The 141,210-nt window shown below is 49.2% G+C and overlaps 1 protein-coding gene across 1 annotated transcript; it reads right to left on the bottom strand.

The window, feature by feature from the left end:
- Positions 1-50,456: 50,456 nt before the first annotated feature.
- LOC119974274 (ly6/PLAUR domain-containing protein 8-like) lies at positions 50,457-128,509 on the bottom strand. The gene is made up of 7 exons (XM_038813044.1): positions 128,409-128,509; positions 126,027-126,104; positions 125,184-125,327; positions 122,516-122,656; positions 122,319-122,423; positions 115,103-115,240; positions 50,457-50,707 (listed from the first exon to the last, which is right to left on the bottom strand). Exons 1-7 carry the CDS (start codon positions 128,458-128,460, stop codon positions 50,457-50,459), a joined length of 909 nt encoding a protein of 302 aa, XP_038668972.1. The 5' UTR covers positions 128,461-128,509.
- Positions 128,510-141,210: the final 12,701 nt, after the last annotated feature.

The following is a 141,210-nucleotide window of genomic DNA, read 5'->3' as shown; positions in this document are numbered from 1 at the left end:
AGTAGAGATTTTGGACTCTTTGGTCGGGTCGAAAAAGGCCAACACTGGGGCCGTGGAAAGCTGGTCCTTCAGCTCCTGCCATTCACGCTCGTGAACGGAGCCATTGGAAATCTGGGGTTTTGCAAATCAGGTCTCTGAGGGCCGTGGTGTGTGAGGCAAGATTCGGAATGAACTTCCCGATGAAATTCATCATACCCAGGAACCGGAGGACCGTTTTCTTGTCCTCGGACGTCTTCATAGACGTGATTGCTGCAATCTTGTCCTCGTCCGGATGCACCCCCTGGTGGGAGATGTGATCCCCAGAAACTTGATACTTGACTGGCCGAAGGAGCATTTGGCCCTATTGAGGCGGAGGCCGTGTTCATGGATGTGCCTGAAAACACGCTTAAGGCGGGCAATGTGTTCCTGCAGGGTGGTTGACCAGATAATAATGTCGTAGACATATACCCGGACGCCGTCGATTCCCTCCATCATCTGCTCCATGATCCGGTGGAAAACATCAGACGCAGAAATGATGCTGAATGGCATCTGGCTGTAGCAGAACCTGCCAAAGGTGAGTTGAACATGCACAGCTTTCTGCTTGACTCATCTAGTTGGGTCTGCCCGAAACCTTTCAAGGCATCCAGTTTTGAGAATAGTTTGGCTTGGGCCATCTCAGACGTGAGCTCCTCACGTTTCGGAATCGGGTAGTACTCCCGCATAATATTCTGATTCAGGTCTTTAGGATCAAAATTGATCCGCAGCTCGCCGGACGGTTTCTTGATGCAGACCATGGAGCTTACCCAGTCTGTGGGTTCCGTGGCCCTAGAAATTAGTCCTTGGTCCTGGAGCTGTTGCTTGAGGCGGTCCCTGAGGGGCTCTGCGACTCTGCGAGGTGCGTGAACGACAGGCGTTGGACTTGAGTAAGATTTTATACGTGTACGGGTACGTGCCCATGCCTTCGAAAACATCCTGGTATTGCTGGATGATGGAGTCGAGTTGCGCCCTGAAGTCTGTGTCAGAGGATGCAGACACATCGCTTGACGAGAGAGAGTCTTCTCTCTGCACTAAGTGGAGCAGCTTGCATGCCTGAGCACCAAGCAAGGAGGCTTTTGAGGCAGCAACAATCTCGAATGGGAGAATGACTGTGTGAGCACAATGTGTCATCTCAAGGCAGCAGGAGTCGCTGGCGGTGATGGCATTGCCTTTGTAGTCCAGCAATTTGCAGGCAGATGGCAGGACAGCAGGCTGTGCGCAGAGCTGGCGAAATCAGACAGCGCAATGAGATTGGCAGAAGCGTCAGAGTCCAGGTGGAACCTGACAGGGAACCGGTTGACCATATGGGTGGCACACCACTCATCATCCTGTCTGACGCTGTGGACGTGGACGGGTTCAGTGCCACGCTTGGGGGACATCCTGTTCGTAGTAACGACTCTGATTTGGAACGGGACCTGTGAGTCATTGCAGGCACAGTCGGAATCAAGGTGTAGAGTAGGTTCATTGATGGCAGGCTGGATAGCCCTGACATCTCTGTGGGGCTGGGTGGACCTCCTAAAAACAGCAGGCATGGAAGATCTGCACATTGCAGCGTAGTGGCCTCGTTTGCCACACTGCAGGCAGCGTCGGGACTTTGTGGGACATTGCCACTTTAAGTGGGCGGAGCAGCAGTTGCCACACGCCGGAGCGTCGGGACGTTCATCGTGCTGCCGCGCATGCGCGGGGCAATCCAGCGTAGCGTGCACCTGCGCGAAACGTTTGATGACATCAGCACGCTCACTGCGTGGAAGCGCGGGGCTCCGCGAAAAGCGTGCAAAATGGCCGCCATCGTTCAGATCCAGAGCCTGAAAAGATTTAATCATTTGGACCCGTTCTACCTCATAAAGGGCTTGCCACGTCGTTTCAGCAGCCTGGATGCAGGAGTAGCTCGTGGAGGCATGTTCATGAAGTACACAGGTCTCAATGGCCGTAGAGAGGGTGGGCTGCTTTACTTTTAGTAGCTGCTGGCGCAGGGGCTCAGATTGAACACCAAAAACAATCTGGTCACGGAGCATGGAGTCAGAGGTGGACCCGTAGTTCCAGGACTGCGCAAGGACGCTGAGGTGGGTAATAATGGACTGGAAAGGCTCGTCCTTGCCTTGAATTCGCTGCTGAAACATGAATCTCTCAAAGCTCTCATTGACCTCGACCACGCAATGGCTGTCGAACTTCAGAATTATGGTCTTGAACTTTGATTTGTCCTCCCCCTCATCGAAGGTGAGCGAGTTGTAAATGTGCAGAGCGTGGTCACCGGCTATAAAGAGGAAGAGAGAAATCTTCCGTGCATCCGAGGCAGCTTCCAGGTCTCTGGCTTCGAGGTACAGCTGGAAGCGCTGTTTGAAAAGTTTCCAGTTCGAGCCCAGATTCCCTGCAATGCGGAGAGGCGGCTGCGGGTGAACGGAGTCCATTCTGTAGGATGGTGCGAGACTTGTGGAAGGCAGATCACTGAAAGGTAGGTCTCAGAAGTGCGAGCATCCCTCAGCTCCTGGTACAATGAAGTGTTGGCTAGTGTAGACTTGAGAGATGAACAGACACTTCCAACACTGATGAAGGTTCAACTCAATTTTATTAACTATTTCTAACTAACTAACACACGATGACTGTGGGTCTAAATGATGATAAATTAAACTAGAGACCTAAGCCTTATCCGAACCAGTTGATTCTCTCAGCACGTGGTGTGAGTCTGTGCTGGGCTGAATAAGTTCCTGTTACACTCAGAGGCAGCACCCAAAATGAGCGGGAACCGTGGTGCCCTCTGCCTTTATAGTGTGTGTATTCTAACTAGTGATTGGCTGTAATGTTTGTACCTGTTGATTGCTCCCTATGTGTGTCCATCAGTGTGTTTCTGCACCATGATATACTGGTGTATATTATAACAGTAATTTCATTGCAGTGTTAATGTGAGCTTACTTTTGACAATAAAGAATATTATTAAAAGATTATTATTATTATTAGATGATGTAATGCTGGATTCAGTACAGCACCCGGGACCCTACCTGGCACACCCACCATTCCACTCCCAGGGATTTGAATTTATATTCACCCTGATATGTTCTGTTATTATGTGCCAGTGGTATACTCATCAGAAATGTTATTGCGGCTCCCATAACTCCTACAACAGGCCATGCAACTATTGATTCCTGCTGTTCTACCTGTAAATTGATAAGACTTAATTACTCCACAACCTGATATGAATTGAGGGGCAGCGCCAAATCCTACATCTTCACTATCTAATCTGACATTATCTATCAAATCCTCAGCCAAGGTGTCACTTGCCCTCCTCTGAGACTGAGTCAGTCGTATTAACAATTTTTAACTCCTCCAGTATACCTTCCCCGGATCTTGTGTAGCTGCAATTTTATTCAACGCCTTGTGCTGTGAATCACTGTCCTCTTGTGGTCTCTTTTGCTCCTCAGGACACATAAACTCTGTCACTTTTATTTTGTCCAAACAGCCAATAAGGTCGGGATGAGGTTGGTCAAATTGTAGGCCACCTCTAGCATACCCATTGTAACATCATGTAATATCACTTTGGGTTTCCCATTTCTAATATTCTCATCAGGGAACGGTGATATGGTGGCTGGACACTTAGTGGGTTTCTGATACCCACACGTTGACAAATTAAAATACCGCATATCGCTAAAACAATGATCACCATTTATACATTGCTCTTGACAATGTTGTTCCTCCAATTCGCGATCCCAGACAAATGGGGGCAGATTATGTCCCCATTTCCAGCCGTGTCACTGGTATAAAAGGTCGGGACAATGCTACCTGAGTCAAATTGTCTCCTTTTGAGATTTAAAAAAATAAATAAATTTAGAGTACCCAATTATTTTTTCCAATTAAGGGGCAATTTAGCGTGGCCAATCCACCTAGCCTGCACATCTTTTTGGTTGTGGGGGTGAAACCCACGCAGACACGGGGAGAATGTGCAAACTCCACACGGACAGTGACCCAGGGCGGGGATTCGAACCCGGGTCCTCAGCGCCGTAGGCAACAATGCTAACCACTGTGCCACCGTGCTGCCCTTGCTTTTGAGATATAACATGAATAGCACAATGAGAAATTCCAATGCTTGATTTTGTTAACAATTCTCCACTCCCTACTTTAAGGAGCTGAATGTACTGTCCTAGATCCAGGGAGGTCGCTTTATTGGTGTTCACGGAAGGTGCCACCCATGCTACTGTTATTGTTAAGGGTGTGATTACTGCTGATGCTGTCTCCCAGATTGCCATTGCCCTGAGGATTTGTTTGAAGCAAAATAGTTCAGCTCACTGCTAGTTGTTTTCCTGTTGCTAGAAACAGACTGTGAGATATAAGGTTTCACTTGTAACCAATGCTTCCAAAGGTAGGTCACTCGTAATTGTTATCTGGTGAGGTCCTTACCATCAAGGGTAGATCCTGATCATTCTGGTGTATCCTTAACCATTGTCTTATCTCTTCCTTCTGGCATGTCCTGCAGGAGCTGTTTTCTCTTCACATTTTCCTCGGTCCGCTACTTCCTGTTACTGTCTCACCTCGGATCTCAATTCCTAAGGCTGTCCACACAACTCTACAATGTGCCTATCTTTCAATGATCAATATCTTCTCTTCCGGTGATGGTTCCAAGCTCTGCCTGTCATCATGGCATTAATCCTCTGGTTCTAGTTGTTGCAGCTCACAAATGCATTAATGCGATCAGCAATGGATCCCTTTTCCAAATCTCCATTTGCCTGAATCCATCTTGTGGGGGATTTTTATTCAGTATCATTTCTCCTTAACCTTCAATTGTCTCAACCAAATATTCCTTCTACTCTCACTTTAATTATTGTAAGAAGTCTTACAACTCCAGGTTAAAGTCCAACAGTTTGTTTCAAATCACAGGCTTTTGGAGCACTGCTCCTTCCTCAGGTGAATGAAGAGGTAAGTTCCAGAAACATATATATAGACAAAGTCAAAGATGCAAGGCAATGCTTTGAATGCGAGTATTTGCAGGTGATTAAGTCTTTACAGATCCAGAGAGACGGGTAATCCCAGGTGAAAGAGGTGTGAATTGTCTCAAGACAGGGCAGTTGGTAGGACTTTGCAAGCCCAGTCCAGATGGTGGGGGATTAATGTAATGCAACATGAATCCAAGGTCCCGGTTGAGGCCGTACTCGTGTGTGCGGAACCACAGTTATTAGTGGCATCTGAGACCAGTCTGTGTGGAGTAAAATAACCTTTACAAAATGGTGACCACGCAGGCCTCCTGGACTGGCATATGTGACTTGATTGATTGATTGATTTGATTTATTGTCACATGTACCGAAGTACAGTGAAAGGTATTTTTCTGCGGCCGAGGGAATGTACACAGTACGAACATAGTAGCCAAAAAGAATAATCAATAGAGAACATTGACAAATGAAAATGAAATGAAATGAAAATCGCTTATTGTCACAAGTAGGCTTCAGTGAAGTTACTGTGAAAAGCCCCTAGTCGCCACATTCCGGTGCCTGTTCGGGGTGATACATCAACAAACGCGATTGGTTACAATGCAGAACAAGGGGCCAAATAAAGCAAATACATGAGTATACATGATTTACCAGACGGAGTGAGGGAGAGATCCAGAATGGAGGAGAAGATTTTCTCTTATTTATTCAAGAAAATAAACTTAACCAAACGATGGGTTTTAGCGCTTACTGGAGCTGAGCAGCCAGCAGTAGATTCAGCTGAGTGCACAGAAAGCAAGAATAACGATAAGAACCAAGAAAAAGCAATCTGGTTAGTTTGTTCATCCTAGCAAGCAGCAAAAATGGAGAAAAGAATTAATAAGTTGGAGAGCCAGCTCAGGGAAGCAGAGAGTGGTTCTGTAGCCAGAGCGAGGAATGAGGAAAGGCTTTATGAAGAGTTAACTGAAGCCAGGCAGCTTATGCAACAGATAAATAAATCTAAGAGAAACACACAAGAATACCTCCAGTGCCAGGTAAGAGAGGCAAAGGAGAGGGACAGGACCTTTCAGAGGCGTCACTCCCGGGGGACCCAGATGTGGAAAGAATTGGATGGGAAATTCAAAGACATACAGGTAGCTTACCGGGTGGCGTGTAGTGAGTTGGGTGGTAGTGACCACAGACCCTGCCAGTTGAATATTTATGTGCTAGAGGAAGCTCTGTCCCAGGTGAAGGGATGGATCTGCCTGATCAGGCCGGGAGAGCCTGCAGGAGAGAAAGGGCTTCAGAGAGCAGATGATAATCCAGGGGCAAGAGGGTTTCGACCACCACCTGAGGCACCAGTAATATGTCCGCATCAGCAGGTGGGGTATGGAATGTCCAGGAAGGACTGATTCAGGGAGGGTCAGGAGAGCACCCTCGGTACGGAATGTCCAGGAAGTACAGGCTCGGAGAGGATCAGGAGAGTATCCTCGGAATGGAATGTCCGGGGAAGGACTGGATATGGGGGGTTGGGTTAGTGCGACCTCCGCCCTGTGACGCACTCCCACAGATGGGGTTACCTATCATGGTAGGGAAGCCGGAGTCAGGAGAGTTAGGGGGGCAGCAACCTCAAATGGAACGCATGTGCCCAGTGAGACAGCACAAATATAGTGCCCCGGTGGTACAGGCAGATAGGGGGTCACTGAAGAATGATATTATAATTCCCATCGTACACACACAGGGAATGATGACCCACATACCCAAGTTAAGAACAGGGGACCCATCATTGCATTTCATGGAAGTTCAGCAAGCCGCAGATATAAATGACTGCGATGACACAGAAAGGATAAAACTGTTGCTAATAACACTAGATACCCACCTGTGTAAGGCGGTAACCTCATGGGATGAGGGGAGACATGCAACAGTGGCTGCAACTCAAACAGCTGTACTGGAAGCCATGGGTCTCAACCAAGGCAGTCCGTGCCTGAGGGTAGGGGAAATGAAACAGCAGGTGGGAGAGTCCCCACATACGTTTGCCGACCGACTTTGGACAGTGCACGAGGGAGCCAGTGGCACCATCCTTAATAGGAATTTAGATGCTGGGTGAACAGCCCGCTGGCTGAAAACGCTTATAGCCAACTGGTTGCCCAGGATTTACATGGGAGCCAAAAACTGGTTCGATCCCCAAGACCCGAACCTTAGAAAGGACAATGTAATGATGAAACTGATCCTGGATTATAGGAACAGAGAGAGGGAGGTAGAAAAGCCTGTCAGATGGAGAGTGCATGAGGCCGGGCCAGCACACCTCAGGAGGAATGAATGGAAGCAAGAGGACAGCCGTGTCCCTGAGAGGAAAGCGGTGTGCGATGGGTGTGGGAAACCTGGTCACTATAAGAGAGATTTCAGGAGCCCGAACACATAGTTTGAGGAGAAGGCTCCTGCAGTAATAACCCCAAATGGAGAGTGGGTGACCATTTTGCTCAGTCACCAAGCCTGACACCGGCTTGCCCATCAAGTGACATTTTATTTCACCGTCTCACTCTGACCTCGATGTCCTCAGCTTGCAGCAATATTCGAATGAAGCGTAATGTAAGCTCAGGGAACAGCACCTCATCTTGGGGCAGCACGGTAGCATTGTGGATAGCACAATCGCTTCACAGCTCCAGGGTCCCAGGTTCGATTCCGGCTTGGGTCACTGTCTGTGCGGAGTCTGCACATCCTCCCCGTGTCTGGGTGGGTTTCCTCCGGGTGCTCCGGTTTCCTCCCACAGTCCAAAGATGTGCAGGTTAGGTGGATTGGCCATGATAAATTGTCCTTAGTGTCCAAAATTGCCCTTAGTGTTGGGTGGGGTTACTGGGGATAGGATGGAGGTGTTAACCTTGTGTAGGGTGCTCTTGCCAGGAGCCGGTGCAGACTCAATGGGCTGAAAGGCCTCCTTCTGCACTGTAAATTCTATGTAATCTTCCCATTACTTTCCAACCTTCCAACCTCAACTGACAGCGTAATGTTGCTATATTTACTCGCTATAAACATGGCAGCTAATAAGGTCGCCTTTCTTAATCCTAATTATGAGTATGCTTTCAGAGTCGCCAGGTATCTCTTGATACTGCCACAAGTTCAACCCGAATACCGATCAAAGAGCCAATATACCAGTTAGTTAGTTCAAAGTCAATGCTACTTTATTTGCACACGGTATGATTTACCCATGCACTATAACACTACAGGCTAAACTATATCTTTCACTAACACCTATACTTAACTTCGGGTGCCCACTTAGTCAGAGGAACAGTGGCCGTTGTTCCGATCTGAGGCTGTTGGGTTCAAAGAGGTAACAGGAGAACAGCTAAGGTCGGCCGTCTGGTAGCGAGCGTTGACCTTGAACTTACTTGCTGCTGGTGGAAGGGTCTCTCCGCTTGAGAGCCAAATCCAAGAGGCTGAATCTTTGGCGGGGGTTCCTTCTTATACTTGGAGGGTCTTTGCGCGCCTTTGGGCAGGCCTTAAACTTGGTCCCAATTAATTGGGCAGCTTCTCGATCACTGCCATCGATCTGAGCCAATAAAGAGGTGGGTGCCTTGATGGCTGGACGTGCCGTAAGTGGCCGTTGGCTTTGCTTTATTTGTGTCTTCTTGTTGGGATCGTGGCGCCGGAATGTCTGAGACAGTATCGGCTACCTGAGTTCTTTATTCTTCGGAGATGGGCCACCAATATGTAAATTGACCCAGAGTTTCGGTTCCGTCTGCAGACTGCCTTCCAAATACACATTCAGGCTCTGTGCCTGCTTGTTACTTTGCATTGTCCATTTTTCCCTATATGCTCTGCGAATGTCCATTTGATATCCTGAAAGTGGCCATCCCAGATGGCTAAGTAAACATAGGGTAAACTTATGCTTCATCAGTGAACTTTCAGCATAAGGTCAGATGTTGGCTAATGATTGCACAATGTTCAGCACCATTCATGACTCCTCAGATACTGAAGCAATCCATGTACATATTCATCAAGACCTGGACAAAAATCAGGCTTGGGCTTGTAAGTGCCAAGTAACACTCATGTGGCACAAGTGTGAGGCAATGACCACCTCCAACAAGAGAGAATCCAACCATCACCACTTTATATTTAATGGCATCAGCCTTGTTGAATCCTCCACTGTGAACATCCTGGGGATTATCATTGACAAAAACCTGAAATGCACTCACTATGTTAAAACTGTGGCTACAAGAGCATGTCAGAGTCTAGGAATCCTGCGATGAGTAACTCACCTCCTGGCTCCCCAAAGCCTGTCCACCATCAACAAGGCACAAGTCAGGAGTGCAATGGAATACTCTCTACCTGCCTGGATGAATGCAGTGCTAACAACACTCTAGAAGCTTGACATTAAGAACAATGCAGCCTGCTTGGTTGGCACTTTGTCCACCAACTTAAACATTCACTCCCCCCACCACTGTCGCACAGTGGCAGCAGTGTGTGCCAACTACAAGATTTCTTTCAACAGCCCCTTACAAATCCATGACCTCTCCTACTTCGAAGGACAAGTGCAGCAGATATTTGGGAATATTACCAGCTACAAGTTCCCCTTCAAGCTGCACACAATCCTGACTTGGAACTGCATCATCATTCTTTCACTGTCACTGGGTTAAAATCCTAGAACTCTCTTCCTAACAGCACTCTGTGTGTTCCTAAAACACTTGTACTGCAGCAATTCTAGAAGGCAGTTCGCAATCACCTTCTCAAGCGAAATTAGGATTGTACAACAAAACGCCCATATTTCCAGAAAATATATTTTTAAAATGTCAGTTTTATTAAGTTTCGTTTTACTGGTTTTGTTTCTCCAGAAACAGATCAGTGGAATGATTAAACTAACATGACAACAGCTACAACTAGCTGAACAGGAACTATAGTCAAAGGAGGACATTGCAATAGTGGGAGTAACTGAATATACGCAGCTCACAATGCGGGTTATTTTACTTTGGGGAGATCAAATGCAGGCTGGCAAATCAGTTTGTGGAACGTCTCTGCCCAGTCCGATAGCAGGAACCTGAATTTCCAGTCAGCTGTCCCTCTAATTCTCCACCTCAATCTCACTCTGAGTTCCCTATCCTTGGCCTGCTGCAGTGTTCCAATGAAGGTCAACATACCCTCGAGGAACAGAATAACATCTTCCTCTTACTTTATAGTCTTCCAGGCTCAACTGACAGAGTAAACATAGTTCAGAATTTGAAGTTGCTCAGTGCCTGAAACCGTGCGATATTTCAGTGGGCAGGCAAGCGCAGGAGTTGGAAGCGCACATGCCGACAATCAAGCAGGCAGTTTAGTCCATTAACATGCCAACTTAATGCAATTCTATGTGACACTTCCACTTTTTAGGTTGGTATATCGGTTGATTGGCCAGGTGGCCATTACATTTTAGCTGTAACCTTGATCCAAGGTGGGATGAACTGTCAGGGCTGAAATAAAATTTAAACTGTGTCTGGGGACTGACGATTGAATGTGCTACCTAGACACTCTTTGCAACGTTTTCCCATCTCAATTCATTTTTCCCATCCTAACTCTCTGAGACAAGCTCTGTAGTGGCTTTGCGCATGAGCAGTGGGAGCGACCACATCTGGAGAGGGGCACAGTCAGAGCAACTGGGGTTATTGGGAATTTGAACAGAGTGGGAATTCAATGCAGAGCGGGAAGAGGTACTTTTCGCATTTTCTCCTTGCTTTATTACTTTTTAAATCTTCAGTGTGTGGTCTTGCTCTGCTGCAACAGTTGAGGCTACAAGGGAGGTAGCTGATTGGCAAGTAATGGGAAAGGTGAGTAAGTCTTTACTACTTTTATCACTTATCACGCAGAGATTTAAAAAGAGCGGGAGCTGAGAGGGATACATCCGGGCAGCAGGCTGAGTTCAAAATATAATCCAGGCAAGACATCATCGGAAAATGGTAAGTTTATTGGCTGGTAAGTAACTGCTAATTTGCATTACCTATTCTAAATTGCTTCAAAAGAGAAACATTTTACAGATTAGAAAGGCTATAAACCAGCTGTAAATTTAAAACAAAACAAATTAAAAACTAATTAAATAAAATAGTGATGCAGGGCCAGGTGGTGTGTTGTACCTGCATGATGTAGGAGCTAATGGACCCCATTGTGGTTCCCAGTGAACACATCTGTAGCAAGTGTTGGTTGGTTGAGGAACTTCGCCTCAGAGCTGATGAGCTGGAGTCTGAGCTTCGGACACTGCAACACATCTGGGAGGGGAGAGTGACCTGGGCACTGTTTCAAGAGGCAGTCACTACCCTTAGATTAACTACCTTGAATTCAGCCAATGTTCAGGGACATGAGGGTGTGCCTATGGGTGACGAAGGTGGGAGGATCCAAGAGATAAGGTTGCAGGAGCCTCAACCTTTGTCCTTGTCCAACAGGTAGCTTCCTGTATGTGTGACAGAGTGGGGACTGTGGGGAGGTTTTGAAAACTGACCACAGCACCGCGATACAGGGAGCCATTCAAGTGGAGGGATAAAAAAAGAAATGTAGCCACAATTGAGAATAGTATAGTTCGGGGCACAGACACTGTTCTCTGTGACCAGGATTGAGATTCCCGAAGGTTGAGTTGCCTGCCTGGTGCTCGGGTTCGGAATATCTCATTTGGACTGCAGAGGAAATTGGAGTGGGAAGGTAAAGATCCAGATGCCATGGTCCACGTAGGTACCAACAACATAGGGATAACAAGGATAGAGGTTCTGCTGAAGGAATATGAGCAGCTATGGGCTAAATTAAATAGCAGAAGCTAAAAGGTAATAATCTCTGTATTACTACCTGAGCTACGAGCTAATTGGCACAGGGTCAATAGGTTTACACAGGTAAATGCGTGGCTCAAAGGTTGGTGTGGGAGAAATGGGTTTGAATTCGTGGGACATTGGCATCAGTACAGGTGAAGAGAGGATCTGTTCTGATGGGATGGTCTTCATCTGAACACAGGTTGAGAAGGTGGGAGTGCAGGTTAACGATGAAGCCTTTAAACAAGTTAAAGGGACCGAGGACTCAGGAGAGATTAGTAAAGTTTCCAGAACAAGTAATACAACAGACAGTATTGAAAGTGGCAGGACTCTAACTTCAGACACAACGGAAATGGGACAAATATGCAAAAGGAGGCAGTCAACACAGGACTAAGGGTGTTGTAACTAAATGTGCATAAAACAAAGTAAATGAGCTTGTAGCGCACATTGAAATTGGCCGGTACGATGTTGTGTGCGTCACAGAGTCGTGGTTGCAAGGGGATCAGGGCTTTGATCTAAATATCCAAGGATATGTGCCCTATCAAAAGAGCAGACAGGTGCGCGGAGGTTTGTCTTATTAATAAGAAATTAAATTAAATTGATAACAAGAAGCGATATAGCGATATAGGGTCAGAAGGTATAGAATCTGTGTGGGTAGAGTTTTAAAATCGCGAAGGAAAAAAAGACCCTGATGGGAGTTATGTACAGGCCCCTAGCAGTAGTCAGGATGTGGGACAGAAAATAAATCAGGAAATAGAAAAGGAATGTAAAAAAGGCAATATTACAACAATCATGGGGGACTTCAATGTGCAGGTCGACTGGGAAAATCAGGTTGGAAGTGGATCGCATGGAAAGAAACTTGTGGAATATCTCAGAGATGGTTTTTTTCTAGCAGCTTGTGGTAGAACCCATCAGGGAACAGACAATTCTGGATTTGATGATGGAATGAGGCAGACTTGTTTTGGAAAACCGAAGTGAAGGAATCTGTCTTAATATCCACTCATGTATATAATGAGGTGCAGACAGGCAGTGACTGACACACAGGATAACCAATGAACACACCACGGCACAGAAGAACCAATCACCAGACAGGACAATAACACTAGAAAACACATAAGGCATCAAGACTCTCCCTCTTCTCATGGGACACAGCTACAGAGATAGTTAGAGTGCACAAGGCATTGAGCACCGTCTCCATGAGACAAAGAGCTAGTCTGATCAAGCCAGTCAGAGGTTATCAGTTTAGATTAATAGAGTCTCAACCCACAGCAGATTATGTTCAGCAATCAGCAAGTTCAATAAAACAGTGTTGGACCATCTCCTGTGTCGGAAGCCTGTTTCTAGTCTCACTGCATCCAGTTGCAGTCAATGTTAAACCAACTCATTTAACACATCAGAAGCCTTAGAGGTTGTGTTATAATTCCAATGGAATGCAAGGAATAAAAATGATTCGATTCCCTATGTCCTCCACCGAATAGTAACAGGGATGGGGCTTCCCCTTAACATGGAGAACGATCACTATATAAAAACCCTGACCTGGGTGCGGGTGGTAGAGTTAGACCCTTCAGGGAGTGGAGAGTTGGTTGTTTGGCCAATAAACCTTGTTCATTGTTTTCTACCTGCTATTTTATGTGAGCTGCTTTGGCAGATTCAACACTGGCGACAAGGCTAAAATGGATCTCCTGAGGGCACCAAGTGCTACGCGCTAGATCTACTTTGCCACGGCCTCAGGAGGCCTCCAATCCAGTAGCCGACATGCCGCACAGTGGGAAATGCGGGTACCAATGGCTGGGCGCAATATGTTGCGCTTTCAAGTATGTTTTTTCACACTATAGGATCATCGCTGCTGAAAGACAGACAATGATATTGCTAACAGCCTGCGGGGGGGCCACCTAAAGCCTCACCAAAAGCCCAACCCACCCAGATGTGCCGAATTTGCGACCATTCACCGCTTTCGTGACACTGGTAGGGAAACATTTTCACCCCAAGCCACCATTGATTGTTCGGTTCCAAATGGCTACTCAGGTCCAGGCCGAATCAACTAACAATTTCCTTGCCTGCTTAAAGGAGTTGGCCGAAACCTGTGAGTTCGCTGCTACCCTCAATGAGTCCTTACGCGTATGTGGAACTTGCGACATGGCTACACGGCAAAACCTTTTAGCTGAAACTAATCTGGAGCTACAGATGCAGTAGAGATAGCTATTTACCGTGAGAGCGCTGAGCAAGGGATCCAGGAATGCCAAGGGATAGTGGTGCTGAGCCTGGGCCACCAAAACGTATACCGTTCGAATCTCACCCGGCTGGAGGAAATGAGACCCTGACAGTGGGGCAGCTAACGCAGAGACATTGGCCACCGCCACTGGGGCCTGGAGGGCCACCACACATTTCCCCCCGACCTAGAGGACCCGGAGTATGGGAACCGGCTGACAGCCACTAGGCACAGAGAATTCAAGGGCCAATGACACCGCAAGGGACCAACCTATCCACCATGACATCAGGTGCCACTGCCTTTCCCACAACCAGACTCACGATGTGGAGGACGACGACAGCTCCTCCAAACAATTGCACTGTGTGGCATCATCGTGGGTCGCCCCGATTAAGGTGTCACTGCACATAAATGGTTATTTGATAGGGATGGCGCTCGATACCAGAGGGGCGGTATCTGTGGTCAGCTAGACAGGATCAGGCCCGGCCTCCAAGCATTGACCCTTAAGAACACCAACGCCTGCCTAGCCACTTATACGGGGGAGTCCCTGGCGATCGTGGGCACCTCATCCATCCTGGTCGAGTATGGGCAGCAGTTGGCAAACCTGCCATTGGTAGTGGCGCATAGCAGCAGGCCATGTTTGTTGGGACTGAGTGGTTGAGCCACCAATGTTTGGATAGGTAGCAAGCCTGCTGAGTGTCCCCGCATGGCCCAGAAGGGGTTCTAATGAAGTCTCCGCCCGTTTTCTAAGGTGGTTTGGGCACCATAAAAGGGGCCGTGGCCTACATTAGCATATACGTTTTCACACTCGGTCAGTTCCATATTCATTACGGCCTAAAATGGATGCTGAGTTAGGCTGCCTTGAGGGCCAGAGAATCATACTTCCGGCCAATTCAATGACTGGGCAGTGCCGGTCGTGCCCATCATGAAACCTGACGGCTCCGTCCGCTTATGTGGCGACTATAAAATGACGGTGAGCCACGTACCTCGGCTGAACCGCAACCCGTCTCTCGAATATGAGACTTATACGCTAAGTTTTTAGTTTTCAGTAGTTGGGAAGTTAGTTCAGTGGGAATGGAGGTTAGGGAAGTTGAATGTTCCTCCTGCAGAATGTGGGAGGAAAGGGTCACCTCGAGTGTCCCTGCTGACTACATCTGCGGGAAGTGCACCCAACTCCAGCTCCTCGAGAACCGCGTTAGGGAGCTGGAGCTGGATGAACTTCGGATCATTCGGGAGGCAGAGGGGGTTATTGAGAGGAGTTATAGGGAGGTAGTCACACCTCAGGTAAAAGAAGAAGGTAGATGGGTTACCGTCAGGGGAGGGAGAGGGAACCGGCAGGCACTGCAGGGATCCCCTGTGGTCATTCCCCTTTATAAAAAGTATACAGTTTTGGAAACTGTTGCAGGGGACGACTTACCAGGGGTAAGCAATGGTGCAAAGATCTCTGGCACAGAGTCTGTCCCTGTTGCTCAGAAGGGAAGGGAGAAGAGGAACAGAGCACTTGTCATTGGGGACTCCATAGTTAGAGGAACACACAGGAGGTTCTGTGGGAATGAAAGAGACTCACGGTTGGTGTGTTGCCTCCCAGGTGCCAGGGTTCGTGATGTCTCTGATCGTGTTTTTGGGATCCTTAAGGGGGAGGGGGAGCAGCCCCAAGTCGTGGTCCACATAGGTACCAATGACATAGGTAGGAAGAGAAATGGGGATTTGAGACAGAAATTCAGGGAGCTAGGGTGGAAGCTGAGAGCTAGAACAAACAGAGTTGTTATCTCTGGGTTGTTACCTGTGCCACGTGCTAGTGAAGTGAGAAATAAGGAGAGAGAGGAGTTGAACACGTGGCTACAGGGATGGTGCAGGAGGGAGGGTTTTGGTTTCCTGGATAATTGGGGCTCATTCTGGGGTAGGTGGGACCTCTACAAACAGGATGGTCTTCACCTGAACCAGAAGGGTACCAATATCCTGGGGGGGAGATTTGTTAGTGCTCTTCGGGGGGGGGGGGGTTTAAATTAATTCAGCAGGGGGATGGGAACCTAAATTATAGTCCCAGTGTACAGGATGTTGAGAGTAGTGAGGTCAGGGATAGGGTTAAATGTTCGAAAGAGGGCACCGGCAAGCAAGACGCTGGTTTGAAGTGTGTCTACTTCAACGCTAGGAACATCCGGAATAAGGTGGGTGAGCTTGCAGCATGGGTTGGTACCTGGGATCTCGATGTTGTGGCAATTTCGGAGACATGGGTAGAGCTGGGACAGGAATGGTTGTTGCAGGTTCCAGGATTTAGATGTTTCTGTAAGGACAGAGAAGATGGTAAAAGAGGGGGGGGGGGGGGGGGGGGTGTGGCATTGTTGATCAAGGAAAGTATTACGGCGGTAGAAAGAACGTTTGAGGACTCGTCTACTGAGGTAGTATGGGCCGAAGTTAGGAACAGGAGAGGAGAGGTCACCCTGTTGGGAATTGTCTATAGACCTCCGAATAGTTCCAGAGATGTAGAGGAAAGGATTGCAAAGATGATTCTCGACAGGAGCGAGAGTAACAGGGTAGTTGTTATGCGGGACTTTAACTTTCCAAATATTGACGGGGAATACTATAGTTCGAGTACTATAGATGGGTCAGTTTTTGTGCAGTGTGTGCAGGAGGGTTTTCTGACACAGTATATAGACAGGCCAACAAGGGGCGAGGCCACATTGGCTTTGGTACTGGGTAATGAACCTGGCCAGGTGTTAGATTTAGATGTAGGTGAGCACTTTGGTGATAGTGATCACAATTCGGTTATGTTTACCGAAAGGCAATTATGATGCTATTCGGCAAGATTTAGAATGTATAGGATGGGGAAGGGAACTGCAGGGGATGGGTACAATCGAAATGTGGAGCTTTTTCAAGGAACAGCTACTGCGTGTCCTTGATAAGTATGTACCTGTCAGGCAGGGAGGAAGTTGTCGAGCAAGGGAACCGTGGTTTACTAAGGAAGTTGAAGCACTTGTCAAGAGGAAGAAGAAGGCTTATGTTAGGATGAGACATGAAGGCTCAGTTACGGCACTTGAGAGTTATAAGTTAGCCAGGAAGGACCTAAAGGGAGAGTTAAGAAGAGCGAGGCGAAGACACGAAAAGTCATTAGTGGATAGGATCAAGGAAAACCCTAAGGCTTTCTATAGGTATATCAGGAACAAAAGAATGACTAGAGTAAGATTAGGGCCAATCAAGGATAGTAGTGGAAAGTTGTATATGGAATCAGAGGAGATATGGGAAGCGTTAAATGGATATTTTTTGTCAGTGTTTACACTGGAGAAAGACAATGTTGTTGAGAAGAATACTCGGGTTCAATCGACCAGGCTAGATGGAATTGAGGTTCACAAGGAGGAGGTGTTAGCAATTTTGGAAAATGTAAAAATAGATAAGTCCCCTGGGCCAGATGGGATTTATCCCAGGATTCTCTGGAAAGCCAGGGAGGAGATTGCAGAGCCTTTGTCCTTGATCTTTATGTCGTCTTTGTCGACCGGAATAGTGCCGGAAGACTGGAGGATAGCAAATGTTGTCCCCTTGTTCAAGAAGGGGAGTAGAGACAACCCTGGTAATTATAGACCTGTGAGCCTTAATTGGCTGGATTGGATTTCTCCTGCTTTTTGTTTACAGTCCTGTGAAATGCACTGGGACATTTTACTATTTTAAAGCTGCTATGTAAATGCAAGAAGTTGTGGTGTCATATCTCATCAATCTTTTATGGAGTTACAAAGAGGGACTTCAGGGAAAGCGGGTGATAGGACAGAGGATAAATAGTTCGGAGCGCAGCTGTCAATCAGTCCTCATTTTGAATTTGCATTATCTGTCCTTTTTCTATTTCTAATTATAAATTCATACTTTTATCATGGAAAATGCCTGTGTAAGTATTTTATGTTCCCCGAACCCACCATTGGTAATTACAATACACTTGCAATTGCAAAAATGTAATTACAATAAATCCCCAGTTATATTTTGGAGTTTAGGGAGGAGAAGGGATAAAAATGTTATGCTGGGCATAGGGCAAGATGAAATTGGCTGGGTATAGGCTTGGATAGAGCAGAAATACCAGCATTGACCTGATGTAAATTCCATGTATGTGAGTGAATGAAATAGAATTGGAATTGTTTCGCTACTGAGGTTTACATATGCAAAGAACCATTGTTAGGTTTAAATAATCCAACATTTTATTGGGCAAATAAACAAAAAGATGAACTGGAGCATGTCGTACACATTTCAGTCTTTGCACATGATAGATTTTGCATTGGTTTTCCTGTTTGATCCACCCAACCACTGTTTTTTTGTTTTTATTTACGCTTTTCCTTCCCTTCAACGGCAAAATGTTTTCAACGAGTGGTTGCATAACGCGTTGAGTCATTTTTAAGCAGATAAATCACCCTAATTAGCAGCAATTCTACATTTGCCAAATTGGTACGGGCTGCACAGGCAGTTATTGCAAGAGCTTGTAGGAGATCATGATGCGCTCTGCATTGGATTTACTTCATAGCTTGGCATATTTTCGTACAGCTCAAAAATATTCTACTCCATTCCAAGAATCCTCTGCCTGAAGGCAGCTCCTTGGCCCATTGTCTGTTTCTGTTCCATCCTGAGCCAGTATTTTCTTGGCAGGTTTTGTCAGTTGCAGGTTGCCATTACCTTCCACTCTCAAGGGCAGGAGGAAGAAATAGGTTCCCAAGTCTATCTCATGCCAGAACAGGAATAGAAACGGCTCTGTTGACATTATTCTGAGCTACACACCAGCCAACTGAGCTGACCAGCCCAATTAAAAAGATGCAAATATTCAAATTAAACCACATGATGGTAGTGGAATTATGCACATTTATAAATACTGCCAATGGGAAGTAATGTCTTTACAGAATTTACAGTGCAGAAGGAGGCCATTCGGCCCATCGAGTCTGCACCAGCCCTCTGAAAGAGCACCCCACCCAAGCCCACACCTCCACCCTATCCCCATAATCCAGAAACCCGACCCAACACTAAGGGCAATTTTGGACACTAAGGGCAATTTAGCATGACCAATCCACCTAACCTGCACATCTTTGGATTGTGGGAGGAAACCGGAGAACCCGGAGGAAACCCACGCACACACGGGGAGAACGTGCAGACTCCGCATAGGCAGTGACCCAGCCGGGAATCGAACCTGGGACCCTGGAGCTGTGAAGCAATTGTGTTAACCACCATGCTACCGTGCTATCCGATAAAGTTATCTGGTTCAAATGACGCTTAACTGTAAATTACTACGAAGTGCTTTTTTATTTTTCCGGAAATAAAATCGGAGTATCAGGTGCAGCTCATTCAGCCTCAGGGACTTGAGGTTGTTTTCGTTAGAGAGGAGAAGGTTAAGAGGTGACTTAATTGAGGCATACAAGATGATCAGAGGATTAGATAGAGTGGACAGTGAGAGTCTCTTTCCTCGGATGGTGATGACCAACACGAGGGGACATAGCTTTAAATTGAGGGGTGGTAGATATAGGACAGATGTCAGAGGCAGTTTCTTTACTCAGAGAGTAGTAGGGGTGTGGAACGCCCTGCCTGCAACAGTAGTAGAGTCGCCAACGTTAAGGGCATTTAAGTGGTCAGTGGATAGACATATGGATGAAAATGGAATAGTGTAGGTCAGATAGGCTTCAGATGGTTTCACGGGTCGGCGCAACATCGAGGGCCGAAGGGCCTGTACTGTGCTGTAATGTTCTATGTTCTATGCTCTAAGGCTGTTCCTTTATCAAGCTCAACGTGACCAATGCCTACCTCCAGCTAATTTTGGGCCCAGAGACCGGAGGTTTGTGACCATAAATATGCACTGCGGCCAATCTGAATATGCCTTTGGGATTTCCTCAACGTGTGCCATCTTCCAGAGGGTGATGGAAAACATCCTGCGGTGTACCTGGACAATGTCTTGGTCACGGGCTGTTCTGACCAGAATCGTTTGGAGAATTTAGCCGAAGTAGTGTGTCAATTTGAGGAGACTGGATTCTAACTCCGGAGGGATAAGTGCGTTTTCAACATGGACTACCACGCTGACTGCCATAGCTTGCATCCCTTGGAGAAGATACAGGCGATCTGTCAGGCCTCCATACCTAAGGGACCGACAGGACTTCACTCATTTGTAGGCCTTGTGAAGAACTATCATGGGAGGTTTATCCTGAACCTGGCGAGGATAAGCACCCCCCCCCCCCCCGCCCCCCACCACCATCTGTTAAAAATGGGGCAGCTGTGGGAATGGGCCCAGGCACAGGGAACCACTCTCACAAGGTAAAGCAGCAACCATCATCCTCAAAACAGCTGACCCATTTTAACCCATCCAAATCTTTTCTCGTGACGTGCAATGCTGCACCCCACTGGTTGGGCTGTCCTCACCCACCAAATGGATGATGGATCAGACCGCCCCATTGCAACACTGACGCTCGCCGGTGCTGAGGAGAACTATACACAGGTTGAAAAGGAAGGGTTGGCTGTGGTCCTTGGGGTGAAAAAGTCTACTGGCATCCGGTAACTGTTTTCATGGGCCACACACTTTTACTCAGTTTGTTTGAGGAAGATCGGGCAATTCCCCCCCAGACACTCTGCTGGGATTCAGCTTCGTTATTAGCTGCATACGAGTATGTGCTGGAGCATCGTTCTGGGGCCAAGATTCCCCACGCTGCTGCATTAAGCCGTCTTCTCCCCAGGCCCACTAGGCTGCCTGCGCAGACATTGGCCTATGAGGTTATTGCCACTCTTCATTTTATGGACTCCATTTCATTAGGGGCTGGTTTAGCTCACTGGGCTAAATTGCTGGCTTTTAGAGCAGACCAAGCAGGCCAGCAGCATGGTTCAAATCCCGTACCAGCCTCCCTGGACAGGCGCCGGAATGTGGCGACTAGGGGCTTTTCACAGTAACTTCATTGAAGCCTACTCGTGACAATAAGCAATTTTCATTTCATTCATTTCATTTTATGGACTCTCTGCAGTTGTCCCATGTCAAAAACATCATGCTGAATGGTGCCCAACACCATGCCTTGCCAGGCGATTTGAAGACATGCACTTCCAAGATACAGGAGTTAAGCATCAAAAACAGAGTTAACCTGTGGAGAACACGTGTGGTGCTTCCAGAGTGAGGACACAGTCCCACACAACGGACACATTTGGGGTGCCAAAAACGAAGATGTTGGCCCACAGCTATGTGTGGTGACATGGGATTGGTGCCAACATCGAAAGATTGGCCCAACGTTGCGCACCATGCCAGATTGGGAATGGCCAGGTCGACAGTGGTATTGCCTCCTCATAGACTTCGTGAGACATTTTCAGAGGGCAATATTCCTCATCGCCATGAACACTCACTTGAAGTGGATGGAGGTCCACAGGATGCAGATGACAACCGCTCGAGACACCGTCGAGCGGTTACGACAAACATTCAGCAGAGCTGAGATGCTAGATTCCAACAATGGGGTGGCATTCGCTAATACGGCATTTGGGTCATTTATGTCCGTGAACCACCCGGCCTCAAATCAACTCGCGGAGGGCGTGGTTCAAATGTTTAAACGCGGGATAAAGAAGCAGACCTCAAGATTCCCGGGGGTCTCGCTTGGCACATTTCTTGTCTTGTTATGGCACAACGCCACACACCATGATGAGTGTTTCTGATGGGTGGCCACCTGTGAACCCGGTTGAGTTTGGCCATCCCAGACATTGACAGGAAGGTTTGCCGTGGGCAGGACAGAACCGAGACAGACGCAGGCCAGTGTAAGCTTTTGAGCACGCTTGTCCCTAGTGATCTCGAACACATCCGGAATTTTTGCGAAAGGGCATGGATCCCGGGTGTTGTGCTGGCACAGACTGGGATGGTCTCTGAAAGGGTACGGGCATAGGGCCGTGAATCCAATCGGCACATGGCCCATCTCTGCAGCTGCATTCCTGACGTGCCAGATACTATTCGAGAGGCCCGATCCAGAACAGTCTGCTGCCTTTGCTGCCACCACAGCCGCTGCTGCTCCCAGTTATGCAAGCGGTCCGAAGTCTGAACACCAAGGTCGAAGATGCTGAGATACTGGATGAAGTCCCGCCCAGCTCTGATTCCAAGTCAGACATGAACATCTTGCCGCCGCCGGAGTCTTTCATGCGAGGTCCCACAGCTGAGCCGGCCTTGCCAGCGCCGCCCAGGCGTTCCTCACAAAAGTGCCACTCCCCAGTCAGGTATATACCTCCAGATGCCAAGTGGACGATACCCGAAAAAGTTTCCCAGGCAAAGAAGATGAGAGTCCCTTGGTGCCAGTACACTGACATGGACGTCACTCCTGACTTGCGGGGGGGAGGAGTGTTATAACCCACATAGGTCAAAGAATAAGGACAATCCAAATCTCCATGATCTCTACGGCATATGAACTTCCCTGAGAACGGGGGTGGGGCTTCCCCTTAACAAGGGAGCCCTCACTCATATAAAAACCTGAGAGAGAGACCGTTCGGGGTGTGATGAATTGATTGTATTGCCAATGAACCTTTTTCATTGTTTTTTTACCTGCCATTTCATGCATGCTGCTTTGGCGGATTCAACAGGCAGTGACCACAATATGATAGAATTCATGGTGCAGTTTGAGAGGGAGAAGCTGGAACCAGATTTAACGGTTTTACAATTGAATAAAGGTAACTACAAAGACATGAGGGAGGAGCTGACCCAGAGTTGATTGGAAGGTGAGCCTAGCAGGGTAGACAGTAGAACAGCAAAGACAGGATATTTTGAGGTGATTCGGGAGGCACAACAAAGATTCATCCCAAGGAAGAGGAAACATTCTGAGGGGAGGACAAGGTAACCTTGGCTGACGAGGTCAACCAGTGACAGCATAAAAGCAAAAGAAAAAGCAAACAAAGTGGCGAGGATTAGTGGGAAGCCAAATGATTGGGAAGCCTTTAAAAGTGAGCAGGGGATAACTAAAAGCAATTGGGGGGGGGGGGGGGGTGAGGGGGAAGAGATTATATATAAGTGTAAGAGAGCTAGTAATATAAAAGAAGATTGTAAGAGTTTTTGTCAGAAATATAAAAGGTAAGAGAGAGACAAGAATGGACATTGGACCATTGGAAAATGAGGCTGGAGAAATAGTAATGGGGAACAAAGAAATGGCAGATGAACTGAATAGTTACTTTGCATCAGTCTTCACGGTGGAAGACACCAGTGGGATGCCAGAGCTCCAGTAGAATCAGGGGGCAGAGGTGAGTGCAGTGACCATCACTACCGTGGGGCAGCATGGTAGCACAAGTGGTTAGCACTGTGGCTTCACAGCGTCAGGGTCCCAGGTTCGATTCCCCGTTGGGTCACTGTCTGTGCGGAATCTCCACGTTCTCCCCGTGACTGCGTGGGGTTCCTCCGGGTGCTCCGGTTTCCTCCCACAGTCCAAAGACGTGCAGGTTAGGTGGATTCGCCCTTAGTGACTAAAAAGGTTGGGAGGGGTTATTTGGTTACGGGGATAGGGTGCAAGTGAGGGCTTAACTGGGTCGGTGCAGACTTGATGGGCCGAATGGCCTCCCTCTGCACTGTATGTTCTAAGGAGAAGGTTCTAGGGAAACTGAAAGGTCTGAAGGTGGATAAGTCACCTGGACCGGATTGACTACACCCCAGGGTTCTAAAAGAGATAGCTGAGGAGATTGTGGAGGCATTGGTGGTGATCTTTCAGGAATCACTGAAGGCAGGAAGGGACCCGGAAAACTGGAAAATGGCGAATGTAACACCACTGTTTAAGAAGGGAGGGAAGCAGAAGACAGAAAATTAAAGGCCAGTTAGCTTAACTTTGGTCATTGGTAAGATTTTAGAATCCATTATTAAAGATGAGAACGCGGAATACTTGGAAGTGCATCATAAAATATTGCTGAGTCTGCACGGCTTTGTCAAAGGGAGGTCATGCTTGACAAATCTGTTAGAATCCTTTGACGAGGTAACATGGATGTTAGACAAAGGAGAACCAGTTGACGTGTTTGATTTAGATTTCCAGAAGGCCATTGACAAGGTGCCGTACAGGAGGCTACTAAATAATACAAAAGCTCATGGTGTTAGGGGAAAAGTACTGGCATGGATAGAAGAAATGAAATGAAATGAATGAAAGATAGGCTGACTCTGGCAGAAGGCAGAGACTGGGGATAAAGGGGTCTTTTTCAGGATGGCAGCCAGTGACTACTGGTGTTCTGCAGGGGTCAGTGATGGGACCACAACTATTTACTGTATCCATTCCCAATCTGGAAGAAGGAACTAAGGGCATTGTTGCTAAGTTTGCAGACAATACAAAGGGACAGGTAGTATTGAGGAAGTGGGGAGGCTGCAGAAGGACTTGGGCAGGATAGGAGATGTGAAAATGTGTTAGGTTATGCACTTTGGTAGGTAGAAGAGGCATAGACTATTTTCTCAATGGGGAAAGGGTTCGGAACTCTGAAGCACAAAGGGACTTGGGAATGTTAGTTCAGGGTTCTTTTAAGGTTAACATGCAGGTTCAGTTGGCAGTTCGGAAGGCAAATGGAATGTTTGCATTCATTTCAAGGGAGTTGGAATACAAGAGCAAGATGCTGAGGCTGTATAAGGCTCTAGACAGACCCCATTTGGAATAGTGGGCGTGATTCTCCTGAATGATTTCAAAGTGTGGTAGGGAGCGAGAACTGCTGCGAGCTTCCCGGCACTCGGCTCAGCGAGGCCGGCAACACAATTCAATGTTAATAGTTCTACTCTACGAGGGCCCATGGGCTTCTTACCGCAAAAGCGCCACCAGCCAATTCACCACACCGTGCTCACCACCCCCGGCTAACATGGTCGAGCAGCACTTAAACAGCTCTTACACAGCAACCCCAACCAGCTCGCAACAATGGTGCCCAGGAGACTGGCCACAAGATCCAGGAATGCAGATCTGGCCAGGCTCGCAGACGCAGTGGAGGACAGGAGGGATGTCCTATTCCTCCGAGGGTCCCGGCGTGTCAGTCACAGGGTACCCCATGCTGTTTGGGATGAGGTGGCGGCAGCCTTGATCGGCGGGAGTGTGACCAGATCTGGCCCCCAGTGGCTGTGAAAAGATCAACGACCTACACTGGACAGCATGAGTGAGTAGACACCAATTCGCCACCTCGCTCCCCGGCACGGACTTTCTTTTCGCCCCACCCCCAGGTGAGCATCCACCCCCAAATTCTCCATGTGACCCCCAACTCTCCCTCCACCCCCTTCTCCCTTCAACCCATCCCCCAACCCTTCCATCACACACCTCCCCCCACCACAGTGAACCATGTGTGTGGCTAACAACGCCCTCTCTGTGCCTCCACAGGAAATGGCTTCTCACAATCGGTGGGAGAGGGCCCAGACTGGAAAGGTCTGCCAGACATAAGAATCCCTACCATTTGTGATGAGCGTGTCCTGGAGGTGACTTGGTTGGCCAAGGTCAGGGTGGTCACCAACACGGAGGAGAGGACCTGCCAAATGTGAGTTGATATTGCCATACTGACTGACCCATCCCTCCCACTGAACATATATCCATTTTCCCGTAGGTCCTCCAGCTGACAGCACCAGTCCATTCCAGGTGGCCTCCTCTCCAGCTTCCCATGAGAACACCTCGGAAGAGAGCTCCGAGGATGCCACCACAATAGTCACGGCACAGCTGCCATCCCCACCTCCACCAGAGCAGATACACGCAGCTCCGTGGGACATGTTAGTGGTCAGGCTTCTGGAACCTAATCTGGTGAGCACCAACAGTTGCTGATGCATGTTAGATTGAGGCAGGAACCCCCAGGCGAGACAGCAGTTGGAGGTCTGCTGGATTCCTGGACCCAGCTGATTCCCAGCCTGATGCTGAGCCTGTGGAAGAGGACATTCCAGAGCTGATGGAGACATTAGGGTGCGTTCATGGCATTTAGAGGGAGATGTCAGCAACACTCCAGCAGGCCCATAGCCGCTTGGATGTGTCCCTGAGGCTACGGGTGCAGGAGATGTTGCCAGCAATGCGTGGCACTAAGGCCAACACAGCTGGGGTGGCGACCACTGTGGAGAGCCTGGTGCATGACAGCGGCATCAGTGGAAGGCATTGTGTAGTCCATGACGGCCATGGCTGAGGATCTCGATATAATGGCCGCCTCGCTTGGGAATGTTAGCCATTACCAGGCTGACCTTGATAAGGTTCTGTGTGCCTTTCCCGCTCTCAGATGGAAATGGCCGAGGCACTAAGGAGTATGTCACAGTTGCAGGTGGGAATTGCCGAAGCACTGCAGTGTTTGTCCCAGTCATTGAGGAGCATTGCCAAGGATGTCGACACGATGGTGCGGACCATGGGGAGTTGCCAAGGCTGGCAGAGCCCTATGATGCAGAAGCAGCCAGGGCTCAAACAAGCTGCTCCTGTGTCCCAAGGCGAGCCCCAAGGTGAACCCAAGGACCCAATGGGCACCAAGCAGGAGGAGGGGGTGCTGAGTGCCAACCCGAACCATCCCGTGGAGTGGCGATGGTGGCCACCAGCTCCCCAGAGTTCCACTTCTCTGATGAGGCCACGCCTCATAGCCAGCACATGGGACAGGGTGGCATAGCTGTGAATGTGCCACCAACAAGTGAGCCGGGGCCCTCTGGCCCAGAGGCCGCTGAGGTCGCCCACCAGGGACATCAAAGACCATGGGACAAGGTAAGCAGCTGGTTGCTTCCACCTCTGATGTGCATCCTGGGGACACATCTCAATGTAGTGGTAGAGCGAGGAAGGCAAAGCACATCGAGGATTACTGAGTGCACCGGTGGACAGGGGTGCAAGTGGGGGTAAGGGGTGGGTAGGAAGGGAGGGGGTGAGGGGCGTAGGTAGTGGGTGAGGTGGGAGGGCACCATCGGGAGAGTGGGGAATTGTAAAACACACATCTCGATGTTGTGGTAGAACATAAGAACATAAGAACTAGGAGCAGGAGTAGGCCATCTGGCCCCTCGAGCCTGCTCCGCCATTCAATTAGATCATGGCTGATCTTTTGTGGACTCAGCTCCACTTTCCGGCCCGAACACCATAACCCTTAATCCCTTTATTCTTCAAAAAACTATCTATCTTTACCTTAAAAACATGTAATGAAGGAGCCTCAACTGCTTCACTGGGCAAGGAATTCCATAGATTCACAACCCTTTGGGTGAAGAAGTTCCTCCTAAACTCAGTCTTAAATCTACTTCCCCTTATTTTGAGGCTATGCCTCCTAGTTCTGCTGTCACCCGCCAGTGGAAACAACCTGCCCGCATCTATCCTATCTATTCCCTTCATAATTTTAACGAGTACAGTCCCAGTCTACTCAACCTCGCCTCATAATCCAACCCCTTCAGCTCTGGGATTAACCTAGTGAATCTCCTCTGCACACCCTCCAGCGCCAGTACGTCCTTTCTCAAGTAAGGAGACCAAAACTGAACACAATACTCCAGGTGTGGCCGCACTAACACCTTATACAATTGCAACATAACCTCCCTAGTCTTAAACTCCATCCCTCTAGCAATGAAGGACAAAATTCCATTTTCCTTCTTAATCACCTGTTGCACTTGTAAACCAACCTTCTGTGACTCATGCACTAGCACACCCAAGTCTCTCTGAACAGCGGCATGCTTTAATATTTTATCGAAAGAACGAGGAAGGCAAAGCACATCGAGGATCACTGAGTGCACCGGTGGACGGGGGTGCAGGTGGGGGTAAGGGGTGGGTAGGAAGGGAGGGGATGAGGGGCCGTAAACAGTCTTGAGCACAACCTGTATGTCGACCTCCGAACCCTTGGCCCATCTCTCCAGTCATCACCCCCTCCGCGTGCACACCACATGCAGGTGATGGGTGTGAGCGAGCACTCAGCAGATAGCAGCGGCCAGACTATGGCATAGGTTGAGGAGTACTGCCACTCTGCTCTCTGGGGGTTATCATCACCCCCCTGCCCTCGACAGTGACCCGCTGATGTTGCCGACACCGTCCCAGCACCCTGGAGTGATTTTACACAGACCCTGGGAGACTGGGAAATGGGAGTGGGGGATGATGGACCAGGTTGTGTCTGAAGTGAATTGGGCAAGTATGTGGGTCTTCCTGGCCCTCCAGGCTTGCCTGACCGTCGCCGCTGCCACCTGTCCTGCAGCCTCCGGCTGAGACTCCGGTTCCTCCCCGGCCTCGTCCTCCAGCCCCTGTTGGTCTGGCACCTCCTCATCATCCTCGCCCTCCTCCTCCTCGGTGGCCACATATTCCTCATCACCAACCTCCAGCTCATCACCCCGCTGCTGTGCAAGGTTGTGGAGGACACAGCTGACCACAACAAAGTGGGCGACCCTCCAGGCGGTGTACTGGAGTGCACCACCAGAGCGGTCGAGGCATCGGAACCGCATCCTGAGGAGTCAAATGCACTTCTCAATCACAGCGCGGGTGGCCACGTGGGCCTCATTGTACCTGGTCTCCACTTTGGTCTCCAGCCTCCGTACTGATGTCATTAGCCAGGTCCACAGCAAGTACCCCTTATCCCCAAGAGCCAACTGCCCATCCTGGGATGCACCTCGAAGTGGCCGGGGATGACCGGCTGCCTCAGGATGTAGCTGACGTGGGCGCACATTCATGATCTTCATGTGGTGGTCTCACATGAGCTGTATGTTGAGGGAGTGGAATCCTTTTCTGTTAACGTAGGGCCCCTCCAGATGGCCCAGTGAGCACAGGGCAACATGCGTGTCACCTATTACCCCCAGGCCTGGGGCATCCCGGCGATGATGGAGAAACCTGCAGCTCGGGCATCTTGCTGGGCTTTATCCATGTCAAAGTTGATGTAGTCTTACGCCCGGGCATGCAGAGCATCCGTGACCTGTTGGATGACCTGTGGGCTATGGCCTGTGAGATACCACATAGGTCCACGCTCGAGCCCTGGAAAGACATTGTGGTGCAAAAGTCTAGGGCTGCAGTGCCCTTGACGGCTACCAGGAGCAGGTGCCACCTCCTCCACGTGGTGCCAAGACCGCAAGGATATGGCACAGGTGCTGCTCCATCTCCTTGTTGTGGCAAAGCCTCCTGTGGTACATGCCGTCCGTCATCTCTTCGAATGACTAGCGGCTCTGGTCCATCACGGGTCACTCCCTGGCCTGATGTGCGATCGGTTCCTCAGGGTGTGACCCAGTGTCCGGCCCATGAGTCGCTGCCTTGAGCATCTGCAATCGCTGCTGCTGCCGCCATCTCCGGCGTCTGGCCACCCGGACTACCAGCAGCACCACTACGACAAGTTCTGGGTCCAGAATCCCTGCCATCGCATTCAATATCTGTAAAGAATTGGGAAGGGGGTGTTACAGTGACAAACAGCGGTGGTTCCCAACCCGGAATCCTCCATTCCCTCATTGACCCCTCCCCACCAACACGGAACACTCTACCCATGCACACCCGGCCGCAGCGGACTTTCCTCCGGACTCCAGACTCTGTAACCTGGACACCCGGTCATAACATCACCTGGACCGTGCGCTGGACCCCTTTTTTTGTGGCACTCACCCACCGTCTGGCCATGGACATGTTTTCAGAGCTGTGTCCCATTCCCTTTGTGTTTAAATGTTGGCTGCTGTGATTGTGGTGTTGCCTCCGACAGTGTTCAAGCACAGTGTCCAGGAATCACGTTTTTGTGGGATTCAAGGCAATGATTCCCACATGCTACATAGCCCGCCTACCCATGGGAATCAACTTGGTCAGTGTGAAGTGCTCACTTAACCACGTTTGCCAATTCCATATGAGCAATAACTTCAGCCGCATGGCCAGAGGCCTCGACAGTCGATGGGGTTATGAATTGTCAGTGGGGCAGACTGGCAGGGACAAGGGTTGCTCCTGGAATGGGTACAGATGATCCACAGGTTGGTGCAGTGGTGCTGTGAGAGGTTTTCCCCCAGTTGGCCCCCCCCCAGAACCTCCCCTCACCCTCCCAAGGCGGCCCACCCCTTTTGAGGGCTTCCATCTCAGCTAAGGGTTCCCCCCCCCCACCCCAGCCAAGAGACCCCACCGCACCCCACTGGGGTGGCAAGCCCAGTGCCCCCAGGCTCTTTGCCTATGAGCAATGATGGATACTCACCTCCTCTGCTCCCACAAAAGCCCTTGCGTCAGGTTCACATTTTTAAAAAGGAGTACTAATCAGGGGCCTCACGGTAGCATGGTGGTTAGCATCAATGCTTCACAGCTCCACGGTTCCAGGTTCGATTCCCGGCTGGGTCACTGTCTGTGTGGAGTCTGCACGTTCTCCCCGTGTGTGCGTGGGTTTCCTCCGGGTTCTCCGGTTTCCTCCCACAGTCCAAAGATGTGCGGGTTAGGTGGATTGGCCATGCTAAATTGCCCGTAGTGTAAGGTTAATGGGGGGATTGTTGGGTTACGGGTATACGGTTTACGTGGGTTTAAAGTAGGGTGATCATTGCTCGGCACAACATCGAGGGCCGAAGGGCCTGTTCTGTGCTGTACTGTTCTATGTTCTATGTAATCGACGCCTGCTTGACCACTTATTGGGGATGCCAATGAATGACGGGAGGCCATTGGGTAAGGGGTGATTCCCATTAATTGTATGGAAATAGGGCTTAAGTGGTGATCACGCTGTGGTGAGATGCCGATTTCATCTGTGGGAGCAGGCTGGTTGCATCGCAAACTGTTTGGGTGCGGTCCTCATTTACTACCTCTCCCAATATTCACCGGTCTCGTTTCGCTCGAGTGACAGCTTAATGAGGCCGGACAATCAATGTGAGCACTTTGGACCCCGTATCTAAGGAAGGATGTGGAAAGGGTCCAGAGGAGATTCACAAGAATGATCTCAGGAGTGACGAGCTTGTCATATGAGGAATGGTTGAAGTATCTGAGTCTATATTAATGGAGTTTAGAAGGATATCTAGAAGGATATCATTGAAACTTACAGGCTACTGAAAGGCCTGGATCGAGTGAACATGGGGAGGATGGTTCCAGTAGTAAGAAAAACTAGAACCTGGGGGTTCCGCCTCAGACTGAAAAGACAATCCTTTAAAACTGAGATGAGGAGGAATTTCTTTAGCCAGAGGTTGGTGAATCTGTGGAACTCTTTCTGCAGAAGGCTGTGGCCGCCAAGTCACTGAGTGTCTTTCAGACAGAGACAGATGGATCCTTGATTAATAAGGGGATCGGGGTAATAGAGAGAAGGCCGGAGAATGGGGATGAGAATGAATTGAATGGTGGAGGTGACTCAATGGGCTGAAGAGCCTAATTCTGCTCCTTTACCTTATGGTCCTCTTGAGGTAACACATTAGAAGCACCAGCCCACACCCACTCCTCTTTCCGCGCGTGTCCTATTCCTCCCTCCTGGCAATGATTAGCCTGTCCGAGTACATTTGAAGATGGCTGCCCTTAATCGGCCAGCCAGTGGCAAATCGTGTTCTGTGGCTGCTCGTGACTAGAAGCGTATTACACACTCACTTCTGGGCCTGCCAAATGTGCTTGCCCGACTGGTAAAACATTTAGGGTGTGGAGTAAACATATTCTGTAATCAGCCTGAAATAGTTCAAGGAAATGATTAGTGCTGTAAGTTTTGTTTTTACTGGAAACTGATTCTAGTTTTATTGCTGGAATTCCCTGGCCATTCACTGGCGATGGGATCCTCGGGTCCAGCCGTCAGTGCACCCCGCCCACAGGTTTCCAAGCAGCGTGGGTTGGCTCTGATGGGAAATATCATTGACAGTGACTGGAGTAGAGAATCCTGCCACCAGCGAACGGTGCGTTGCCTCCTGTTGCCGGGAAACCCACAGCTGGGAAGCCGGACAATCCCGCCCAATATCTCTGGAAACAAACCAGTACAATATTGTGGTGAATGTATTGCATTAACCATTCACCATGTATGTAACTGTATTACGCTGTTGCCCATGAGCGCCCTACTTTTGGACCATTGTAAGGTATTACCTGTGAGGTATCATGTTGGTGCCTTTGTTGCCTCCGCCCCGGCTGCTCCCCTTGAAAAGCAGTAGCCCTGTAGGCGGCTCTCAGTAGCAGAGCAGTCGCAGGCAGGCACTGTTCTAGTCGATTAAAGCCACAGTTTACATCTGTTCCTTGTTTTGTGTGAATTGATGGTCGCATCAAATATTAAATCTCACAGCGACAACTGTTCTGAAAAATGCCACTGTCAGAGGAAAATTCTGCAATCATGGGAGAGTAGCAGGATAAACACTTGGAACAAATAATCAGTGGTTAGGAATTTCAATCAGCCTTGCTTAGTTAAGATATATACTGGAATGTGCAAGTTAATGAGTGTGAGGAAAAAGAACAGAATACATCAGTGAATTCCAGGGCAGAAAAATAGGGCAGCACGGTAGCATGGTGGTTAGCATAAATGCTTCACCGCTCCAGGGTCCCAGGTTCGATTCCCGGCTGGGTCATTGTCTGTGCGGAGTCTGCACATCCTCCCCGTGTGTGCGTGGGTTTCCTCCGGGTTCTCCGGTTGCCTCCCACAGTCCAAAGATGTGCGGGTTAGGTGGATTGGCCATGCTAAATTGCACGTAGTGTCCTAAAAAGTAAGGTTAAGGGGAGGTTTGGTTATGGGTATAGGGTGGATACGTGGGTTTGAGTAGGGTGATCATTGCTCGGCACAACATCGAGGGCCGAAGGGCCTGTTCTGTGCTGTACTGTTCTATGTTCTATGTAATTACGCTATTGTGCAACAATCTGAAAAGAAAGAGGAAATGGTGATCGGAATGAAAATTATGAATCTCTCCTTACAAGCCTGGATAACCTCAGGCAAAATATCTAACTAATCTCGCAGCCGATACAAAGAATGGAACTCCTGGAAATTATCTTTGACGGTTTGAGATGGAACGTTTCTGGTGAAACCGATCAGCGAGAACAAGTTGGACAAGATCAGGGAAGGATATTTTTGTCGAGTCAGTAATGCCAAGACTCTAGAGGTTAATGGAAGGTGGATAATATTAGAGCTGGGTTTTCACTTGACATAACCAAATAACTTTGTTATTTTATAGGTTATTTTGAAATAAAGTAAATATTAGGCAATAAGGTTTACCAATATTCTGTCCAGGTATCCACTCATTAAAAAGGATATTGTTGAATGTGACGATTGGCAGAAATTAACGAACAAGGTTTATTTTGATACAAATCCAAATGCAAGACTTGCTGTTAGGTGAATTGGACATTCTGAGTTCTCCCTCTGTGTACCCGAACAAGCGCTGGAATATGGCAACTCGGGGCTTTTCACAGTAATTTCATTGTAGTCTTAATATAACCCTAATTGTGACAATAAAAATGATATAAGTGCGCTGGGCCTTTTTTGAAAATGCTTTTATTGATGCTTTTCATTTTATACACTGTACAATAGACAAAGGTATGTGGATAGGGTGTAATTTGTAAATGCTCCCCATTAGCATTGCCCCCCCCCCTTTTTTTGTTATTTTTAGATACTTTATTGGATCATAGTTTACAGGAGGTGATTGTCATCTATTTACACATTAGAAGCGCCAGCCCACACTCACTCCTTTCTCCACGCATGCCCTATTTCCTCCCTCCTGGCAATGTTTAGCCTGTCCGAGTACATTTGAAGATGACTACCCTTAATAGGCCATCCAGTGGCAAATCGTGTTCTATGGCTGTTCGCGACTTGAAGCGTATTACGCACCTGTCACGGGGTGCACTGCCGGCTGAACGAGAGGATCCCATTGCCAGTGAATGGCCAAAGAATTCCAGCCATAAAACTAGATTCAGTTTCCAGTAAAAGAAAACGTACAGCACTAATCATTTCCTTGAACTATTTCAGGCTGATTACAGAATATGTTTCCTGCACTACCTAAATGTTTTACCAGTCGGGCAAGCACATTAGGCACTTTCCCCTCCCCCTCTGTCGATTGACCCCGCCTCCTCTCTACACCCCCCACCCCCTTCCTATTTTAGGTGTTTATTTGGCGTCCTACGTTCTTTGTGGCCTTGCTCTAGGCCGCCTATTGACCGTTCCCAAACACCCGCTGCTCTCTCCCTGGCCTCTTTTCCGTCCCCTCTCGACCTGTTCTCTGATGTGTTGTTGGCTCCTGCGTGCCCTTCTCCCACTCCTCCCTTCACTCGATTGATTGTTAGTTTCAAACACGTCCTGGAATTAGTTGGTGTATGGCGTCCACAATTTGTGGAAGCTCTACTCTGACCCTCGAATAGTGAATTTGATTTTCTCCAGGTGGAGAAATTCCACCAGGTCTGCCAGCCAGTCTGCAGCTTTGGGTGGTGCTGCTGATCACCAGTGAGCAAAATTCTTCGGCAGGTGATTAGGGAAGCAAAAGAGGGTCATCCCTGTACAGGAGCTCTCCTCCATCTTTACCCATTCTAATACTGCTTCTTTCACCCATTCTTCACTCTTTCTGCAGTGGCTTCCCAGTGGTAGTATTGTAGGTTTGGGAGGGGGGAGGGGGAGGGTCCGCCCCCCCCCGTGTTTCTTCTTTGTAGGACCTTTTTGGGGATCCTTTGAGACGCCCACCCTCCCACCACTACCACACACCGTGTTAAAGAAGGCCTTGGGTTGTAGATCGGTATGGATTTGAACAGGAAGAGAAACCTGGACAGCGTGTTCATCTTGAACAAATGCACCCTCCCCACTAGGAAAAGCAGAAGAGTGTCTCATCTCTGTAGGTCCTTTTTTACTTCCTCCACCAGACTGGTCAGGTTGCACTTGTGGATTCGCATCCAGTCATGAGCAATCTGGATCCCCCAATACTGGAATTTTCTTTGGCTACTTTGAATGGTTGTCTCTCCAGCTCTGCCCTTTCCCCTTTCGGGTTTACGGGGAGGATTTCTTGCTCAGGTTGAGCTTTGAGCCCGAGAAGGCTCCAAACTCTCACAGGAGCTTCATGAACCCTTCCGTTCCGCTTTGCGAGTCCAAGGTGTAGATAAGCAGGTCATCCGCACAGAGTGAGACTCTGTGCTCTCTGTCTCCTCTTTCGTTTCACTTCCAGCATCTCGCCAGTCTGAGGGCGATTGCCAAGGGCTCGATTGCCAGGGTGAATAGGAGCGGGGACAGCGGGCATCCCTGTCTTGTGCCGCTGTGCAGCTGGAAGTATTCACAGTCGGTGGTGTTGGTCCGAACGCTCGCCTTGGGGGCGTTGTACAGGAGTTTCTCCCATGAGGTGAGCCTTGCCCCCAGCCCAAACCGCTCTAGTAAATCAATGAGCTACTTTGGGCATTTCAGTCATGGCCTTTGTTACAAATCGGTGTCTTCCCAGTTGGGCACGCAAATTCACCAGGACCACTGGTGCCCTGTCCAGGACACCGCTGACCATGATGCACCGTCCCCCTGGCTCTGTAATCTTCCTCGTTGCAGAAAACATCAGTATGGCTACCCACCCCACAGCTCCCATTCCGTGACATGAATGTTACGTCTGTCCCACACAGCCCTTCCTTACCCGCAGTTAGTCCTTCTCCCTCATGTCCATCTTTTGGTGGAAGAGTATGTTGGCTTTCATACTTTTCAGGTGGGAAAAGAATCCGGATCTTTTCACTGGCCGTTAAGTCCCCAGACGCTCCAGGTCAATATCCTGATGGGGGTAACCATACTTACCTGGTGGACACGCCCCTGCACTCCGGGTTTCCCTTTGTTAGGGGGCCATCCAAAATGGCCACGGTCACCATACTCCCCATGAGGCAGGGCCCTGCGCTTGGGGGTACCCTTTTTGTTTTGTTATGCTCTTGACATAGCATAAGCTGCTTCCTTGAGGTGCTCTCTGAAAAAGGAATGTTCAGATTTGTAGATAGCTTTAACACATTTATTTAAACTGTTAGCAAATCTGCTACTTGGATTCGACTATCTCATTAATCCTGCTATAGCTACTCAGACTGACGAACCAGTCTGCTACAATCCAGGTGGTGGGTATGATGTGTTTCAAATCAACGCTGTAAACACACTGAGTTTCTCCACTGGAATGATGAGAATTAATTGAATGGTGGAGCAGACTCAATGGGCTGAATAGCCTAATTCTGCTCCTTTACCTTATGGTCCCCTTGAGGTAACACATTAGAAGCACCAGCCCACACTCACTCCTTTCTCCACGCGTGTCCTATTCCTCCCTCCTGGCAATGTTTAGCCTGTCCGAGTACATTTGAAGATGGCTGCCCTTAATCGGCCAGCCAGTGGCAAATCGTGTTCTGTGGCTGCTCATGTCTGGAAGCGTATTACACACCCGCTTCTGGGCCTGCCAAATGTGCTTGCCCGACTGGTAAAACATTTAGAATGTGGAGTAAACATATTCTGTAATCAGCCTGAAATAGTTCAAGGAATTGATTAGTGCTGTATGTTTTGTTTTACTGGAAATTGATTCTAGTTTTATGGCTGGAATTCCCTGGCCATTCACTGGCGATGGCATCCTCTGGTCCAGCGGCAGTGCACCCCGCCCACAGGTTTCCAAGCAGTGTGGGTTTGCTCTGATGGGAAATATCATTGATAGTGACAGGAGTAGAGAATCCTGCCACCAGCGAACGGTGCGCTGACTCATGTTGCCGGGAAACCCGCAGCTGGGAAGCCGGACAATCCCGTCCAATATCTCTGGAAACAAACCAGTACAATATTGTGGTGAATGTATTGCATTAACCATTCACAATGTATGTAACTGTATTACGCTGTTGCCCATGAGCGCCCTACTTTTGGACCATTGTGAGGTATTACCTGTGATGTATCATGTTGGTGCCTTTGTCGCCTCCGCCCCGGCTGCTCCCCTTGAAAAGAAGTAGCCCTGTAGGCGGCTCTCAGTAGCAGAGCAGTCGCAGGCAGGCACTGTTCTAGTCGATTAAATCCACATTTACATCTGCTCCTTGTTTTGTGTGAATTGATGGTCGCATCAAATATTAAATTTCACAGAGACAACTGTTCTGAAAAATGCCACTGTCAGAGGAAAATTCTGAAATCATGGGAGAGTAGCAGGATAAATACTTGGAACAAATAATCAGTGGTTAGGAATTTCAATCAGCCTTGCTTAGTTAAGATATATACTGGAATGTGCAAGTTAATGAGTGTGAGGAAAAAGAACAGAATTCATCAGTGAATTACCCTATTCAACAATCTGAAAAGAAAGAGGAAATGCTGATCGGAATGAAAATTATGAATCTCTCCTTACAAGCCTGGATAACCTCAGGCAAAATATCTAACTAATCTCGCAGCGGATACAAAGAATGGAACTCCTGCAAATTATCTTTGACAGTTGGAGATGGAATGTTTCTGGTAAACCGATCAGCGAGAACAAGTTGGACAAGATCAGGGAACGACATTTTTGTCGAGTCGGTAATGCCAAGGCTCTAGAGGTTAGTGGAAGGTGGATAATATTAGAGCTGGGTTTTCACTTGACATAACCAAATAGCTTTGTTAATTTATAGGTTATTTTGAAATAAAGTAAATATTTGGCAATAAGGTTTGCCAATAATCTGTCCAGGTAATCCACACATTAAAAAGGATATTGTTGAATGTGAGGTAAGCTGGGCACATAGACGATTGGCAGAAATTAACGAACAAGGTTTATTTTGATACAAATCCAAACGAAAGACTTGCTGTTAGGTGAATTGGACATTCTGAGTTCTCCCTCTGTGTACCCGAACAAGCGCCGGAATATGGCGACTCGGGGCTTTTCACAGTAACTTCATTGCAGTGTTACTATAAGCCTACTTGTGACAATAAAGATTATATAAGTGCGCTGGGCCTATTTTGAAAATGTTTTTATTGAAGTTTTTCATTTTATACACTGTACAATAGACAAAGTTATGTGGATTGGGTGTAATTTGTAAGTGCTCTCCATTAGCATTGCCCCCCCACCCTTTTTTGTTATTTTAAGATACTTTACTGGATCATAGTTTACAGGAGGTGATTGTCATCTATTTACACATTAGAAGCGCCAGCCCACACTCACTCCTTTCTCCACGGATGCCCTATTTCCTCCCTCCTGGCAATGTTTAGCCTGTCCGAGTACATTTGAAGATGGCTGCCCTTAATCGGCCATCCAGTGGCAAATCGTGTTCTATGGCTGTTCGCGACTAGAAGCGTATTACGCACCTGTCACGGGGTGCACTACCGGCTGAACGAGAGGATCCCATTGCCAGTGAATGACCAAAGAATTCCAGCCATAAAACTAGAATCAGTTTCCAGTAAAAGAAAACGTACAGCACTAATCATTTCCTTGAACTATTTCAGGCTGATTACAGAATATGTTTCCTGCACTACCTGAATGTTTTACCAGTCGGGCAAGCACATTTGGCACTTTCCCCTCCCCCTCTGTCGATTGATCCCCACCCCCTCTCTACAGCCCCCCACCCCCTTCCTATTTTAGGTGTTTATTTGGGGCCCTGCGTTCTTTGTGGCCTTGCTCTAGGCCGCCTATTGACCGTTCCCAAACACCCGCTGCTCTCTCCCTGGCCTCTTTTCCGTCCCCTCTCGATCTGTTCTCTGATGTGTTGGCTCCTGCATGCCCCTCTCCCACTCCTCCCTTCACTCGATTGACTGTTAGTTTCAAACAGGTCCTGGAAGAAGTTGGTGTATGGCGTCCACAATTTGTGGAAGCTCTGCTCTGACCCTCGAATAGTGAGTTTGATTTTCTCCAGGTGGAGAAATTCCACCAGGTCTGCCAGCCAGTCTGCAGCTTTGGGTGGTGCTGCTGATCACCAGTGAGCAAAATTCTTCGGCAGGCGATTAGGGAAACAAAAGAGGGTCATCCCTGTACAGGAGCTCTGCTCCATCTTTGCCCATTCTAATACTGCTTCTTTCACCCATTCTTCACTCTTTCTGCAGTGGCTGCCCAGTGGTAGTATTGTAGATTTGGGAGGGCCTCCCGCCCCCCCGTGTTTCTTCTTCTTTGTAGGACCTTTTTGGGGATCCTTTGATCCGCCCATCCTCCCACCACTACCACACACCGTGTTAAAGAAGGCCTTGGGTTGTAGATCGGTATGGATTTGAACAGGAAGAGAAACCTGGACAGCGTGTTCATCTTGAACATCTGCACCCTCCCCACTAGGAAGAGCAGAAGAGTGTCTCATCTCTGTAGGTCCTTTTTTACTTCCTCCACCAGACTGGTCAGGTTGCACTTGTGGATTCGCATCCAGTCATGAGCGATCTGGATCCCCCAATACTGGAATTTTCTTTAGCTACTTTGAATGGTTGTCTCTCCAGCTCTGCCCTTTCCCCTTTCGGGTTTACGGGGAAGATTTCACTCTTGCTCAGGTTGAGCTTTGAGCCCGAGAAGGCTCCAAACTCTCACAGGAGCTTCATGAACCCTTCCGTTCCGCTTTGCGAGTCCAAGGTGTAGATAAGCAGGTCATCCGCACAGAGTGAGACTCTGTGCTCTCTGTCTCCTCTTTCGTTTCACTTCCAGCATCTCGCCAGTCTGAGGGCGATTGCCAAGGGCTCGATTGCCAGGGTGAATAGGAGCGGGGACAGCGGGCATCCCTGTCTTGTGCCTTTTTGCAGCTGGAAGTATTCACAGTCGGTGGTTTTGGTCCGAACGCTTGCCTTGGGGGCGTTGTACAGGAGTTTCTCCCATGAGGTGAGCCTTGCTCCCAGCCCAAACCGCTCTAGTAACTCAATGAGCTACTTTGGGCATTTCAGTCATGGCCTTTGTTACAAATCGGTGTCTTCCCAGTTGGGCACGCACATTCAGGACCACTGGTGCCCTGTCCAGGACACCGCTGACCATGATGTACCGTCCCCCTGGCTCTGTAATCTTCCTCGCCGCAGTACACATCAGTATGGCTACCCACCCCACAGCTCCCATTCCATGACATGAATGTTACATCTTTCCCACACAACCCCTCCTTACCCGCAGTTAGTCCTTCTCCCTCATGTCCATCTCTTGGTGGAAGACTATGTTGGCTTTCATATTTTTCAGGTGTGTGAAGATTCTGGATCTTTTCACTGGCCGTTAAGTCCCCAGGCGTTCCAGGTCAATATCCTGATGGGGGTAACCATACTTACCTGGTGGATACGCCCCTGCACTCCGGGTTTCCCTTTGTTAGGGGGCCGTCCAAAATGGCCATGGTCACCATACTCCCCATGCGGCAGGGCCCTGCACTCGGGGGTTCCCCTTTTGTTTTGTTATGCTCTTGACATAGCATAAGCTGCTTCCTTGAAGTGCTCTCTGACAAAGGAAGGTTCAGATTTGGATATGGCTTTAACACATTTATTTAAACTGTTAGCAATTCTCCTCCTTGTATTCGACTCTCCCATTAATCCTGCTATAGCTACTCAGACTGACGAACCAGTCTGCTACAATCCAGGTTGTTGGTTTGATGTGTTTCAAGTCAACTCTGTATACACACTGAGTGTCTCCACTGGAAATACGCTGAGCATGTGTGTTGTGTCCTTTTAAATGGGTTGGTGTAATGCCCTCCTGTGGTGGTGTCAACTCTGTGTGTATCGTGAATGCCCATTGGTCGTGTCCTATCTTAGTGACCTATTGGTTGAATGTCTGTATGTCATGTCTCTGGTGCTACTCTAGTGTCTATCTATTCTACGTGTATTTACATTAACCCCTTTTGTCTTTACAGTGATGCATATCACCACATCCCCCTTTTTTCGTATTGCATATTTTCTGTACAGTATTAAAGAAAATTGAACAAAAACAGGTAGATAAGTTATGCTATGTACAGATTATGATAACAGTGATCATGAAACAATAAGTCCAAATCGTATGTCTGAGTCCAAAATCCATTTATTATTATGGTTGAGTGTCTTGTTTGGTTGTTGAGTTGGTGATGTTGATGGTGGCATATCCTTGTGAATGCCATCAGTGTCCCTGTGCGTAAGGAACCAAAATGTGGTCAAATCACTTTGTTGTCTGATTTGGAGTCTTTTTCTTTTTCCGATGCTTGTGGTAGTGACGTGTGCAATCTCTGTCGTCCTGCCATGGTATGTCATTATACTGAGCTGAGCAATTACAGTGTCCCTCATGGGCAGAGTTGTACCTTGTCGTACCAGTCGTTGTTCCATTGGTGTTGTTTTTGTTGTGCTTGTTGTCGACGTTGTTGCCTTCGGTACGCTGCTGTATGTTCTTGTGTTGGTTGTGTTTGCTGCGCTCAAGGACCACATTCTGTGGATAATACGAGTCCTTCACACAGTTACTTGTGTCAGCGTGCTTTGTGGCATCTGCTGTTTCCTTGAGCGTGCCGTCACTGGAGTTCGCGGTACTCCCCGTCTGGAGTCAAGTCCGACTTACTTGAATCAGCTTTGGCTTGTTGATTCTCCCCATCTTAAGTCTGGTCTGCTTCACCTGAGTCAGTTTTGGCTTGTCGATGCTCCCCCTCTGGAGTCATTGCAGGTTCACTGGAGTCAGCTGAGATTTCTTGATGCTCCCCGTCCGGAGTCATTTCAGGTTCATTTGAGTTAGCTGAGGTTTCTTGATGCTCCACGTCTGGAGTCAAAACATTCAGGAATGCATTTGCTTGTGGAGAGGCTCGAGCGAATGAGGTTTGAAGTAACATGGTGTCACCGGAATCACCAGTAGTCTCACTGTGATCGTCGAGTACCTCTGTACATTCTAGCTGAGGTCTGTCACATTGCACATCTTGTATGGGAAGTGGGGTGCCGTCGTCACTTGTCTCACATACAGTGGGTAGAGCCTCAATAGCTTCTTGTCGTTCACTTGAGTTGGGTAGACTGTCAGAGTCTTCTTCTTGTTCACTGGAGAGTGGTAGACTGTCATAGTCTTCTTGCTGTGCACTTGAGCATGGCAGACTGTCATAGTCTTTCTGTTGTTCACTTGAGCATGGCAGACTTGCATCGTCTGCTGCTGGTTGCTCAGAGGAGGTTGCTAGACACTCATGGTCTTGTTCATGCAAGGACTGCGCTCTGGAGTGTTGCGTTGCTTCTATCGTGGAGGCTGTCCACAAGCTTGCTGTGGAGTCTTTCATCGTTTTCTGTGTGGAGTCGGGGACTCTTTATGGTGCGTGGACCACTCTCTGTGTGGCAGCAGGCCGCTCTCTGTGGGCTTGTACCGCTCTTTGACTCTTGGTGTCAGTCCGCAGCATAATCCTGCACTCACAAGTCAGGATGTCATATATGCTGGGCTGAAGATCCAAGTAACTCGTCGTCGGGTTTTTCAATGTACAACACGTCTAGTTGCGGTTTGGATTTGGTACTGGGGTAGCCACTCCCAAGGTGAAATCTTCGTCTGAGTCGTCTTCCAAGACCATATCATCACGTTTTGTGTCGGAACTGGCATTGGGCTCGCGATGTCCAAAGAAGAATTCAAGGTCTGAGTCATAGTCTTGAAGGACTGTATCATCTCTTTGGGTGGTGCTAACTGCTTGTTGCAGGGTTCTGCGGAGGTTACTTTCAGCTCCTGGTCGGATTTTCATTTCATTTCATTTCAGGCATTGTGCTGTCGTTCCAGGTGAAAGAATCGGATTTTACAGCTTTAAATGTTTTTTTTTCGTGTTTTGGGACATTTCCCCTTTAAGTGGGTGTAGTCTGGGGCCTCTGATGTCACGAAGCCTGTGACGTAGGTCATCGGAAGTGATTGGGCCTGGTCAGATTGCTGTTCCTTTACTTGGGGCCTTTTTCTCCACTGCGCATGTGCAGTACCTTTACCAAGATGGCTGCAATTCAAAACTGAAGATTTCTTCTGCAAGCCTACCTCATGGTGAGTTTTGGCACCTCTTTTACCATTTTTTCTTGTATGTTCCTCGCAGGATTCTTGGAATTTGTCCAGGACTGCCTGGAAGTCGCTCTTGTTTTGCCCCTTTGAGTATTTGAAGGTCTGGAAGATTTCAGCTGCTCCTGGACCCGCGATGGTAAGTAGAAGCTTTATTTTCTCTGCATCCACCACGCCATCTAAGTTGGACGCTACCAGGTCGATCTCAAATCTCTGCCTGAACCAACGCCAGTTTCACAGAGATTGCCTTGGTACCTGAGCTGCTGTGGAACCGGAATCCCGAACATCATCTTGCCTGGCTACTGTTGCTGGTTGTCACTGTTAGCTGAGTTGTAACTTTATGGATTTAAACGGTCACTCCTGGATACCATGTTTTGTTATGCTCTTGATGTACCATAAGCTGCGACCTTGATGTGCACTCTGACAAAGGAAGGTTCAGATTTGGAGATAGCTTTAACACGTTTATTTAAACTGTTAACAATTCTCCTACTTGGGTTCGACTCTCCCATTAATCCTGCTTTAGCTACTCAGACTCACAAACCAGTCTGCTCCAATCCAGGTGGTAGATGTGATGTGTTTCAAATCAACCCTGTGTACTCACTGAGTGTCTCCACTGGAAAGAGGAAGATCATGTGTGCTATGTCCTTTTGTATGGGTTGGTGTAATGCCCCCCTGTGGTAGTGTCACCTCTGTGTGTATCTTGAATGCCCATTGGTCGTGTCCTATCTTACTGACCTATTGGTTGAATGCCTGTGTGTCATATCTCTGGTGCTCCCTCTAGTGTCTATCTAGTCTACGTGTATTTACATTAACCCCTTGTGTATTTACAGTGATGCATATCACCACACTTTTGTTCAGAAACCACCGAAAATGGCCGTCAACTGTGTGGACACCATGTGGGTGAGCCCCTGAATTCCGGGATTTTCCTTTGTTTTGTGACCCTCCAAAGTGGCAGCTTGTGGTGCCATTTTGTTCCATGTTTCGAAGAATGACTTGTTGAAGCCAGTCTAGAGTCGTTCCCCATCCGCCTGCCATTTTATTCCCTTGCTGATTTGTTTCCCCCTCCTCTTTCTGCCCCCTGCCCCCTTTGCTCCAATCCCATTTCCCCCCTCTTGTTTGCCCCTCTGCTTCCCCTCATGCAATAGAGATCTTCAACTCCTTTAAATACTCTGACGAGCAGGACAGAACGAAATTCCAGACCATCCTGGACAAATTTGACAGCCACTGCGAGGAGGACACGAAGAAAATCGATAAAAAGAGCGTGAATACTCACCACGAGGCAGAGGTCGGGTTGAAACAGAAGCAGACAGCAGTTTTGATTGGCAGCCATCTTGCGCGCATGCAGCCCGACCAGTCAGTACATGCGCACTTCCCTACAAATCGCAAACCGGCAAAACAGTGTTTTGCGCATGCGTGAGAAGCAGCGCATGCGCAGTTGCGAAAAGAGCGCACAGTAAAGGAACCTCAGAGCTTGCATGCGCAATTGAGTCCTACGCATGAAGTCACGAGCGTCATGATGTCAGAGGTTCCAGACCACGCCCACTTAAAAGGGAAATGTCCAAAAAGTTAAAAGAAGAGTTTTAAAGCCACAAAACACAATTCTTTCACCTCGAAAGACAGCACAATGCCTGAATTTCTACCAGCAGTTGAAAACAACCTCCACCGCACCCTGGAACAAGCAGTTAGCACCACCCAAAGAGGAGAGCATAATAACAAATCCGAAACACAAAGAGATGATTTGTACATTGAAGAAGACGACTCAGACATAGATGAGTTCTTTGGATTTGATGATCATTGTATCAGCAACACAGTTGCAAAGCTCAACACGACTCGACTCATGGTAGGCGAATCCAATACCATGATGGCATGGCAGATCGTCGATATATTGGATGACAGCAACCTGTCAAATGCCCAAGAAGGACACAAAGCCCACAGAGAGCGGCCTGACGCCAAACCAGTCATCCACGCACCACAAAGAGTGGTCCACGCACCATGAAGAGTCCCTGACTCCACACAGAAAGCGATGAAAGACTCCACAGCGAGACCACTGCACGACTCCATTGTGAGCGCACAGATCGACTCCACAGCGAGACCACTGCACGACTCCATACAGTGAACGATGCAAGACTCCACAGAGAGAGCCGCCTCCACAGAGAGCTTGTTAACAGACTCCACAATGGAAGCAACTCAAGACTCCATAATGCAGTCCATGCGTGAACAAGACCATGATGGTCTATCCACCTTATCTGAGCAACCAGCAGCAGACTATGCAAGACTACCAAGTCTAAACAACAAAAAGACTATGACAAACTACCCAGCTTATTTGAGCCACCAGAAAAAGACTATGGAAGTCTACCCAGCTCATTTAACCAACAAGAACCACTGTATGGGAGACAAGTGACAAAGGCATCACAATTCCCATACAAGGTGTGCAACATCACGGCGAGACTGACAGATCTCAGCTCGTATGTACAGAGGAACTCAACAATCAAAGTGAAACTACTCGTGAATCCAGTGAGACCACGTTAATTAAAACCTCATCCACTCAAACCTCGCCACAAGAAAATTAAATCTTGAAGATTTTGACTCCAGACGAGGAGCATCAAGAAACCAAAGATGATTCAAATGAACCAGAAATGACTCCAGAAGGGGAGCACCTTGGAATCAAAGAAGAAAGGCTCAATGAAGCAGCAGATACCACAAAGGACACTGACAAAAGTAACTTTGAGAATGACTCGCCTTATCCACTCGGAACGGTAATTGAGAGCAACGAGCACAACAACAAAAGCTACAAGAACAACAACAAAAACAAGAAGCATAACAAAGGCTACAACAGCAACAACAAGCATGACAAAAACAACAATAGAACAACAACTTGTACAATATGGTACAACTCTGCACATGAAAGACAATGTGACAGCACAGCTCAAGACAATGGCAAGAATGCAGACATACCATGGCATGACCCGGCTTACTCATTTTTCCAACTTCTTCCATCGGGCAGGAGATACAGAAGTCTGAGAACATGCACAAACAGACTCAAAAACAGCTTCTTCCCCACTGTCACCAGAATCCTAAATTACCCTCTTATGGACTGACCTCATTAACACTACACCCTGTATGCTTCATCCGATGCCAATGCTTATGTAGTTACATTGTATATCTTGTGTTGCCCTATTATGTATTTTCTTGTATTTTCTTGAATTTTGTTTAATTCTCTTTTCTTCCCAGGTACTGAATGATCTGTTGAGCTGCTTGCAGAAAAATACTTTTCACTGTACCTCGGTACATGTGACAATAAACAAATCTAATCCAATCCAATCCAATGACAACGAATCTCACCGATTCACTTTTGCTTCACTATAAACAAGCAAACCAGCTTTCAGGAAAGATGACATACAGAATCGCTACCACAAGCATAAAAAAAGAGTCCAAATCACACAACGAAGTGAATTGACCCTTCGAACACCTCATTATGACTTCTTGGTTACCTCAACACAAGAACACTGACGACGCTCACAAAGAAAGGACAACTTCGACAACAAAAGAAGAAAGCCAATCGACTGTACAAATTCATAACGTTTGGACTCATAAATATTAATTGGTATTGTATAATCATCAATATCATCATAACTTGTACATGTCTACCTGTTTTGTACAATTTTCTTAACAAAGTGCAGAAAATAAGTAACACAAAAAGGGGGGATGTAGTGATGTGCATCACTGTATATACACAAGGGGTTAATGTAAATACACTACAACTAAGTAATTACTAGATGGAGCACCAAAGGTGTCATGACATGAAGATACGCAATTAATGGATCATTAGAACAGGACATAACCAATGGGTAATCAGGGCACCCAGAGATGGCAGTACCACAAGGGGGCACTATACGACCCATATAAAAGGACAGGGCACATTGGCTCTGCCTCTTCCACAGCCAGACACCGAGAGAGTAAGACAGGGTTGATCAGCAGCAGCATCACACCCTAGCATGTGGCTCAGAGCAAGCTGGTATAGTTAGACTGAGTTACTGGAGAGGTAGATTAGCAGAGTGTCAAACTCATTTAAGAACTGTGTTAATAGTTCAATAAACACGTTGAACTCATTTCCTAGTCTGGAGCATCCTTTCGTAAAGACTACATCAAGGAAGCAGCTGTAGTATAACACATCACCCTCCTTTGGTGTTGTGCCCCCCCCCCCCCCCCCCCGCCCTTGCCAGGCACTCGCTCCCCAATGGGACATGCACCGTGGCCTCCCCTCACTCCTACTTCTTTGCGCTAGCTTTTCCGCTAGTGTGGTGACCCCCCACTCCTGGGGTCGGTCTGATCCCCTCCTACACCCGCTAAGTTGGTCACTCCTCTGTTTTCCTCCTCACCCTCTCCTGTACTCCGCTACACTCGGCCCTTCCTTTCCCTGTTCATAATGAGGCAATACAGTCCCGTGTAAATTGTTCATTGGTTTTCTCTGCCCCCTCTGTGCCTGCCTTATCGCTGTCTCCCTTGGCGTCTATCTAGGCCATTCTTTTTAACAAACTCGTCTGCCTCGGCAGGGGCAGTGAAATAATGCTCTCTGCCCTGGTATGTTACCCAGAGCCTGGCTGCGTACAGCATCCCAAATTTGATATTGTTCCTGTACAGGGCCGACTTCTCCCTTTTAAATTATGCCCGGCACTTTGCCAGATCTGCCCCAATGTCATGATGAGATCTGATCTTGTGTCCCACCCAGTTCAATGCCTTTGTCTGTATGGCACAGCAAAGGATCCTTTTCTGGTCCTGGTATCTGTGCAGCTCGGCAATGATCGCTCTCGGCTGCTCCCCGCCTTGGGTTTCGGTTGGAGCAACCTGTGGGTCTTGTCGCTCTCCGGTGGCTTAGGGAAGCTGTCTCTTCCTCACTAGCACATGGGCCATATAGTCGTTGGGTCCCTGCCCTCAATTTCCTCTGCCAGGCCCACTATTCTAATATATTTTTGCCTCTCGACCGATTTTCTTGGTCCTCCACCTTCCCTTTCAGGCTCCCCTGGGTCGCTACCAACCTCTTGAATTCAGCCTCCAGGGCAACGATTCGGTCGTTCTGGTCTGTCGAGGCTTTCACCATCTCCCTTACCGTGCTCCCCTGGGCCTCCAATCTCTTTCCCATACTGTCGCGCTTCCATCACTGCCAACTTCACTGCCACCTTTATTTCAGCCTTCAACTTCCCTCATCACCTTCACTTCCTGCTAAAGAACACCTTCCGTCCATCTCCTGGCGGGGGTGGGGAATGCACGTTTTTGCGATCGCTGGTCTCCCTCTCTCGGGAGTGGCCGGAGACCCCCACCTCGCCCCTCGCCACCATTTCTGGTAAGAAGTCTTACAACACCAGGTTAAAGTCCAACAGGTTTGTTTCAAACACGAGCTTTCGGAGCACGGCTCCTTCTTCAGGTGAATGGAAAGGCTTGTTCCAGAAATGTTTATATAGACACAGTCAGAGATGCCCCGGAATGCGAGCACCTGCAGGCAATCAAATCATCAAAGATGCAGAGAGAGAGGTAACTCCAGGTTAAAGAGGTGTGAATTGTCCCAAGCCAGTTCAGTCGGTAGGCCTCTGCAAGTCCAGGCTTGTTGGTGGGGGCCGAATGTAATGCGACATGAATCCCAGATCCCGGTTGAGTCCGCATTCATGCGTGCGGAACTTAGCTATAAGTTTTTGCTCAGCAATTTTGCGTTGTCGCGTCTCCTGAAGGCCTCCTTGTAGAATGCTGACCCGGAGATCAGAGGCTGAATGTCCTTGACTGCTGAAGTGTTCCCCAACTGGAAGGGAACAGTCCTGCCTGTTGATAGTCGCACGATGCCCGTTTATTCGTTGTCGCAGTGTCTGCATGGTCTCGCCAATGTACCACGCTTCGGGACATCCTTTCCTGCAGCGTATGAGGTAGACTACATTGGTCGAGTCGCACGAGTATGCGCCGCGTACCTGGTGGGTGGTGTTTCCACGTGTAATGGTGGTGTCCATGTCGATGATCTGGCATGTCTTGCAGAGATTACCCTGGCAGGGTTTTGTGGTGTTGTGGTTGCTGTTCTGAAGGCTGGGTAATTTGCTGCAAACAATGGTTTGTTTGAGGTTGCGCGGTTGTTTGAAGGCCAGTAGTGGGGGTGTGGGGATGACCTTGGCAAGATGTCCATCCTCGCTGATGATGTGTTGGAGGCTGCGAAGAAGATGGCGTAGTTTCTCCGCCCCAGGAAAGTACTGGACGACGAAGGGTACTCTGTCAGTGGTGTCCCGTGTTTGTCTTCTGAGGAGGTCGGTGCGGTTTTTTGCTGTGGCGCGGTGGAACTGTCGATCAATGAGTCGAGCGCCATATCCCGTTCGTACGAGGGCATCTTTCAGCATCTGTAGGTGTCTGTTGCGCTCCTCCTTGTCTGAGCAGATCCTGTGTATACGGAGGGCTTGTCCATAGGGGATGGCTTCTTTAATGTGTTTCGGGTGAAAGCTGGAGAAGTGGAGCATCGTGAGATTATCTGTGGGCTTGCGGTAAAGCGAGGTGCTGAGGTGACCGTCCTTGATGGAGACGAGTGTGTCCAAGAATGGAACTGAATTTGGACTATTCTCCAAATTCAGTTCCATTCTTGGACACACTCGTCTCCATCAAGGACGGTCACCTCAGCACCTCGCTTTACCGCAAGCCCACAGATAATCTCACGATGCTCCACTTCTCCAGCTTTCACCCGAAACACATTAAAGAAGCCATCCCCTATGGACAAGCCCTCCGTATACACAGGATCTGCTCAGACAAGGAGGAGCGCAACAGACACCTACAGATGCTGAAAGATGCCCTCGTACGAACGGGATATGGCGCTCGACTCATTGATCGACAGTTCCACCGCGCCACAGCAAAAAACCGCACCGACCTCCTCAGAAGACAAACACGGGACACCACTGACAGAGTACCCTTCGTCGTCCAGTACTTTCCTGGGGCGGAGAAACTACGACATCTTCTTCGCAGCCTCCAACACATCATCAGCGAGGATGGACATCTTGCCAAGGTCATCCCCACACCCCCACTACTGGCCTTCAAACAACCGCGCAACCTCAAACAAACCATTGTTTGCAGCAAATTACCCAGCCTTCAGAACAGCAACCACAACACCACAAAACCCTGCCAGGGTAATCTCTGCAAGACATGCCAGATCATCGACATGGACACCACCATTACACGTGGAAACACCACCCACCAGGTACGCGGCGCATACTCGTGCGACTCGACCAATGTAGTCTACCTCATACGCTGCAGGAAAGGATGTCCCGAAGCGTGGTACATTGGCGAGACCATGCAGACACTGCGACAACGAATAAACGGGCATCGTGCGACTATCAACAGGCAGGACTGTTCCCTTCCAGTTGGGGAACACTTCAGCAGTCAAGGACATTCAGCCTCTGATCTCCGGGTCAGCATTCTACAAGGAGGCCTTCAGGAGACGCGACAACGCAAAATTGCTGAGCAAAAACTTATAGCTAAGTTCCGCACGCATGAATGCGGACTCAACCGGGATCTGGGATTCATGTCGCATTACATTCGGCCCCCACCAACAAGCCTGGACTTGCAGAGGCCTACCGACTGAACTGGCTTGGGACAATTCACACCTCTTTAACCTGGAGTTACCTCTCTCTCTGCATCTTTGATGATTTGATTGCCTGCAGGTGCTCGCATTCCGGGGCATCTCTGACTGTGTCTATATAAACATTTCTGGAACAAGCCTTTCCATTCACCTGAAGAAGGAGCCGTGCTCCGAAAGCTCGTGTTTGAAACAAACCTGTTGGACTTTAACCTGGTGTTGTAAGACTTCTTACTGTGCTCACCCCAGTCCAACGCCGGCATCTCCACATCATGGCTACCATTTCTGGTGTCTCTGCAGACACTTGAACTGCTGCTTCCTGGCATCCTTGCTGTTCTTAGTATTGCTGAAGTTGAGGGTATGTTTTAGTCTGATTTTTGTGGGTTAAATTTGGCTTAAAGTTTTTATCCTGTCTTTCGGGGTGCTCAGCATTTCCCCGTTACCGGAAGTCATGCTGGACCTTTTGACCATTTCGCTCACGGATGGCATTCAGGCACAGCCCGTGCTGGGTCAGGAGACGTAGAATAGACTGGAGAGCGGCGTTTACGTGATGAGAATCTGGCAGTGACAGCGTTGCATGCCATAAGAGCCGGCACAGGTACATTGATGATGGTGAAACGTCCATCTCGGTTTCCCAGTCGGAGCCAGATAGTTCCTCGTCCAGCATCTTGGTATCCTCAACAACAAACCCTGGATCCCAGACAGGCGGCAGAGTTAGGGACGGCAACAAGGGCGGTGGCAAAGACACCGACACTGGGATATCAACAGCCAGTATGGTCGGAGTGTCCAGGATACAGTTTCGGAGGTAGTCCACATGATTAGACTTGTGGCCCTATGCCCGTATTCAGTAGGAATGGGGCCAGTTTCCACCAACACGATGCACAGGATCCAAGCGGCTCCATCGTCGAAGTCCGGACATGCACCGCGTCTCCTGGAGCAAATCCGCACAGTGGTTTTCTGCGACTGCTTTGGTTTGGTCCTGAGCGCTGCAGACTTTCCTGCCAATATCAGGAAAGACGAGACTTAACCAGTTGCAGAGACGACGACCCATCAGCATCTTGACTGGTGCGCGGCATATCATGGCATGCAGGGTCATCCAGTAACAGAATAAGAACCTTGCTAAGCGGGTCTCCCAGGATCCCGACATCTGCTATTTCATTCCAAGTTTGAAAATTTGCACCGCCAACCCATTTGAATCCTAGTGGTATGGGACGGTCCTTACATGACGGATCCCTTTGACGGATACGAATGGCACAAATTGCACACTAGGGAAAGCCGTACCATTGTCTGACACCAGCATGTCGAACATGCTGTGCCTGCTAAACATGTGCCGGATTTCTCTATGGTGTCCTGTGCTGTTATCGCCTGTTCTTGAGGACCTCCATTCACTTGAGAGTGAACATTGATGAGGAGGAGCAACATTGCGCACTGAAAGGGTCCTGCAACATCTATATGGAGGTGAAATCACAAATGACCCAACAATTCCCACAGGTGGAGTGGGGCTGCAGGCAGCAACTTCTCGTGGGTCTGACACTGGATTCAGTGTTGGGCCACCCGCTCTATGTCCGCATCGATACCGGGCCATCAAACGTAGCTACGAGCTAACATTTCCATTTTGGACACCCCTGGGTGTCTATTGTGGAGGTCCATCAGGAGTGGGCCACATTCACGTTTGGGGACCATCACGTGGGTCAACCCAAAGGAGTGCTCCGTACTTGATGCTCAGCTCCTGAATCTTCGTGGTGTAGGCTGGTGCTGAGCCCCGTACTGCACATGTGGTGGGCGTGTGCTAGCTGAGGTCCATCTGGGTCCACCTGCAAACGTAGGACTTCGTGACCGGTAATGAGTCCATAAAATAGAGGGCTGCAATTACTTTACTGGCTAGTGTCGGTGTCCTGGTTGGCAGGGGCAGATGGTTTAATGTGCCAACATGGGGAGTCTCCGCCTTAGAGCGGTTCTCCAAAACATAATCAGGTGCTGCTAACAGATGCTGCTGGCCACGGTAGAAGCAATGTGGGGAATCGCTCAATCTTCCTTGGAAGAGCCCCAGGAGGGGCAGTGATCCATGAGAATGGTGAAGCAATGCCCATAGATATATTCATGGAATATCTTGACTCCAAACACGAAGGTCAAACCCTCAGTCTGCGCGTATCGTTTCTCTGCATCGGCCAACGTTCAGAGGTGAAGACGATGTGGCATTCAGATCCATCGTCCATGATGTGGACCAGCACAACCCCGATGCCGTGTGGAAATGCATCGCAGGTCAACAGGATTGGCCGGGATGGGTTGAAGTGGGTTAGCAGTCTTGCTGAGGAAAGCTGTTGCTTTACCTGGTAAAGCCATTTGCTGTTCCTGGGCCCACTTCCAGCATTGCCCCTTCTTTAACTGACGGTGTGGGGGAGCTAATGTGATGGCCAGGCTTGAGAGGAACATGCCATAGTAATTGACGATGCCGAGTATTGATCGGAGTTCTGCCGGGCCAGCTGGCACAGGGACCTTCCGAATTGCCTGTACTTTTTCTTCCACTGGGTGCAACCCATTGTTGTCAATGCGGCCTTTGAGGTACGTTACCTCGGCGACGTTGAAGATAAACTTCTCCTACCGGAGGTGGACGCCGGCCTCCACAAAATGCCTCAGCACCTCGGCCAAGTTTTGCAGATGCTCTTTGTCAAACAAGCCTGTGATCAGGATCTCGCCCAGAAAGACTACCACATGCACATGCATAAAGTTCTGGAATATTGTGCACACGGAGGAAATCCCAAAGGGCAGGCAGGTGCATTCATATATCCCTGGTGCATGTTCATGGTGATGAAGCATCTGAACATGGTGGCCAGGACCAGCTGGAGATAAGCGTGACTCATATCTAATCCTTCGACCAATCACCTTAAATCAATGCCCCCTTGTAAATTACCTCTCAGCTTGGAAACCAACTCTTTGGCATCTAACCTGCCTGGGCCCCTCATAATTTTGTACACTTCAATTAGGTCACACATTAGCCTCCACTGTTATAAGGAAAACAATCCTAGCCCATCGCATCTCTCCTCACAGCTGCAATTTTCTCACAATGTTCTTGTAAATCTCCTCTGCCCTCTCACCAGAGCCATTATGCCCTTCCTGTAATGTGGTGACCAGAGCGGTACACAAAGGCCCTGCTCTTGTCTTCAATACCTCACCCAGTAAAGGAAAGTATTCCATATGTTTTCTTGATTACCTTGACCACCTGTCCTGCAACATTCAAGGACCTAGGGGATGGGCCGGGATTCTCTGATCCCATGGCCAAGGTCTGACGCTGGCGTCAAAAGCGGTGCGAGCCATTCCGGTGTCAACGGGCCTCCAGGCCCAGGTATTCACCTCTTTCTACGGGGCTAGTATGGTGCCGGAGTGGTCTCTGCTGCTCTGGTGCTTGAAAGCCAGCGCGCCATGGCTGGCATGAGTCCGCGCATGCGCGTGGGTTCCCATCTCCGCGCCGGTGCCCGGGCAATATGGCAGAGCCCTACAAGTGCCCGGCGCGGAGGAGCATAGGCCCCCCACGGAATTAGCCCGCCCGCCAATTGGTAGGCCCCGATTGTAGGCCAGGCCACTGTAATTCAAATACAGAAAAATGGGTCATTTGAAACATGCAAGTCTGGCAATATCTGGTCTGGGAGGATACAAGGAAAGATCCCACAAAAGGTTAATAACAGTGGTTATTAGCCTACTTTCCTTACTTAACAACGCAGGACCCAGGACATTGATGCTACTAAGGGGTAAGTAGGTAGAATTCTTCGGTGAAGGTATGGGTTATACCGGGGAATAACTTGAAAATATAGTTTGACCTGAATAGCACCAACCGAAGCCTGCATCGGAGTCAGGGAGTGAGAATCCCTGTTCACCATTTAGAATATCTACCCTTTTTTGGTATAGGGGGAATTCTAAGAATAGTGGTGAGTTTTAATTTCACCACCGTGGAGCCCCCCCCCCCCCCCCCCGAGTCCGATCCCTCGCCCCCCCATCATCAGGGCGCACCCCGCAGCCAGAACTCTGAGGTACCGCCGGGTGGGACCGTACGTAACCCACGCCGGCGGGACTCGGCCCGTCGAGGCGTGGAGAATCGCCGGGGGGGGGGGGCAGCGACTCCACGGGCGGCGGAGATTCGGCATGGTGCGATTCCCCCCCCCCCCCCCCCGATGATTGTCCGACCCAGCGTGGGTTCGGAGAATCCCAGTCATGGTGTCTCATTTCCTCAATCCCCTCAATATTTTCCCGTTTATTGAGTATTTCGTTGCTTGGTTTTCCCTCCACAAATATATCACATTTGTCCAGAGTGAATTCCATTTCCCACTTCATTGCACGCTCAAGTAAACCATTGATATCATTCTGGAGTAGACACCCACCTTCACTATCAAACACAGATTATTTTTGTGTCATCTGCAGATTTCCCAATCATACCACACACATAGAACATAGAACAGTACAGCACAGAACAGGCCCTTCGGCCCTCAATGTTGTGCCGAGCCATGATCACCCTACTCAACCCACGTATTCACCCTATACCCGTAACCCAACAACAACCCCCCCCCTTAACCTTACTTTTATTAGGACACTACGGGCAATTTAGCATAACCAATCCACCTAACCCGCACATCTTTTGGACTGTGGGAGGAAACCGGAGCACCCGGAGGAAACCCACGCACACAGGGGGAGGACGTGCAGACTCCACACAGACAGTGACCCAGCCGGGAATCGAACCTGGGACCCTGGAGCTGTGAAGCATTTATGCTAACCACCATGCTACCCTGCTGCCCATTTAAGTCTAAATCATTAATATATACGTCAAATAGAAAGGGCCCCAACACTGAGCCCTGTGGAAAACAACGGAAAACTGTTTTCCATTAACAAAACCATCCATCAACCATTGCTCTTTGTTTCCTGTCACTGAATCAATTTTGGATCTAACCTGCCACCTCCCCCTGTACCCCATAATATCTACCTTTTCTGACCCATCTATCATGTGGGACCTTGTCAAATGCCAGACTGAAATCCATGGAGACAATGGACTACATTCTCCGGTCCCCTAGCCGTGTGTTTCTTGATGGCATGCCATTCGCTGGTGGCGGGATTCAATGGGATATTCCACTGAAATCACCCCATGCTGCTGGGAAACCCGTGGACAGGGATACGCTGCCGGCGGGAACAGAGAATCCCAACAGCCGGAGAATTCCAGCCAATATACACTGCACCCCCCTCATCAATATACACTGCACCCCCCTCATCAATCTTTCTTGTTACTTCCTCAAAAAATTCCATTAAGTTAATAAGACACAATCTTCCCCTAACAAAGCCATGTTGACAATCCCTAATCAATCCATGCCTTTCAAAGTGACAGTTTATCCTGTCTCTCAGGATTGCTTCCAATGACTTGCATCACTGAAGTTAGACGGACCAACCTACAGTTTTATGGTATGTCCCTCGCACACTTTTAAAAAGTAAATGTTTTTACTGGTTTTCACATTTTATGATTTACATTTCAGTTCATAAGTTAAAAAATTTTTTTTTAGAATACCCAATTAATTTTTTTTTCCAATTAAGGGGCAATTAGCGTGGCCAATCCACCTACCCTGCACATCATTGGGTCGTGGAGGCAAAACCCACACAAGCACGGGGAGAATGTGCAAACTCCACACGGACAGTGACCCAGAGCAGGGATCGAACCTGGGACCTCGGCGCCAGTGAGGCATCAGGGCTAACCCACTGCGCCACCGTGCTGCTCCTTAGTTCATAAGTTAAATTACATGTTGGAGACCCCGCAGAAAAAGGGAAAAAAATTAAAATTATAAAACAAAAACAAAGAAAACAAAAGGAAAAGGAGACAAAAAGGAAGACAAAGACCAACAGAAATTCTCATATATTTACAGGCCAGGCTTGCCCTGGCACCGTTCACATTTATCCTCCAGCTCTGGGAAAAACCTGTTCACTCGGGTTCTGGTTAGGTGCGCTCTGTGCACCACTTTATAGTTGCATTAGACTGATCCCTGCGCATGTAGAGGTGGATTTCACCCTGTGCAGTCCTTCGATCTAGAGTCCTCCCCCTATCTCTATGCCTCGTTCCTCCTCCTATTTTTCCCTTGTCTCATCCAGAAGGGTGCACAGTCACTTGTACAGGTCCCCACAGTTCACCCCCATTGGTTGCCCATGTCCAGCATTTCCTCGAGTAGCGAATGTCCTGGTATCTGTTTCCTCACCGAGGAAGTTCTTGACCTGTATGTGTCGTAGTTTGTTTCCTTTTGGAAGCTGGAACTTCTCCGTGAGTTCCTCCAGGGTCAGTACTCTGTCTTCTGTGTGCATGTCTCTAATCATCAGTGTCTCCTTGTTCTATCTCCACCTTTTGAAGGTGCGGTCCATTATTGCGGGAGTGAACTTGTGGTTGTTGCAGATGGGGGCCTTTGTGGACATTTTGGTTATGCCGAAGTGCTGTCTCGTCAGATACCACGTGCGGCAACCACCTCAGGGCTTCTCGAGTAATTGGTCGGGGGCGGGGGGGGGGGGGGGGGGAGTGCGGTTGTGACTAGGGATCGGAGGGATGTCCAGGTGCAGGAACAATCCTCCATCTTCACCCATTCTGTTGGCCACCCAGTGGTAGAACCGTAGGTTTGTGAGGACAGGCCTCCCATGTTTCTCCTACTTTGTAGGACCTTTTTTTGGCTGTTTGGGCTCCTCCCCCCCCCCCCCCCCCCCCCACACACACACCCCACACACAAACTCCATAATTAGCTTGTCTACCATGTCAAAGAAGACTTGGAGATGTAGATCAGGAGGGATCTGAACAGGAAGAGGAATCTGGCCAGCACGTCCATTTTGATTGTCTGTATTCTCCTTGCGAGGGAGAGTGGGAATGTGTCCCACCCGCTGCAGGTCTCTTTTGACATCCTCATCAGGTTCCATTTGTGGATCTGTGTCCAACCTTGGGCTATTTGGATCCCTGGGTGGCAGAATTTAGTTTGGGCTTCTTTGAATGGTAGTCCCTCCAGCTCTGTCCCTCCTCCCTGCAGGTTCACCCGGAAGATTTGACTTTCGCTCAAGTTGTGTTTGTCACCTGAGAAGCCTCTGAATTACTTTCGGTCCTTCATTACTCCTTCCATGCTGGCCCCGGGGGTTCGAGATGTAGAGGAGCAGATCATCCGTGTGGAGGGGGACCCTATACTGTCTGTATCCTCTCCGCATAACCAGGGTTTTTCCATCTACATTGAGTAGCGAGATGGGCTTGCACTCATTTGGGTCTTTGGCCTTTTTCGATATCAGCGATATTGAGGCTTGTGCTGGTGTTGGCGGTAGGGAACCCCTTACCAGCGAGTCTGCAAACATCTCCCGCGAGTGCGGGGCCAGTGCTGTTGCAGATGTTTTGTAGAAGTCTGCCTGGTATCCACCTGGCGCCGGTGCCTTCCCTGCCTGCATGGAGTTTGGCATAATATGCACCAGTATATCATGATGCAGACACACACACTGATGGACATACACTAGGACCAATCAACATGCACAAACACCGCAGCCAATCACCAGTTAGAACACACTCACTATAAAGACAGAGGGCATCACCTTTCCCGCTCATTCAGGATGCAGCCTCTCAGAAGCACAAGAGCTTATAGTTTACAGCACAGATTCTCACCACGTGTTGAGTGATTCAACTGGTTAGGACAGGCACAGGTCTCTAGTTAATCTAACATCGTGTAAACCCACAGTAATAGTATATTTAGCATTTTATAAGAGTTAATAAAATAGTGTTCAACTATCTTCAGTGTTGGTGGCCTGTATGTGTTTCACGGATCCAGAGCGCCCAACACATCATGGTACCAGTAGTTGATGTTAGAACTTCTGAGACCTACCTGCCAGTGATCAGCCTTCCACCAGCATACAGCCATTCTGCAACATGGACAGCGTCCGCCCGCCACCGCTGCTCCGCATTACCGGCAACCTAGGGTCCAACTGGAAGATCTTCAAACAGCGCTTCCAGTTATACCTTGAGGCAATGGACCTGGAAGCTGCCTCAGACGTACGGAAGATTGCTCTCTTCCTCTCCACAGCCAGGGACCACGCCATCCACATCTTTAATTCTCTCACCTTCGCCGATGGGGAAGATAAATCTAAGTTCAAGACGGTCCTCCTAAAGTTTGATAGCCACTGCGGTGACGAGGTGAACGAAAGCTTTGAGCGCTATATCTTTCAGCAGCGCTTACAGGGTAAGGATGAACCTTTCCAATCCTTTGTCACCCATCTCCGTGTCCTTGTGCAGTCCTCAACTACGGGTCCACCTCCGACTCCATGATACCCAACCAGATCGTTTTCGATGTTCAGTCAGACCCCTTCGCCGGCAGCTTCTTAAGGTCAAACAGCTCACCCTGTCAATTGCCATTGAGACCTGTGTGTTCCACGAGCACGCCACCACGTGGTATTCCCACATCCAGGCGGCTGAAACGGCACGGCAAGCTCCCCACGAGGCAGAACGGGTCCAAGTCATCAAATCACTCCCGGGCCTAAGCCTGGATGAAGGTGGCCTTTTCGCGGGCTCCCGCGCTTGGACGCACCGAACGAGGCGATGTCGAAGAATGTATTGCGCAGACGCTCACCATGCCGGATCGCACTGCGCATGCACGGGTAGCGCAATGAACGCACTGACGCAACGGCGTGCGGCAACTGTGGCTCCACCCACTTAAAGCAGTGTCCCGCCAAGTCCCGACAATGTTTGCAGTGTGGCAAATTTGGCCACTGTGCTGCTTTATGCAGGTCAACTCAGCCTGCTAGCTTTCGTCGCTCCAGCCAGCGCCGCAGGGATGTCCGGGCCATTCAGCCCACAGTCACCGAGCCTGATCCAGACCTGTCCCCCGACTTTGACAGCGATGACCTGCAGCCCCTTTTCAAGTCGGCATCATAACAAAGCACAGGATGTCTCCAAAGCGCAGCACCAAGCCCATTCCGATACACAGCATTGATCTGGATGATGAGTGGTGTGCCACCCTTACGGTCAACCGGTCCCGAATACAGTTCCGCCTGGACACCGGTGCCTCCGCCAATCTCATTGCGCAGTCTAACCTTCAAAGTCTTCGTGTCAAGCCAGCCATCCTACCATCTGCATGCCAACTGCTTGATTACAACGGAAATGCCATCGCTGCCAGTGGCTCCTGCCAACTCAAGGTGATGCATCATGCTCACACAGCTGTATTATCTTTCAAAATTGTTGCCTCTTCGAAAGCCTCCTTGCCTGGCGCACAGGAATGTAAGCTGCTGAACTTGGTGCAGAGGGTTCACTCTCTCTCTCCCATCGATGTGTCTGCCTCTCCTGACACCGACTTCAGGGCGCAACAGTACCACAACGTCTTCGAGGGCATGGGCACGCTCCCGTATACATACAAGATTCTGCTCAGGCCGAACGCCACGCCTGTGGTACACGCACCTCACAGGGTCCCCGCGCCCCTTAAGGACCGCCTCAAGCAACAGCTCCAAGACCTCCAGGACCAAGGACTGATCTCCAGGGTCACGGAACCAACCAACTAGGTGAGTTCATAGTCTGTGTGAAGAAACCGTCCGGTGAATTAAGAATTTCCATAGATCCTAAGGATCTTAATCGAAATATCATGAGGGAGCACAACCAAATTCCCAAGCATGAAGAACTCACATGTGAAATGGCCCACGCCAAGCTCTTCACAAAACCTGACATCTCAAAAGGCTTCTGGCAAATCCAGCTAGATGAATCTAGCAGAAAGCTGTGCACATTCAATACTCCCTTTGCCAGATACTGCTCCAACAGAATTCCATTTGGGATCATCTCGGCGTGCAAGGTATTTCACTGAATCATGGAACAAATGATGGAGGGAATTGAAGGTGTTCGTGTCTACGTCGATGACATAATAATCTAGTCCACCACCCCGCAGGAGCACATCAGTCGCCTCAAGCGTGTTTTCAAACGCATACACGAGCATGGGTTCCGCCTCAATAGAGCTAAATGCTCTTTCGGTCAGTCAGATATCAAATTCCTGGGGGACCACATTTCGATTTGGGTGTGCGGCCGGATGAGGACAAAATTGCTGCAATCACTGCCATGAAAACGCCCGTGGACAAGAAAGCGGTCCTCCGGTTTTTGGGAATGGTAAACTTTTTAGGAAAGTTCATCCCTCACCTCGCCTCGCATACCACGGCTCTCAGGAATCTGGTCCGGAAGACCAGGTTCTTCCAGTGGCTGCCTGCCCACTAGCTCGAATGGAGGGAACTAAAGGCCAAACTATGCACGGTCACAGTTCTGGCCTTCTTTGATCCGGCAAAAGAAACAAAATCTCTACAGACGCCAGTCTGTGTCTTGGAGCCGTGCTTCTGCAGCGTGATGAGGCCTCATCATGGGCCCCCGTTGCATATGCGTCACGGGCGATGACCCCCAAGGAACAGTGCTACGCGCAGATAGGAGTGCCTGGGCCTTCTGACCGGTGTTGTGAAGTTTCCCGACTATGTTTATGGGCGCAGATAGGAGTGCCTGGGAGTGATCCTCCCAGCTGTAGGCCCTTGTGTGTCTCGCCCAGTTTAAGATCCTTTCTCAGTCTTGGTCCCAGTGCAGCTTCACAATGATTGCCAGCGGTTGTTCCCCGGCCTTGGGCTTTGGCCGGAGTGCCCTGTGTGCTCTGTCCACTTCTAGAGGTTTGGGGAAGCTTTCCCTTCCAACCAGTTTGCCTAGCATTTCAGCCACTTACTCCAGAGGGTTCCTGTCCTCCATTTCCTCCGGTAGGCCCACAATGCAGAGATTCTGGCGGTCCTTGGTCCTCGACCTTACCTTCCCTCTTTGTGTCTCTCGCACCGCCATCAACCTTGCCAATTCCATCTCTAATGAGGCAAACCGATCTCTCTGGTTGGTCGCGGCCTTCTCCAGCTCCCTGATCATCACTTCCTACGTCTCTAGCTGCCTTTACATTTTCTCCAGTGCCGCTTGCAGGTTGAAAATCAAATGAAAATCACTTATTGTCACGAGTAGGCTTCAATGAAGTTACTGTGAAAAGCCCCTAGTCGCCACATTCCGGCGCCTGTTCAGGGAGGCTGGTACGGGAATTGAACTTTGCTGCTGTCCTGCCTTGGTCTGCTTTAAAAGCCAGCAATTTAGGCCAGTGTGCTAAACCTGCCCCATAACCAGAGTCTCCACTACCACCACCTTCACCATTACCGTCATTTCTATTTTGATGGTGTCCTTGAGCTCTTGGAGTTCTTGCATTAGGAACTCCGTCCATTTGTTCATTGGGGGGGAGCCCTGCAAACAATCTGGCAGTCCTTCCCATTCAGGTGTGGCCGGGACCTCGTCATTTTCCATTGCCTTGGTTCTCCTCTTGCAGCTCTTATGCCTTTGCCATCTCTTCAACCCCAAGGGTTGCTGCTGCTGGACTTGTCTAGGTGGTGTTGGAGAGGGTGACTGGGTTTTCTCCTGGATTTAGCAGGCTATTTTGGGTTCAAAGTACCGAAATTCGAGTTTCTAGGAAAAGAGCCACCTTTTGTGCGTCAGTCAGCACATCCCCATCACCCGAAGTCCCCCCTCGCACCCTTTTTAAATAATAGTCCAACTTTCGAGACCTCAAATACTCTGGTACCTCACCTGTATCTGGTGAGGAATGGGAAATGATCCTCAGAGCATCCGTTATTTCATCCCTGGCTTCCTTCAACAACCTAGGATACAAATCATCTGGCCCTGGTCATTAATCCACCTTAAAGGATACCAGTTTCTCCAGTACTTCCTCTCTCACGATGTTTATTGTATCTAATACTCCTGCATGTCTGGCATTTGTTGTTGTGGACCAGTTAATCCCATTTTTTGATCTTTGCATCTCCAAGACATTTGACATATTTCAAGATGTAAATCACAAGGATATGGGGTTAGTTTGTCCTCCTTGGGAATTCTCATATGTCTGATGAGCACCTGCCAAAGTCACGCCCTTTGCATCTTTAATGCCTTCCTTTCAAGAATGTCCCTGTTTGATGTGGACCATACCACCCCCTCAAGTGCAAACTCCCATGTAATATATCTGTAATGCATTCATACAGACTTCCAGAGAAGTGGTCAACTTTACAAGGGAGGCACGGTGGTGCAGCGGTCTGCACTGCTGCCTAACGGCACTGAGGACCTGGGTTTGATACTAGCCCCGGGTCACTGTCTGTGTGTGAGGTCACACGTAGGTTGTGCGTGTCAGCGCTTGATCACATATGCTGGGTCCCTTATGGAAGCCGGTTTGGACAACAATAAAGATGATCTCTACTTCCAGGGCATATGCATTGCAAGATAAATCCCTCGAAGATCGTAATGCACACAGAAAACAGTGAAATTGGCTGAGAGCTAGCCACCAAGGTGAGATTGTTTCCATGTTTTGGAAAGGCAAGTGAGTTTGAGTTGATGATTCTGGCGTAGAATTGAGTCAGCCTGGCACGCACATGGGGGCCAAGTTGTTACAGGAAGTCTGTTGCATAGCCACCATATCCAAATGCTTTGACACTTTTCAAGCCTCTTAATGCTTCCGCTCATTCTGTAATCTTGAAAGTTCAGGACAGCTGTGTTCTGCATGTCTGGCATCTTCTTCAGTTCTTCATATATTTGCTCCATGGAGCAGATGACTAGAAATTTGGATCAGGGTGACTGATGGCAATTTAAGGAAGATGATTTTTGGGCTGCTCCAAGTCAGCAAATCAGGCGCTAGCACTTCTGACTGGATTGAGTGAAATTGAGCACTGCTGTTGTTTCTGCCCTTCTGGCACAACCTGCAACATTAGGAGATTCAATGAGGTGGTAGGTTATATGGGTCACGGAGGGATTTTGGGAGGGTTCAGAAGCCACCCAAAGCAGCGTCCCCGATAACTGGAATGAATGCACAATGGCCACAGCAGCTGGCTTTTAAAAATGACGGCCGCAACCGGCTTTCAGAATGTGGGCACGCAGCACATGCCCGGAGCCCAGAGAGAAAGACCACCTCCTCCTGACGTCAGCGCGCTGACCCAGGAGAAGATTTTTTAAAAATTCAATGCAGTCTTCCTACCTGAAGCGACAGCTGAGAACATGTCACGTGCCCCGAATATTGACGTCACGTGCTCTGGTCGCGATTGGGATTCCTCCATGCAGTGGTGGTGTGAGCTGTTCAGGAGAATCCTCAAAAGGACAAAGCAGAGGTGGTGTGAGCTGTTCAGGAGAATCCACAAAAGGACAAAGCAATGGTGGTGTGAGGTGTGCAGGAGAGTCCACAACAGGACAAAGCAGTGTTGGTGTGAGCTGCTCAGGAAAATCCACAACAGGACAAAGCAGTAGTGATGTGAGCTGCACAGGAGAATCCACAACAGGGCAAAGCAGTGGTGATGTGAGCTGCACAGGAGAATCCACAGCAGGGCAAAGCAGTGGTGGTGTGAGCGGTTCAGGAGAATCCACAACAGGGCAAAGCAGTGGTGGTGTGAGCTGTGCAGGAGAGTCCACAACAGGACAAAGCAGTGTTGGTGTGAGCTGGTCAGGAGAGTCCACAGCAGGACAAAGCAATGGTGGTGTGAACTGGTCAGGAGAGTCCACAACAGGACAAAGCAGTGGTGGTGTGAGCTGTTCAGGAGAATGCACAATAGGACAAAGCAGTGTTGGTGTGAGCTGGTCAGGAGAGTCCACAACAGGACAAAGCAGTGGTGGTGTGAGCTGGTCAGGAGAGTCCACAACAGGACAAAGCAGTGTTGGTGTGAGCTGTCAGGAGAGTCCACAACAGGACAAAGCAGTGTTGGTGTGAGCTGTTCAGGGGAATCCACAATAGGACAAAGCAGTGGAGGTGTGAGCTCCAGGATCTCTGATGAACAGCCCATACAGAAATGTAACATTGAATGACAAAGCAAGTGAGAACATGAGGACCAAACAGGCTCACCTGTCGCTTTTTGGTAAGTGAAAATGGTGGGTCACGAAGTTTGGGTGGCGTGGATCACGAAAGTCGGCTGGCGTGCGTCGCGGCAATTAACCAGTTGGTAAAAATAGGTCCCCGGAAAAAAAGTTTGAAAAACACTACGCTATATCAGGGTCACCAGATGCTTCATACCCCCTTGGGAGTGCTGCACTCTCTGCATCAAGATATGGGATATGGATGGGTCAATAGTCACAAGGGATGGCTGTGCATGCAGCTTTCTGAATGGACCACAAAAGCACTTATTAATAGATATAGTTACAATGATGAGGTTCAAGGTCTTGCTATATTTTGGCGAATCTACTTTCTGGAGGCTCAGTCGTATCTTGAATTTAAATGAAAATCGCTTATTGTCACAAGTAGGCTTCATATGAAGTTACTGTGAAAAGCCCCTAGTCACCACATTCCAGCGCCTGTTCGGGGAGGCTGGTACGTGAGTTGAACCCGTGCTTCTGGCCTGCATGGGTCTGCTTTAAAAGCCAGCGATTTAGCCCTGCATCTTCTTTGCACTGTTGATGATTGGAAGGTAAAGGCCAATGTGAATGAGCGATGGCCTGTGTTGACTATGTGGGAAGTCATCCAGGACTATGCACTGCACTGGTCGGGGTGACCATCAAGGAAATTGACCCTACACAGCTTTGGTGAGTAATTCTGACCACCAGCTAGCAGAATACAATATTTTTTGTTGCTCGGAGTCATTGATCAAGTTAAAGTCACTTGGGAAGGCCCACTTTAGGAGCTGTTTCACCATCACTGTCTGGTACTGTGTAATGTCAGTCAGTGTGCTCCTGTTGGAGTCCCCCCCATAGGTAGCTGGATGGGGCAGTATTGACAGCACTCGCTGGTCCTGGTCTGCATTTGGAGGCTTGTACATGTTCAAGTCATGGATGGTGGTTAACACTTGCACAACTGACTAGAGGAAGAGGTTCTTCAAGTAGCCACGTCCTCAATTATGGGGAAGCACAGCACAACAGTGAAAAACATAAGACATTAATCTGAAGTTCTTCCTGAGGTCCCTAGCATCACAGATGGCAGACTGAAGACTTGTATTCCAGAACTAGCTGCTATCATATTCAACTCTGACGTTAATGGAAATTAGGGAAACAACTCTCCACTGGTTGGAGTCATACCTAGCACAAAGGAAGGTGGTTGTGTTTGTTGGAATTCAATCATCTCAGTCCTGGAACATCACTACAGGTACTCCTTAGGGTAGTGTCCTCAGCCCAGCCACTTTTAGCTGCTCCATCAATGACCATCATATGGTCAGAAATGGGAATATTTGTTGATGATTGAACAATTCCTGGCTCCTCAGATACTGAAGCAGTCAGCATCCTTATGTAGAAAGACCTGGAGAATATTCAGGTTTGGGCTGATAAGTGGTCAGTAACATTTTTGCCACACAAGTTCTTGACAATGGCATTACTATCACTGATTCATCCACTATCAACATCCTGGGGCTTATTATGGAATAGAAGTTGAACAAACCAGCACAGGGCTAAATCGCTGGCTTTGAAAGCAGACCAAGGCAGGCCAGCAGCATGGTTCAATTACCGTACCAGCCTTCCTGAACAGGCGCCGGAATGTGGCGACTAGGGACTTTTCACAGTAACTTAATTTGAAGCCTACTTGTGACAATAAGCGATTTTCATTTAATTTTCATTTTCATATAAATACTGTGGCTACACAGGTCAGAAGTTGGGAATTCTACGAGTGGGCAGCATGGTGGCACAGTGGTTAGCACCGCTGCCTCACAGTGCTAAGGTCTCGGGATTGATTCCAGCCTTGGGTGACTGTGTGGAGTGTGCACGTTCTCCCTGTGTCTGTGTGGGTCTTCTCCGGGTGCTCCCGTTTCCTCCCACAGTTGAAAGATATGCAGGTTAGGTGGATTGGCAATGCTAAATTACCTCTTAGTGTCCAAAGATGTGTAAGTTAGGTAATGGGGTTACAGGGAAAGGGTAGAGTGCTGTTTTGGAGGGTGGGTGCAGACTTGAATGGCCTCCTTCTGCACTGTATGAATTCTATGGTTTCTAAGTAATTCACCTCTCGGTCCACCATCTTCAAGGAACAAGTCAGCTCCATGTGATGGAATAATCTCCAGTTGCCCGAATTTGTGCAGCTCTAACAACACGAAAGAAGCGCAACGGCATCCAGAATAAAGCAGCCCACTTGATTGGCACCCCATCCACCACTTTAATTATTCCCATTCTCCTCCACCAGTGCACAGTGGCAGCAGTGCAGTGGAACAAGATGCACTGCAGCAATGTGCCAAGCCTCCTTCAACAGCGCCTCCCAATCTCACAATTTCTACTGCCTGGAAGGACAATAGTAGCTGATGCATGTGGACACCAGAACCTGCAGGTTCCCCTCCAAGCCAATACCATTGTGACTTGGAACTACACTGCCTTTCCTTCACTGTCCCTGGGTCAAAACCTTGGTGCTCCCTCCCTTACAGGCAGTGGGTGTATCTGGGCCAGGTAGACTGCAATGATTCAGGAAGTCAGCTCACCACCACTTGTTCCAAAGGTAATTATAGATGAGCAATAAATGTTGATTTTGGCAGCGATACCCACATTGCGTGAAAAAGATGCCTTCGCGTTCCAGTACTAATTTATTATGCAACATTGCCACCTACTGGTACAGTATTTGAGGTTGGTATAACAATAATCTTGGACAGAAAGGGAGACAATCATTGCCCTCCCAATTCCACAGAGAACAGACAAGACTCAAGGAGCGGGATTCTCCTTCGGCCGATGCTGAAATTGCGAAAGGCGATTGGGCAGAGAATCGTTTGTAAAGCCAAATCGTGGTCGGTGCCGGGCACCTGCCAGAATGCCGTGCTCCGGTGCTTTGACAGCTGTGTCAATGCGTTCTACTCCGTACATGCAGTAAATGTTGTTTGCATATCATTCGCGGGCTTGACCCAATATTCTCCGGGGCCTCCGCAATGCTCCGCTTCGGACGGGAGGAATTATCGACGGGGTTTTTCACTTGTGCTTTTAAAAATTGGGACACAGTGCCATGGTCAATGAGGGAGAGAGAGGAGTCAGGACATGCAGAAGCGCGACCGTGGGCTGCTAGTCCTGCAAATGACAGGGCTGGCTGTGGGGAAGGGGGGCATTTGTCAGGCCTGGGAACGGCAGCTGGAGATGACAGGAGGTGCCAAAGGGATGGGCCATTGGGTCGGGCTGACCTCCCACAGAACCGGGGTGTCCAGGCACGAACCGCCATTGCTGTGGTCTGCAAGGTAGCCATCTTGCTGCGCATTCCACTGACCACCCACCATGGTCCATGGTTGTGTAGAGTGACACCGGCCTTATGGATGCACCCATCCCATCAACCCCCTTCCCCCGCACCCCAGATCCCAACCCCACCAACTCTCCTCACCTAACTGCTCACCACCCGCCAGAGGGGCAGCATGCGGTCCACCCAAGGGCAGTGGCCACGGTTGCCTCTGCAGGAGGGCAGCAAACGGGACCCAGAGTGTACCGCTGACATGGATAGCGGCTGCCACCGGTACCCCTGGCAGCAGGAACAGGAGCCAAGGCAAGAGGCTCCCACGGTGCCAGGCACCTATGGGGCCGAGGTGCAGAGGGCAGAGTGCTCAGTGTGGGGATGAGGAGGGAGGGGGTCATGCGGGGCCAGGGTATGCAGTGCACACCGGGGCCACGTGTAGCTTGGTGGACCAGGTTCACCACGGGGGTTATGAACCAAGCTAATATGCTGACTTTCACCCTCTACAGACAATGGACTTCAGAATCCAACCAGGAATTGTGGCCATTCTAGTTGCCGCAGCCCTGGGGGATACACGGAGGCTGTACGAGCTGGAGCTGCCTGGGGAGAACCCTGCAGCAGCAGAGCCTGCCCCAGAGCAACAGGAGTCAGCCGGTGAGGTTGGGGAGCTGGCCACCCAACAGGCCGAGGAGGAGGTGGGAAGGAGGCACAGCATCAGGCCTCATGATTACCGGCAGCACCTGTCATTCGAGGACCTGCTAGACCGGGCATGCGGTCAAAGAGTCCGGCTGAGCGGGGGACGGTGTGATCTGTTAGATCCTGGCGCGCCTGGCACCGTGGGGAATGGTTGGGGGGGGGGGGGGGGGGGGGGGGGGACATCTGCTCCTGGTGGCCATCAAGGTGGCGGTTGCCCTGAACCTTTATGCTGCGGACTCCTTCCAGTTGCTAAGTGGGGACCTGTCCGTAATCTCGCAGACCTCGGTGCATAGGTGCAGCTGTGTCGTCACACAGGCCCTACATGCCCAATTGGCACAAGACATCAAATTTAATGTGGACCGAGCCCACCAGGATGCCCGGGCAGCAGGGTTCGCCACCATCCCCAAGATGCCCAAGGTCTAGGTGGTGATCGACGGGATGCAGTCACCCTACGAGCACCGGATGATGATGGGATGATCTGCACAAACTGAAAGAAGTTCGGAGGAGCATGAACTGCTGCCGACAAATTTCCTTTGCATTGTTTTCCACTCTGATTAATTGAGGAAAATGTTCTAGATTCCTGGTCAGTCAGTGGTGGATGGACTCCCTACTCGAGGAACTCAGTAATTTTACCTATTGCACCAGTCATCACCTTAACATGGCGGGGGTGGGGGGGGGGGTATATCTTAGCCCTGCTGAGGGACTCTGGCTAACAAACTGGCAAGAGTTGGAGGTTAAAGTCACCATTCGCCTCGGGTAGTGGATCATGCCTTGTACATTCTCATCCAAATCGTTGATATAGATAACAAACAGCAATGGGCCCAGCACTGATCCCTGAGGCACACCACTAGTCACAGGCTTCTAGGCTGACAAGCATCCTTCCACCATTACAATCTACTTCCTACCATCAAGCCAGTTGTATATTCAATTTGCCAGCTCTCCCGATTCCATGTGATCTAACCTTCCAGAGCAGCCGACCATATGGAACTTTGTCAAAGGCCTTACTGAAGTCCATGCAGACTACATCTATCGCCCTGCCCTCATCAACCTTCCTGGTCACTTCATCAAAGAACTCTTAACAAATTTGTAAGGCATGACCTCGTATGCACAAAGCCGTGCTGACTTTTCCCAATCAAATCCTGGGCTGGATTCTCCCAAAATTAGACGAAGTGATGACACCATCGTTAAAACCGTGGAGTTTCACGACAGCGTCATCGAGCCCCCAGATGGAGCTATTCCCCTGGCACTAACCCCCCTATCCACCCACACACATGTGACACACCCCCTATCCCCAGGGGGACGGTCGCACCACCATCATGACCACATGGCTGCACCCACCCATGCCAGCCACAATGGCCGGGTGCCATGTGCATTAATGCCATCGGAGACCCAACCCCTGGACTGCATGTGTCGGGCCCTCTAACAGTGTTGCTGTTTGTGTCTTCCCCTCCCCTATCCCCAGGACAAGTCCGCCCATAACTGCCAGGAGCGGGAGAAGACCGAGAGGGACCACCAGATCTGCGTCCTCTCACCATGGCTGAGCAGTGGGCACTCAACATTGTCGGCGGGCCAGAGGAGAGGGAGGTCACCGACGCAGAGGTCGGGGGCGCGCCACCAAGTGAGACCTCCTGCCTGGTTGCGGGTCCTCACGACATGTGTGCCCACCCCTCCCCCCACAACCCTCACCTTACACCCCCTCACCCTACACCCCTCACTCCGTCACCTGCTCAGCCCCTCATCTCACACCACTCACCTCCTCACCCCTCAGCCCCTCACTCCACACCCCTTACCCCACATCCCACACCCCTCACCACACACCAACCCCCCTCATCCCACACCCCACACGCCTCAGCTTCTCACTCCCTCACCCCACACCCCTCACCCCACATCCCACACCCCTCACCACACACCAACCCCCCTCATCCCACACCCCACACGCCTCAGCCTCTCACTCCCTCACCCCACACCCCTCTCCCCTCATCCCACACCACCACTACACACTACACACCAACCCACCCCCATCCCAGATAATAACAGCCCTCACCCCCACACGCCTCACACCCATCCACCTGTCTAACCATACTTGTTGTCTTGTGTCTTACAGGACCAGGCGGTGGGTCCGGCCCATCCGGGGCCCCCGCCCCCAGCCAATGCCGGTGGCCCCCAGGACCTCAAAGACCCACGGGGAGAGCAGCAGGAACACCTGCCCTCTGCCTGAGACAAGCCAGGAGACCACGACACAAGGGACGACAACACAGGGGACAGCCACACAGGGTGTAGAAGTTAATATTTTCCTGTTTCTTGACTGTAGTAGAAAGATTACAAACAAAGTTGGTTCCGACAAAATAACTAGTCTTTATTTACGAAAAGACGACATGCAGTATTGGCTGCAACTTGAGTTCAGAGAGCAGTTGTTACAAACTGCTAATTCCTCCTCAAGTCCGCGCTTATGGAGAAAATCAATTCAATTTATACATTATCATTATCAGTATTGCTTGACTACAGCTTAATCAGGAATTCGATCAGAGGTAGAAACATAAGCAATGTCATAAAAGAGGCACAACCTGCTGACCTCCTAGGACTCATTGTCTTATCACTCATACCCTTATCTTGTCCTTTGATAGAACATTAAAAGTTTGGTGACTCCTTCATCCCAGACCTTATCTTGTCTCACTCATACAGCCCTGGGTCATGAGGAGTTAAACTTATCAGAATTTACAGAGGTCAGGCATTTTGGAATAGCTTGACCTTCTCTGATCTTATTCATTTTTTAAGTTATGCAGAGTCAGCCTTATCGGCCTTACAGGGGTCTGGCATATTGGAATGGCTAGGTCAGCTTTTCTTACATTGTACCAAGTAGTTGGCCAGTTTTCCCATCAAGCCATTACTTAATTCGTACAACATCACAAGGGGACCACTGTTGCCCGTTTCGATCCCAAAAGCGTCGTCAATACTGTTGCTAATATTAATGATGTTGGTGAACCACAGGCCTTCCCCAATATCGATCAAATGACCACACAAGCAGTTAGTTAATTCAAAAGAAGGTTTATTTACATACACAAGGGTTATGTCGACATGCAAACACAATATCTACTACGAGTTAAATGACACCTATGTGCTACAATAACCTATACTTAACTTCAGGGCGACCGGCACTGTGCAAATGGATAAGGCCTTTATCTGGATTTCACTTGGCTGGTTCGAAGAAAGTAGCTCTGTCTCTGCTAGGCTCATTCGTCAGGTAGCAATCGTTGGTCTTGAACTTGGCTGGCTGTTCTTGCTACAATTGGTTTGGCACAGGCCGGATCCAAAAGAGACAGAACACATGGCTGTATCCTCTTTTATCCCTCTGGGATTTCCCTCTCTTTGGGGCGGTCATTAATCTTGGACAGAATAGTTCGACAGGGCTCTGATCACTGTCTTCAATTTCGGCCAATAAAGGGGGGTTCCTTGGTAGCTGGACGGGTCCTTAGCAGTCATTGACCTTGGCAGTTGGGCTTTCTGAGGCAAGGGAGTGGCGCCGATCAGTCTGTGGCTATACTGGTTGCTTGATTGGAGTTCTATTGTCCTGGGAAAATGGGAAATGGAAACGAGCGGTGGTTTCGATCAGGCCTGGTTACCTGTGTTTCAGATACACATAGGCTCTGTATCTGTCTGAGTCCTGGGTTGGCCATAATTCCCATGGTCCTTTGCAGGTTTCCACCTTAGATGGCTACATACCATCCTCTTTATCCTGAACGCGAAGCGTGGTGGATCACACCATTGATCCCTGTTCATCCTTGGTGGACCGGTCACCCTTGGTCAAGGCAAGGTTCTACTCTATTCTATTTTATGGATTGGGACATTTACCTACTATTTCGTAAATACATTCATAAATTACTTCATCTCTAACTGTCACTATAATCAGGTCACTATAAAATATTTAATTTATCCGCACAGTTGATCTCTAGCTGACACTATCTAAGCTACTCTCATGCTGCTGGTGAATATCAAAGAACTTATATACAGTACAAAATTTAAAACAGCAGCATTACATTTCTACTTAATCCTAATAAAGGTAAAGAGGTACATGGTTTATTCTTAGCAGTGATTGGTACATGCATTTAATTTTGTTGAATTCTGAAGAAAGGGGATCGGACTGTATATATCGGGGAGCGGGAGGCTTTTGCTCACCATATACAGAGTCGGTGTGTCTGAATGACACTGCAGATTATTGCAATTACTAGAAGGGCCTCTGCTATGTATGAAAGGGGGTTCCATTTGGCAATGTTTTCTCACCAGGTGGGGGTTTCGATGTCTGTCTTTATTTGTGGTGTAGTGTCCAGGCTGGTGGTGGCCTGTTGTGTGGTAGTGTTCGGGGCTGGTGTGGGGTTTGTAACAAGAGTCCGTTGCGCGCGCAGTTGCAGAAGTCCAGCAATCATCCAAACGCATGTCAGCAGTCCTTGCTTCATCCTGTGTTTTCTGTTTTCCGGGTAATCCTGGGGGTGCAAGCACAGTATCTGTTCTTATCTTTGGTTAATAAATCTCGTTTTGTTCGTCTTTCTCCTTACTCCAATTACCCTTTATGATTGTCACCATGTGTGACTCCCTCATTTTTTTTTGAAAAACCATTTTGGAGAGACAAGAAATGCAAATGTTTAAAGTACAGAGACTCTCGCAGCTTGTGGTCGATGCGGGAATTGGGCGGACAATTTCGCCGACCAGTCTTTTCTTTATTTGCAACCAGTGGTGGTTGAGGCTTATCTTAACCAGCCGAATTTCAGGGCAGCCAGTTTTATAGAGTTTTGTCCCAGGGTTCGGAGGTAGTTCGCGTGTAGCAGCATGTATAGCAACCAATTGTGTCATATGTGTAAATAGCAGGTAGAAGTGACCAGGGGTTCACAGAAGGTAAAGGAAAGAAGGGGTGAGCGTACAGAAAGTGGCAAAATGCATTCTTTATACCACAACCAAAGGGGGAGTAGAGAAGATAAAACTAAGGCCTGCCAAAGACAGGGCAGAGTGCAGAGAACCATTCCAGAGCGTAGGAAGTGACAGGAACATGAGGTGCGTGTGGGCCGCTGCGGGATAAGAATGGGTTGAATCCCCGGGTAGGGCGGGGATTAGTGCCGTTACTCCACTACCCGAGCTTAATTGACCGGATGCATTTGGGTCCTCAGGTAGGGCCGGGACCAGTGCCGTTACTCCCTACCTGGGTGACCTAGGTGAATGGTCAGAGTTTGTAGTCGTGTGGAAACTTGTCATAAAGACTGGGAGAACAGTGATCTGTTTTCCGACAAACTTGTGCCTTTAACTGTCATAGGGCATCGTACCCTCGAATCAGAAGAGTAATTGTGTGTTTGGTAGAAAAAAGAAGGAAAAAGGCGGGCAGGCTCCATCAGAACTTTGGACACCTTAATACTTAGGTGGTGTCCCTTGCTCAACATCTGGACACCTCAAGGTTCTGTACCAAACAGTGTTGTAAAAGCATTACCGAAATGAGAGTCAGTATCTGAATCATTATCATCTCCTGGTTGCCAGACTCATGTCTGCCTTTTCTGTGCCCTGGCCGCATGGGCCGTCGGATAATCCGAATCGTCGTGCCTTACTAGTCTGCAAGAGTTGTCGCAGTGCCAAAGGGGGCTTGTTTGTTGTGAGGCGTCGGGGTGGAGGGCAAGTTACTGTGGTGTGGCGGTGGCTTGGGGAGGGCATATAGGGGGTCAAAGATATCTCACTCGTGGTTCCGGGGGCTGGGGTGACTGGGGCAGAGAGATCGTGCCAGTGCTCAGGGATAGTAAGCATATCCTTGAGGCTCTCGTTGTCATCGGAGTCAAGTTCAAGGTGAAAGTCTGTACTTGTGGGCGGAGACAAGTTCGGGTCTGTGAGCGTGGACCATGGATAAATGCCGGCATGGCTGGGGGAGGGTTGTCGTAGGGGTTGGACTAGGTTGTCGATGGGCGGGGCGGAATTGTCTCCTATTGCCAGAACCTAGGTGGCCGGGCAATTTTAAAGAGATCTCTTCTGGTGGGCGCCTTTGCACATCTTCTATGTAAATTCCACAACCAGTAATTCTAACTCCATTTTTGATTGTGGTGGAACCGTCTACATACATTTTTAAAGCATCCCCTGTGGTTTGGGAATCCTGTGTCTTACTGCGTGCTCGTGGGTGTAGTGACTTTGGGATAAAGGGTCCTGTGTGGTGTTGGGCTGCTATGATCGGGCACTCATGTGTGGTCCCTGCATATTGGAGATTATCAGCCAGAAATCTGTGGGTCTTGGTGCGTTTTACTGTAATGCCCCTGCCTTGTAACAGTAGTGTCCAGTGAGCTGCTCTGATTTGGCTGACTGAACCGTCCTTTAATCTACCGTCTAGTAATAGTTGCGTGAGTTGTGCTCGGTCAAGATCGTTACTGGGTTGAGGCCTGTGATGTACACAAAGTATTGTACTGCCCAAAAGACTGCAAGCAAGTGCCATTCGCAGGCTGAGAATCCTTGCTCTACGGGGTCTAATACTCTTGAGGCAAAGGCTACGGGCCCTAAGTGATCATTTCGTTCTTGTAGGAGTACTGCTGATAGGGTTCGGTCGGTGGTTGCTACTTCTATGGCATAGGGCAAGTCTGCGTCTGGAACTTGTAAAGCCGGGGCTGTGCCTAGGGTGCATTTAAAATCATCAATGGCGTCTGTGTGCTGCGGAAGCCATTCCCATGGGGCGTTCTTTTTAAGGAGCTCTGAGAGTGGCAAAACCATCTATATAATTTCTGCAATATCCTACCAAACATAGGAATGACCAGAGTGCAGTGACATTTTGGAGCAGGGGTAATTTAACGATGGACTGGATCCATTTTTGCTCAATTTCTCTTTTCCCGTGGGTGACGATGGTGCCTAAATAAAGAACATTTTCCTTTAAAATCTGGGCCTTTCTGGGGTTGACCTTGCGTCCCATGGATTGCAATAGGCCAGTAATTCAGATAAGAGCTCTATGTGTTCCTCTTTTGCATCTGTTTGCAAGAGCAGATCGTCGACATATTGTATGAGGCATTCGGTTGTGAAAATTTAGAAAGTCCGTTGGCCAATTGTCGGTGGAAAATGGAGGGGGAGTTATGGCATCCTTGTGGGAGGCATGTCCACGTGTACTGCTGCCCTTGAAATGTAAACGCAAATTTATACTGACAGGCCCTGTCTAACTGGATGTACCAATAGCCATTGCTGATGTCCAGCACTGTGAAGTACTTTGCCTGTGCTCCCTGTTTGAGCATGGTCTCGGGACTCATGTCAACAGTGGGGGCTGCTAACGGGGTTACCTTGTTAATTTCTCGGTAGTTGATCGTTAGTCGCCATGAACCATCGGGCTTCTTTACGGGCCAAATTGGGGCATTATTTGTGGACGCTGCAGGTCGAATAACTCCTTGGTCTAAAAAACTGTTAATAACCTTTGAAATCTCACCCTCGGCTTGCTGTGGGAAACTATTGCTTTTGCGGCTTTGGATCAGGATCTGATTTATTGTACCTGGGATCTTCCCACAATCGTGTTTGTGTTGTGCGAACGAAGCTTTGTGTTTTATGAGGACCTCTGCTCTAATAGTTTGCGGACTAAACCAATAGTCCCCGACTGAGAAAATCCTATTTTCATAATCACCAACGGTGAGCGTAGCAGGAGCGCTAGCTGTTTTAGCCATTCGTCAGACACATTTGTTTACTGGGTCAAACAAAAGGCTATGGGAGCTCATAAAATCAATGCCTAAAATGTGCTCTGTGGTTTGGGGTAAGTCAACTAAAACGACGGGGTGTCGGGTGCTAATGTTCCCTATCTGAATGGGTACGGGAGCTGTGATATATCCTTGCTGTATGTGGCCGGTGAATCCACTCAGGGTGATGGTGTTTGTAGTGGGCCATTTGTCCCGTTGAAATATGGTGGAGGAGTTCAAAGTGGTGCGGGATCCTCCTGTGTCCCAAAGAAAATCGACTGGATGTCCCCGAACTGTCCCTACAATTACTGGTCTGCCTGATTTGCCAGAGGTAGTGATCATCCATTGCGATCACTACCTCCACCTTCCTACCTTCTGGGGGCATCATGATCACGTTTAACAACCTTCTTATATTGGTCACCAACTGCCTACCCTTAACAAACCCCGTCTGGTCCTCCCCAATAACGTCCGGAACACAATCCTCAATCCTGGAGGACAAAGTTTTGGCCAGCAATTTAGCTACCACATTCAAGAGGGTTTTCGGCCTGTAGGACCCACACAGCTCCGGGTTCTTGTCCCGCTTCAGAATCAGCGAAATCGTGTCCTGTGACATCGTTGGGGGCAGCACCCCTCTTTCCCTTGCCTCATTGAACATCCTCATCGATAACCAGCCCAAATATCCCAGAGAACATTTTATAAAACTCCACTGGGTACACGTCCGGCCCCAGGGCTTTACCCAACTGCATGGCCTTCAGACCCTCCACTATCTCTTCCAACCCAATCGGGGCCCCCAGCCCTTCTACCAGCTCCCCGTCCACCTTTGGGAAATTCAACCCCCCCAAGAAGTGCCTCATCCCCTCCGGCCCCGTTGGGGGTTCCGACCTGTACAGCCTACTGTTGAAGTCCCTAAATGCCTTATTCACCCCTGCTGAATCTCCAAACAGGTTCCCATCTCCGTCATTTACTTTCCCTATCTCCCTGGCTGCCTCTCTCTTTCTAAGCTGCTGTGCAAACATTCTGCTGGCCTTCTCTCCATGCTCATAGATCGCCCCCCTCGCCTTTCTCAGCTGCTCCACCGCTCTCCCTGTGGTTAACAAGCTGAACTCCGCCTGTCGCCTCCACCGTTCCCTTAAAAGCCCTGCCTCTGGGGTCTCCTATCGATCTGTAGTATCTCCTTTACCAGTCGGTCTGTCTCTGCCCTGTCCACCTTCTCCCTATGGGCCCGAATTGAGATCAGCTCGCCTCTGACCACCGCTGCTAAAATTTCCCCCGTGTCGTTGACCTGCAGGTAGTTCTGAATACATTTCCTCAGCTGCTCGCACACCCCTTCGTTAGCCAAAAGTCCCACATCTAACCTCCATTGCGGGCATTGGTTACTGTCTTTACTTAACCTGCAGGTCAACCCAGTGCGGAGCATGGTCTGAGATTGTGATCGCTGAGTACCCCATGTCCACCACCCCCGCCAGTAAGTCCCTGCTCAAAATAAAGAAATCAGTCCTGGAGTACATTTTATGCACGTGTGAGTAGAAGGAGAGCTCCTACACCCTCGGCTGCCCAAATCTCCATGGATCCACCACCCCACCCCCCCCCCCCCCCCCCCCCCCCCCCCCCCCCACCCCCCCATCTGCTCCATGAACCCTTTTAGTTCCCTTGCCATTGCTGACACCCTGCCCGTTTTCAAGCTTGACCAGTCCAAGCCAGGGTCAATAACTGTGTTGAAGTCCCCTCCCATGACCAACTTGTGTGAGTCCAGGTCCGGTATCTTCCCCAGCATCCTCTTTATAAACTCCACATTACACCAATTTGGCGCATACACAGTTACTAATACCACCTGCACCCCCTCCAGTTTCCCACTGACCATAATGTACCGACCTCCCACATCCAAAACTATTCTACCCGCCTCAAACACCACCCCTTATTGATCAGGATCACAACCACTCTAGTCTTTGAGTCTAGTCCCGAGTGAAAGACCTGATTGACCCAACCTTTCCTCAATATAATCTGATCAGTTACTCTAAGGTGCGTCTCCTGCAACATTACCACGTCCGCCTTCAGTCCCCTAAGATGCGCGAACACACTTGCCCTCTTGACCGGCCCATTTAACGCTTGAAAATTCCAGGTGATCAGCCTAGTTGGGGGGCTCATTGCCCCCCCACTTCACCGATCAGCCATCCCCTTTTTTGGGCCAGCCTCCAGCCCATGCTCCGCACCTCCACCGGTCCGCCCCAGGCAGCCTCCGCCCCCAACCTCCTCTCTGTCCCTTAACCCAAGTCCCTCCCTTGTCAGCAGAACATTTACCCCCCTCCCCGCCTAGTAACAACATTCTATAACCCAACCCCTTTAATAAACCGAACATATGCACAGCCCCCACTGCTCTTCCGTGAACTAGCCCGCCCAGCTCGCTTGGTGGCCCCCATCCCTGGCACCGGATAGTCTCCCACCTATTCTCTCCCCCCCCCCCCCCCCCCCCCCCCAGAAAAACACCAAGATCTAAACAAGCACACCTCCATCCCCCATCAGTGCAAATGAAAACCTTAACTCGCTCAGCTCTACCGCTGGTCCCAAATCAATGAAAAAGGCATTACAAACAGCTTCCACAAAACGAAAAATGAGCAACTTTTTTTTAAAAACAACAGAAAAAAAACAAAAAAACATGAACGTTGCAGCAAAGTTTAAAAGTTCTCAGTCCGCCACCAGTCATTTCATTTTCGGGATGTCTAGCGCGTCCTCAGGCGACTCATGCGTGACCCAGATAGGGGCCGGATACAACTGTCCGAACCTCACCTTTTTCTTTAAAAGGATCGACCTAATCTGGTTGAAGCCTGGTCTTCTCCTGGCCACCTCCATACTCAGGTCTTGGTAAACCCGCAGGATTCTGTTGTCCCACTTATAGTTCAGAGTCTGCTTGGCCCACTGTAAAATGCGCTCCTTATGTTAGTACCTCTGGAATCTCATCACCAGCCCTCGGGGGGGGGGGTGGGGGGGGTGTCTCCCATTCACTTCCTCGCGAGTGCTCTGTGAGCCCTGTCCACCTCCAAGGGATGGGAGAATGCCCCATCTCCCAGCAGCTTCTCGAACATGGGCGCTATGTATGCCCCTTCGGACCCCTCCAGGAGCCCAATGGGACTTATTCTCTAGGTCCTCCACCTTCTCCAGGAGCTTCTTCTGCTGGTCTCTCAGCAGCCCCACCTCCAACCCCACCGCAGTTTGATGTTCCTCCTGCTCAGCCAGCGCCTTCTCCACATTCTGGATCGCCCGATCTTGGGCGTCCAATCTAAGCTCCAGCCGCTCAATCAACTCTTTTATCAGGTCCAAGCAGTCCCGTTTCTGCTTAGCAAAGCCTTCCTGAATAAATTGCATCAGCTGCTCCGTTGGCCGCTGGGTCGACAAACCAGAGGTCCGGTCCACCGCCATGCTGTCTCCTGCTGTAGCTTCAGCCCAAGCCTTCTCTGTCTTTCTGTTTCTGCCTTTCCTTCTCTCCATGCACCGGTGTGGGAATTCAGTACACAATTGCCTCTGTCATCAGTTTTACAATTCAAGTCCGGTCGAAAATCTGGGGAAAAGGTCCAAAAGTCCGACCAGAGAGGGAGCCACCAAATGTGCAACTTACTCCTTCATAGCCGCCACCAGAACCCCATTGCTTCCGTTTAATTCTTGCCAATCAGGAGCATCTTCCTCATCTAAATCCTGCCCAAATGTGTACCTGAAGCCATTCTGTACTGAGAGTAGCGACAGTCACCTTTCTATCTTCTGTCGGCATTTTGCATGGTCAATGGTACTCTGCCTCTGTTCCTTAGTGGAGCTGTGGAGCGCTCTCAAAGCTGCTTTTAAATCTGCACATTTGCTAGTTAGCTGGGCGACCTGTTCTGTTTTCTCTCTTACCAGGACTACGCGCTGTGTATCTTAGTACGCTTTATCGTACTGGGTCTGGAAGCTACTAAGATGTACTAGACAAGATTGATGTGCGCGTTTTACATCGGCCATTTCCTTATCCTTAGCTGCTAACTGTTCCCGGAGTTGCTCAATTATCTTCTTGCTTTCGTTACTGTTTCCCTTGTTCTTTTCTTCCTTCTCAATTAACTGCCTACAGAGAGTCTTCACGACCTCCTCGGTGCCTCGCAACTGTGCCAAACAGGACACTATTGCCATCGGCTTTCTGACTTTTCCTACGTTTTTCTTGTGGACCTCGCTTAGGTTCTCCCACCAAGTTTGTCCTATCTTCCCTGGACCTGACTCATCATTAGCACAAAAATTCGACCAAAGGGGCCATCCTTTCCCCTTTAAGTATTTCCTTAACTCTTCCTCCTATATGGGGCATTGCTCTGCTCTATTGGTCGCTGTGACCTCAGGTTCCTGTGGATTCATCAATCTTTCCATTGCTTTAGTGGCCAGGCCCCGAAGGTGAGTACCTACTCTGATTTACTCCAGCGGGACCAGCCTAAATCGGGCAGCAACTCGGCCCATCGTGAGCTGGAAAATTGCCGGCCGCTGACCGACGCAACGCAATTCCCACCCCTGCCACCGCTCCTCGGCGCTCCTCCGACCCGGCGGGGGGTCGGAGAATCCCGTCCACTACCTACGTGTTGAACTACACCTATCAGCTACAATAGCCTATACTTAACTTCAGGGCGACCGGCACTGTGCAAATGGATAAGGCCATTATCTGGCTTTCACTTGGCTGGTTCGAAGAAAGTGGCTCTGTCTCTGCTGGGCTCATTCGTCAGGTAGCGATTGTTGGTCTTGAACTTGGCTGGCTGTTCCTGCTGCAATTGGTTTGGCACAGGCCGGATCCAAAAGAGACAGAACACATGGCTGTGTCCTCTTTTATCCCTCTGGGATTTCGCACTCTTTGGGGTGGTACTTAACCTTGGACCCAATAGTTCAACAGGGCTCTGATCACTGTCTTCGATTTCGGCCAATAAAGGGGTGGGTGCCTTGGTAGCTGGGCGGGTCCTTAGCAGTGGTTGACCTCGGCAGTTGGGCTTTCTGAGTAAAGGGAGTGGCACCGATCAGTCTGTGGCTGTACCAGTTGCTTGATTGGAGTTCTATTGTCCTGGGAAAATGGGCCATTGAAATGCAAACGACCGGGGGTTTCGATCAGGCCTGGTTGCCTGAGTTTCAGATACACATAGGCTCTGTATCTGTCTGAGTCCTGGATTTTCCATAATTCCCATGGTCCTTTGCAGGTGGCCATCTTAGATGGCTACACCACGACCCAGGGGACAGACACACAGGGGACAGACACACAGGGGACTATGACCCAGGGGACAGACACACAGGGGACTATGACCCAGGAGACCCCGGACTTCAGTTCAGATGAGGACATTGCCATTCCATCATTGCTACCTCCTACACCCTCCACCATCTCAGAGACGATCACCTCGGTTGGGCAACTTAGTGAGGAGGTTTCTGGGTCATTCACTGTTGTGCATCACACAGCCATTCCGGTACAGCAAGTGGAGGTAGGAGCAGCCAAGGGGACGGACGGTCGGAGGGAAGCCCGGCCCCAGCAACCAGCTGCCACCTAGATGGGTCCTGGGCTCCTGGAAGATCCATTCCTCCCCCATAGTGCAGGTGCAGACAGAGACCCAGGGAACTAAAGGAGGGGATGACGGCCGGCTTCCAGCAGCTGCAAACGCAAGTGGAGGAGTCCAACCACCTGCAGGAGCAGAGAGTGGTGCCGGTCATGCGTGCCATCCAGGTCGAAACCACACGGATGTTTTCTGTGGTTGAGGCAATTGGGGCGACGGTGTCAGACATGGGTCAGGTTTTGCAAGGCCTGAGGCATTCTGTGCAGGCGGGGGCCATAGCCCAGGACAGGGCTGCCCTCTCACAGGCAACCATGTGCCAGAGCCAGCTGCAGATTGCAGCGGTGCTCCTCAGTGTGGCCCAGTCGCAGTAAGCCATTTTTGAGCGCGTTGGCGCCATTGCCCAGGTGCTGGCCAGCCTCGCACAGACTTAGGGGGAGATGACGCAGTCCCAGGCGTAGATGGCCCACTCCCTGTGCTCCATGGCCGCTAACATACGGACCCTGGTCGATACCAGAGCGGGCATCCAGGTCTGGCAGTGCCAGCAGTCGGTGGGCCCTCAGGGGTTGGCTCTGCTCGCACCCCTGTCCCATGGAGAGGCCCGGGGGCCATCGGGCACACCGAGGGAGGAGGAGGTGTTGGAGCCCGTGCCGGTGATTCCTGCAGGGGAGGCACCGGAAAACCGCAGCACCTTGGACTCCCGTCCCTGTCCCTGGTACATCATGTGGCAGCGGGCGGAACAGGGTGGCATCATACCACCCAGGACAGCCGAGGAGCAGCCGGACCCATTCAGGCCTAGCCGCCCAAGGAGACGAGCGCCAACGGGACCCTTGTCGGAGGGCAGCAGTTTCAGCAGTCTGCCTCTACCCCTGCTGTACAATATGGGGAATCACCGAGGTGTAGTGTTAGATTCTGTAAGGCCAGAAAGCTAGACATGGATGCAGGGCACAGTTTAGTTATAGGGTCTAGGGCACAAACTGTATATACCTCTTCACATTAAACACCTGTTATCACCTTTCAAACATGCCTCTGTGCTCTGTCTGATGGGTGTGGGGGGGGGGGGGGGGCGGAGGGGGTCAGTGATGGCCACTGGGGGTGAGGGGTGGTGGACGTGTGAGGCCCAGTGGGTGGGTTGCACAGCTCCCCCTCCCCCGACCGTCCCCATCACTCCGCCTCCAGCGATTCAACAGGACCATGTGATGGACTGGCCAGCTCGATGCAGTGCTCACCCTGGCGGGAGTTGCTACTGTGGACATGAGTCAGGCATTGTCAAACGATGTGGAGAATGGAACTCATCGCAGAGCGGGCTGTCATCATCCTCCATCCCATGGACCAGACCCGCTGTCACCGCCAACCCAGTGCCCTGGTTCGTTGTGCCACAAGTCTATATAATGGAAGGAGGTGTGCACGCGGGTGGTTTGGTGGTGTAGGAGGTGAGGGTGTGCGGTGGTGTGGGAGGTGAGGGTGTTCGGTGGTGTGGGAGGTGAGGGTGTTCGGTGGTGTGGGAGGTGAGGGTGTTCGGTGGTGTGGGAGGTGAGAGTGTTCTGTGGTGTGGGAGGTGAGGGGGAGGTGAGGGTGTTTGGTGGTGTGGGGGTGAGGGTGTTCGGTGGTGTGGGAGGTGAGGGTGTTCGGTGGTGTGGGAGGTGAGGGTGTTCGGTGGTGTGGGAGGTGAGGGTGTTCGGTGGTGTGGGAGGTGAGAGTGTTCTGTGGTGTCGAAGATGAAGGTGGTCAGTGATGTGGGAGGTGACGGTGTTCGGTGGTGAAAGGGTGTGGTATCCGTACCCCTGCCCTGCAACCCCCCTCCCCCCTAGTTGGTGAAACATGTGTCGACTAAAGCATCCTGTGCTTGCTGGCACCGTCGAAAGCGTAGTGCAGCCTCTCTTGCATAGCCAGCCCACATGTCCCACTCATTGTCCCCCTCGCCCTCATCTTCCTCATCTGATGTGGCCTGCCCTTGCACCCCATCTTCCTCCAGCACATCGCCCCTCTGCTGGGCTATACTGTGGAGGACTCAGCAGATCACCATGATGCAGCTGACCCTCCTGGCCTCGTAGGGCCCCTCCAGACCGGTCCAGGCACCTGAATCGCATCTTCAGAAGCCCGAAACACCTCTCGACCACACCCCTGGTCGCACAATGGGCATTATTGTAGCGGTTCTCCGCGTCATTCTATGGCCTCCGTATAGGCGTCATCAGCCACGACTGCAACGGGTAACCCCTGCCGTCCAGCAACCAGCCCCTCAGCAGAGTGGGGTGTCCCTCGAGCATGCCGAGGATCACTAGATTGTGCCAGTATGAACGTGTCATGCACAGTGCCTGGGTATCAGGTGCAGACTTGCAGGTTTTGCATCTGATGGTCACAGTCCTTCTGAACATTCATCGAATGGTACCCCTTACGGTTAGTGAACAGCGGCCAGATTTTCGCCGTTGGCTGCAGGGCGACATGCACCCCATCGATTACCCCCTGGACCCGGGGCATCCGGCGACGGCAGCGAATCCTGGTGCCCGGCCATCCTGGTGGGTGCGGTCCACAGGGAACCGAATGTAGCAGTCCGTAGGGCATACAGGGCGTTTGTAACGGCGCAGATGCACGTGTGCACCGATGCCTGAGAGATGTCTGACAGGTCCCCACTCGGCGACTGGAATGACCCTGTGGCATAAACATTCAGGGCGACCGTCACCTTGACGTCCACATGTAGCGGGTGCCTTCCCCCACTCCTCTGCGGTGCCAGGTGTGCCATCATGTGGCAGATGCGTCCGACAGTGTCCCGGCTCTTCCGCAGTCTCCTCCTGTATGCCCGGTTCGGGAGTTCCTCAAAGGATATGCGGCGCCGGTACACGCGGGGCCAGATCCGGCGCCTCCTTGGTACTACCTCCTCTCCCTCCTCCTCGTCTTGTTCGTCATCCTCCTCATCCCTTTCCTCCACCTCGGCCTGTCGGGAGGGCGGGCCTCCAGCCTGAGCAGCTGCCACCTGCCCTTCTGCGGCCCGCTCCTCTGTTGCAGCCTCCACCTCTCTGCGCCGCCTCTGCAGACGCTTTCACAGGGCTGCATGCAGGGCAGCGGCCCCCACCACGCCGGCCAACGTCGCTGGTTGGTTACCAAACATGATCATCTGCAGGGGTGAGGGGAAAACATATCATCATGGCGTATACACCCGTGCCCAACCAGGTACCATGGGCTACATGATTGCCCCAGTTGGCACCGCACGCCCCAGCCACGAATGCCCCCCACCCCCGCCCCATCAGTGCCCTGTCCCTGCTGCCAGGGCCACCGTTTCATGGCACTACCCTCACTGGGGGCTGCCGTCGCTATGGCCTTGGTTGTTCCCCCGGTGGGTGTCGCCGGTTGAGTGGGGTGGCCGGGGAGGGGGCCGGCACCCACGTATACGCCCATAAACCCTGCGTTCACCCAGGGTTGCGCCGTAATGGCGCTCATTGCATGGGCACCGCCGTGTCATGTCGGGGGTTCCCCAACTGCTCGGATGTTCCCCATCCCCTCTGACATAATATACACCAGTATATCATGGTGCAGACATACACACTGATGGACATACACTAAGACCAATCAACATGCACAAACACTGCAGCCAATCACCAGTTAGAACACACGCACTATAAAGACAGAGGGCATCACTTTTCCCGCTCATTCTGGATGCTGCCTCTCAGAAGCACAAGAGCCCATCAAGTACAGTACAGACTCACACCACGTGCTGAGTGATTCAACTGGTTCGGACAGGCACAGGTCTCTAGTAAACTAGCATCGTTTAAACTCACAGTTATCGTATGTCTATTATTTGATAAGTAGTTAATAAAATAGTGTTGAACCTTCTTCAGTGTTGGTGGCATATGTTAGCTTCACAAGTCTACACTGCCCACTTCATGGTACCAGTAGTTGAGGGATGTTAGCACTTCTGAGACCTACCTACCAGTGATCAGCCTTCCACCAGTCTTCAGCCATCCTGCAGTATGGACTCCGATCGCCTGCCGCCACCCCTCCACATTACCGGGAACCAGGGCTCCAATTGGAAGATTTTTAAACAGCGCTTCCAGTTATACCTCAAGGCCATGGACCTGGAAGCTGCCTCGGACACACGGAAGATTGCTCTCTACCTCTCCACAGCCGGGGACCATGCCCTCCACATCTTTAACTCACTCACCTATGCTGACGGGGAGTATAAATCAAAGTTCAAGACGGTCCTCCTAAAGTTCGACAGCCACTGCGAGGTTGAGGTAAACGAGAGCTTCGAACGATGTGTATTTCAGCAGCGCATACAGGGGAAGGACGAACCTTTCCAGTCCTTTATCACCTACCTCCGTGTCCTTGCGCTGTCCTGCAACTACGGGTCTGCCTCTGACTCCGTGATCCGTGACCAGATAGTTTTTGTTGTGCAGGCGGAGCCCCTTCGCCAGCAGCTGCTCAAATTCAAACAGCTCACCCTGTCCACTGCCATAGAGACCTGCATGTTCCATGAACGCGCCTCCACACGATATTCCCGTATCCAGGCCGCTGAAACAGCACGGCAAGCTCCCCACGAGGCAGAACGGGTCCAGGTCATTAAGTCTCTCCAGGGCCTAAATCTGGACGATGGCAGCCATTTTGCGTGCTTTTCGCGGACTCCCGAACGCAACGAACGTGGTGACGTCAAGGAACGTTCTGTGCAGGCGCGCACCTCACTGGATCGTCCCGCGCAGGCGCAGTGGCGCAACGAACGTGCCGACGCAACGGCGTGCGGTAACTGTGGCTCCGCCCACTTAAAGCGGCAATGTCCCACGAAGACCCGACGCTGTCTGCAGTGTGGGAAACTTGGCCACTATGCTGCTTTATGCAGGTCGTCCCAGCCTGCTAGTTTCAGGAGATCCAGCCAGCCCCGCATGGATGTCCGGGCCATTCAGCCCACAATCAACGAGCCTGTCCCAGACCTGTCCTCCAACTTTGACAGCGATGACCTACAAGCCCCCTTCCAAGTTGGCATTATAACCAAGCACAGGATGTCTCCTAAGCACAGCACCAAGCCCATTCCAATACACAGCATTGATCCGGATGATGAGTGGTGTGCCACCCTTATGGTCAACCGGTCCCGAGTAAGGTTCCGCCTGGACACCGGTGCCTCCGCCAATCTCATTGCGTCATCTGACCTTCGCAACCTCCGTGTCCAACCTGCCATCCTGCTATCTTCATGCCAACTGCTTGACTATAACAGGAATGCCATTGTTGCCAGTGGATCCTGCCAACTCGAAGTGACACACCGTGCTCACACAGCTGTCTTAGCCTTTGAGATTGTTGCCGCCTGAAAAGCCTCCTAGCTTGGTGCGCAGGCATGTAAGCTGCTGAACTTAGTGCAGAGGGTTCACTCTCTCTCTCCCAGCGATATGTCTGCCTCTCCTGACACCGACTTCAGGGCGCAACTCGACTCCATCATCCAACAGTACCACAATGTCTTCGAGGGCATGGGCACGCTCCCGTATACATACAAGATTCTACTCAAGCCCAATGCCACGCCTGTGGTACACGCACCTCTCAGAACCCCAGCGCCCCTTAAGGACCGCCTCAACCAACAGCTCCAGGACCTCCAGGACCAAGGGGTCATATCCAAAGTCACGGAACCGACCGACTGGGTGGGTTTTATTGTCTGTGTGAAGAAACTGTCCGGCGAGCTGAGGATCTGTAAGGGAATCGAAGGCATCCGTGTCTACGTCGACGACATAATAATCTGGTCCACCACCCCGAGGGAACACATCAGCCACTTCAAGTGCATCTTCAAGCTCATTCACGAACATGGCCTCCACCTCAATAGGGCCAAATGCTCCTTCGGCCAGTCGGACATTAAATTCCTGGGTGATCATATCTCCCATTTAGGTGTGCGGCTGGATGAGGACAAGAGTGCTGCCATCACATCCATGAAAACGCCCGAGGACAAGAAAGCGTTCCTCCGGTTCCTGGGCATGGTGAACTTCCTGGGAAAGTTTATTCCAAATCTCGCCTCGCATACCACGGCCCTCAGGAACCTGGTTCGTAAGACAACAGACTTCCAGTGGCTCCCTGCCTACAAGCTCGAGTGGAGGGAACTGAAGGCCAAGCTATCCATGGCCCCAGTGCTGGCCTTTTTCGATCCGAACAAGGAGACTAAAATCTCTACGGATGCCAGTCAGTCCGGCATTGGAGTCGTGCTCCTGCAACGAGACAAGGCCTCGTCATGGGACCCCGTTGCGTATGTGTCACGGGCAATGACCCCCACGGAACAGCACTGCGTGCAAATTGAGAAGGAGTGCCTCAGCCTTCTGACCGGTGTCATGAAGTTCCACGACTATGTATATGGACTTCCCCAGCTTACTGTTGAAACCGACCATCGTCCACTCGTCAATATAATACAAAAGGACTTGAATGATATGACGCCTCGCCTCCAACGCATCCTGCTGAATCTACGGAGGTATGATTTCCAACTCGTTTATACCCCTGGCAAAGACCTTGTTGTTGCCGACGCCCTCTCCAGGTCAGTTACCAGTCCATGCGATCACGAAGGGTTCGTTTGCCAGGTCGACGCTCAAGTTCAGTTCGCAGCCTCCCACTTGCCGCGAGACAGCGGCTGACCCCCTTCTGCAGCGTGTCATGCGCTTAATGGTGGACGGGTGGCTCAAGGGCCAATGCCCACAGTTTTACAATGTTCGTGATGATCTGGCGGTCGTTGATGGGGTTCTCCTGAAGCTAGACCGCATCGTGATCCCGCACGGCATGCGCCAGCTGGTCCTAGAGCAGCTGCACGAAGGCCATCTAGGTGTTGAAAAATGTCGCCGCAGGGCCAGGGAAGCTGCCTATTGGCCAGGCATCAACGATGACATTGCCAATGCGGTACTCAACTGCCCCACCTGCCAGCGTTTTCAACCCGCCCAACCACGGAGACCCTGATGCCCCATGAGTTGGTCACATCACCCTGGACCAAGGTGGGCATCAACCTGTTCCACGCATTGGGCAGGGACTATGTGCTAATCATTGATTACTTCTCTAACTACCCGGAGGTCATCAGGTTGCACGACCTCACTTCTTCTGCTGTCATTCGGGCATGCAAAGAGACGTTTGCCTGGCATGGCATTCCACTCACAGTGATGTCGGACAATGACCCCTGCTTCACAAGCCAGGAATGGGCCAGCTTCGCCCGGCAGTACAACTTCACACACATCACATCCAGTCCCCTGTACCCTCAGTCCAATGGCAAGGCAGAAAGGGGGGTTCATATAGTCAAGAGGCTGCTCTGCAAGGCCGGATCTGACTTCCATCTTGCTTTGTTAGCCTATCGCTCTCCACTGGGCTGTCGCCTGCACAGTTACTGATGAACTGCACCCTTAGGACAATGGTGCCGTCGATTCACACCCCCAATCTCGATCATGTCCCCGTGCTCCACAGGATGCAGACTTCTTAGGCGCAGCAAAATGCGGCACACGACTCACGTGCTGCTGATCTCCCCGACATCCAGCCAAACGACGCGGTTCACATTCATCTACCGGATGGTGGCTGGTCTGCCTCGCCCAATCCCCCATCCTATCCCTGTAACCCCACCCAACCTTTGGATACTAAGGGGCTATTTATTATGGCTAATCCACCTAATCTGCAAATCTTTGGACTGTGGGAGGAAACCGGAGCACCTGGAGGAAACCCATGCAGACATGGAGAGAACATGCAAACTCCACACAGATAGTCATCCGAGGTCGGAAAAGAACCCGGGGCCCTAGAGCTGTGAGGCAGTAGTGTTAATCACTGTGCCACCATGCCGCCCTAGTCAATGAACTTTCAATGAAGGAACACCTGTATTGATGCTGAGCAGAATTAGTGGACTTCTACGACAGCAAAATTGGTGCCGCACCTGGACTAATTCATTGACCGTTAATGGGGTTGTACCTGCTTCACTTGGAACATGATCATGGTGGGATTATTGTTTTCTTCTTCTAATAAGAATTAGTAGTCCGGTTGGTGAGGTTCAAAAATATGATTTTATTGTCAGGCACTTGGCTGGTATACAAAATGGCCTATTGGCGATTACAAAATGAATAAAAAACTGGCCGTTTGCCAATTACACTTGAATATGACACTCACCACTTGGTGCTTACAAAAGAATAAATCCTTGGAAAATAAATATCAAAAAATACATAGACAACATTGAAGCACAATGGAAAGCATAAGCACAAAGGACTGTACATACTGTTATGGGCCAGGGTTTAGAGAACCCCAAAGTGTATCATGGAGTGCACCTGACCCACAACTTTTAATAGATTGTGGTATGGGGAGCACATGGCCCACTCTACAGGTGTGGTACAGCAGAAATGGAAAAGTATTTTTTAAAGCAAAATAATGTTTATTCTATGAACTCAAGTTAACCTTTTTAAAACATACAGTGTACATCTTAGCAACCATCAATTCAAATGCAACCCCCAAAGAATACAACACTAAGTAATCCTTGAGCTTTCTTTTTAACACCTAAAAGACTTAAAACAAAACCTTTAACGGAAGTACCTCAGGTTTAACTTCACTACTGAGAACAGTTACCACATTGAAATCAGCAAATGGACATTCATAAGCTTGCAGAGATTCACACACATCTTGCTGTGATTGCAGCTTCTCCAAAACTAAAATGAAACCAAACCCACCCTGCAGCAAGAAGCCTAAAGCAAAAGTAAAAAGCTGAAAGACAGCCCAGCTCCACACACCCTCTGACATCACTGCAGTAATAAACGGCCATTTTTGTTTTTCATAGAATTTACAGTGCAGAAGGAGGCCATTTGGCCCATCGAGTCTGCGCCGGCTCTTGGAAAGAGCACCTTACCCAAGCCCATACCTCCACCCTATCCCCATAACCCAGTAACCCCACCTAGCACTAAGGGCAATTTGGACCCTAAGGACAATTTAGCATGGCCAATCCACCTAATCTGCACATCTTTGGACTGTGGGAGGAAACCGGAGCACCCGGAGGAAACCCACGCACACACGGGGAGAACGTGCAGACTCCACAGACAGTGACCCAAGCTGGGATTCGAACCTGGGACCCTCGAGCTGTGAAGCATTTGTGCTAACCATTATGCTACTGTGCTGCAGTAAAGGTACACTCACATGACACCTCCCCCCAGGAAAAAAAAACCCCATCAACTTCTAGATGGTTTCATTTTTCACCTTTTCACTATCCTTTAAGAAATGCACACAGTAAATATACATTTTTGTTTCAAAAAACCAACACACGCACACAGGAATAATTGTATAGTCCATTTTGTTTGTACTTCTTCCTCCAACTGGAATCCTTCTCGATTGACAATTTCTTTGAACAAGAAGGTCTCTGCACGATCCATCCATTTCTCTACGCCTCAGCATTTCTCTTTAAAGTCAGATACTTTAGTTCAATCTGATCACAGAGTCCCTTGTAATTCTCCAACACGGGAGCATTGGTTATCACAGATTTCAGGCAGTCAAATGCCTGTTGAAAGTCCGTTGTCCACTGAAATTTTCAAAGTTTCTTCAGCATCTCCATCAGTGGAGCAATCACGCTACAAAACCTTTGCACAAATGTTCAATTAAATCCACTCATGCCAAGAAATTGCATTATTTCCCTTTGTGATGAGGGTATTGGAAACTCCTCAATAACTGTTGTCTTCACATCCCGTGTGACCATTCAACCCTGTCTGTTTGTATGGCCAAGGAAATGACTTGGGCTTTTCCAAATTCACTTTTGGCTAGGTTTACTACCAAACCTGCCTCCTGAAGTTGACCGAATAACTCCATCAGATGTTTAAAATGTTCTGTCCACGTCTGGCTGAAAATTACTAGATCATCAATGTATACCGTACAATTGGGTAATCCTGAAACAACTTTGTTAGTTAACCGTTGAAATCTGGCTGGTGCGTTTTACATGCCAAATGGCATAACTTTGAATTGGTATATACCATCTGGAGTCACAAAAGCTAAAATCTCCTTCGCCCTTTCGGATAAAGGTCACCTTTAAGTAAATCCAATTTGGAAATAAAAGCTGATTGTCCCACTTTTCAATGCATTGCTCCAAATGTGGGCGAGGATAAGAGTCCATTCTTGTAACTGCATTAACCTTTCTATAGTTCACACACAACCGTTGGGTACCGTCTGTTTTAGGTACCATCACTATGGCTGAGCTCCATTGGCTGCAACCCACTTCAATTATGCCATTTTTAAGCATATTCTCAATCTCTTTGTTAACCTGTGCCAATTTTAAAGGGTTAAGTCTATATGGATGTTGTTTGATTGGAACAGCATCTCCACATCTACATCATGTATAGCCATTTTAGTACTTCCCAATTTATCTCTACAAAATTGCCCACGTGATATCAATAACTCTTTCAGGTCAGTCTGTTTTTCCTCTGGAAGGTAACTCAACAATTTATCCCAATTTTTCTGACATTCTCATTTTCCAATTTAATTTGAGGTATGTCAAATTCACAGTCATCTGGATTTGGTTTGTCACTTTGAGTTAGAATCATTAAAACCTCCTTTTTCTCTCCTTCCCTTTCAAAGTACCTTTTAAGCATATTCACATGGCACACTCGGTGAGTCTTCCTACTATCTGATGTTTTTACCACATAATTCACCTCACTTAATTTACTTTCAATCTGATAAAGTCCACAAAACCTTGCTTTTAAAGGTTCATCTCCCACTGGTAACAAAACTAAAACTTTATCTCCACTGGCAAAACTTCAAACTTTGGATTTCTTGACCGCTAGCCATTTCATCACATTTTGTGCAACTTTTAAATGTTGTCTACAAGCTGCAGCCGCATATACACACTTCACTCCGCACACACACCATCCCAGCCAACAAGATGGCACCCCTTTTCACGCGCACCGCCTGGAGATCCTGCTTGACGCCGTGGAGGAGAGATGGGCGACCCTGTACCATGGGTGAAGGGGGTGTCCAGCGATGAGAACTTTTAAAATGAATAGCTAGGATGCCACTAGAGTAGTTTTACATAAGTTAGTTTATTAATGATTGAGATTAATCATAGAAAGTATACCCAGTAATCATTATTAACCATTAAACCTGTATTTTAGGACATAGCATGTAATCATGTAAACTCTAACTACAAGCAGTGGCCACAATGCATGATGGGATTTAGGTTAGCTAACTTGCCCATGTTTTTGAGACACTGGAGATGTGTGATGAGCAGATTACATAGTGGATGTAAACACGTTTTATCACTAGCCCCCAATATCCTCTGGAACAATCTATGAAGTGAAAAGAAAGCCACTTCTGATATCCTGCCCCTCTGAAACAATCCATGGAGTAAAGAGGATGCCTGTTCTGCCATCCAGTCCCGAATGAACAATGGGTGGACAGGATGTTAGGCTGGGGAAAACAACTTAAGATTGACATAAAACCTTTGGTAAACAACAGGTGACAGGATGAGGCTCAATCATGGGTTGATCGCAATTTTATTGTATAGATTTGGACATGACTGCTTCAGGAATTGGATCGAGTCCAACTGGGGTGGGCTATTGATTTTTGGAAATTGTATAATTGATGAGTTTTTACCACTGTTCAGCAGATCGATCTTGGCATTCTCCAGGTCCATCTCTCGAGTACACAAAATCAACCTTGGGTTAATAAAGCCATCTTAACCAGGTTGTGTGTCTGCTCTGTTGAATGAGCTAAACCTAACAATGAGGGACGAACCCCACATTAAGGCTGGCTCAATACTCCTACAATGCTCCTACAATTTTTGGTGCACTGCGAGCATGGTCGTCCACAGGATTCTGGCAGAATGATATGCCTCCTATACAGGCGAGTACATTTTAATTTACCACCCAGTATACAGAGGAGTTTCGTATCAGATGGTTGGATCCATAAGTTGTGTGACCCGAAAAACGGGTGAAAGCTGCGGGTAGTTAGCGGCAGATGCATGCAACACTGAGAACGTGCTAATGTTGGGTGGGCAAAAATGGACTTTTGTACCACGCCGATGAGCAGTGCAGTATAAGCTGCCGTGTGTTAAAAAGGAAAGGGTAGGGCCCCATGACAATTTGATGGAGGCCTAAACAGGGAACCCCCAGAGGGGCTCAGAGTAAGTGACAAGCCAGACAAAGCTGGTGTCATCATTCTGAGTCTGTATGTACAAGATTTAAAACCCCACTGCTTGGGATAGCTGTGGAGAAAAGTGAACTGACTAGACTTCTTCAAACTTAGCGAAGTGACAGTATTTGAACAGGTTTGGAGGAAAACAAGACAAAGGAAAATAAATTGGAGCACGAAAGTTAACTATTTGACCGTGCTATTGATTGGTTTTTAAATTGCCCCGAAACATGTGTGTAAATTACTTGATACAAGATTAAATTGTGGATTTATGGAAATTCAATAATATTAGTTAAAAGTAGAAATTTTAAATGGAAAGAAAAAGATACATGAATCAAATAAATAGTTTAAGACTTATAATGAAACAGTGTAGTGTATTATTTTGGCCAAAAGAGTATCAGCTTGCAGTGCAGCAAGAGAAGGCTGCTGATTATCTGTGAACTTTACAGCAAAGTTTAATCATTGAAGTGATTTAAGTCCAACCAGTTGTCAAAAACCTGCAGTCATGTTTTATGGCCAGAGGCATGATTCTAGGAGATTTTTGAACAACATGTGGGAATTTTAATCCGGATACAAATTCACACATGTAAGAACGAGATACTTTTAATTTAATAGGATTGATTGGAGTTGGGAACATCTATAATGATTATGGCTGATCCTGTGTTGGATTGATTTTGTGTTAAAACTTTGAGTCAGGTCGAAAAATAATTATTCCTGACACAACTGACACAAAGAGGAAGAAAGGAAACAACTTTTGAGGGGAACAAAAAAATGGGTGGAAAGATTAACGACAATCCCTCATCGTGTTTCTGGTTGAGTCAAACAAAGGAAGGTGGTGACATAATGATGTCCAGTTGAAAGCTTTTACCCCGCCTCTCTTAACACTGCAGATAATTAACCCTTGCCTGTTAACAACTGAATATGTTCTTTTTACAGGAATTGAGAATTTTAATTTTGAACTGTCAGATATGTCCAGACTAATTAACCCATTTTACCCCAAGCAGAATGGATCTTTTGTGTTTTACTTTCTAGGTCAATGCAGGTGGGACAAGATTTGCAGTAGCTTTGAGAATTTGAGAATTTATAAGTGACTTTTAATAGTGCAGCAATAGTCCGCATGATTTAAAATCTAGTGGAAGGGTAAGCAACCCTTGCAAAACCCCTACAAGATTTAGCAAAGGGGGAAAGGGCTAGCAAAGACAAAATAGAGTGGGGGAGAGGAGATGCAGGCTTTTTTCCAATCTAAAACAAGCCATGGTGAAGGCGCCCGCCCTGGGGTTGCTGGACCTCAGTAAGGCATTCCACATCTTCTGACTGGAAGATAATGGAATACAAGCCACTGTAGTAGCCCAGAGGCATGGGATAAAATAAGACCAGTAGGATATTACTCTGGCCAAATGGATGCGATAGCCACAGGCATGCATCAATGTGTGCGGACCTAGTGTGCGCTTCATGGGCAATAAATGCATCAGAACCTATCACATTGATGGGTAAGAGAATCCTCCATTGTCCTCATACTATTGTTCAACTCTTAGCATATGGAAGACTGAAGGGTGTCTCGGAAAGTAGATGTTCAAAGTGGGAAGCTAATATTTTACCTGGGGACAGATATGTGGAAATCTGTAAAGATATGAAGGAAAATCCCGCGATAAGGTTAACAATGCAAGGAACGGAGCATGAATGCGTTGTTGAAGTAGAGGAGGACACTAGTGGAGGCTTGGCAGAAGAGCCACTTGTGGGTGAGGGAGTGAGCAACTTATATTTGGATGGAGCAAGGAAGCATATAGGAGGAGAGTCCTGTACAGCATGGGCTGTAGTGGATACTGAAGGTGAGTTGATTGCAGGACAACAGATCCTCAGGAACCACTCAGCACAAATAGCTGGATTAACAGCTCTGACGGAGGCCCTGGAATGGGGCAAGGGAAAGTGAATAAACTGACAGTAGATACACTTTTGGCATAGTTCATGACGATATGACAGCCTGGAGTAGGCGAGGGTTTGTGACCTCCAGTGGAGGACACATGCAGCATGAGAATTTAATCAAGGACTTGATCCTGACCGCTTGACAGCCCTTAGAAGCAGCCATGATTAAGATCCAAGCCCATCGGAAAATTGAGAATTATGCGCAGCAAGGTAATAGTTTGGCCAATCAGGCAGCGAAACACCTAATAGAGCAGGAAGGGATGGGGTTGCAGACTCCAAGAACAGCAGCCGTGAAGGCCTCATGCAATGCTGATATTGATGTCAGGCAGGTGCAAGAACAAGCACTAGTGTAAGAAAAGGAGGGGTGGAGAAAAATACAGGGGCCAGATAGGCCATAATGGAATATGAAAGAGAGAGGGAATGAAAATAGCCTCCAAGGAGGTGCAACAATCCCTATTGGACATATACCATGAACAAGCATACACAGGGAGAGGCAATATGATCAAACTATTAAAGGAACATTGGTGGTGGAAGGGAATGGACAGGAATGTGGCCACCATCTGCCACCAGAGCGCGCTGGTGTAACAAGGCCATCCCTGCAAGATAAAAATGGGAAGTCAGACCCGGCCCAAGGGACCATAGGAAAATTTGCAACTAGATTTTATTGGGCCTTTGTCTTGGGTACAGGGTAGAACACACTGTTTGGTGATTGTAGATCAGTTCACCCGGTGGGTGGGAGCATTCCTGTGTAAGGCTGCCACCGCTAGTACCGTGGCTTTGATATTGGCTAATGAAATAATACCAAGGTGGGGGGTGCTCCTCCAACTGGATTCTGACCAAGGGACTCATTTCGCGGGAAAGGTTATGGAGGAGGCTTGTAAGGTTTTGAGAATCCAGCAAAGATTCCACATCCCATACCATCCTCAACGCTCGGGAATTTGATTTTATTTCGATTTGATTTGATTTATTGTCACATGCACCGAAGTACATCCGAGGGAACTTACACAGTACGTACATAGTAGACAAAAAGAATAATCAACAGAGAGCATTGACAAATTGTACATCGACAAACAGTGATTGGTTACAGTGCGGAACCAGGGGCCAAACAAAGCAAATACATGAGCAAGAAAAGCATAGGGTGTCATGAATAGGATTCTTACAGGGAACAGATCAGTCCGAGGGGGAATCGTTGAGGAGTCTTGTAGCTGTGGTGAAGAAGCTGTTCCTATGTCTGGATGTGCGGGTCTTCAGACTTCTGTACTTCTGCCTGATAGAAGGATCTGGAAGAAAGCAATGCCTGGGTGGGAGGGTCTCTGATAATGCTGTCTGCCTTCCTGAGGCAGCGGGAGGTGTAGACAGAATCAATGGGAGGGTGGCAAGCTTGTGTGATGCATTGGGCTGAGTTCACCACACTCTGCAGTTTCTTGCGATCTTTGGCTGAGCAGTTGCCATACCAGGCTGTGATGCAGTCAGATAGGATGCTGTCTATCGCACATCTGTAGACGTTTGTGAGAGTCGATGCAGACATGCCAAATTTCTTTAACTTCCACAGGAAGTAGAGACGTTGTTGGGCTTTTTATGACTGTTGCATCAATGTGAGTGGACCAGGACAGACTGCTGGTGATGGTGACCCCCAGAAACTTATAGTATTAACCATCTCCACTTCGGAGCCATTGATGCAGATGGGAGTGTTTGCCGTGCTACGCTTCCTGAAGTCGATGATCAGTTCCTTGGTCTTTCCAACATTTAGAGAGAGATTGTTTTCGGTACACCATGCAACCAAATGATTTATCTCCCTCCTGTCGTCTGATTTGTCATTGTTTGAGATACGGCCCACCACAGTCGTATCATCTGCAAATTTACAGATTGAGTTGGAGTTATATCTTGCCACACAGTCATGTGTGTATAGGGAGAACAGTAGAGGACTGAGCACACATCCTTGCGGTGCCCCAGTGTTGAGGACTATTGTGGAGGAGGTGCTGTTGCTTATCGTGACAGATTGTGGTCTTTTGGTGAGAAAGTCAAGGATCCAGCTGCACAGGGAGGGGCCAAGTCCAAGGGGCGCAATTCTCCGCGCTCACGAAAATTCGGAGAATAGCGGGCGGCGTAAATTTTTACGGACACTTTGGTCCGACGCCCTCCCGCTATTCTCTCCCCCCCCCATACCCGCCTCCCGACACGAATCGCTGCCCGCCGTTTTTTTACGGCGAGCAGCTATTCACCCCTGTCCGATGGGCCGATTTCCAAGGCCTTTACGGCTGTTTTTATGAACATAAAACATACCTGGTCTGACCGTTCGTAAAAACGGCTGTAAAGTCCCGATCTGGGGAACCATGGCACCGATTGGCACGGCAGTACCACGGCCGTGCCAAGGGTGCCATGGGCCCACAATCGGTGCCCACCGATCGCAGGCAGCGGGTACTTACCCCGTGCACTCTTTCTCCCTCCGCCTCCCCGATGGATCGATCCGCGGGGCTTCTGCGGGGCATAACGGACCGCGCATGCGCGGGTTTCACGCACAAGCGCGATGACGTCATACGCGCATACGCGGGTTGGAGTCGTCCAATCCGCGCATGCGCGGCTGACGTCATCTGACGCGCCAGCAGTCGCTAACTCTGGCTAGCGGGCTTAACGAAATTCGTTAAGCCCGCGATGCCGGAGTTCACAGCCGCGCGATACGAGCCCTGACCGGGGAGCTGAATCGGTTCCCGGTCGGAGGGGTGGAGGCTGGCGTCAAACGCGCCCGTTTTTGACGCCAGCTTCCCGAGGTTTCATGACTCGGGAGAATCGCGCCCAATATCTGTGAATGGTAGAGTGGATGAACTGGACCTAAAAAAGCAGCCTAGCCAAAGCTATATTGCAGGAAGGGAATAATTGGTTATGGGCCTTGCCTGCAATATTGTTGCGACAAGGAGCCACCCCTGCTCGAGGAATGGGTCTAGTCCCTTTTGAGTTAACGGCAAGAAGAGCAATGCGCCTCCTGGAGGAGGTGATAACCGGAGGGGCGGACCTCGAGATAAGCAAAGGAACTGTCCTCCAATGTATGAAAGATCTGGTAGACCGCCTGCATGGCCTTCAGGGTCAGGTAATTGCACAGCAACTGCATAGAGATTGGACCAAACTGACTGGAAAGGATACCCCAAAACTACCAACACCAGGGGATAGGGTAATGGCCAAACTCATGACAGGTAAAAAGGGACTAGGGGTTTGATGGGAGGGACCCTATGCAGTAATAATTGCTGGACAAACATGTGCTTGAATAGACATGAAACCCAGTCCGCGGTAGCGGCACTGGATGCAGTTGTAACCATACCCTCATGAGTAGTCCCATAGTCATGAGGATTGAGAGAACCCTCTGGTGGGTCAGCGAACCAAGCAGCAGGGGGTAGCCATGACATTGGCAGCTGCTGCACGTGTAATAGGAATTATCTGGATTTGTAGATGGGACACCAAAGTGGCTCAGGATATGGGACAAAGGAGGATGTATGCGAGGAAGTAGGGAAATGATGTGAATGATAATACAAATTGAGCGCAGGAAGGCATTTGTTTATGCCCACAGGATTCCATTGCTAGCACATTTTGGGGCCCCACTTCATCTCTGGTTGCAGTCATCACCATTGACCGCCTCGCCATGGACACGGAAGGAGCCAGACATTGCTGAAACGAAAACCGATGATTACATGTATAGATAGATAGAGAAATACAGCACAGAACAGGCCCTTCGGCTCACGATGTTGCACCGAACTTTTGTCCTAGGTTAATCATAGAATTTTGGACAATTTTTCATGGCCAATCCACCCAACCTGCACATCTTTGGACTGTGGGAGGAAACCGGAGTACCCGGAGGAAGCCCACGCACACACGGGGAGGATGTGCAGACTCCACACAGACAGTGACCCAAGTCGAAATCGAACTTGGGACCCTGGAGCTGTGAAGCAATTGTGCTATCCACAATGCTACCGTGCTGCCCTTAAGAAGTTAACCTACACTCCATTATTCTACCCTAATCCATGTACCTATCCAATAGCCGCTTGAAGGTCCCTAACGTTTCTGACTCAACTACTTCCACAGGCAGTGCATTCCATGCCCCCACTACTCTCTGGGTAAAGAACCTACCTCTGACATCCCCTCTATATCTTCCACCATTTATCTTAAATTTATGTCCCCTTGTAATGGTGTGTTCCACCCGGGGAAAAAGTCTCTGACTGTCTACTCTATCTATTCCCCTAATCATCTTATAAACCTGTATCAAGTCGTCCCTCATCCTTCTCTGTTCTAATGAGAAAAGGCCTAGCACCCTCAACCGTTCCTTGTATGACCTACTCTCCATTCCAGGCAACATCCTGGTAAATCTCCTTTGCACCTTTTCCAAAGCTTCCACATCCTTCCTAAAATGAGGCGACCAGAACTGCACAGTACTCCAAATGTGGCCTGACCAAGGTTTTGTACAGCTGCATCATCACCTCACGGCTCTTAAATTCAATCCCTCTGCTAATGAACGCGAACACACCATAGGCCTTCTTCACAGCTCTATCCACTTGAGTGGCAACTTTCAAAGATCTATGAACATAGACCCCAAGATCTCTCTGCTCCTCCACATTGCCAAGAACCCTACTGTTAACCCTGTATTCCGCATTCATATTTGTCCTTCCAAAATGGACAACCTCACACTTGTCAGGGTTAAACTCCATCTGCCACTTCTCAGCCCAGCTCTGCATTCTATCTATGTCTCTTTGAAGCCGACAACAGCCCTCCTCACTATCCACAACTCCACCAATCTTCGTATCATCTGCAAATTTACTGACCTACCCTTCAACTCCCTCATCCAAGTCGTTAATGAAAATCACAAACAGCAGAGGACCCAGAACTGATCCCTGCGGTACGCCACTGATAACTGGGCTCCAGGCTGAATATTTGCCATCCACCACCACTCTCTGTCTTCTATCGGTTAGCCAGTTTGTTATCCAACTGGCCAAATTTCCCACTATCCCATGCCTCCTTACTTTCTGCACAAGCCTACAATGGGGAACCTTATCAAATGCCACTGAAGTAAGACTAACTGGCCTGTAATTCCCAGAGTTATCCCTATTCCCTTTTTTGAACAGGGGCACAACATTCGCCAATCTCCAATCCTCTGGTACCACCCCTGCTGACAGCGAGGATGGAAAGATCATTGCCAACGGCTCTGCAATTTCATTTCTTGCTTCCCATAGAATCCTTGGATATATCCCGTCAGGCCCGGGGCACTTGTCTATCCTCAAGTTTTTCAAAACGCGCAACACATCTTCCTTCCTGACAAGTATCTCCTCGAGCTTATCAGTCTGTTTCACACTGTCCTCTCCAACAATATGGCCCCTCTCGTTTGTAAATACTGAAGAAAAATACTTGTTCAAGACCTCTCCTATCTCTTTAGACTCAATACACAATCTCCCGCTACTGTCCTTGATCGGACCTACCCTCGCTTTAGTCATTCTCATATTTCTCACATATGTGTAAAAGGCCTTGGGGTTTTCCTTGATCCTACCTGCCAAAGATTTTTCATGCCCTCTCTTAGCTCTCCTAATCCCTTTCTTCAGTTCCCTCCTGGCTATCTTGTATCCCTCCAGCGCCCTGTCTGAACCTTGTTTCTTCAGCCTTACATAAGTCTCCTTCTTCCTCTTAACAAGACATTCAACCTCTCTTGTCAACCATGGTTCCCTCACTCGACCATCTCTTCCCTGCCTGACAGGGACATACATATCAAAGACACGCAGTACCTGTTCCTTGAACAAGTTCCACATTTCACTTGTGTCCTTCCCTGGCAGCCTATGTTCCCAACTTCTGCACTTCAATTCTTGTCTGACAGCATTGTATTTACCCTTCCCCCAATTATAAACCTTGCCCTGTTGCACGCACCTATCCCTCTCCATAACTAAAGTGAAAGTCACAGAATTGTGGTCACTACCTCCAAAATGCTCCCCCACTAACAAATCTATCACCTGCCCTGGTTCATTACCAAGTACTAAATCCAATATGGCCTCCCCTCTGGTCGGACAATCTACATACTGTGTTAGAAAAGCTTCCCTGACACACTGCACAAACACTACCCCATCCAAACTATTTGATCTAAAGAGTTTCCACTCAATATTTGGGAAGTTGAAGTCACCCATGACTACTACCCTGTGACTTCTGCATCTTTCCAAAATCTGTTTCCCAATCTGTTCCTCCACATCTCTGCTGCTATTGGGGGACCTATAGAAAACTCCCAACAAGGTGACTGCTCCTTTCCTATTTTTGACTTCAACCCATATTACCTCAGTAGGCAGATCCCCCTCGAACTGCCTTTCTGCAGCTGTTATACTATCTCTAATTAACAATGCCACCCCCCCCCCCCCCACCTCTTTTACCACCCTCCCTAATCTTGTTGAAACATCTATAACCAGGGACCTCCAACAACCATTTCTGCCCCTCTTCTATCCAAGTTTCCGTGATGGCCACCACATCGTAGTCCCAAGTACCGATCCATGCCTTAAGTTCACCCACCTTATTCCTGATGCTTCTTGCATTAAAGTATACACGCTTCAACCCATCTCCTTGCCTGCAAGTACTCTCCTTTGTCATTGTTACCTTCCCCACTGCATCACTACGTGCTTTGGCGTCCTGAATATCGGCTTCCTTAGTTGCTGGACTACAGATCCGGTTCCCATTCCCCTGCCAAATTAGTTTAAACCCTCCCGAAGAGTACTAGAAAACCTCCCCCCCAGGATATTGGTGCCCCTCTGGTTCAGATGCTTGTACAGGTCCCACCTTCCCCAGAATGCGCTCCAATTATCCAAATACTTGAAGCCCTCCCTCCTACACCATTCCTGCAGCCACGTGTTCAACTGCACTCTCTCCCTATTCCTAGACTCGCTATCACATATATACTAATGTCCCACGGGTGCGTCAGGATGCTGTAAATGATATGAGAGATACAAAGGGGAGAAGTGGTATAGGTTTTTATTATTTTTTTAATGAATTTAAAGTACCCAATTCATTTTTTCCAATTAAGGGGCAATTTAGCATGCCCAATCCACCTACCCTGCACATCTTTGGGTTGTGGCGGCGAAACTCACGCAAACACGAGGAGAATGTGCAAACTCCACAGGCACAGTGATCCAGAGCCGGGATTGAACCTGGGTCCTCGGCGCTGTGAGGTAGCAATGCTAACCACTGCACCACCGTGCTGCCCTTACAGGTTTTTATTATGATGGGACTCAGGATGGATGCGCAAATGGGACTATATACATCCCTGTGGGGCAGCTTATACAAATTACTTGCAATTCCGAAATACCTAGGCCCTATATCAGTTGGGAACCCAGGATCAAGGGAATTATAAGCGATACAGAAGCTGGGACGCAGGACCTTTGGCCCCAGGCAAGATGACGTTGTTTTTTAAAATGTCCGATCAGAGAATGTTAAATGCCATCGATGGCCCAAATTGTCCGATTGTAAAATATAAAGTTATAGGGGACCATCTGGAAATTCACTGTATAGATCCTGGCCAGGCACTTAACCATACTAAAGATCATGAGATGATATGCGATAGATTAACAGCTTTGTATCGGGGAAGTGAGGTTGGCAGCCAGTTGGCACAGGAGCCCGGGAATCGGGTGGGATATTGTAGGAAGCAAGGGCCCCACCGGATAAAGGTGGGGACCAACCAGAAGCCTACTACCACCACTGTGACCCCGGTGAACACTGGCTCGGTTACAACCATGAGCCCAAGGACAAACCCCAAGCTCGAATGTGATGAGCATATCACTAGCCACACTATGGGACACGGATTAGTTCAGACCCCCACTGATGAATCAGTGATGATAGGACCAGGCTGTGAACATGTGAAAATTCTGATTAATTTCGCTAGCCTACATTGACCAGCCTATTGCTATGGTTAAGGACTGTTTGTAGCCTTGGAGAGGGAGATTTTGGATGGGAGTGGATTGAAAACACGTAAGCGACAACAGAAAGACATCGTGGAACTGGCGGCCAGAGGATATGGGGCAGGAGCTTCGACTGTCAATGCACTTGACATCGCAGAGATAAGTGAAGATTGAGGTTATGAAAGGGCAAATGAGAGCTGCAGTTAAGGACATATAGCAGGATGCCGGAATGGCTACAGACCGTAGTCAGCAAGTCAATCAGCTCGTGTGGAAAGCACTTAAACAGCTGCAGCCATATTAGACAACAATTAATGACTTACGTTGTATAACAACAATACCAAGCGAGGCATTGTGTGTGAATTGCCTGGGCATAATGTTGTGCTAACCAATTTATCTGAGTCTACTACCATTGGCCATCATGAACTGACTCCATACAGGGATATGTCCATCATGCGGGCAGATGACCTTGAGCGAACTGACGATGATCAATGGATACACCAATACGTCCGGAAGGGACTTCCATGCTTCCCGCACTTGCGGGTCGACTGGGAAGGACTTAAGAAGGAGGCAACGCAGGTTGACCACCTCTGGAACAAGGAGCGAGAGCTCATTAAGACTCACGCTGAGAAGGCTTAGGAACTGTTTAAATCACAGAACTAAGGGCAGCACGGTGGCCTAGTGGTTAGCACAACCGCCTCACGGCGCTGAGGTCCCAGGTTCGATCCCGGCTCTGGGTCACTGTCCGTGTGGAGTTTGCACATTCTCCCCGTGTCTGCGTGGGTTTCGCCCCCACAACCCAAAAATGTGCAGAGTAGGTGGATTGGCCACGCTAAATTGCCCCTTAATTGGAAAAAATAATTGGGTAATCTAAATTTAAAAAAAAAAAAAAAAAAATCACAGAACTATATCTCTGCAATATGGAATTGGGGACTGAATACCAATATCCACCCATGGATATGTATTATATCGCACATTGTAATTTTGCAACTGTTTATATTGCTCATCTTTTTTATTACACTCTGTTGCATCAGATGCGGCATTAGGGAATGGCAGATAGACAGTCATCCCCTAGATAAAAATGAACTATTACAGCTCTTACCTGTTGACTGTTCCACACCTTGGCCTGACTCCAACAAGTTCAGTATGTCTATTAATGGTCTATTCTTGGGCTAGCTCAGGGCCAAAACGGGGGTGGGGATATCCAGCAATGAGACCTCTTAAAACTGAATAGCTAGGATGTCACTAGAGTAGTTTTACATAAGTTAGTTTATTAAAGGTCAAGATTAATCATAGAAATTATACCCAGTAATCATTATTAACCATTAAACCTGTATTTAAGGATATAGCAGTGATAATCATGTAAACTTTAGCTACAAGCAGTAGCTACAATGCATGATGAGATTTAGGCTAGCTAACGTGCCACTGTTTTTGAGACAAAGGAGATGTGTGGTGAGCAGATTACATAGTGGCCTCCAATATCCTCTGGAACAATCTATGAAGTGAAAAGAAAGCGACTCCTGATATCCTGTCCCTCTGAAACAATCCATGGACTAAAGAGGATGCCTGTTCTGCCATCCAGTTCTGAATGAACAATGGGTGGACAGGATGTTATGATGGGGAAAACAACTCGAAATTGACATAAAACCTTTGGTAAACAACAGGTGACAGGATGAGGTTCAATCATGGGTTGATCGCAATTTTATTGTATAGATTTGGACATGACAGCTTCAGGGATTGGATCGAGTCCAACTGGGGTGGGCAATTGATTTTTGGAAATTGTATAATTGATGTGTTTTTATCAGTGCTCAGCAGATCGATCTTGGCATTATCCAAATCCATCTCAGTGTACACGAAACCAAGCTTGAGATAATAAATGCCATCTTAACCAGGTTGTGTGTCTGCTCTGTTTATTAAGCTAAGGCCTAACAATGAGGGACAAACCCCACGTTAAGGCTGGCTCAATACTCAGGCCTAGGAAAATGCTCCTACACTGCGGTGGGAAGGAGGCTGCCAGCAGCCGCTGTTCAGCATGTCTGGACTCAGGTGACAAAGGTCGTGAGGGCCGTGGGCAACACCGCTAGGACCAGCAGTGCCGTAATCAACTTCACAACCTCCTCAGGGCGGCCAGGGTGAGTAGGCAGCACTGTGCCCCTGGCACTAACCCGCGATCCACACACCCACAACTATACGCCTCCTACCCGCAGCGTGGTCAAACCCCCACCCTGCACCACATGCCAGCACCCATACTGGCCGCCATGGCTTACTGCCCTGGGCACCAAAGCTACCAGCTATCCACCCCCTAAGCTGCATTTATGGAATGTCTATCACGGTGTGCTTTCTGTTTCCTTCCTCCCCAGGAGAAGGCCACTCATAATCGCCGTAAAAGGGAAAAGACTGGAGGGGTAACACCAGACCTGTGGGCCCTCACCACAGCGAAACAGAGGGCACTGGTCAGTGGGCCCGAAGAGACAGAAGTCGCTGAGGTGGAGGTCGGCATGGGTGAGGAAGTGAGACCACGCTGAGTGGCGGTTCCCCATGGCACGTGTGTCACCCTCCCCTCACCACCATCCCCACACTCCCTCTCCACCACCACTAACACCTCACCTCCCTCTGCACCACCATGTCTGAGGTAGTCGGCTGCATTGCCCATGTGCTGGCCGACCTGGCACAGACCTAGAAGTGGTAGCAGTGACGCAGCGTGATATGGCGCAGCCCCAGAGGGAGGTGGCCCATTCCCTGTGTTCCATGGCCCCGGGCATGGTGACCCTGATCAAGCAAGAGCGGGGGTTAGCACCGCTTGCAGCCCCGTCCCCTGGGGTAGCCTGGGAGGAGCATCGGGCACCAAGAGGGAGGAGGAGGTTACGGGGCCTGTGCCAGTGACCCCTGTGCAGGGATGTGCCAGAAAACCACATTGCCTCACACTCCCCCACTTTTGTCCCTGGTGCGTCACGAGAAGTGGGTAGAATAGGACAGAAGCATGCCACCTGGGACACCCAGCAGCAGCCGGGCCCATTCAGGCCCGCTCGCCTCAGAAGATGGCTGCCAAAGGGGACTCAGGTCGCAGGGTAGGAATGGCAGCAGGCTGCCTCCATTTCTGATGTATTGCCTGGGAACCCACGTAGATGTAGCGTTAGGGCCCATAAGGCCAGAAAGGTAGATACCAGTTAGGTTGGCACGGTTACAGCACATAAGATAGCATTGGGGCTAGAACACTAACCTGTATATATGTGTTCACAATAAACACATGTTCGCTATGTTACAACCTGCCTTGGTGCTCCGTCAGAAGGGTGTGAGGGATGGGCTGGGCATGTTCCCCTCCACCCCACTCCTCCCCCATCTCCGCACCCCTGGCTTCATTGATGCCCAGCACCGTGGGGGCCTCTGGCCCTGCCGCCAGTCCCTGCTGCTAGGGGTACTGCCGGCTGACGCTACCCAGGCCAGCGGTACGCTCCATGGCCCCGGTCCTGCACCCCCTGTAGGGGCTACTGTGGGCGTTGCCCTTTGGTGTGCCACATGATGCCCCACCGGCAGGTGGCACAGCCAGTTTGGGGGGGGGGGTATGGCGGAGGGTGGGGTGCAGGAGGGGGTGGGATGGGGGCACCCATATGGCCAGTGTCACTGTGCAGAACCGCAGGCCACAGTGGGTGGTCAGTGGAGTGCACAGCAAGATGGTTCCCTTGCAGGCCACGGCAATGGCGATCCGTGCCTGGATACCGCAGCAGTCCCATGGGGGTTCACCTCAGCCCCACGGTCCAACCCCTCATCACCAGCCCCACTCCCCTCCGGCCTGACAAGGTCACCTCTCCCCCCTCCCCAAGCCAGCCCGGCCAGTGTCAGGACCGGCAGCCCATGATTTGCACCTCTGCATCTCTGACCTCCTCTCTCTCCCTCATCAGCCACGGCGCCTGTTTCACAATTTTTAAAAGGACAAGTGAACCTCGCCGTCAGGAATTCCTCCCAGCGGAGGTAGAACATTGTGGAGGCCCGGGAGAATACTGGGTCAGGCCCGCTAAAGACATGCGAACGGCGTTTACTGTAAGTGCAGAGTGGAATGCATTGGCGTCGCTGTTGAGGAACTGGAGTATCGTGATTCTGCGTGATCCCAATCGATTTTCCAGGTTTTGGCGTCGGCTGTGTTTTGGTTTCGCTTCACGAACACGATTGGATGCCACAGATACCTCTCACTATCACAATCTCACTTTTTACCATTTGAAGTCGATGAAAGTTCTATTAATATATAAATTATTCAGCATTTTCTATAACCTGTCATGAAATACTCAGGGTGCATTCATAGAATCATTGAATTTATAGTGCAGAAGGAGGCCATTCGGCCCATCAAGTCTGCATAAACCCACAACTCCACCCTATCTCCGTAACCCAGTAACCACACCTGACCTTTTTTTGGGCACTAAGGGCAATTTAGCCATGGCCAATCCACCCAACCTGCACACCTTCGGACTGTGGGAGGAAACCGGAGCACCTGGAGGAAACCCACGCAGACACATGGAGAACATGCAGACTCCGCAAAGACAGCTACCCAAGCCGGGAATCAAACCTGGGATGCTCGAGTGTGAAGTGCTAGTGCTAACCACTGTGCTACTGTGCCGCCCGGTATACATATTCAATCTTATTCCTGGGTCTTGGTTAGTGGACAAGTCCGATTTCAATCTTGCGCCCCAATGAGATGAAGAAGGACCACTCGTGTGGCCCACTCATTAACCTAGGTTGTCTATCACTGATTCACACACTCTCTCGCTCCCTCTGACAGTGTCTCTTTCACTGTCACTATATGCTGTTGTACTCTCTCTTGCTCCCACTGCTGAGTCTCTCACTCTCTATCACTACATTCTGTTACACTCTCTCTATCATCCTCTGCTGATAGCACTCTCTCTCTCTGTCAATCATTATATTCTGTTACATTCCCTCTCTCATGCTTTGCTGACATCTCTATCATTAACAAAATTCACTGGACTCTGGGGTGGTCCCAGTGGATTGGAAATTAGCAAATGCGACACACTGTTTAAAAAAGGAGGTCGGCAGAAAGCGGGTAATTATAGGCCAGTTAGCTTAACTTCGATAGTGGGGAAGATGCTGGAATCTATCATCAAGGAAGAAATAGCGAGGCATCTGGATGGAGATTGTCCCATTGGACAGACGCATCATGGGTTCATAAAGTGCAGGTCGTGCCTAACTAATTTAGTGAAATTTTTTGAGGACATCACCAGTGCAATAGATAACGGGAAGCCAATGGATGTGGTATATCTGGATTTCCAGAAGGCTTTTGACAAGGTGCTGCACAAAAGGTTGCTGCATAAGAAAGATGCATGGTGTAATGACCTCCAATTGGCATTATTGGTTGGCCAATTGGAGTATGAGCTCCCTCAATGATAGCTCATTGAGGGGGCCCATATAAGCACCTGTGTAGGCTCTGTGAGCAGTCTTAAGTTGACTGGACTGCTAGCAGCACTGTTTGGAGCTGCTCTTGTATATAGTTATTGGAAATAAATATTGGTGCGGTGATAGGACTCCTGCCTCCTGTAGATTATTACAGTGGCGATGAGGTAAACAAAGAACTTTGCGGAGACCAGCTGCCGCACTCGGAGGGTAAGCCTTGCTATTTCAAAAATGCCGTTTTTTGGGAGGTTAGATGCATTCGACCCGACTGTTGAGGACTGGTCCCAGTATGTGGAGAGAATGTGTTACTTCTTCCCGGCCAATGAGATAACTATGGACGAAAGGAAACGGGTTATCCTGCTGTCGGTGTGCGGACCCTCAGCTTTCGCCGTTATACGTAGTCTAACTTATCCCGATGCGCCGGACACGAAACCTTTCCAAGAATTAATGGAATTGGTGAAAGAGCACTACGACCCAAAACCACCCCTCATTTTGCGTAGGTACAGATTCTACACAGCAAAGCTGGAAGACAGGGAGTCAGTCACAAATTTCTTGACGCGCCTGAGAAGGCTGGTGGAAAAGTGTGAGTTCGGCCTGACGCTAAATGAAATGCTTTGGGACCGGTTAGTGTGTGGATTAAACTACCTCACAATACAGAAGCGCCTGTTGGCAGAAACGCAGCTAGACTGCAGGCAGGTGCTACAGCTCGCACTGTCCCTAGAAAAGGCAGCAAGTGGGGCGCAGGAACTACAGGGCACGCCAATGGAGGTAGATACCTGTGAGAGGGACTACCACAACAGGTCCAGCTACCAGATAGCCGCTCTCAGGAAAAGCCTGAGGAATAGAGGGCCAAAGTAAAACCCCAGAATTGCCCCCAAGTCTGCTAGGACTAACTGGAGACAGAGGGAAGTACCGGCTGAGGCTCCCCCAACAGAGAAGGACCGTTTCTGGCTCCAGACAGTGTGGGGTAACAGCGACAGAAACCCTAGAAGGAGGTGGCAAAAGAGGAATAGCAGGTGGGGACGCAGGGAAGTATACAACCTAGACGCCCCATCCTCCTCCGAAGGGGAACAATTATATGATATTGCGATGAAGAAAGCAGAACCTATTAAGATTACCCCACGGGTGAACGGTCGGCCGACAATAATGGAAATAGACACGGGGGCGGCCGTATCAGTAATGGGAGTGGCAGCATTTTTAAAAAATCAAAGATGGACTCCAGCCACTAACCCTAACAAAAACATCGTCGAAACTTAAAACCTACACGGGGGAACCCCTGGAAGTTCTAGGCACGACTCATGTACCCGTGGAATATGAGAAACAATTGCTCAGATTACCGTTGACGATAGTAGAGGGCTCTGGACCGAGCTTAATTGGACGGAACTGGCTGAAAGACCTAAAATTAGATTGGGTGAAAATGTTCCAGAGTGGAAGCGGGCAGTTGAGTGGAGTACTCCAAAAATACCCAGAGGTCTTCCAAGAAGGTTTGGGGGAAATCATAGGCACCAAAGCAACTTTGCATGTGGACCCAGAAGCCCTTCTGAAATTTTGTAAGGCCAGGCTGGTACCTTTCACGTTAAGGAAGAAAGTAGAGGTCGAAATAGAAAGGTTACGGCGCAACGGCATTGTTAGACCAGTACAGTTCTCGGAATGGGCAGCACCGGTGGTACCAATTTTGAAGCCAGACGGCTCAATACGTCTCTGTGGAGATTTCAAACAGATGGTAAACAAATACGCACTGCTGGACAAATACCCAATCCCAAAAATAGATGGCCTATATGCCAAATTGGCAGGTGGGCTTTTGTTCACGAAACTGGACATGAGCCACGCCTACCTGCAGTTAAAACTGGACAAGGACTCCCAGAAGTTCGCTACGATCAACACTCTAAAGGGCCTTTTTCGTTATACTAGGTTACCTTTCGGAGTGTCATCAGCCTGCGCTATATTCCAGCGTACGATGAAAAATATTCTGCAGGGACTACCGCAGGTGGCAATTTATTTGGATGATGCCTTAATCACGGGTAAGACGAACAGGGAACAATTGAGGAACCTGGAGGAAGTGCTCAGGCGTTTCGCAGAGGCAGGCATACGGCTTAAAAGAGAAAAATGTGTTTTTCTGGCCCCACAAGTGACATACCTGGGATATAAAGTAGATGAGTCAGGCTTACACCCATTGGAAGACCGAGTAAGGGCAATAAAAGAAGCCCCAAGCTCCCACCACGGTCCAGGAGCTACGATCATTTCCTACGATCAAAACGGCCCCTTACCATCCAGTGTCCAATGGCCTGGCAGAGAGAGCGGTCCAGACACTTAAAGCGGGACTCAAGAAGCAGCCGGCAGCGTCAATGGACACAAAGCTCTCCTGCTGGCTGTTTGATTACAGGACCACACCGCATTCCACAATGGGCATACCGCCAGCTGAACTCTTAATGGGAAGGCGGCTGCGAACAAGGCTGAGTCTCCTTTTCCCAAATTTAACGGGGAAAGTGGAGAAACAACAGGAGGCCCAATGTAGGGGGCATGATAATAGTCGGCAGCAGAGACATTTCCAGGTGGGGGCACCGGTTTGGGTCAGGAATTATGGGAATGGACCAACGTGGGTCAAAGGCATGCTAGAGTCCCAAACAGGGCCCATATCCTATGAAGTTTCGGGAGGAGGTAAGGTGCTGAAGAAACACCTAGACCAAATAAGGGCAGCGGAACCACACCTGAGGGCAGGTGAAGCAGGACCGCCTCAAGCTGGGATAGCCCAGACGGAAAAGATACCCACACCCCAGCCCCGAGCAATTTCTCCACACCCCGTCACCTGTGTAGGCTTTGTGATTCAGTTTTGAGTTGACTGGAATGCTAGCAGCACTGTTTGGAGCTGCTCTTGTATATAGTTATTGGAAATAAATATTGGTGTGGTGACGGGACTCCTGCCTCCTGTGGATTATTACACATGGTGTTAACGATAAAGTAGTAGCATGGACAGAGGATTGGTTAATTAATAGGAAGCAAAGAGTGGGAATTAATGGATGTTTCTCTGGTTGGCAATCAGTAGCTAGTGGTGTCCCTCAGGGATCAGTGTTGGGCCCACAATTGTCCACAATTTACATAGATGATTTGGAGTTGGGGACCAAATGCAATGTGTCCAAGGTTGCAGACAACGGGCAAAATTCTCCGACCCCCAGCAGGGTCGGAGAATCGCCTGGGGCTGCCGAAAATCCGGCCCCCGCCGTGGCAGAGATTCTCCGCCACCCGGGAAGTGGCAGCGGGGGGAATAACGCCACTCCGATCGAAGAGGCCCCTGCGGCGATTCTCTGGCCCGCGATGAGCCGAAGTCCCGCCACTGGGAGGCCTCTCCCGCCGCCAAGGTTTGCACCACCTCTGGTGGCGGCGGGATCGGCGGCGTGAGCAGGCCCCGGGGGGGCGGGGGGCGATCGGACCCCGGGGGGTGCCCCCACGGTGACCAAGCCCGCGATCGGGGCCCCCCGCTCAGACTCCGGGCCAGTGCCCTGGGTGCACTCTTTCTCTTCCATGGCCTCCGCCATGGCGGAAGCGGAAGAGAAACCCACATCGCGCCTGCGCCGACCGGCGAAAGCCTTTCGGCCAGCCCCGCTGCCGGGGGAGCCTGTTTTTTGCGCCAGTCTTCTGGTGCCAACCGCTCCGGCGTGGGGCTAGCCCCCAAAGGTGCGGAGAATTCCCCACCTTTGGGGAGGCTCGACCCCGGAGTGGTTGGCGCCACTCCCCTACGCTGGGACCCCCCGTCACGCCGGGTAGGGGAGAATCCCGCCCAGTACTAAGATGAGTGGTAAAACAAAAAGTGCAGAGGATACTGGAAGTCTACAGAGGGATTTGGATAGGTTAAGTGAATGGGCTAGGGTCTGGCAGATGGAATATAATGTTGACAAATGTGAGGTTATCCATTTTTAACAGGAATAATAACAAACAAAAGGGATTATTATTTAAATGATAAAATATTAAAACATGCTGCTGTGCAGAGGGACTGACTGGGATGTCCGAGTGCATGAGTCGCAAAAAGTTGGTTTACAGGTGCAACAGGTGATTAAGAAGGCGAAAGGAGTTTTGTTCTTCATTGCTAGAGCGATGGAGTTTATGACTAGGGAGGTTATGCGGCAACTGTATAAGGTGTCGGTGAGCTACACCTGGAGTATTGTGTTCAGTTTTGGTCTCCTTACCTGAGAAAGGATGTACTGGCTCTCGAGGGTGTGCAGAGGAGAAGGGGTTGGATTACGAGGAGAGATTGAGTAGACTATACTGTTTGGAATTTAGAAGGATGCGGAGGATCTTATAGAAACAAATCAAATTATGAAGGGAATAGATCGGATAGATGCGGGCAGGTTGTTTCCACTGGCGGGTGAAAGCAGAACTAGGGGGCAGAGCCTCAAAAAAAGGGGAAGTAGATTTAGGACTGAGGGTAGGAGGAACTTCTTCACCCAAAGGGTTGTGAATCTATGGAATTTCCTGCCAAGTGAAGCAGTTGAGGCTCCTTTATTAAATGTTTTCAAGATAAAGATAGATAGTTTTTGAAGATTAAAGGAATAAAGGGTTATGGTGTTTGGACGGGAAAGTGGAGCTGAGTCCACAAAAGATCAGCCAAGATCTCATTGAATGGCGCAGCAGGCTCGAAGGGCCCAGATGGCTTTCTCCTGCTCCTAGTTCTTATATTCTGTTACGCTCTCTCTATCACTATATTCTGTTACATTCTCTTTATCTCCCACTGCTGATGTCTCTCACTCTCTCTCTATCACTATATACCGTTACTCTCTCAATCATCCTCTGCTGATGCCTCTCTCTCTATCTCTCTCTCTCTATCACTATATTCTGTTACACTCCCTATCTCCTTCTGTTGATGTCTCTCTCTCTCTATAGGGGCTGGGTTGTCTGCAGCCCCGCGGCAAAATCACGTCTGACGCGGAGCGGAGAATCTACTTTCACGCCGAAATTGGGCCCGGTGGCATTCCGGCAATTCTCCGGGACCCGAGAATCGGCGTGATCGCGGAGTGCGGCTGGGGTCCCATTGACAGAGGCCCGTCCAGCGATCCTCCGTTTCCGACCGCCCGAGTTCCCGACGGCATTGAACTAACCATCTGTTGCCGGTGTGGCGGCTGCGGACTGTCTGCAACCACCCTGGTGGGGAGATCAGACTCGGGGGGGGGGGGGGGGGGGGTGGTCTTATAGGCGGCCTGGGATTAGATCCACGCAGTTAGATGCGCGGCCGATAGGGGGCTTCTAATTTTTGCGTCTGGCTCTGCGGCCTGAGTCCACCATGGAGCTCGGCGCGGCCGCTGCCGTGCGCATGCGCGAACTCCAAACCAGATGTGTGAGATTTACTCCGGGTTCCTCCTCGCCCCCTGCAGGACACTGAATAGTGGTTGTTGTGAATATATACAGTAGGTTCCCATTTTTAATTGCCCTGCTTAAAGTTGTTTCGTTTTCAGATAATTTTTCTTTCAGGTCCATTTTCCCCTATTTAAGTTGTGCTTTCTGCTTTTGAACCATTTTGCGTCATTGTGATCGCGCTGTGTGTATCATCGCGCATCGGCTCCGAGCATGTAATATTTGGCCCTGTGACCTGTTAAGGAATGGGTTAAGAGACATTCCAATAAGATGTCTCATTTATGTTAAGTATCCAATAATTGACACTGATATGTAAAGAGGCTTCAGGTGGACATTGGGTCATGGGATGTGATGGGAGAGTTTTGTGCAAAGTGAGTTAAAGGAAAATAAAGGTGTTTTTAAAAAGGTACTCTTTATACAACATGGCTGCTCAGTCAGTGCCATTGTTAACAAGGCTGTTGCCAGTGTATATGAGGCAACATCAGTTTAAAAAAACCTAGACGCACCCAAAGTCAAAGTTGTTTGTTTTTATATTGTTTATTTATTTGATTTACATTTTGGAGTTTCAGGAGTGCCTGCTGTGGGTGCGACTTTTAAATTATTTTAAAACATGCAAAAGGAGGCCATTTGGCCCATCGAGTCTGCATCGATCCTCGGATAGAGCACCCTTCCAAGGCTCAATTCCTAAGTCAATCCCAGTAACCCACCCTAACCTGTTGGACAATATGGGGCAATTTATCATGGCCAATCTACCTGAACTGCACATCTTTGGACTGTGGGAGGAAACTGGAGCACCTGGAGGAAACCCACGCAGACACGGGGAGAATGTGCAAACTCCACACAGACAGTCACCCGAGGCCCGGAATTGAACTAGGGTCCCTGGTGCTGTGAGGCAGCAGTGCTAACCACTGTGCCACTGTGTCGGCCACTTTAAGTGTTATAGTGTGCCTGATGATGCCGTGAAATTGGCTATTTTAAATCTCTTGAGTGCGGTGAGTATTAACTAATATGAATTTATACAGAATTTGTTTTGTTCATATATCGTGATTTATTTTGCAAGTTATTCAGGCAGGAATGCACTGTGCTCACACGATGGCACATACAAGAACATTTGGGTTTTTTTCGGGAGAGAAATGTCTGAAGGAACGTATCTCTGGTTCGAGAAATGATTCCTAAAGTTGTGGTTTCCAGATACCACAACAGAAACTGAGGATGATGAGGGGAAGCCAGATAAACAAATGAGGGAGAAAGGAATCGAAGGAAATGGGAATGGGGTGAAATGATGAGGGAATGGGAGGAATCTCGTGTGCAGCATAAACACCAGGATGCAGATGGGCTGGATAGCCTGTTCCTGTGCTGTAGATTTTTAAAATAGTTCGACATGGATATAAAATTGAACCTTGTGTAAATATTTGAACCATACCTGCGACGGTTTGGTTGTTGCAGTTGTCAGATTGGCAGCATCTATCAGCTCTTTCCACTGAGAATGGACCGGCATTAAAGGACAGACTTCCAAAGCAATTCCCGCAACCTTTAAGGAGATACTCTTGGGATGTTCCATCTGTGAAAATAGAACCAGGAATCTTATTCAGTTATAGACTGTGAGGACCGTGTAGCCTGGTTTCTGTTCCAACCCTCCTGAAGACAGTTAGTTCACACAACATAGCCTTCATTAATCTTCTCCATGTTGGTGGTCTTCATGACTAACACAACTGACAGAGAAAAGGCCATTTGGTCCATCGTGGTGTTGCTGCTCTGCATGAACCTCCTCCCACCTTACTTCACCTAACCTCAGTGTGGGCACTGGGATAATTCTATTTGTTCTGTTTTATAAGGTGTGACACACCACTGAAAGTGCTGTGTAATCAGTCAAAAGAATGAAATGTAAAGTCTCCACAGTCCCTGTTCGCTGCTCTTCCTTTTGGTGGTGATGTTTGGTGGTGCTGAGGCCACACACCTCAGGCGATCGCTAAGGTTGAGAAGACCATGCCTTCATGAATAACCTCAGCTTTACAGGAATTGAACCCATGCTGTTGGCGTCGCTCGCTCTGCATTGCAAACAACCATCCAGCCAACTGAGCAAAATGACCCCAATAATAAAAACAATTCTCTCTCTGAACAGCTCCCAATAACACTGCAGATAGTGGTTTTTCCACTGATCATCCTGTCGCTCTCCTGTACACTGGCAATCTGACACAGAACACGTTATCATGGAGTCTTGCTACTCCTCTGGAACTTACACCTTGTGCTGACCAATTACATGTACATCTTATTACCCTTTATGACTTGTTCTGTACATCGCCGGATGCGTTCTCTCTTTATATACAGATCCCAGGACACATGACCTTGGTCTTGAGACCACATAGAATAGAACAGTACAGCACAGAACAGGCCCTTCGGCCCTCGATGTTGTGCCGAGCAATGATCACCCTACTTAAACCCACGTAACCCGTATACCCATAACCCAACAATCCCCCCCATTAACCTTACACTATGGGCAATTTAGCATGGCCAATCCACCTAACCCGCACATCTTTGGACTGTGGGAGGAAACCGGAGCACCCGGAGGAAACCCACGCACACACGGGGAGGACGTGCAATATATATATATACACACACACACACACACACACACGAACAGCATGTACTAATAGTCTAAATTGAGTTGATCAGGTTTTCTTCTGATTCTGGTTGTTCTTCTTAAAATTTGACCCTGCCGCTCAGAACTTGAAGATTCAATGTTCTCCATGACATTCTCATGCTTAGAAACTGCTGAACTATCTGACACTGCAGCTGAAGTTGATTCTGACGTAGATTCGTCATCCATCACGTTGTTGTGAAAGTCTCTAGATTTCAAGAGTGCGCGATGTTTTCTTCTTAAAACCAACTCTTTCTCTGTGCATACATTGTAGGAAAGAGGTGCTACTTCTTCAAGCACAATTGCCTTTCTCGACCAATTATTTGAATCTTCTACTCTCCCAATGTTATCACTACCCAGAGGTGGAACGCTCTGGACACTTGATCATAGGAATGCTTTCGTTTTGCTTTAATGTTTTGCATTTCCTGCAGTACCATTGCATTCTACTCCTTCCTTACCAAGTATTGAAGTGCGGTATGCCACCTTCTATTCATGAGTAACTCTTCTGGCAATCTACCATATGACAATGGTGACAGTCTGTATAATAATAGTGAGAGATATGGATCAGATTGGTTGTCCATTGCCTTCTTCAACAATTGCTTGACAATATGTACACCATTCTTGGCTTTTCTATTGGCTTGTGGGTTCAATGGACTTTAAAAAAAAATAAAAAAATTTGGAGTACCCAATTCATTTTTTCCAATTAACGGGCAATTTAGCGTGGCCAATCCACCTATCTTGCACATCTTTGGGTTGTGGGGTGAAACCCACGCAAACACGGGGGGAATGTGCAAACGCCACACAGACAGTGACCCAGAGCCGGGATCGAACCTGGGACCTCAGTGCCGTGAGGCAGCAGGGCTAACCCATTGCACCACCGTGCTGCCTTGGGTTCAACGGACTTGACGCGACATGATTGAAATCATACGTGACTGCAAAGTGCTGTCACACTTTACAGCTAAAACAAGGACCGTTGTCGCGCATGACGACTTCAGGAATTCCGTGTCTCAAAATTGACTTGGTATGCAGTGTTGCACTGTTTGCCGTTATGCTTGACAGTAGAGTCATCTCATGATAGATTGAAAAATAGTCCATGATAATTAAATAATCTTTCCTTTGTATGTGAAAGAAATCCATAGCCTCTTTCTGCCATGGTGCCATAGGTAAATCAGATATTTGCATGGTTTCTCGTTTGCTTGCAACAATGCACCTGGCATGTGTCATAACAACTGACCATCCTGTCAATATTGTTGTTTATACCTGGCCAGCAAACAAAGTCATGAGCTCTCCGTTTACACTTCTCAATCCAGAGATGTCCTTCATGTATACTGGCGAAGAAGTTGAGGCGTAACTATACTGTTCAAACAAAGCACCACTCTATTAATGACACTGAATTCAGATCACATATTGTAGAACTCCATACACTGACTTCTGGGTTGATGTTCCTCATCACCTCTTGAAGAGTTTGATCCTTCCTGGTCTCTTCTTGGACCTCACGTTTCGTATCTGATACTGTGGAAATAAGATTGACATGCAGATCTACAACTGCAGCAATTTGACTACTAATATTTTGTATCAGTACTCTTGATAATGCATCTGCTAAGACAAAATATTTGCCTGGCATGTAGATGAGATTGAAGTCATCGTGTGTAACTTCATTATCAATCTCTGAATGCGTGGAGGAATTTGGTTGAGATTCTTGTTGATGATGTTAACCAAAGGATAATCATAATAATCTTGATTATTGTCACAAGTAGGCTTACATTGACACTGCAACGAAGTTACTCTGAAAATCCTCTTGTCGCCACACTCCTGCGCCTGTGCGGGTACACTGAGGGAGAATTCAGAATGTCCAAATTACCTAACAAGCATGTCTTTCTGGACTTGTGGGAGAAAACGGAGCACCCGGAGGGAATCCACACAAACACCCAGGAATCGAACCTGGGACCCTGGTGCTGTAAAGCAAAAGTGCTAACCTCCCTAATGAGCTCAACGCATTCTATGCATGCTTTGAGCAAGAGGTCAGTGAAAGCACGTCCTCGGATGAAGTTGTATCTGAGGTCACCATTATCAAAGCAGCCTTCTCAAAGGTCAACCCACGGAAAGCCACTGGCCCGGATGGGGTGCACGGGCGAGCACTCGTCTTGCACGGATCAGCTGGCAGGGGTATTCGCAGACATCTTCAACCTCTCTTTACAAAAATCTGAGGTCCCTATCTGCTTCAAGAAGACGACTATCAATCCTGTACCAAAGAAAAGCCAAGCAGCGTGCCTTAATGACTATCGTCCAGTGGCTCTGATATCCGTTATTATAAAGTGCTTCGAAAGGTTATGTTCTTGAAAATACAGAAAAATGTGTCATTTGAAACATGGAAGTCTGGCAATATCTGGTTTGAGAGGATACAGGGAAAGATCCCACAAGTTTCATAGCAGCTTCAAAGAGCAGGGTTGTAAAATGCAGATTCTTGCTCACAAGCAGGTTTAGCAAACACACAGGTTTCATGTGGTAAGCTAAAACAATGGCTCACACCTTCATGGAATGTAACTATCTCAGGAAGCATCTGAAAAAGCATGGATGAGAGTTTAAATTGCATTAAGTGACGAATGTTTAAAACAGGCAAGTCTTTCAAGTCATAACCAAGTTAAATTTTAGCATACAGCTAAAAGCAAAGTTTCACACCTTAATTGAAATAAACTCTCTTAGTAAACAGCTGGAAAGGATCGATGATGCTCAGTCGAATTTGGTGTCAATTCTAAAGGGTAAAATTCTATGAACATCAAGTCAATTAAAAGAAAATTGGAGACGACCTGTCTAGGGGAGACACAATTTAAAGTCAAAATCAAAGACAAAGTTATGAGCTGGGGACAATTGGAAAATTAAACGATTCGAAATCACAGAAATAAAAGTTAACTATTGAAACCAAATCATTGTTTAATCAGATCTGAGAGGAGATGATATGCCCAAAATGAATAATTAGTTGTAGTAAAATGTTTACATCAAAGATACTTTTAAACTATCAAAGTGAAACAAGCCCATTTACAATAAAGTCGTTAAAACTTAATAACTCTCAGAAAGAGACTATAAACCCAGGGAGCAGCAGCAACAAGGACAGAGGACAGGACAGAGGAAACCAGCAACAGGCGAGAAGGGGAGGAGAACTCAGAGAGAGAGAGAGAGAGCTCGGTCATGGGAAAGACAAGGCAAGCAGCTGAGTTTAAACAGTTATACATCTAAGGAAGACTAGAATTTAAACAGGAGCCAGAGCCAGCTCTCACAGCTCGGTGCATGGGAAGGACAGGACACAGCAACAGAGTTCACCAGCGAATACAACTCAAGAAGACCAGATTTTAAGAAGATCGATTGTCAAGGTGGGCCTGAAGGTCTGTACAACCAACTAGCAGCAGCCAGAAGCAAGATCTTTTTTCCTTTCTGTAAAGAAAGTGTTTTCAGCTTTTAAAAGAAAGAATATAATAATAAAATAACTTAACTTAACCTGAAAAAGTGGTTATTAGCTTACTTTACTTCCTTAATAACGCAGGACCCAGGACATCGATGCTATTAAGGGGTAAGTAGGTAAAATTCTTCGGTGAAGGTGTGGGTTATACCGGGCGATAACTTGAAAAGATAGTTTGACCTGAATAGCACCCACAGAAGCCTGCATCGGAGTCAGGGAGTGAGAATCCCTGTTCACCATTTAGAATATCGACCTTTTTTTTGGTATAGGGGGAATTCTAAGAATAGTTTACAAGAATAGTTTCTAAGAATTTTTGTGCTGGAGAATTTTTTGATGTCTCCAAAAAAATATTCTTCATCACTGGAGACTGTGTCTTCCACTGTGCTGACTGATCTGGGGTTGAGCTATGAATAACAACTCTGAGCAAAGTAATTTTTTTCCTTTGCATCTGGAACAAAACTTGTCTAACACTGGACACTGCCTTAATTTGTGCCTTTGACCTCATCTTTTACGCAGAAATACTTTGTCCTGATCTTTAACCTGTTTGTTGGTATGCGAGGAGCTGCAGGAACTTAACTACCTTTTTTGGGAAGTTTCCCTCCTTTTTGGGAAAAAAGGCAACAACTGGAGTGTTTTCCTCCCAAGAACACGTGTCATTACTGAGAAACATTTCAGAATGCTGTGCTGCTACCTCGTGAGCCTGACAAATCTTAACTGTTTGTTCCAAAGACAGCTCCGATTCCCTCAGCAACCATTGCCCCAGCTTTCATTCACGCCAAATACAATCTGGACTTGAATCATGGAAGATTCCGCCGCAGAAAATTTATAGGTTCTAGCATTTAACTTTAAATCAGTGATGAAATGATCCAAGGACTCTTCTATCTTCTGGTAACATCATTGAAATACATAGCATTCATAAATTTCATTTTTTTCTGGGGGTGCATCAAATCTTCAAATTATTTTTTCAAATTTTTACTATCTTCATCATTTACAAATTTAAACATATTAAACACAGCAATTGCGGCGGGCCCTGCCGCTGTTGGGAGTATCGCTACTTGAAGCTAATCTGATTGAGCTCCTAAATTTATTGCCGTAAGAAACAGATTAAATTGCAGTTTAAACCCACATCAGTTGCTGTCCACATTACCATGAAATCTGAGACTCACTGGAGGCTTCAACGCCTCGATGTTGTTAATTCTTGCAATCTGCAAAATCTTCAAATCTCTGTGGATCTCGTAGCAGGCTTGTTTTTTTATCATTATTTAATATCACCAACCCTGGTACCATATAATGTTCTTGTCGGATGACCTGGTTTATATTAGAACAACACTTGTAGCTAAAGCTACAAAGGATTTATTAACATTTACTGTGGGTCAACTATATACAAAGCAACAAATGAATAACAGTATGATCATGTACAAGCAACCTCTCTCTTCCAGCTCCCTGGTCCATCTGAGGTCACCTGACTCTAGCATTGACTTATATATTAATGAGAGTCCGAGAGGTCAGTCGCTGAATTACAACACAACCATGATATCACTACGCCCATCTCCAAAACCTCCTCCACTCCTCCAACTCTCATTACTTCTGTAACCTCCTGCAGCCCTTACAATCCTTCCTATCTCTGTAATGTGCTCCAGAACTTACAACCCTCCCTATCTCTGTAAACTCCTGCAGCCCTGACAACCATCCCTATCTCTGAAAACCCTTCCAGCAATGACAATGCTCTTTTTCTCTGGAACATGATCCAGTCCTATAATTCTCCCTACCTCAATAACATCCCACAGCCCTTATAACCCTTCATTACTCTGTAACTTGCTCCAGCCTGTACAATCCTCTCTATGTAATCTCCTCCAGCCCCTACAAACTCCACATCTATGTTCCCTCCTCCAACCCCTACAATCTCCCTATATCTGTAACCTCCCCCAGCCACTAGAACGCTCGCTGTCTCTGAACTCCTCCAGCATCTACAACCTTAATTATCTCTGAAACATCCTCCATCATTACAATCCTCCCTATCTCTGTAAACTCCTTCAGTCTTTCCAACCCTCCCTAGCTCTGAAACGTCCTCCATCATTACAACCCTCCCTATCTCTGTAACCTCCTCCAGCCCCTATAAGTCTACCAGATTTCTGCACTCTTCCAATTCCAGCCTCTTGATTTAATCGCTCCATCAATGTTGCCCGTGTCTCTCAGTCTCTCTCTCTCTCCTCCTGTAAGGAACTCATTGACATCTACCTCCTTAACTAGGTTTTTGGTCACCTGTCCAAATATCCCTGTAAGTGACTCAGGGCAGGATTGTCTGGTGCCGCCCACCACCGTGATCATCGACCTGTCATAATATCTCAATTTTTGACTCATGGTCAAACACTGTTTAATAATGTACCTGTTAAACACGTGAGGATATTTTATATCAATGAAACTATCAAAAAACAAGTCATTTTGTTGGTACTTTATTCGAGGCTTTATCAATATCAATGGAGGTAACACTGAATCTAAAGAATGAACAATTCATATTTGAAGCCTAGCTTGCCCTGGGTTACTTACTGATGACTTCTTTGATGGAGGCCGTTGTGCAGCTTGAAGAGATGCACTGTATGGGCTTGGAGCTGCAAACTCCAGACTCTCCAAAACAGGAGTGACATTGTTGCCCTGAAGTGGTAGAAAAATAGAATATTTTATTCTCAGTGGCTTCACACAGTAGATCTCAGTGCCCTCTATATCTAGTGCACAATGATTGGTACCTGGGAGGGTTGTTTCCTTGTTGCATAGGTTCCCCTGACAACACTGGATATCAGAACTGTTTTGTACTCCGAAAAATGATGTTTTGGGCGATTGACAGGTGCTCTCAGACAGACAACCTTTAACGAAAGCATGCTGCCCAGCTGTTGGTAACAGAGAAAATCAGGTCATCTCCAGCCGGTCTGATGTGTAATAATCTGTTATCTCGAATGGTCTGTTCCTCCATTAAATCCCAGCTCCCCTGGGGGATTCTGGAAACTGTACTGTATTCAAGCTCAAATCAAAATGTTTACTTATTTACAAAACAAAACCATCTCCGAAGACTGGGATTGGAATCCAGGTGAGGTTTACATTTTCACAGTGAGATTCCCACTCCCTGCTCCTCCCAAACTTACCCTGAACCTACAGCACAGACACAGGCCATTCGGCCCATCAATGCAATGTCAGTATTATGCTGCACACAGTCCTCTCCCCATCTTACTTCAACGGAACCTATTATGCTGCACACAGTCCTCTCCCCATCTTACTTCAACGGAACCTATCAGCACAGCTTCCTGTTCCTTTCCCTGCTCCTGTCCTTATCGACTTCTGACCGGGAATGGATTTGGACAATTTCCACCTCCAGCCCAACTGGATGCCAACTTACAGGGCAGCCCTGCTCCTAATTTAGGAGAGCTCTCATTCTCTCCACCCCCAGAATGGCCACAAACCTGGATGGGGAAGGACATGGGATATATGTGAGTATATGTCCTCACACTCTCCCTGGGCGGGATTCTCCGAGCCTCCGTGCCGAAATTGCAATCAGCGCGGGGCCAGAGAATGGGCGTCAAACCCGAAAATCGGGTCTGACGCCACTCCCACAATTCTCTGGTCCCCGGAGAATCGCTAAAAATTGGGCACGCACGGTTGACGCGCCGCTGGTCGGGGGCCATTGAAAGAGGCCTCGCAGCGATCCACCGAATGCACCTGGCCGAGTTCCCACCGGTGTGTTTCTCTCATGGTTCCACCTGATGGGAGCTTGGCGTGGCGGCAACGGACACAGTCTGCGGCTGCCCTGTTGGGGTGGGGGGGCTCTAGCATGACCAGGCTACCGATCGGGAGCCACCAATCCATGCGCGATCTGGGGGTGGGGGGGGGATCTACGTGCTGCCGGTCCGCGGTGTGCGTCGGCCATGTCTTGCGGGGCGAACGATGTAGGCCGCTGCCGTGTGCATGCGTGTACCCCTGACCGGAAGTGCAGCACCCCGTATCTGCAGCCGGAGCTGCGAGGACTACTTCGGGGCCCTGCTAGCCCCCTGCAAATCAGAGAATCACCCTGGATTTTCTCCAGGTAAGTCCAGAGTGATTCGCACCCATTTTTCTGCGTGCATGGAGACATAGCCCCATTATTGGAGAATCCCTCCCCGTCTCTGTAAATCCCTCCAGCCCATAATAACATTCCTATATCTGTACCTCCTCTCGTCTCATCCCGAGAACCCTCCCTATTTCTGTAACTCCGTCTTGCCCTACAACCCTCCAAGATCTCTGCACTCCTCCAATTCTCTAGCGCATTATTCTTTTTCTATCGCTCCACCACTGGCCTTCATGTCTTAGCTGCCTGGGAGCTATGCTCTGGAATTCACTCCTTAAACCTCTGCATCTCTCTCCTCCTTGAAGATACACCTTTAAAATGATCTGAATTCAATTAGTCAGGAAAGAAGGGGTAAATTAATTTGATGATCCTCTGCCTCATATTCCAAGAATGGTTTATTGATTTACAGTTCACTCCAACCTTAAAAATATACCTGAAATAACATTTCATAATGGACCCTGAAATCACTCCTCAATTTGATTGACATTTATATCTCCATGAGATTACTTTCAAAAAACAGGAACCTTCCCTAATCTCTTGGAGACATTGGCCAGGATTCCCTGAGCCCACGCTGGGTCAGAGAATCAGCGGAGATGCGGGAAATTCCCGCCACGCCTCTCCGTCGCCGAGCCACTGATTCTCCAAAGACCGGAGAATCGGCACCAATCGCGCCTGCGCCAAGATGACGGGCGGCCGGCTCCAACCCGCGCATGCGCGGGTGACGTCATCACGCCACTGACGGAACCTGCGCATGCGTGGTTCCGCATTTCTCCACCGCCGCCCGACAAGATGTGGCGGCTTGATCTTGTCGGGCGGCGGAGGGGAAATAGTGCGTCCCTTTTGGACGCAGGCCCGACGATCGGTGGGCACCGATCGCAGGCCTGTCCTCTCCCGAGCACAACGGTGGTGCTCCCGCCCCAAACGGGCCTCTGGATGCTCCAAACGGGCTTCCAGCGCCCGTTTTTACGATGGCAGTGAGCAGGTGTGTTTCCTGCCGTGAAAAAACGGGCTTAAAGGCCCAGCCGTTCGGCCCATCGGCCGCGGAGAATCGCCGCTCGTCGTAAAAAACGGCGAGCGGCGATTCGCGACGTGGGTCGGGCAAGGGGGGGGAGAATAGCGGGAGGTCATGAAAAATGTCGGGAGGCCCTCCCGCTATTCTCCCAACCGGCGTGTGGGGTGGAGAATCGCGCCCCCCGTACTTTTGAGGAAAAAGTCCGGAGTGTTTCTTGCCCATTTTCCGGCGGGCGAGGGGACTTAGTCCCCAAAAGGGAGGGTCTGGGCCCTTACTCTTATCGTGATTTACCAAGAAGTAAACTTACAAAAGGATAGTTGAGTGTAAGTGTAGGCACATCGATTCTGAATCCCTACACATTTCACAATGCTTGCATTGTTGGTACAGGCAGCAGCAGAATCACCATGGCAGGTATAACACTCCACACCATTCAATGTTGTATTCTCTTGCACTGAAAAAGGACCATAGCATTTTAATGATTCAAAATCTTTGCCTGGAGGACGAAGACACAAGTTTATTCATGTCGGTAATAAGCAATCAACACTTCATCAGTTACATCATTACACCACCTTCCCCCGAGCCCTGCAGTTAGTTCCTTTCAGAGGTTGTGATTCATCCACGGGTTTAATATATTTTTGATGTTACCTTGATGACTGACATTATTGCATAAGTTAGAGGTGCAGCATCTGGATCCCTGGAAATATGCAAGTGAACCCCTGTTGAACTAAATAGGTTCAGTGCAATTCCCGCAGCTGCTGAAAACTTTGTCACATTACCTATCTCTTTGTATGTAATTCATCTATACATCTTTCTAATAATTTTCTCTCTATATGTATATACATATATTTACCTGCCAATCTGACTTTGTTTGTCGGTCTTTCTATCCATTCAGCGACCTGTCTATCTGTCTACCCACACTTTCTTTCTATCCATAATATGGAGATGCCGGCGTTGGACTGGGGTGGGCACAATAAGAAATCTTATACTACCAGGTAAAATTCCAACAGGTTTGTTTTGAATCACTAGCTTTCGGAGTGCAGCTCCTTCATCTTTCTATAGTTCGTTTCCCGTCCATCTCCGTCTTTCTATCTACCCACAGTTGTACCATTGCAGTCTTCCAAGGGATTATGGTTATTGAAGGAATTCTCACCATCGCCTGTCGTGATTTCAATGGTTATACATATCAGGTTCTCCGCTGGCTTGCAGACCATCCGCTGTGAATAGTTTCCTGTTGGAGTCAGACAATTGTAACATTTCAGAGTCAAAACTGGAACAAAGCGAAGGAAAGTTAACCAGTTACAGTTAGTCACATTGAAAGGAGCTGATGGATATATTGCACTTTGAGAGTGTCCAGGATGTCCCAGATTGTTTGAGTGATCGGTCAGAGGTGCAGACACTGTGGTAGGACAGGAACACTGCATAGAGGCACAGCCAGATCCCACAAAGAACAATGAGATAGATGACCAAAGGAATGATATTCCATTCCATGTATGCTCTACCTGGCTAACTTTGAGAGAATAAATATTGATCCACGACGACGTGCAAAACTCACCTGATCTTCAAATAGTTTCTTTGGGATCACTGACCTCCACTTGAGAATGGTTTAATGTCTCATTCAAAAGATGGCATCTCGGAGAGAGCAGAGCTTCCTTAGTACAGTCACTGGGTTTATCTGTTCGGATTCTATCTACTCAGTTCTCAGGGCGGAGGACTTTGAAGCCACAAACTTGTCACTCCGAGATCAGGGGCGGGATTCTCCCCTACCCGGTGGGGCGGGGTGTCCCGGAGTAGTGGAGTGGCACCAACCACTCCGGCGTCGGGCCTCCCCAAAGGTGCGGAATTCTCCGCACCTTTAGGGGCCAAGCCCTCACATTGAGGGGCTAGGCCCCTGCCGGAGCGGTTGGCACCACACCGACTGGCGCCCAAACCGGCTCCAGTGGCCTTTGACGCCCGCTGCCCGGCGCCGGGGCTGGCTGAAAGGCCTTCGCTGGTTCACGCATGCGCCGGTGCGTCAGCTGCCGCTGACGTCACCACCGGTGCATGCACGCTGGGGGATTCTCTTCCGCCTCCACCATGGTGGAGGCCGTGGTGGCGGCGGAAGAAAAATAGTGCCCCCACGGCACTGGCCCGCCTGCCGATTGGTGGGCCCCGATCGCGGGCCTGGCCACCGTGGGGGCACCCCCCCGGGGTCCGATCGCCCCAAGCCCCCCCCAGGACACCGGGGGGCCCGCTTGCGCCGCCGATCCCGCCGCCACCAGAGGTGGTTCAAAACACGGCGGCAGGAGAGGCCTCCCAGCGGCGGGACTTCGGCCCATCATGGGCCGGAGAATCGCCGCAGGAGGCTCGCCGATCGGCGGGTGGTGTTTCCCGCCCCCGCCAATTCCCGGGTGGCAGAGAGTTTCTGCCACGGCGGGGGCGTGATTTTCAGCGGCCCCGGGCGATTCTCCGACCCTGCGTGGGGTCGGAGAATTTCGCCCAGGAGTTATAATAATAATCTTTATTAGTGTCACAAGTAGGCTTACATTAACACTGCATTGAAGTTACTGTGAAAAGCCCCTTATCACCACATTCCGGCATCTGTTCGGGTACACTGAGGGAGAATTCAGAATGTCCAATTCACCTAACAAGTACGCCTTTCGGGACTTGAGGGAGGAAACCGGAGCACTCAGAGGAAAGCCATGCAGACAGGGGGAGAACGTGCAGACTCTGCACAAATCGTGTTCCAAGCTGAGAATCGAACCCGGGTCCCTAGCGCTGTGATACCGTGTCGCCCTGTACCCACTGAGTTACAGCTGGCACTGAGTACAGCATTACTTCATGAGGTGGATTGGCGCAGATATCATTGACTGGAAACTGAACTGGACCAACCATATGAAAACTGTGGATACGAGTGCAGGTCAAAGGCTGGGAATTCTGCAGAGGGCAACTCACCTCCTGACTCACCAAAGCCTGTCTACCATGTACAAAGCACAAGTCAGGAGTGCGATGGAATATTCTCCACTTGCCTGGATGAGTGCAGCACCAACAACACTGAAGAAGCTCAACACCATCAAGGACAAAACAGTCTCACTTGATTGACACCTTTTCCACAAACGTTCACTCCCTCCTCCACTGACGTACATTAGCAGCCGTGTGTACCATCTACAAGATTCACTGCAGCAACTCACCAAAGCTCCTTCAACAGCAAATTCCAAACCTGCAACCGTTACCACTTAGAAGGACAAGGGCAGCAGATGTATGGGGACACCCCTGCCTGAAAGTTACCCTCCAAGCCACCTGACATGGAAATATGCCAACAATTCCTTCATTGTCGCTGGATCAAACTCCTGGAATTCCCTTCCTGACAGGATTAGTAACATCCATTTCCAGAGAATAAGTTTAAAATGCACTCACATATCACTGGGATAATGAGCATTACTTTAACACATTCTCCATATGGGAACTGAATAGAGGTACCACTAGTCTATATTCTCATTGAAAAAAATAACCTGAAAGTGATTAATATGTGACCCATTTAATAAAAAAGTCTCACCTTCAGTCACTAGAGCACAAATGATGAAAATGCCAGAGAACAACTTCATCATGATTTGATCTTGGGTGTTCCTCCTGCAGACTAGTGACACAAACCTCTATCTCCTCAGCGCTCTATGAATGGTGTCTCATCAGATAGCAAATATATATGTGAGGAGGTGTAACCAATTTCCAGTTTCCTGTGTCTTTGGTTTCACTTCCACTCCAATAATAATGACGAGTTGTTGTATTCCCTCCCTCCCTCCTCAAGAATTTAGGTTGGTTATTATGCAGGCTCATCTCACTCTTCCTGGTCTTGTCTTGAGATGGTGTGAGGGGAACATTTGGAATGAAAAGGTACAAGTAGGCTCACAAAACATCGCTTATGTTAAAAACTACAAAAGAAACACATCATGGCAGAATTATTTTGTTTTGAGATTTATTTGAGGCGTGCTGTTGAGTGAATTGGACATTCTGAATTCTCCCTCAGTGTACCCGAACTGGCGCTGGAGTGTGGCCACTCGGGGCTTTTCAGAGTAACTTCCTTGCAGTGTTAATGTAAGCCTACCTGTGACAATAATAAAGATTATTATTATTTGTGGTCCAACTTTTTTTTATTCTTTCATGGGATTCGGGTGTCACTGGCAAGGGGGGCATTTATTGCCTGTTGTGGTAAAAATAATCTGTGAATTTTCAAGTGTTTAGAACCATGTTAATTTTGAGGGAGTCCCAAAACCCAGAAGGATCACTTGGAACACAAGTTCTTCCTGGTGGATATTTTCAATTTAATATAATATGAGAAAATATATTAATATCAGGGAGGAAGAATCCAGGGCGCGATTCTCAGCAAATGCGGAGAGTCGTAAAGGCTGCCGTGAAACTGGCCGTGTTTCACAGCAGCCTCCGCACCCCCTCCCGGGACCCGATTCTCCTCCCCGGTCGGGGCTAGGAGCACGGCCCCGTGAACCACGGCATCGCAGGCTTAGCGACCGTCGCTAAGCCCGCGCGCCAAGGGTAACGGCGGCTGACGTGCACGATGATGTCAGCCGCGCATGCGCAGATTGGACGGCTCCAACCCGCGCATGCGCGGATGACGTCATCACGCATATGCGTCAAACCCGCGCATGCGCGGGCCGTCATGCCCCTCAGCCGCCCCGCGGACTGATCCTGCGGGGCGGCAGAGGAACAAAGAGTGCGCGGGTTTCGGACCCGCTGCCCGCGATTGGTTCCCACCGATCGCGGGCCCTTGGCACAGCCGTGGTGCGGCCATGCCAATCGGTGCCATGGTTGTCGGGAACGGAACTTTGTGGCCGTTTTCACGAACGGTGAGAGCAGGTGTGTTTGCGTTCGTGAAAACGGCCGTAAAGGCCTGGGAACTCGGCCCATCGGATAGGGGTGAATTGCTGTTCGCCGTAAAAAAATGGCGAGCAGCGATTCGTGTCGTGGGGCGGCCATGGGGGGAGAATAGCGGGAGGTCGGGAAAAATGTCGGGAAGGCTCTCCCGCTATTCTCCGACCCGTCGTGGGGGGCGAGAATCGCGCCCCCAGTTTCTTTTGTGAGTCAATTGATAAAGAATATTAACTTAACATATTATATTACTGTAGGAGCTAAATCCAGCAGATTGTTACCACACACAGGTTATCTTTCCACGTTTGAGAAAACGGTCTTCAGTTTCAGCAAAGGCATAATCTGCTTCTTTCGGGTTTTGGATTTTAACCGGCTGCCCTTTTTGCAATAACTTGTTTAAAGGAAACTGGTTCCTGCAGCTGGGTATGGCTGTGATGGTATCTGCTGCTACTGTCCAATTCTCCAGTTATTGTGTTATGGATAAATAATTCTCTCCCTTTGATGTTACCCACCCTATGGACCCATCTTTCAGCATACAAGTGTCAATTCACTTTGAAGTTACCTATTCTAGATCACATTGTTTTCCCCTGGCCATAAAAGTAAACACTCACATTTTCCCCTAGTCACATAAGTAAACACTCACATTTCCCACTAGTATGCTAATTCATATATCAAACCCCCTTCAGACAGCTGCCGTTATCAATTTCTCTTTTTATTTTATCTTATCCAAATTTAAATTTTTTGTCTTAATTTTCCGGAATTCTTAATACAAGAAAAAGGACTTTATTTTACAAGCATACACTGGAGCATACAACATGTGCTGGTGCCTTTCTAAATGATACAGGGTTTGTAGCACATATTTATGGTTCTTATCTTCCTACTTTTCATTGTGATGTTTTCCATTAATTTCTTAATTTACTGTACTATTCTATCAGCAGATGTTTCCATTATCTCAACATTCAGCCATTGGTATGGCCTTCAGTTTCTCCTTATCAGCTCATGTTCTGTTCAGCAATGCATGTCTGTGAAAGCTGCTCGGCTAGCCGCCTCTGGAACTATTCTTGACCAAGAATCCCACCATATATATTTTTATATTATTTTATTAGGAGTTACAAAGCCAGAGCTCAAAGTGTGGACAGGGCAAACTCCCAAACCCGCTCCCTGCCTGTTCCAAAAACCAACTCAAATTGAATCCAATTCATGGTCCCCACAAGAGACACAGACCAGATCCAGGCATTACACCTGACATCACGCTCATCTTAGCCAAAAGGCCGAGAAGCGATGGATCCCATCATGTCTATAGTATTGGCCAAATTTCTCATTATTCCGAGAAAGACCTCTCATCACTAAATTATTCTATTCTAAAGTTATTAAAGTACATTTTAATATTAATCTAAATAAAATATTCATTTAACCCCCCATTTGGACCCCTGGTCAGGCACTACCTGACCCAGGCGAAACATTTCTGAGGCCTTCCATCCAGTAGCTCTAGATATCCTACTAGAGTACACTGGGTCACAGATGTTAGTCGACTTAGTTTGCCTAAGTTCTAATGACCTCAGCTAGGCCAAGACCTATCATTTTATTAAATTGCAAAATCTTCAAAATAGAACAAAGAACAGTACAGAAACAGGCCCTTCGGCCCTCGATGTTGTGCCGAGCAATGATCACCCTACTCAAACCCATGTATCCCCCCTATACCCGTATCCCAACAACCCCCCCCCCCAACCTTACTTTTTAGGACACTACGGGCAATTTAGCATGGCCAATCCACCTAACCCGCACATCTTTGGACTGTGGGAGGAAACCGGAGCACCCGGAGGAAACCCCACGCACACACGGGGAGGACGTGCAGACTCCACACAGACAGTGACCCAGCCGGGAATCGAACCTGGGACCCTGGAGCTGTGAAGCATTTATGCTAACCACCATGCTACCGTGCTGCCCTAAAATGTTTCTGTTTTTCCAATTCCTGTCCCCACTCTTGTTCGCGCTAGCGATTGAATACCTGGCGATAGCCCTGCAGGGCGCTAAAGCTGGAAGGGATTCCGGAGAGGAGACAGAGTGCACGATGTTTCACTCTATGCAGATGATCTGCTCTTCTATGTCTCAAAGCAACATGAGGGACTGAAGGCAACTCTGTCAAATTCTATTATGCTGCTTTTGGCTCGAAGCTTATCAATTGTATCTGTGGATCTCACTCTTATCTTCATCATGAGTTATGGTTCAACATCACCTAATCCTATCCTAATTGTTTTATTACTCACCTCTCTGCCACCTATTTTAATTAGTGCGCTTTAAACCTCCCTCTTACTACAAACCACAAAATTCCAGCATTCTTTCCTTATCAATTGGACATCTATGCAAAGCCATGTTAAGTCCCTTTCTCATACATATATAAGTCTCTAATAATATACATGACATTTCTTCCTTAATAACTATACAGCTCTCCAATGCAATATTGTTTGCTGCATTGGTTACAAATTTCCTGCCGTGCATCAAGCTGCAAAAAAAAACGTTTTCAACTATTGTAATTTATCATGTGGGGGTTCCTCGTCAGTCGCTGATGTCTGCCAAGACCCTTAATACATCCATCACGTAGTACGTGCCCCGTGGAGACCGCAGATTATCCATCAGCTGATGTACAGGACACATGTCGAATCAGCGATGTGTGACTGAAGGTCTCACTGCTCGGTAATAATTTGGTTTATTTTAACCCGTAAAAGTTTTCCTTCGAGCCTTGTCATTTAATTTTCTCAAATATGTAGCTAATTGTATCATTTTTCGTTTCTTTCCGCTGAGCAATTTCATTGCAACATTTGCAACATAAGTTTTGACATAATTTAAAAACTCCAAATTTCCACAGCATTGCTGCGACTATTATTCCTCCTGCAATTGATACAAGTACCAATTGTTTAGAATCCAGGTTAACATGGACAGTCCAAGACCATTTAAACGGACTGGCTATAATTTTAATTGCTATTTTAACTGTTTCTTTAATTTTTAAAACCCACGTCTATCAAATCATTTCCCAAATTGCTCCAGCTGGGGTAGAATAGGAGGTGTTCTATTCCAGATAAGTGCTGTTATTTTATCTGGGCTCGTCCTATTCCAATTTCCTCCCTTACACCATTCTTCTTCCATGAACTCTTTCCATCCTTCCATTAACATTTCGTTATCGTCTACTTGGCACACTATTCCTGATACTACTGCCCAATCCAATGCCAAGTGGCTCTCTCACTCACCCTTTCGGTTTGACACATACCTGGCTGTTAACTGTTTTCATCAGATTCAGTCGTGTCTCATATGTTCTTTTCTCACACATATTAGTTTCTCTTGATTACTGTAACCCATAGATATAACATCACCTCATGTAGATAGTTCGAATTCAATCTTTCTTAGGTTCCGTCCATTTACTGGCTTTTCCTATAAATTTGTATCCTTTTTGGTTCTTTCCCAAGGGATTGGGACAACAGTATCCTGGGCGTGATTATCCGCACCCGCGAAAAATCGCGAAGTTGGCGTCAAAAACGGGGGCGTTTTACGACGGTCGGGAAGTGTCCATTTCCCGACGTATTCACGTCCGGGAAATGGGCTAGGAACGCGGCCGCGTCAATCACGTGCGCGATGATGACGGAACGCGGCGACGATACGATCACGCTCACGTGACGCCGCCCGATGCCGTAAAAAGGCGCGGGCGAGCACAGAATCTGTAGGCCATGATGTCGGAGCCCAGGAGAGCTGCACCTCGTTTTGTCGAAGCAGATGTGGATACGCTGCTCGATGCTGTCGAGCAGAGGAGGGGCATCATCTGCCCGCGGAGAGGGCATCGCCAACCTTCCGGCGTGGTACGCCAGGCCTGGCGTGAGGTGGGTGCTGCCGTTAGTGCTGTGGGGCAGGCCCCTCGCTCAGCTGAGCAGTGCCGAAGAAGCTACACGACCTCACCAGGGCTGCCAGGGTAAGTGCCAAGAAGGTGCCCCCTGGTCACAACCATCCCTCCCCCTTAACTTAATCACCCACCTCCCCCCCTGGCACGGGGGGTGGAGGGGGATTGGGGCAGAGTTAGTTGAGGGTGGTTCACAAAGTTATCACAGACCCAGCGCTCTGGCCCCCGTGGAGAGATGCAATCGTCTTATGACAACTTGACCCTCAAACTGTGCCAGTATCTGAACGGACTGCTAATACCTGCCATATTGTAATGATCTACCTATGTACCCTCCCCCAACAGGCCAAGTCCGCTCACAACACCCATGAGCGGCACCAGACTGGAGGGGGTTCGCCCAACTTGCACCCCCTCCACCACCTTTGAGCAGGGCACTGGATCTGTTGGGGGGTCTGGCACCCGGGATGTCGCGCTATGCGAGGTTGGCGGAGCTGCAACAAGTGAGACAACCCTCCTTGACAAACACCCACCCCTCCCCCAGCCTCTGTCCCTTCACACACCCTGCTCACTGGGATACGTCCCCCATCCTCTGTCCCTTCACACGCTGCCCACTGGGACCGTCCAGCGGCCTGCCGAGCAAATCTAAATAACCCATCTCATTCTCTTCCCTAGGACGTGATGCCGAACGACCAGGGCCGTCTGGCTGCAGACGGACACAGGCATCTGCCCCCACCTCACCCGGGGCCGCACGACAGAGGGTGCCTGATCAGCGGGGAGTCCCATCCTCCCCAACCCAATCTGCGGAGCAGGACGCCCAGAGGGTGGCGATACCACAAGCCACGGAAATGGCCAGCGATAACCCTCCGGACTCTGAGCGGCCCCACACCATAGAGGAGGCACTAAATTGCGACAACATCGGGCTTGCGGCACTGCTATCTCCCACACCATCCACCATCCCAGAGACACTCACCCCGGTTGGGCTATTAGTGATGAGGCTCTTGTGTCACAGTCTGGTTCGCACATCACAGCTGAGCAGGTACAGCAGGTGGAGGTCGGAGCAACCGAGGGCCCGGACTCACGGAGGCCAGACCAGGCCCAGCATGCAGCTGGCTCCCAGACGTTTTCGGAGTTCCTGGAGTTTCTCAACCCACCCGCACAGCCGATGCCTCAAGAAACCCAGGGAAACAATGACGGGATGAGGGCTGTCTTCCAGACTCTGCAGACGCTGTTAGAGGAGTCGAACCGCGTCCACGAGCAGGGAGTGGTGCCGCTCATGGCAGAGACCCAGGCTGACACCGCACGGGTGGCATCCGCGGTGGAGGCAATGGGTCAGGTTATGCAAGTCGTTGGGGTTAATGTGCACGCATCATCCTCGGCCCTGGACAGGGTTGCCCTCTCACATGCAGCAATGTGCCAGAGGCAAAACGACATTGCCGGCGCCCTGCAGGCCTTGGCCCAGTCTCACCAGGTCATGGCCCAGTCGCAGCAGTCAGTCGCCGAGGCATCAACTGCCTGACACATGTGCTGGATGGCATCGTGCACACACAGGTTGAGGTCGCACAGTCCCTGGCGGGAATGTCTAACTCCCTGGACTCCGTGTCTGCAAACCTTCGGATCCTGGTCGATACCGTTGCAGGCCTCCAGGACTGGCATCGCCAGGTGTCGGCGGCACGACGGGGCACCTTCCCGCTCGCACCTCTGTCCCAAAGTGAGGCCCGGGGGCCACCGGGCTCCCCGAGGGAGGAGGAGGTTTCGGGGCCCGTCCCATTAACTCCATCACGGGACGTCCGGAATTCTCGGCCTCCCCGGTCCCATCCCTGGTGCATCGGGTGGGCAGCAGGCAGCAGGCAGAGCAGGTTGGCACAATGTCACCCGAGACGCCCGCAGAGCAGCCTGGCCCATCAAGGCCGGGTCGCCCCAGGAAACGCTTGGCCAAGGAGAAACGAGTCGAGGGGGGCGATTCGCAGCAATCCTCCTCCACCCCTGCTGTATCATCTGGGGAATCACTTAGACGTAAGGCAACTAAGATAGACACTGAGTAAGTTGGCACGGGTGAAGGGCACAGTTTAGTTGTAGGGGCTAGGGCACCTGTAAATAATTGTTAACATTAAACGCACTGTTCCACCTTACTTGTAATACCGTGTGATTGTTCCACAGCCACGGAATCGTGATGGTGACCGAGTGTCGCTGGGGTTGACGAGCGGTGAAACTTCGGTTGCCGGGTATGCAGTCCCTGCCCCTCCCCCCACCCCCTCCAACAGCTAGCCCACGCGGGCACGTGATAGAGTGTCCGTGATGATCTCAGCGGCCACCGAGATGGATGGTTCAGCTATTGCCATGGGTCAGAACTCTCTCTAACGATTCTGAGTCACAGCTCTTCGCAGAAGCGGGCTGTATCATTCCACATGGCACTGATCACACCCGCTGACCACAGCCATCAATGTGTGCCATACCGTCTGGACCCAGTGGTAAGGGTGATGTCTAAGTGGAGCAGTGTACACTGAGAGGGTGTTGGGGGGGGGGGGGGGGGGGGGGTGTTGTGGTGGTGGCAGTTGTGTGTTGACCCTCTGCACGGCTAGCGATGCAGGTGGTGGTTTGGTGTTCAGCGGGGACGTTCACATGCGACGCGAGAACCGTGCTGCCACCAAGGCGTCGCGTGCCCGCCGTCCTCGCCGGGTCCGTCATGCCGCCTCCTGGACATCACCAGCACCTGGGTCGTGTCTGCGTGCTGCGCCTGCCACTCCGCCAGCCTCCTCCTCCCTCTCCTCCTCCTCCTCCTCCTCCTCCCTCTCCTCCTCCTCCTCCTCCTCTGTGCTGGCACACTGCCACTGGCTTCTCCCTCCGCCTCCTGCAGCAGGTCATCTCCCCTCTGCATCGCGATGTTGTGCAGCGCACAGCGGACCACAACAATGCGAGCGACCCTGTCGGCCTGGTACTGCAGGGCCCCTCCGGAGCGGTCCAGGCACCTGAATCTCATCTTCAGGAGGCCAAGGCAGCGCTCCACCACACCCCTGGTTGCTGCATGGGCCTCGTTGTATCGTGTTTCCACATTGGTCTGAGGCCTCCGTATAGGCGTCATCAGCCAAGACCTCAGCGGATAGCCCCTGTCGCCTAGCAACCAGCCCCTCAGCCGGGGGGACGTCCCTCAAACATCGCAGGGATGAACGAACTGCGCCAGTATGTAGGAATCATGCACACTCCCTGGGAACCTTGCACAGACATTCATGATCCTCATGTGGGGGTCGCATACCACCTGGATATTCATGGAGTATGTCCCCCTTCTGTTTGTGAAGACTTCCCTGTCCCCTGCAGGCGGGCGCATGGGGACGTGAACACAATCGATTGCCCCCTGCACCCCTCGGTATCCCGCCACGCTGGCAAATCCACGAGCTCGTGAGTCTTGACTTGCTTGGTCCTCGGAAAGGTGATGTAGCGGTCCGCGATGGCATAGAGGGCGTCGGATCACCATCCCGGATACACTGTGCACCGATGACTGGGAGATCCCGGAGAGGTCCCTGCTCGGAGACTGGAAGGAGCCGTAGCATAGAAGTTAAGAGCGACCGTCACCTTGATGGCAAACGGGATCTACGTGGGGCGAGGTGCGCCACGAGGTGACAGATATGTATCACGGTCCGCCTACGCAGCCGGAGTCTCCTCCTGCAGGTGATGTCCGTCATTGTTAGGAAAGAGATCCGGACACGGTACACCCTCGGCCTTGGTCGTCGCCTCTGGCGCCGTGGCTGCACCCTCACTCTCTCCTCTTCCTCCTCCTCCTCCTCCTCCCCCCCATGCTGCTCGACGACTGACAACTCCTCGGCCCTTCCCTCTGCTGCTGCAGCTGGCCCTGCATCCACTGCGGGTTGTGGGTGTGGATGCTGCTGCATCGCCAAATGCAGTGCAGCGGCCCCAACCACTGCGCAGGACATAGCCGTCCTGTTCACAGACTTGTGCTAACCTACAGAAGGGTGGTGGGGGCAGAGAAATGGGACATGTTAGACGGAGGTTAGTCGACAACTCGGCAGCCACCAGCCACGGGATACCTGTGTGTCCCGGTGGCCTGGACGCGTTGCTGACACGCGGGCAGCCTAACCCCTGGGTCACTTTCTGCATCCAACGGCCAGTAAACTATGTCCTCCTCACAGGTGCGTGAGTGGCCTGTGTCCGTAAGCCACAGGGCAACAGCGGCCTTGTCCTTGTTACCGGCACGCCATGGCATGGTGGCAGACATTTTGTTACGGGTTGGACGGCTCACATCGCTCACATCTCTATCTAACCCCCCACCCACTCCCACTCCCCCCATCCATCTCCCCCACTCCCCCCTCCGTCTCCCCCACTCCCCCCTCTGTCTCCCCCACTGCCCTCTCCGTCTCTCCCACTCCCCCCTCCGTCTCCCCCCACTGCCCTCTCCATCTCCCCACTACCCCACTCCCCCCCGCTCTGGACCCCCCCTCCCGTTCTCAGGGCTGCCTTCCCCGTTGTGGCCAAACTCGAGCGGTGCGCTGAGCGGTGCGCTAACCTCCTGGAAGCAGTCGTCAGCCAGCACGACTGGTGACAAACTTAAAAAGCAGGTGTGTTTCACGCCGTGTAAACAGTGCGCGATTAAGTCGGGACTTCAGGCCCATCCGGGCCGGTGAATAGCGGGGGGGGGGGGCAATTAGTAGCGATTCTGGTCGTGACGGGGGCGTAATAGAGGCGTTTGGGGGGAATGGCGACTTGGAGATTTTGCGGGGTTCGGAAAATAGCGGGAGGGCGTCGAACCAGCGTCGCCGTAAAAATTTGCGCCGCCTGCTATTCTCCGCCCCGTCGTGAGTGCGGAGAATCGCGCCCCCTATGTTCACTGCCCTTGATGCAATTTTTATTTCTCTGTTCCATTGATACATCCCTCCTAATAATCACGGAATTGTTGGTATTGTTATCCTTAAAGAATTTTGATAAAGAAGTCGCCAAACCATTTTGCCAATACCAACGTATATTCAGGTGTCCACATTGTTGGTTTTTCTAATATTTCAATTAGTTCTCCCTCAGTAAATCCGATGAACTTGTAGGCTTTACCTATCCTTCCTTGATGTGCCTCGAGCTGACTAAATCCCCCTGCTACTCTTTGTCTCACTAGATACCTTTCCATTCTTCCTCCGTGTAACTGCTCAGTGCAGTTGGATTTTCATTTAGAGGCATCACAAGTCGTTGCCCTTTTGATAGACTAAGACTGACACATTGTTTCTTTACACGGATCTAATATCCATTCTCCTTTAGCATCTTCTGAGTGGGTGGCCAAACCCTTCCATCCGTTAGTAACATCTTTCTTTTGTCTACCATGCCATAATTCCATCATTTTTCTCATCATTCCTTTTTCTATGTCCTCACCTATCCATGTCCACGTTCTATCCATGACTATAAAATATTCCTAATTTACTTACTTTAAGTTTCTTTCCTCTACTACCAATAATTATTTCTATGCATAGTATTTGTCCTGAAGTTTCTTGCCCCCAATCTACAGCTAACCCCCATTCCTCTCTATAACCTACCCATGGAAATGAATCGTTCAGCACTATCTTTACCTGGCTTTTATCTTCTGGTCTTATAAACAACCACACTGGTCCTCTTATAAACATGGTAGCACAGGCCATGCTATACAATCCATTCCTCCATTTTTTCTTTAACTCGGTCTACCAACCCTTCATCGAGATCTGATCCTTTATTATTGTCATTATTTGAATTTGGATCCACTGAACTAATTTGTGTTGTGATTTCCTCTTCACTTATTACTTCATAACATGTCCCTCTATCTATTAATGTTACATTCCTGATTATAGTGATTTCATTCCGGCCTTCTAATCTGTCCATTATTTCCTTTACCCGTACCTGTTCTTTACTTTAGTTAACTCAGTACTTCCTATAACACCCATACATCACTAATGTTCCAGCCGGTGGGTGGGATTAGATTTTAATTCACATAAACTTCCTTTTATTGGTGGCTTTAGGCATTTATTCCATCCTTTTTTTTCATTCTCCTAAGTGTGATTTAATTTTGTAATACATTTCCTATCTTAACTTGCCTTTCTCGGGGTCCCATTGAGTATCATTAGTTTTCCCCGAATACTGTCTAAAAATCTTTAATCTATCTGATAAGTTTAGTATGTATCCCAGGCTGCTGGTAAGCGCTCCCCACATTTTACTGAACATGTTGTTACTGGCGCTTTTGCTTGATTCTAAAATACTGCTGTTGAAGCCCTATCACACCATCTCATATACAATTACACCTCCCAGGGTCAAAATCTATCTTGTGGTCACAAACTTCAATTATGAGTGTTGCCTGAAATTTTACAAAATAATCGTGGTAAAACTGGAATATCCCCAAATTTCCGTGGGAGCCGAAGCATTTCCCCATCGTTCCATATGTAGCTTTAAATCGGCTGAATACTCTGCATCTGCCATTCTCCTGGGTTTCATATGCTACTTCCTGTCCAAACAATTGGGCTACAAATGCACCACATGATTGACACAATGTTTTCCTGAGGTTTACAATGAATCATTTTAAACTGAGGTCCATTAATAACAACCCTTGATCTATCATCCCATATTCTGAATTCCTTACTGATTACATTTCTTCGTTTGCTGCAGATAGGTTCCTAGGAGTATCATGATCCCTCTATTATTATTCAATGGGTCAGATGTTTTCGTTCTGATACATTATTTTGCTCCAGATGCAATGGGCGGGATGGCCCGACGCCAAGAACGGCGTGAACCACTCCGGCATCGGGCCAACCGGAAGTTGCGGAATTCTCCACACTTTCGGGGACTGGGCCGACGCTGGAGGGGTTGGCGCCGTGCCAACCGCCAACGTGGTTCCGCACAGGCGCAGACCGGTTGGCGTGTTCCTGCGCATGCGCAGGGGGGGATTCTTCTCCGCCTCGGCCATGGCGGAGCCCCACAGAGGCCGGCGCGGAAGGAGTGCCCCCACGGTACAGGCCCGTCTGCAGATTAATAAGAACATAAGAACTAGGAGCAGGAAAAGGCCATCTGGCCCCTCGAGCCTGCTGCGCCATTCAATGAGATCATGGCTGATCTTTTGTGGACTCAGCTCCACTTTCCGTCCCGAACACCATAACCCTTAATCCCTTTATTCTTCAAAAACTATCTATCTTTACCTGAAAAACATTTAATGAAGGAGCCTCAAATGCTTCACTGCGCAAGGAATTCCATAGATTCACAACCCTTTGAGTGAAGAAGTTCCTTCTAAACAGTCCTAAATCTACTTCCCCTTATTTTGAGGCTATGTCCCCTAGTTCTGCTTTCACCCGCCAGTGGAAACAACCTGCCCGCATCTATCCTATCTAGTTCCTTCATATTTGATATGTTTCTTTAAGATCCCACCTCATCCTTTAAATTCCAACGAGTACAGTCCCAATCTACTCAACCTCTCCTCATAATCCAACCCCTTCAGCTGGGATTAACCTAGTGAATCTCCTCTGCACACCCTCCAGTGTCAGTACGTCCTTTCTCAAGTAAGGGACCAAAATGAACACAATACTCCAGGTGTGGCCTCACTAAACACCTTATACAATTGCAAACATAACCTCTCTAGTCTTAAACT

The sequence above is a fragment of the Scyliorhinus canicula genome, chromosome 12, assembly GCF_902713615.1.
Source record: "Scyliorhinus canicula chromosome 12, sScyCan1.1, whole genome shotgun sequence".
In the NCBI taxonomy this organism is placed as follows: Eukaryota; Metazoa; Chordata; class Chondrichthyes; order Carcharhiniformes; family Scyliorhinidae; genus Scyliorhinus; species Scyliorhinus canicula.
Note: the sequence above shows the minus strand (reverse complement) of the source record. Positions and strands in the feature narration are given on the sequence as shown.

Excerpts from the sequence above, each read along its gene's own strand:
- LOC119974274 (XM_038813044.1), bottom strand. The coding sequence starts at position 128,460 with ATGATGAAGTTGTTCTCTGGCATTTTCATCATTTGTGCTCTAGTGACT. Across the intron at positions 122,424-122,515 it reads CAAGGAAACAACCCTCCCAG|GGCAACAATGTCACTCCTGT; the intron begins GTACCAATCATT and ends CTACCACTTCAG. Across the intron at positions 50,708-115,102 it reads CAACAACCAAACCGTCGCAG|GGTTTGTTGTTGAGGATACC; the intron begins GTATGGTTCAAA and ends TCTGGGATCCAG.